The sequence below is a fragment of the Lynx canadensis genome, chromosome B2, assembly GCF_007474595.2.
Source record: "Lynx canadensis isolate LIC74 chromosome B2, mLynCan4.pri.v2, whole genome shotgun sequence".
In the NCBI taxonomy this organism is placed as follows: domain Eukaryota; kingdom Metazoa; phylum Chordata; class Mammalia; order Carnivora; family Felidae; genus Lynx; species Lynx canadensis.
The window spans coordinates 93,798,200-93,942,378 of NC_044307.1; positions in this window are offsets into that span (position 1 = coordinate 93,798,200).

Below are 144,179 nucleotides of genomic sequence, written 5' to 3' on the forward strand. Positions count from 1 at the left end.
TTTAACATCTATGGAACCCTATAAGTATCTTGGAATAACAATTTAATTTTCATGATTAAAATATTTTAATAAAAGTATATATTCATTTCATATGTGATTTAGTATGCTACATAGATGGAAGGCAAGTTATTATGATCTTTCAGGAAAAATTATTCCACTGAGTTTATCCAATTTATAGTTTAGATTTTATATATTAACCTAAAACTTCAAGAAATATCCCCTTTGACATCACAGGTTAATCTGAGATAAGAAGAAGTAAATATGAGTTAATCAATGAACACAATATGAAAATTCTGACATTTTATTTCAAAAGAGCAAAAAAAAATCCAGTGTCAATAATTCCACGGTTTTTCAATTCACTGGTAATTTTTTCTTAATATATTACTTCATAAATATGTTTAACATTTATAACTATTTTAGTTAGGATGGTAAGGGAACAAAAGCAAATGTTAAGTTTGTTTATATACTAACACAGTTTTCCAAAACCTATATTAATAGCATGAAATAATATGATATCATAAAATATATGCTAGTAGTTTTATAAACATTACATGACTCCTTATTCACACAAATAATATAGCAGTAGTTTTACTAAAATGTTTAAAATGAAATACAGAGGGGCAACTGGGTGGCTTGGTCATTTGAGCATCTGACTCTCGGTTTTGCTCAGGTCATGGTTTCACAGTTCGTGGGATCTAGCCCTGAATCAGACTCTGTGCTGACAGTGCAGAGCCTCCTTTGGATTCTCTCTCTCTCTTCTCAAAATAAATAAATAAACATTAAAAAAATAAAATATAGAGACAAATCAAAGAAAGGATGGTCTTATTGATAATGCTAATCTATAATCCAGTACTATAATTGTATAAAGGTACATCTTTAATGAACCTATGGTTTCACACAATAGATAAGGAAAAATGGCAATATTCCCAACGTATGAATATTGTGCTGGTTATAGTGTTTAGTATTCAAAGGAAGTGATCAGAACTCTTGGTATTTTTTTTTATTTTTTAATTTAATTTTGAGAGAAAGAGAGAGGGGGGAGAGTTCTAGTGGTGGAGGGGCAGAGAGCGAGGGAGACACAGAATGAGGCTCCAGGCTCTGAGCTGTCCGCACAGAGCTGGATGTGGGGCTTGAACTTGTGAACCACTAGATCATAACCTGAGCTGAAGTGGGATGCTTAACAGACTGAGCTACCCAGGCACCCCACAGAACACTTGTAATATATACTGTGATATCTGTGCTGTGAATTAAACAAGAGTCCTATTTATATCTTGTGAAATTCTTTAATCATTTTTTAATTTAAACCCTGTTTTAAATAATTACTGACATTGATAATAAACATATTTTTTCACAAGTTATTTAAACTTACTAATGTTTCTTTAAATTTAGTATCAGAAGAGTCTCTTTATTATGTTATCCCCCAAACCATCACCACCCTAGGAATATAGGAAGATTAATGAACTCGAGAATGTTAATATAATTTGGTTACTGCTCAAGGCACAAAACAGAAAAGAAGAGATAACACTGAAAGAATAGAATAGAACTGGAAGAAAGGCAAGTGCAAATTGGGCTGATGTGATCTACACAAAGAGAAAAAAAATACAGAAAGAGGCAGGGAGTGAGAGGGGAGAATGACAGATGGTGAAGAGTAAGCACTGGAAATACAGAAATAACCAACAATTAACAGACTGACTTAGGATAATAACCAAAATATAAGGGAAAAGTTGATAAGTGAATATCTAGCCAATACTAGGAAGTCAAAAGGGAAAATGTTATCTAAATGTCTAAAATCTTTATATTTATGGTAATGGTAATTGAAGCCAAATGTGAATGAAATGATTCATTTCACACATTTTGACTTCATTTTTCAGTTCCTTTACTTTAGATAAGTAAACATATTTAATACCTTTTTTAGTTCACCAAGCTGTGTATTAACTTGCAAAACTTGAGAGGAATTTAGTGACCAACATAAATACTCTCTTATTTAAATACTGACTATATCAATCACAGTACAGTATATACTTGCTTATAAAAATTAAATGGTCCTAGAAATCCCTAATGAAGCCAACAGATTAATATTCTTACTCCTCATTATAAAGTACCAATGTGGTTTATCTTGTGATCCCCCCTACAGTGATTAATTACATTTATAAAATTATACTTTTTATGCATATTTAATTTGTTTGACAAAAAGATGTTATTGTTTACTTTAAAATAAATTGAATAGGGGCACCTGGGTGGCCCAGTCAGTTGGACAGTTGACTTTGGCTCAGGTCATGACCTCACGGTTTGTGGGTTCAAGCCCCTCATGGGGCTGTGTGCTGATAGCTCAGAGCCTGGAGCCTGCTTCAGATTCTTTGTCTCCCTCTCTCTCTGCCCCTCCCCTGCTCACATTCTGTGTATCTCAAAAATAAATAAACATTACAAAAATTTTAAAATAATTGAAAAATAATTTAAAAATTATCCCAATAAAGTGAACCTCATGATATTCTTCACAACATAAAAGCAAAAATAATGAGATGCACCAGCATATTTACAGTATAACTTAAAGTTTGGTAGCCTAAATAACCTCTTTGAATTTCCCAATGATTTTGTACTCTGCAGGAAGTAGGCCTCACTTTTGAGCAGTTTATAACTCAAAACAATTTAAACTGCCATTATATGAAACTAAAATTTCCTATCTCTAGATTGTGATCCACACTCAGTGCTGTGAAATCCAGTTAATTAAATGTGTCATTTAAGATACCATTTAAGCTAATGTTTATTGATAATTTAAACAATGGTAATTCAAAAATATATTTCATATATATATTTTTTTCAATTATACCAATAAAAAGACCCACTTAGATTTAAGAGGCATTGCTATAAATAGTTCAATTATAACACAAACAAACCAAATTCATTCTGGGGATCTAATGGACAACAAGGTGGCTGTAGTTAACAATACTGTATTGTATATTTGAAATTTGCTAAGGCAGTAGATTTTAAATGTTCTTACACCATCCTCCCCCCCCCAAATGTGAGATTGATGTGTCAGATGACTTTATTATGATAATCGTTTCACAATATATACATACATCAAATCATTATATTGTACACCTTACACTTTCACAATGCTACTTCTCAATTATATCTCAATAAAGCTAACGGGGAAAAAAATAGAAGTTTCCTAGTGAGAAGAGTGAAGGGCCAGGAGAATTTTTAGGTTTCTCTGCTCCAGGGTTCTGCCTTTTATTTCTAACATGATGGGCCATTACTTTAAAATCTCTTTTGTTTCTCAACCATAATCAGCTCAGGAGTGTTTCTACAGCCAGGAATGGGCTTCAAATGTTCCTTCCCTTGAAACTGCTATTGCAGCACAGGGCTCCTGCTTCCTAACTGCCCCCTCCATTGCATCACATGCTGCTTTTTATGAGAATTGTCACTTTTGTGACACCCTATGACCATCACATTGCTTTCTTGCTTTGTCTATCTGCTTTCCCTAACGGAGCAGTTAAGATTGATCTTAGCCCTATTAACAGCTTTTCCCAATCAGCATGGATCTTTTCACTCTTGGTATGGGTACATCAAGCACATTGTTGCCATTCCTAGACCTGCTCCCTGTTCCCCTTGTCTGCTGTGTTCTACACCTTAGAGGCTTCCCAAGCAGGTTCTGAGCTTGTCAATTGCTTTAGTCCACAGCTACATGCACTTGTGGGATTTTGTCTCCTATTTCATTGAAAAGTTGTTTTCTCTTGATGTTCTCCTTGTTATTATTTATGACCTCAATCATGAAAAGTGAGAAGATTTGAACCTACGCTTCAAGTACATTCCTATCATATTGTTATTTTCATATGAATGATTGAATAACAATAAGAAAAACAGCAATATTAGGGACAGTGGAAAGTAATAAGTGTGCATAAATGAAGATAATTCAAGAGCAATAAATGTATTGAATAGATGATTATAAGCTCAAATGAAGTAAAAATAGTATCCCATAATTCAAGAAGATTAGCACAGTTTTATTTTATATTTGTTGATATGTTTAATTTTCACTTTTTTTGATAAAAGGGATGAGATATGAAGTTAAATTATTATTGTAAGATTGTTTAACGTTGGTTGCCTTCATCAGAAAGTTGGCTTCAAAAAACCAGAGGCTTTCTCCCTTCCTCCCTTCTTTTTTCTCCCCCTTTCTTTTTATTAAATAACATTTCTGCAGGGATAGTAAGTGTTTTTTATTGAATGCATACATAAATGAATAAAATTGTATAGTGCAGTGTAACATCTCAAAGTTCCAGGGGTCCAAGGTACATACTACTTTTTTAGTCCTTGGGTCATGCCTAATTATGCTTCGCCTCAGGGTCTTTGAACATACTATTCCTTTAGTCTGGAAGGTTTTCTTCACACCATACGCAATATACTATACTTTTTCAACCTTCAGGTCTTCACTTCAATGACACCTCCCCATACAGTTATTTTCTGCCTCTTCTCCCCCACTATAAGTCTCAGACTCCTTTCAGTCTATTCAATATGTTATCTCCAGAGCTTAGCAGAATATTTCACATACATTACCAATATGATTAGCAATAATTCTCATTTGTTATTGTTGTTGGAAAACAAAGACTCAAAGTCACACAGAAGTGTAAAAACAGGACAATAGAATTTATAGTTATTTTTGAGTGGCCTGTTGTAAATGGTAATATATTGTCACTTTTGAAGTTGTTTTTACAAATTTGGTTAATATTACTGAATGCTTTAATACAAGTAGCATTTCTATTTTACTTTTTTATTTCCTTTACTCCAGGAAGTACTTCATAATACATCCTCTGAGTAAATTTTAGCAAAGTGTAAGTCACATGTTAGATTTATGTATTTCATAAATTTAGTCTTTAATGTATTTTATGTGTGATTTACTAAAGAAGCACATGAGTAATGCCAGTAATGTCATTAAATATGCAATATTTAATCAATGAAACACTTAAAAATAAAAGATAAATGCAAATCTGATGTTACACTCCACAATTTATTCAGTAATTAAGAGTATGTAAATTTTTATGGAAAATAACCCTCAGAAAAGAAATGAAAAGAAGCCGAATCAATGAGAAATATTTTCTTTATGCAATATATTTTGAAATTTTCATTATTTTTTTTTTATTTTTTTTAACGTTTTATTTATTTTTGAGACAGAGAGAGACAGAGCATGAACGGGGGAGGGGCAGAGAGAGAGGGAGACACAGAATCGGAAGCAGGCTCCAGGCTCTGAGCCATCAGCCCAGAGCCCGATGCGGGGCTCGAACTCACGGACCGTGAGATCGTGACCTGAGCCGAAGTCGGACGCCCAACCGACTGAGCCACCCAGGCGCCCCGAATTTTTCATTATTATTTGAAATGATTTTAATGCCAATTTTAAAGAAAAAACAACTTGGGAAATATATTGAAAGCCATAATTCTTGAAAGAGTAATTTATGGTCCTGAATAGGTGAAATCCAACGTGCTATTATGACCTAAAACAAAAATATTACTAAATAGGTAGTTTATTATTGATATATATGCAGGGCACCTGGGGGGCTCGGTGGGTTGAGCATCCGACTCTTGATTTTGACTAAGCTCACGATCTCACAGTTCATGGAATTGAGCTCCACATTAGCCTCCAGGCTGACAGCACGGAGCCTGCTTGAGATTCTCTCTCTCCCTCTCTCTCTGCCCCTCCCTGCCTCATCCCTGAAAATAAACTTAAAAAAAATTAATAATAATATATGCATTAAAACATCACAACAAGCAAATGCACTTGGGAGAACTAGGCTAGTTGTCAGAACACATTTGTTTTGGTTCTTGTTGTTATTGTTCCTATGGATTTATTTTCCTATAGAACTATGTTATTGAACATGTGGGGATAAAATGTAAATAATAAATGAATGAATCCAAAGATAAAAATCTATACACACTAGTTCAAATGAACAGCCACTTCATTTTATGTGTCCAAAAGACTATAAATTCCATGACAAACTAAACAGTGTGCTTTGGGGAAAGAGAAAATTAAAAAAAAAATCCCTCAGGATGTAAGCATTCAGACATCCAGGACTTTATTCACATACCTTACTATCACGACAAATCTCCTAGAAGCAGCTTGGTCACAAATTCTAAATTTCCAAGTAGAAAATCCTATTGGTCCAGATAACTGAAACATTTGAGAAGCAAATTCTCTAAAAGAAAGGTGGTCTTTTGATATCTAGATCATTTCATTATTTCTTCCATGATTTGTTTTTGTGAATGGTATGAAATAACTTGGTTTTATGTTTTTCTCTATTAAAAAATTATAATATTTTTGAATAGCCCACCTTTTATTCACCAATTTCCAATGAGTAAAATGTTCTGTTTGTGAGCTGTATCCCATTGGTCTATTTACATATACCTATACCAATGTAATATTTTCTTAATTAAAAGCAGATTATAATAAGACTTGTTATCTATCTGACAGGATCATTTTCCCCATGGAGTTATTTTTTCCCTGAAAATTGTCTTTTTTATTATTAGAGCTTTTGCATTTCCAAATAACTTTTGGAATAAAGTCGCAAAAATTCTTGAAAAATTAAGTCATGATTTTAATAGGAATTGAGTATATTTGTGGGTGAATTTGAATAAAATGTATAAAATGGCATTTGTTAAATACCACCATATATATTTCTATATGCATTTATTCATTTTCATTATACTTTAAAATCACTTTATAATTTTCTCCACAAAGTTCTTATATATATCTTTCATTGCTCATCTTTAATACACTACAGTTTTTTTTAACCTCCTTAAATGGTAATTTTAAAAATATTTTTTTCTTGCATGGGGTTTCTTACATGGGGTTCTGTGCTAGCACCTCAAAATATGGAGCCTGCTTTGGATTCTGGGTCTCCCTCTCTCTCTGCCCCTCCCTCTCTCATCCTCTATCTCTCTCTCAAAAATATACATTAAAATTTTTTTTAAAATACATTTTTCTTTTATTACTAGTATTTAAAGTGCAATTGATATTTTTAATGCCATATCTAGCAAATCTAATAAATTTCCTAATTCTAATTTACTTTGTATCCCTTCATTTTCATGTTTACTTTAATGTTAGCTGTGAATCTGATTGTTGTTGTTGTTGTTGTTTTTTAATTTTTATTTTTCTCCACTATTTCTTTCTTTTTCTCTACTAAATATGCTGTCTAGGATTATAAGGGTGGGACCAACCTGCCATGTAGCTGGCTTACAAGTATAAGAAGCTTGTTTAAATGAGTGTTTTCCCCATACTACTCGGTTTTCTGGGCGCCTGGGGCACAGCTTTTTCTCTTATACTCTTGAACATGTTTGATCTCATGGGGAAACCCTGGAGCTTACTGATCTTCAAAAGCTTAGAGGTGATCTGCCAAAATAATCAGTACCAACTACTTTCCAGGGACTTTTCTCATGCATTGTATCAGCTGATTCTGATCTCGGAACATACATCTTAACTATACAAATGTCCTGTTCTAATGTTTTGAACGCTGAAAATTTTTTTCCTCGTTTACTCATCTAGAGATTGTATTCAATTCCAAATGCTAGAATTTTAGAATTTCCTAAAATTTCTGCTCTATTTATAGTACTTGTCTTTGTTTACAGTACTGTTTCTATTCAATTAACCCTCATTTTAGAGCATCTTATGTGGGAGAAGATGTAGTTTATGACTTTTATTCTTCCATAGTGAGTCAGTTCTCAAAATGTGCTCATAAAATCACAAATGTATACTAATCAATGCCTGAGATAGAACAAACTATGCTGACAGAAAAATAATTTGGCAGAAGCATGCAGTCTGAAATATTCCAAGGACTGGGAGTAAAAGTTGTCACCTGAAAAAATGTTTAACAAATATGGAATTTGAGACTGAAAGATGTTTTTATGTTTCCTTTGGTTGCTTAGTAGGTACCATAAAATTTGAATTATTGATGTGATAATACCTTTATTGACAAGTTAGTAGATGCTTATTAGCACCTCCCTATGCATATCGAATATGTTATTTCACTTAGTTCTCACAAAAACATTAAGATGCAGGCACTTTGATTATTCTTATTTTTCAGATGACAAAAATGAAGGAAAGGATGTTACCTGCATAATTTTCCCAGAGCACATCATTTAGTTTAGTGTTCTCATTTTGATAAGACAGTAGTGGCATACCAGTGGTCACACTGGAGGGAAAACTCTCCTGACCTCTGCATAGGCTTTACACACCATCACTGAACCCTAGGCTCATAGTCTCATGGTCTCTGTCAAAATAAACCCCATTTTCCCCACCCTTCTTCCTTTGTTGTGCTGAGTCTCAATCTCAATATTCTCTATGAAATAAATAACAAGGTATGTAGACAATGGTGACACGTTCACCATTCTCTCACAAATGGGAATTCTATATGTCAGATCCGATTTAAAGCATGAATAGCATATGCAGTAGGTAATATCAGCACCCAGTATTCTTTCTCTCCCATGAAATGAAGCAGACAGATTGTGACTAAGAGTTTCAAGTATTACAAGATAGAATGTTTTTGTTTTCAAGTCTCTGTATTTATTTTGAGAGCAAGAGAGAGCATGAGAACGGGAGGGTAGAGAGAGAGGGAGAGAGAGAGAACACCAAACAGGCTCCTTACAGTCGGTGCAAAGCCCAATGCAGGGCTCAACGTCACGAACTGAGAGATATGACCTGAGCTGAAATCAAGAGTTGGAAACTTAACCCACTGAACCACGCAGGTGGCCCAAGAATGTTTTTGTTTTTAATTTCTTTGTAAAAGCGAGTCCCACCTAAGATTCTCTGAGGTTTGGCTTTAGTTTCACCTACTTAAGGTGAGCCTTCCTGATACCTGCATGCCACCCCTCTAAGACCCAGCAATAACCTCTCATTATCACCACCATCACAAAACTGAATTATGTCCATTTATTTTTATGCCTACCTTTCCCATTGAATTTATATTTTGAAAAAAATAATGATACTATATTAAAACTCTGTTGCCTAAAACAACACTTAATCTTTGGTAAATGTACAAGTTTGTTGATAAATTAAATTTGTAAACTTATCTGTTTTGGTAGATTCTTCATAATTCAGTTGCTTATTTACAATTAACTAAGTAGCTATTACTTTGGAAAGTAAACTGCATGTTTGGAGGTAAAGATGAAGGAGGACTATAAGCTGATGTGGGAAAGATTAATAAAACAAAGGAACTGTCTTCAGTGAACAAACTATGGAAATAAACCACATACAGAACACACAGTTATAAAAGTACTCATATAAATACATTTTTACATAAAACCTTCAGTTTTTAAGGTGGCATTAGATTTGTAGAAATTTTAGGCAGTAGATGAATGTTTAAATACACTTTGTCTTACATAAAAAAACAAACATCTTTTAAGCTTTCTGCGTTTCTAGTCCTTTATACCAAATAAACTGTGTTTATATTTATATGAGAAAAGCATAAATAGTTTGGGGAATTGATTTTATACTTAAATTGCACTATAAATTAATTTATAAGGGTAAGTGGTCTTCAGTGGTCCATTAAGATTGATGACATTCATCAGTGTGTTGCTGGAATGAATAGAGATTCATATTTTTCTTAATAATGAAAAATTACTTAATTTCCAATATACATAACAAAAGATTATGAATTAGGACATGCATACATATACAGACACATAATTTGTATAACCCTCTTTATTTTTTTCATGTCTCAATATATAACTACTAATTTCATTCTTTCAATAACACAAAGGAATCTGGGATGTATAAAATTAAGGAAACCATATATAAAGCCAAAATATTTTCTAAAATAGAATCAATAAACCTAAGGTTATGCTTTATTGTTAATTTAACTTAAGGTAGTATCCATTTATTAATTCCCCCAACTTACATCAGTGATAGATCTGAAAAATATTATTTCTCTGTCAGAAGTAATTACTGCTTTCCAACAGGTTGAATAATCTTACAAATCTTTGAAATTCTGAATCTTTAAGCTCCCTAAAATAAATATAAATTGCTATTACTTTTTGATCCCCCCACCAATATTCTTAAAAGCAAGAAAGTATATTCGGAAGAATTATGAACATTTCCCACCATGTTAATTTTTATGTAAACTATATTCCTGTTGAAGATTTTCATGCCATCCTTAGAGTATATGCTTGCCATTAAGGGACAATGTGGAAGCTGAAGTTTGACGCCTATTGAAAAGAAGGTTTGGAGGAGTCTGACTAAAGTTTGATTAAGGAAAGTGTCTTTGTCAAGGGGTGTTCTTCTTTAGGGAAAGAAAGAGAAGTTTTTACAGAGGCTTAGTAGCAAAAATCCAGGTAGTTTCATGAATAGTTTGGCAAAAACAGTTCTCAAAAAAGGAGGGAAACTTTCTTGGGGTTTAGCAGCCATTGGTTGGGCTGGAAAGGAAGAGTCAGAGTGGAAAATGTTTTTCAGGACATCTCAATTGGCACTTCCATTAATATAATAAAGCATATAATCAGATTTTTCTTGGTAAACTCTAAAGTGTTTTCAAATTACGTTTATAATTATTTAAAGAGTAAATGATAACTGCAAGGTTTGTAAAATAAAGGAGGTTGCATCCTGAAAATGGATAGAGGAATGAACTTTATGGGAACAGTGTGAAGTAAGAGAAAAGATGAACAGCATTATGTAGGGGGAAGATATGCACATACTCACACAGAGAAGTGGACTCATAATGAGTTATCTATTCTTGTGGAAGGACAAGCAGGAAAGTTGGGTAAAGTTGGGCTTTTGAAGAAAGAAATGAAAATCTGAGTATTCAAAATAAATATCCTATAAAAATTTCATTTTTATAAATGTTAGTTTGAAAGTACATAATGCTATGCATTTACATTGTTCATGAAAGATTTAAAGTTTTAAATAGTTTTTCTTATCATTTCAAGTTCCTTGTATACACTACTCAAATTTCTAAATTGTGTAACATTGTGCAATTAAATATATATTTAAAACCAAACTGGCTTTAAAAATATTCAATCTTCCTTTTGTGTGTCATAAGGGGCACTTATGTAGACACTATAACAATTACTGATGGACAGAAAAAAAATCATCAAATTCTACTTTTTCATTCATAAACGTAAATGATTTAGATATCTGCCATTTAAAATCAATGTTCTATACTAAAAAAAAAAAGGCTACATTATTTCACATTTAAATGGCAAGATGCAATTCTCTTACATGATAATGAGGCAGGAGAAAAGGTCATTTTAAATAGATTTGATATTAAAAGTAAATATACTCAAATATAGTACTTGACTAGAAAATAGATCTTTAAAATTAAAAGTGTCATGCAAAAAAGTCCAGCATGTATTATCCAATTTACAGTTTGTAAAGTGTCCAAAGTTCAAGCTACCAAACTTTTCAGATGTCCAGGAGTTATATTTTGATGTATTTTATTTTAAAATTATCTAAGATTTACAATCAGTGACTGCTCTGAGAGGTGATTCCAACAAATTATTTCAATATATTCTGAGCAGGAGTTTCACCTCCTCAATTACTGACCTCAGTGACTACACATAAAGTTTTCTATCCACTATAACAACTTACTGCATCATTTAATTTTGGTTTTAGTTTTTAAAAAATATTTATATGGCAATCTTCTATCGATAGAATGGTTAAATTAATTACAGCAAATAATAAACAATTTCAAGTACATAATTTGAATACACTATTATGTATCTTTTTGGAAGCTGTTTCAATTTAAATAATAATGAACAAAGAAAAAATATATTTATTTGGCTTACGAAAGTACAAACTCAGAAGTTACACAAGTGAATGTAAAAAGCACATTTGTTTGTTTCTTATGATTTAGGATTTTGAAACAAGGAACAAAAAAGGAAATCGATATTAAAGAAAACTGCATGGACAAGATGAAAAGACAGAAGTTGAATATGTTCCAACACTACTGCAATCCATGTCTGCATATTCGTTTAACTGAGTATCAACTGAATGAGCTAATGTATTTATGGTTCTTAACACTGCTCCTTCTCATATTAGGTTCTTAGTAAATCTCCCTGTAGACATGTTTTTCCTTTTGCCAGGATATAAAACAAAAGGTAATACACACTTAAATAAATTAAATGCAAGTGGTGGCAAATAAATGGACTTGAAAAATAGCTTAAATAACTTAGATTAATATACATATCTGCTATGTTCTAAGATGCATTTCCTTTATACAGTAGTTTTAGGTACTAGGTACTGCAGATAGAAAATTAAAACATAGCTGTAAGTACCTAATGTGACATGTTCTCTGTAATAAGGAGAGACCAGATGGACCACTCATGAGGGACAGATTTAAGTTCCATGATATAGTGTGCAGCCCCTTACCCACAAATAAAAGAAGTACATAATCTAAGAGTTCCTTGCATTATAAATTATCTGTAAAAAACATATATTGTCCTGATCATTTTTTATTATATAGATTTACTTATTGAATTTTTTAATGTCACCTAAATTATTATCAAATATAAAACAGAATTAGACATAGTTGTTTAAGATCCAGCCTTCAAATCTTAGTCATATTATAAAGGCAACAAGGTCATTTCAGTACAATTCAGCCAAAAGGGTAAAGTGTGATTTTTTTTTTCTTAACTGCCATGACTAAATTTTGCCTTTGGTTTTGTCACCTAAGGCAAACTTTTCATTTCTCATATTCACCATAAGGTTGATGGATGAACAGATGGATTGAGTACACCACTGGGTGTCCTATCAGCTGTCTGCAGTTCTCTGAATGGTGATGGATAATAAAGTGATATGAGTAAACATGTTTCATGAAAATAGAAATGTTGGAGCTTTGTCATCCAAGCCAAACAATGCCTTATTCTATATCTTTAGGAGTTTACTTTATGCAGCCCTATTGCAAATTCTTATACTTTAGTATATTAGTAAGTATATCATTTGCCTTCTTTTTTATCTAATCATATATAGAGCAAAGCATCTCAGAATAACCCAAATGTCATGTGAATGTATGCCAGCTATTTATTTAAATAGTTTTAAATGTCTGCATAGAAGGTTGACATTGAATGACTTAATTATCTTAATTATTGATTTCAATCTTTAAAATATCACGGCAATCAGCAATAAGAAACTGAGACTACTTATTGCTCTTAATCTATTCACCTGTTATTAAGATGTTGATTAGGCAAAATGAATCATCAACAGAACTTTTAACTTTTGTTATACCCAGAATTAATAGTCCCACATCTCCCTCCATCATTAGTCATATATAATTAATGCCAAGGCCAGTCTTTCCTTTCATAACTAACATTAAAGATAAGCAAACTTCTAAAACAATTTCCAGGGACTATTTTCATGGTGTAAAACACTCAAAATATTACTTTTATGTATTATATAATAGAGGTCTTAGTCCCCATATCAGTTATTTCCATACTTTCTTCCAATGTGTATTGTTTTTTATTATATATCATTTCATCATTCATATTGAACACATAATACTTATGCCAAGCACATTGTAAACATATCATCTAGGCACTTTTGTATATAATCTCATATAGATTACATACTATATGGTTGGATGAACAGTAATTATGGTCTTGCAAAATAAGGTTAGAAAATTACAAAAAGTGAGTATTGGGCCTAAAAAGACATGAGTTGCATATTGGTTCTGCCACTTACTAACTCAATGACCTTAAGCAAGTCACTAGACACCTATGCACTATATTTCCTCATCAATAGATATCATTTTATAATTACATAATAAAATAAATTTACCTGTGTCATTGAGAAATTTTAAAGAGATAATTCATATAAAGTGCTATTCAGACAGTCAATAAATAGACTGCATATTTTTTCTTTAATAAGAGGGAAAAAAAAGGAAGAGATTACTGAGGTTTATGGTTAACAGTCCTCTAATATAACATGAGGAAAATTAGATTGTCTTTTATGTGTTGAACTTTTGAGTGTTGAAATCAGTATATGTTCTGTCAACAAAGGGATAGCAAAGTTATCTCTAAGAAACTAAAATTTAACTCTATTTAATTGAATGTGTTAGCTCAGTCAAAAGAAGAATTTTGAGGCAAAAGGGATAGATACACGAGTTTCAGAAGAAGCAACAACAGTGTCCATTCTAGCTGTCTCGGAGAGGGAGCTTTCACCTATAGGCTAAATCTTCGCAGCCATTGTATTTTGGATCTATTAACAAATAATATCAGGAGACTAGGTAGACACACAAAATTCCCTTAGACAGTTGGTCTGTCTCCAGTTCATGCTCATCCAGAATTTGCTGCATGGTTATAATCTGGCTTCCTTCCCACTTAATTGTCTTCATACAATGAATGAACATGTTTTCTACACAGGCATTGAGAAGTATTATTATTTTTATGACTTTTTATTTTACTATAACTCAATATATTGGTGAAAACATACTTGCATTGTACGAGATGGTAGTTTTGTAGATATGGATATGATATAGATAGAAATAGAGATATGCCAATACAACTTTATCTGTGGACTCATATTCTACTCATTCATTTTTATTTGGGATCATAGTGATTGTAGCTCTGACCTTACCAGGTGCATTATATAAATTTGTCTGGAACTCATGAGAGACCTACCTGTCCTAACACTATTCCCCATTCACATGTTTGACCAGAAGGTTTAAACACTTTCAGTGATCAGACTATTAAAAAAATAAAGTAGAATTATTGCTCAAACAAGTAAATGACTTGTCCTTTTTGATACCTTTCCCATCACCAGGACCAAAGGTAGGTTATTCATTACTTGATCTTCCTAATTGGTTAATTTTGCAGAAGGGATAAGGAAGTACCCATTTTTTTTAAGTTTATTTATTTATTTTGAGAGAGAGAGAGAGAGAGAGAGAACAGGGGAGGGGCAGAGAGAAAGAGGGAGACAGAGAATCCCAAGCAAGCACCACACTGTCAGCATAGAGCCTTGACACAGGGCTCTAACACACAAACTGTAAGATCATGACCCGAGCTGAAACCAAGAGTTAGACGCTCAACCAACTGAGCCATCCAGGTGCCTCAGAAAAGGAAGAACCTATTGCTAAGAACTGGCCTTGCTATATTCTGCCTCATATAGTCCTCTCAGGAAACTTTCATTAACAAGGTGCATTCCTCCAAAACAAGGGGACTTGATTGTTCACATGACCTGTGGAGCAGTCTCGAATTCATGTAACTCTCTGATTTTGTTATCTAGAAATTTTGTTGATGTGAAGTTTGCTTTTCTTATCATCATGGAAAGACATTGTCATTGCTGTTTCCATTTTCTAATTTATTCTGGGAGGATCTCTTTGGTTCTCTCTGTTTTACAAGGCAAAACAGGTGATTGGGATATGGGTAGGGTAGACAGCCTTGGAAATACATATGAGCATCAGAGGTCCAACTGTGTGTGTGTGTGTGTGTGTGTGTGTGTGTGTTTGCGTGCGAGAGAGGGAAAGAGTGAGAGAGAGAGAGAGAGTGAGAGAGAGAGAGACAGAAAGGAAGACTCTGAACAAATTCAGAACAAATCAATTAGAAAAGCATCTCTGGGAAATGTGAAGGTGAGCCTGCATTAGTAAGCAGAGTAAGAATGATGGACTAAGAAGGGTTGATGTTTATCATAAAATCAGAGATAAGTCAGAGAAGCACTTTAAGCAGTATAGTCCTGATTAGATTAGCATCTTCTGTTAACTCTAGTATCAGCAAGGACAATTGATTGGAAAGGGGGATGGGAGGTTTGCAGGCTATGCTTTTATAGTAATACCTAGGTGACAGTAAGAACAATGAGAAAAAAAATGAAGCTAGGAGCTATTTCTCCTCATTTCAAATTTTGATCTGGTTCATTTTCGTAACGAGAGAAGAAGCAACACATTCCACTGAACACTCCAAGATGCAGCTTTCCTGTATACCAGTGTTTCTAGCTCTGGGGTATGCACCCGTAATGCTTCCTTATGTTGCCTCTATGCTATATTAAACTAAGATTTTCTTTACTCTTTGCTGTGTACTACATTTTATACAACAATTCCTTTGTAGAGCAGTTAGAATCTCCGTGTGCAGTTTTCAACTTTAGATGGATAAGGCTAACCTCTTGGTCATGTATTCTGACTGCCCCAAAGGGCTTACTCCATCATCTTCATTTTGAGGCCATCTGTAATTAACTGCAGTTGGTGCTAGACCATTGTGACTCTTGTGCCAGGTCAACAACACTTAAGTCTTACTCAGCTATAACCCATACGTTTCCTAATGAGTCCTACTTCCTACTGACCTCTCCTGACATCATTTTCTCTAAATTTTATCTTTTCCTCTATTTGATCATACCGTCCTCAGCTGAACTGTTTCCTATACTCCATGACTCTGTTGAGTACTGAGTGTATGTGTGTGTATGTGTGTGTGTGCACCCCCAGACATTGACTGGATGGAGAGTTGCACATAAATATCAGAAGGTAAAAAATATTTTTATAATAACATGAAGACATTATTTTCTTTACTCATTATTTCACGAATATAAGGTAGAGCCTTCCAAGACTATATGGTATATTCACCTGTGTGAGGCCAGATTTTCTCTATGCATTTCAAACAAAACATTATATTGTAGCACAGGCAAAAATGAAAATTCAGCTTTCTTCTATTAAGTCATACACTAAAGGCAGCTCCAAAACTATAAAGCAATGTGACTTAAATTTTTTGAAAAAATCATTATTTCTCATAAAATATTTATGGCAACTTATAGTGGATTTTTGCAGTAATTTTTAAATGACTCAGTATAGAAGTATTTAAAACTATCAACTAGCCTTGTTATGATAATTTCACAATATATACTGATATCTAATCATTATGCTGTACACCTGAAACTAACACTATTACATGTCAATTACACCTGAAAGAACACATTAAACCAATTAAATATAAAAATAATTAATTTCTAATACAGTAAATATTAATGTATATAATATACATAATCAAGCTCTATCTAGGTTCCTCAATAATTTTTAAAAGTATTAAAGGGCCCTGTATCCAAAAAGCTTGAGAACGCTGGTCTGAAGATCAGTTAGAACCCTAAGAAGAATTTTATATCCTTGTTACAGACACTGGTATCTTCAAAGTACATAATAGAATGTCCTAGGAATAAACTATTATAAAGTGTGATAGAGCTCAAACTCTCTCTGATCACCTTTTGTTGTTTCAACCACGCAATATATGTTTTCTACAGGATGTCAATACACTACTCATATCAGAAAACATCATAAGAATTCTTAGACAGAAAAGTAGACCAATATGTGATTCTCATAATTTACATAACATCTTTGAGACAAATTTTTTAACTCTGAGAAATCCTTAAGTGTGGCTTGGTGACACCAGCCAATGGCAGTTAGGAATTTAATACTGAGTTAGTGCAACCTCAGTTTTAACAGATGTATTTGTTAAGAACAAATAGCAAAAAAGCTCTCAAGATAAAAGCTATCAAGAAACTATAAAAGTCACAAACGGGAAGAAAACAGTCTTTTCATGAGAATATCCAAACCAAACAATTAAAAAATTTCCATAATGAAGACTTACCATGACGAGCATTGTGTAATGTATAAAATTATTGAATCACTATATTATATACCTGAAAGTAATATAACACTGCATTATACTGCAATTAAAAAAAAAAAGTCTTAGTGACACAGCAGAGTTTAGCTAATCTAGTCGTATTCATGTAACTAAAAACATTCCCTAACAACAGGACCCTTTTTTTATACCCTGACTCCTATAATTATTTTTGTTGGTTTAAAAATCCACATAAAATATCAGTGCAACCCTCTGCACTCTCAGTTCCTGGACCATACCAGCTTCAGACAACTTGTCTTTCATCTTACTTCAAGCAAGCATCCTCATTGGCATGCCCCAGTTTCATGTTATTATCTTTTCCACACTACTTCCAAAACATAATTTCAACTGTCCTAATAAGTGAATGAATTTTACATTAAGAGCCTAATTACAAGAGTAGCTGAATCATTATCCTATGCCCCGTTGATATTTTCTACACCCTCTAAGTCATATCAACATAATGTCTTCTAATTACATGTTCAGTCTATCAGTCCTGTTTCTATAGCAAATATTTTTTTTTTAAATGTTTAATGTTTATTTTTGAAGGAGAGAGAGAGAGAGAGCAGGGGAGGGACCGAGAGAGAGGGAGACACAGAATCCAAAGCAGGCTCCAGGCTCCAAGCTCTGAGCTCTCAACACTGAGCCAGACACAGGGCTTGACACGGGGCTCCAACTCACAAGCCGTGAGATCATGACCTGAGCGGAAGTCGGATGCTTAATCGACTGAGCCACCCAGGTGCCCTGCAAGTATTTTTTTTTTAAAAGCTTTATCATCTGTTCATACTCTTGGTCCCTGTAAATTGTATTGATCTACTACTCAACTGAATGTCACATGTTCTCAAAATCTTTGTCTCTGTCTCTAAGAAATGTTGCCTTTTCTCTTTTTCACTCCACATGAAGAAACTCCTTCTAAATTCTTAGGAAGCTGAAAGTCATACTCTTAACTACAGAGAACAAACTGATGGTTACCAGAGAGGAGGTGGATGGAGGGGGTGGGGGGAATGGTTAAAATAGGTGATGGGGATTAAAGAATACACTTATGATGAGCATTCTTGCTCAATAGAATTGTTTAATCACTATATTATAAACCTGAAACGAATACAAGACTGTATGTTAACTCTACCAGAATTAAAATTAAAAACTCAATTAAAAAATGCTATGTCTTAATTGTGCTTACTCATCTCACCACCATTATGAGGTTTGTTTTTTTTTTTTTCTTTTTTTTTTTTAATTTTTTTTTTTCCAACGTTTATTTATTTTTGGGACAGAGAGAGACAGAGCATGAACGGGGGAGGGGCAGAGAGAGAGGGAGACACAGAATCGAAACGGGCTCCAGGCTCTGAGCCATCAGCCCAGAGCCTGACGCGGGGCTCGAACTCACGGACCGCGAGATCGTGACCTGGCTGATGTCGGACGCTTAACCGACTGCGCCACTCAGGCGCCCCTTTTTTTTTCTTTTTAAATGGTCTCTTTGTTAGAATGGTTTACTTCCAATGACCACCAACATTCTGCATTCCTTGCATATGTTTTTGCCCTATTTTTCAGTGCTATATTTGATCTAGATGTGTATCCCTAAATTCATATTTTCTCTACTTGTTGTTACCATTGACTTGGCATTCACCTGATACCACCTGGCTTGCCCTTCCCCTTTCCTTCACTATTTCCTCTTCTTTTTGTGCCTTCAGTGACAACAAAATTCCCCTTCCTATATGCATTTGTTAGTTGTACTATATCTACATTTAAATCTATATTCCTCTATCTACCTAACTATATATTTATCTATGTAAAATCTGGGTTTTTTTTTTTTAATACAATTCTCTATCTCAACTTCTGACCTCATCAGCAGGTGCTTGAAGTGTTTTTGATTTTTTTTTCTCATCTCAGCATATTTTTAAATTCCCTTATCCACTGTCTCCTTTAAGATCTCATTGAGCCATTTTCCCTTCTATTTCAGACGGGAAAGGAGGAGGTAAGTAGTATAGTACTACAGTAAGTAGTTTTGCTTTACTGCATTTTCAAATATTTCCTTCAACTTTTGTCCTTATTCTCTTTTCATTCTTTACCCAGAGTATGAGGGATCCTTTCTAATTTATCCTAGTGATTTATTACATGCTTATTTTTTCTTCAGACCATCAAAACATACTTATCTTTAGAAGTTTGTAAAAACAAAGGCATTTTAAAAAATAAAATGAATAGGCATTTTTACCAACCTAGAAACAACTGGTATTTACATTTTTATCTATTTCTTCTCAGGGTTTACTAAAATATCTTTTTAAACATTGCATTGACTTATGTTATATAATTATAATGTTTTAAAATTTAATTATAAATTCCATAAGTTTTTGCCTCCTGTAATTGTCTTTTAAGATAACAGTCTCAAAAAGGCGAGGAAGATGGCGGCGTAGGAGGACGCTGGGCTCACCGCGCGTCCTGCTGATCACTTAGATTCCACCTACACCTGCCTAAGATAACAGTCTCATGCTCTAGGGACCATTCGCTCTGGCCAGACTTGCTCCAATCATATATACATTTACTTATTATATTATTTCATCTTCACAAGAACCTTGTAGGGTAAGAGTGTCTTGAGGCTGAGAGAGAAATGACTTGCCTAAGGTAACAGAATTACTAAATAGCTGAGCTAGCATTCAATCTTTGTTCTCAATACTAGTTAGTGCTCTTCCTATTGTACCTTACACAGCCAAAAGGAAAGAGGGAGGTGAAAAAAGAAACATGAAGACCATAAACCAGGAAATCATGGGGAGGTAAAAGTTCGCTAAAAAACCGAGCTGGAGAAGCAATGTCTGCCGTAAGTGACATGAAGTATGACACTGTAAACAGAATGAAACATTAACAATTTAATATACCAAAGCTAAGTGACTGAAATAAATTGTATTTTGTAGCACATTATAGAATTGTGTGTGTGTGTGTGTGTGTGTGTGTGTATTCCATCATGTGGCAATAGCCACCTGCCAGTCTGAGTCAATAATCAGAAACACGTGGTGCTAGATCAAGTGATTATTTATGAAAACAAGTAGCAAAAATTTTGACAGAGAAACAACTTCACTCACCAACCTTTTTATACAAATGTTCCTGGTAATCTCTCTCTCTCTCTCCCTCTCTCTCTCTCTCTCTCCTTTCCTCCATCCCAACCCTTGTCCTGGATTTTAAACTTCCTTTGCTCTCTTTTGTGCAGATTTACGTTTTTGATATATTCATAACCTGTTAACTGTATCTATACAAAAGCATACATATTTCCACTATTAGAAAACTTCATAATTTAAATTTAAGTTTCAAGATTTCATATGACGTTCGGAAATTTATTATTGCTAAATCCAAAGCATTCAGGCAGAAATTACAGTTTTTATTTTCTAAATCAAGAGTCCATGGTTTCAGATACAAGATAGCCACAGAACTTGAGCAGATGGTAGTTTGCAATTAATATGAATTTTAAAGCTGAATGTTGAGTGTATAATAGCATTTGCTTTGCCTATTATTAGATATTGAATTTTACTCATGTACTGCTTTAAAAAAATTACTCTACACTCTGCCACTTTGACCTTACAGGAGATTAGGAAACCAGAAGTGATTGAGTGAGGAGATCCAACAAAATTACAATTACAAAAATCTCTGAATGCTGTATGTAATTGAATTTATCCACAAGCCAAAAAACAATGCAGTCATCCAGAAACACACCAAATGTGACTTTTGGCTTTTTCTGCCTTATCAAGCCTAATTGATGTTGGAGGAAATAAATGAGAGAAATAGTTAGTCTTATAGTAGGAGTCTCTAAGGATATATCAAATAGCCATTGATAAGAGCTAAGGGTAATTCATATTTCTGAATGCCCATTGATGACAGCAGCAGTTGAGACTGACTCCTTTCCTATCTAGGCTCCAGTTCCTACAATTTCTCCCTGCACTCCTAAGGGGAGTGGTTAAAAATCAGACATCTATTTAGTGGTTAGATATTGACATATAATGGCTTTTGAGATGTCTGCTTTGATTCTAAAAGTCAAAATGTGATAGTTAATTGAATAAAATAAGAGTTTTTATATATTTTTAAACATTTACATAAATTTTGACATCTGTGTTAGAGTAAAATAACACTATATTTTTTGAAATCTGAGAATAAAGTCAGACCTCACAACATCTCATTTCTTTGTTTTGTTAATATAATACTTTTGTTCATTTTCAACCCAAATAAACTATCACTACTTACACATATATCCGCACGTGTATACATATTCATACATTTGCACATTGGATCAATGCCATAGGACCCATTTCCTTCACTGTGCCAGATGGATGTGCATGTCTCCTACTTACTGACTACATTAGCAATTGTTTCTACACAGGTGTATTTCGTTTTTATCCACATGACCAGAAATAGTGCTGCTCAGAGTATATTCTGTAGACTGGTGATGGTCTGAAACTATCAGAGGGCAACAGATTAAGTGCAGAAATTGGGAATAAAAATTTAGAAAATCATTTGGCTCTTTGACAAATATTTTATGTCTATCAATTACATAAAAAATTGGGACCTGCACTTTGCATGTTTTTTTATCTTTAATTTTCTAGCAATTCATTTAATTGCATTAGAAATTATTCTGTATAGGGGCACCTGGGTGGCGCAGTCGGTTAAGCGTCCGACTTCAGCCAGGTCACGATCTCGCGGTCCGTGAGTTCGAGCCCCGCGTCAGGCTCTGGGCTGATGGCTCAGAGCCTGGAGCCTGTTTCAGATTCTGTGTCTCCCTCTCTCTCTGCCCCTCCCCCGTTCATGCTCTGTCTCTCTCTGTCCCAAAAATAAATAAACGTTGAAAAAAAATTAAAAAAAAAAAAAAAGAAATTATTCTGTATAGATTTTTTCAAAACAGATCATCACAAATTATTGTGTTTTGGAGCACTTGTCTAGAGGGGTGGAGCTCAATATCTTATTTGTTTTTATCATCTGATAAGCAAAAATTTTAGGGAGATCTCCCAATTTTAATAATAATTTTCTCAATATCTTGGAATCAAGTTACGGTGGTCTTCTCGCTTTCAGTACATCCTACAAATATCCATTACTGCATATATATTATACCATACGTATAAAATGTATATAGCATATGTTTTTAAAATTTAAAGTATAAAAATACCTACAGTCCCTATCATAAAAGGCAGATTTTCAACACCTGAATTCGAAAATTTTGTTTCCTTTAAAAAAAAAAGAATTCTAGGGGCGCCTGGGTGGCTCAGTCGGTTGAGCGTCCGACTTCGGCTCAGGTCACGATCTCGCAGTCTGTGAGTTCCAGCCCCGCGTCGGGCTCTGTGCTGACAACTCAGAGCCTGGAGCCTGTTTCAGATTCTGTGTCTCTCTCTCTCTCTGCCCCTCCCCCGTTCATGCTCTGTCTCTCTCTGTCTCAAAAATAAATAAATATTAAAAAAATTTTAAAAAATAAAAAAATTAAAAAATAAATAAAAAAAAGAATTCTAAATGAATCTGAGTCAGACCATCATCTGAATGTTGTTTCTTTATAGTTACATGCTTGCCACTTTAGATCTCCCACTTGGATTAAATTCCTAAAAGGAAGGCAAATGTATCTTCTTTATTGTTGTATTACTATATCCTTAATAAATATTTATTTAAATCATTACTTATCAACCAAAAAGTATACAAAAACTTCATTTTTATCACTGATTATTTAGGTATGGAAGTAATGATTTGTTACTTGAAATGTGAGCTAGTTTCTATTTATATTATATAAAATTTCATACATCTATAATTTGAACCATAACATAGTGATTGACATTATATTTATTTATACTCATTAATTGTTGATTTAATACTTATATTGCAATGTAAAACATTAAGAATGCAAAATAATAAATATTGTGTAATTATAAGCTTCATATGATTCCTTATACTTATACCTACATGTTTTTACAAACTGGAACTAGAAACTATACACACTTTAATTTCAAGGTGGTAAGCTACTTTTGTTCTGCAAGAATGCAAAACTGAGTTTATCATCACTGTAGACAGTTCCTTTGAGTTATGAAGTAATTTGAAGGAATCATCCGTTTACACAAATTTAAAGGAAGTGCCAGCATATTATTATTGAGTAAAACAGTGAAGTCAGTTAAGCCTGAAGAAAGATATTCAGAAACAGTATGTTTACTGCTTCAGTAACATGAATGGTGTCGCCATTTGAGTTGAATACACTCCTCTAAAAGTTCTAGCATCTCTCTGGTAGAAAAGTTCCACACAAAATATCTGTGTTGCTATACGAAGTCATCTATATGTGATGACTTCTACATCATTATCTCTAGCCCAGACAAATACCATCAGTTCCAAACTCTTCTATCCTGATTCCTACCTGGTACCCCCTATTGATTGTTTAATAATAGGCCAAACCTAAAATGGATGAGGTGTAACTAACTGGTTTTATAACAAACCTGTTCTATTCTCAGTCTTCCACATCTCGGTAAATAGAACTATAGGTCACCTAGATATTGGGACCAAAAACCTAAGGCAGACCTTTGATTTTCATTTTTTCTTTTTCTTTACTATATTAAATACCCAGCAAGACAATTCAATCTCCAAAATACGTCTATCTGAAATCTACCTACTTCATATCCATTACCACCACTCTAAACCAAAGCAAAATTACTTCCAAACTGGATTACAGCTATTGCCTTCCTAACTGATTTGCTTCTTTCACTTTTGCTTCTTGGCAACGTACTCTCTATCCAAATACAAAAGTACTATTTTTCAAAATATAAATAAATCTTCTCATGCTTTAATTAAAATATGTCAATGGATACCACTTAAATATATCATAATGTATGAACTATATTCCATGATCTACAAGTCACTGCATTACTGAATCTTGAATATTCTGTAACTAATATCCTTCATGTTTCCTATGCTTCAGCTATATCATCTCAATATCACCCCTGTAAATCACTTTACTTCAATTAATAAAAACCAATGATTGGATTATTAACATTAGTATTATGGGTACTCTGTAAAACGGCTCCCAAGGATCTCCATTTCCTGATATTCAAGCCCTCGTTTAATCTACTCCTTGAATGTGAGCTAGTCCTAATGGTTCATTTCCATGAACAGAAAATGGCAAAAATGATGTGATAGCACTTTCATAATCAGACTACAAAGAGACTGTGGCTTCCAATTTACACACTTTCTCCCACTCTTTCAACTTCCTCTGAAGGAAACCAACTGCATGTGGCATGGTTCTATGGACAGACACACAGTTAACTTTTCCAGGGAATATCCAGCTATGACCTGATGTCTCTCCATATAGCTACATCTCAGAACTACAGTAATCCCTCTTTTCCTGTCCCTTTAGGACTGGTAGAAATGATGATTCTTGATACTGGTGATTCCAGGGCCCCTACTCTGTTTCTTTTTAGCTCCTTTAAACCATGCCATACCATTACAAAAATTCTATGCTGAATTTTCTCAAATTATCCAGTTTGAGCGTGCTATGTGTTTTCTATTGGAACATAGATGCTCATAGGGGAAAGTAAGAACAGATTCCCATCAATAAAAAATTGGCAATTTTGTTAAATGGTCAACAGACACAGAGAAACATGACAACGAATGAAAGAAAAACATGACATATCATAGCTAGTAATATAAAATTCAGTGATCAGCGTTCTTGATTATATATTTTAATTTCCACACACATGCACACATGCACACGGTATTGTATAAGTTGGGAATGATTCCAGCTGCAATTAAAAGAATACCTGGCAAATTGTAGCTTAAACTAAGAATTTTTATTAACTTTAGGGGCACCTGGGTGGCTCAACTGTTTAAGCAACCAACTTCAGCTCAGGTTATGATCTTGCAGTTCACAAGTTCAAGCCCCACATCAGGCTCTGTTCTGACAGCTCAGAGCCTGGATCCTGCTTGGGATTCTGTGTCTCCCTCTCTCTCTGCCTCTCCTCCACTCATTCTCTCTCTCTCTCTCTCTCTCACTCTCTCTCTCAAAAATAAATAAACATTAACATTTTTAAAAATAATACTTATTAATTTTATAAGGAAAGTGCCAAGATGGGTATTCTTAGAGTTTTGTTTGTTTATTTTTGTTTTGGGGTTTTGTTTTGTTTTGTTTTTGCAACTCAGTGATTTCAGTAAAGCCCCAGGAATTTTCCAGCTTTAGGAGCAACCATTCTTCAAATATGGGTTTTTTTGGTTTTTTTGGTTTTTTTGCTCTTTTATTGTACCTGTTCCCTGATAGTTACATTATCTACAGAAGTTCTGGGTATCACGACTATATTCAAAAACAAGAAGCAAGGAGGGAGTTCAGGAAACAGTGACACTAAGGGCCTTTAATTTGTGTATTTTGAGAGGGAGAGAGAGAGATAGAGCATGAGTGACAAACATGGGAGGGGCAGAGCGAGACAGAGAGAGAGCGACAGAGAGAGAGAGAGAGAGAGAGAGAGAGAAAGAGAGAGAGAATCCCAAGCAGGCACCATAGTGTCAGTGTGAAGTCTGACGTAGGGCTTGAACTCACAAACCATCAGATCATGACCTGAGCCAAAATCAAGAGTTGGCTGCCTAACCAACTGAGCCACCCAGGTGCCCCTGTGTACTTCTTTAATATTTTATAAACATAACTTTTTCAGGAATCTTAAATAAGACCCTTCTCTTTCCTTTGCTAGAATTTGTTATAAGGTCACCTTGAGCCTCAAAGGAGAATGGGCAGGCAAATAATCGACAAAAGAGACTGGGGTTAACATAGTGATGATTCATCCCTAGAGCTGGAAGAAGGGTCCATCTGGGGTTCTCATATCAAAGAACATTCTCTGCAACATCAACAACAAGTTCCAGAGGCTTTTAAACAGGAAATAAAAAGGAAAAAGGCTACGGGTAGCCAACTAACATTTTCTACAACAAGCACTTGTCATAACATAGTGTGATCACTTATATACATTTCATTAATTCTATATGTAAATTATGTATTTCTTGTCCCAATCCCAGCAGCTTGTACAGTTTAGTTACTTAACAAACATTTATTGAGTTAAAGAACAAACAAACCCTGGCAGACATGGGAAAAATGGAATTTATTTGAAATTTCTTACTAATATCTAATTAGTAGGTCCACTAATTGACTTTTATTTATTTTTCTACTAATTGACTTTTAAGTGCTTAAAATCAAGAGGTCTGAAAGAAATCCAGTACAACCTTCCATGCATTTAATCCAGAGAGACAATAATTCAGCCTCTACTTAAAAATTCATAATGGGAATGATAATGCCAATTCCATTTTGAAATAGTGCTAATTATTAGAAAATTCCTATATTAGCATTTGTTGGAACTACAATGTAATCATGCCCACAAACTTTCTCCTCTATCCCTGTTCAAACCTCGGTCTTCTTTATGTTCAAATTATGTACATTTTTTTCATTGTATTGTTATTTCAGTTATATTTCATAATTTCAAAGACCTCTAAAGTTCTGGTGCTAAAAATTCTGGGGCACCTTGGTGGTGCCAACTCTTGACTTTGGCTCAGCTCATGATCTCACAATTGTGGGATGGAGCCCTGCATCATCAGGCTCCATGCTGGGTGTGCAGCCTGCTTAACATCCTCTCTCCTTCTTCCCTTACCTTCCCTTTCTCTTTCAAAAAGAAAAAAAAATCTGAAAAATGTTTCAGATATGGGTGTTTCACCAATAACTACATTTTTCCTTTTGTCTGATAAAAAAGGCTGTCCTCATCATATCTTTGCAACTGATCTTTTACTTTATATCTATGCTATAATGTCCAAGGTAAAACCATTTGCTTGTGGTGTTACATGTACATGTGTGTTTTCCAAGTTATATTACAGGCCTCTTAAAGCCAGGAACCATCTCCTAGTTTATTTTGTATCTCCATGGCATCTAAAAGTTCTCTATTAAATACAGCAATGACACTTTTTAGTAGAAGGGAAAGATCTGTTATCCCAGAATAAGTACATTCTTTTGGAAAAAATTCTCAACTTGTTTTATTTTCCCTTATCTTTAAAATGGAAATATTAAGAATCTGATATCAAAAATTGTGTCCAGGGGACCTGGGTGGCTCAGCCAGTTAAGCCTCCAACTCTTGATTTCAGCTCAGGTCATGATTTCATGGTTCTTGAGTTCAAGCCTTGCATGGGCCTTTGTACTTCCTGGCAGTGTGGGTCCTGCTTGGGATTCGTTCTGTCTCCCTCCCCATCTTGCTCTGTCTCTGTATCTCTCAAAAATAAATAAATAAATAAAATTAAAGAAAAACATTACAAAAAGTGTCAAAATAATTTTTGATGCCTTTTTTACTTCTAAATTATAAAAATTATGCATATAATAATATTATTGTATGTTATGGATGTTTGTCAAATATTTCATTTTAAGTTTCACATTATATATTAATATAGATATTTTTAACCTACAGACCTGTAATTAAGTATTTGGGTTTAATTTTCAAAATTCCATGAAGGTATTATGTATTCACTGACACTAACCAAATTGTGAATAAGTTTTATCTTGTTGAAACACATTATTTCCACATCTTTTTACCTCAGCTCTAACCTAACCAGCAGTTATTTTATTCTCAGTTTACTAATTCCTTATATAGCATAGGTAGCAACAAGTTATCATGTTAATTCTTCTCATAATTTCATATTATATAATTTTGTATCATTAAATGTAAAGATCATAGTAAACATACTATAATCATATCCTATATTTGCCAAATAATTATAATACTGAAAAAAAAAAACAATAATAAAGGCAGCAGTAAGTTTGCTGAGGCTGTGGGAAACAATGCTTTATATACCTGATTCTGATAAATAAAGTTTGCTCCAAAGTAATTTTGTTTCTCACTTATTATTATCTAAATCATTTTTACTTACTTTTATAATTTTCTGAGTTTGAATATGCTGGAAGCCACAAATTTCAAGTTTTCCTTGTATTTTATGGCAGAGAGATGGCTATTCAGATCCAGTTTTTGGCAAGCATGGGTCATTCAACCCCAAGTTAATATTTAAAAAAATAATTTATTGTAACTAATCCAAATTTTAAATCTACATACTGATTCTAATTCTGCCCCATAGAAATACTCCAAAATAATGCTCAGCTGTCTTCACAGAGTGTACAAAAAACACCTGCATGTACACAAGCACACACATATGCGCACATTTTAACATTTTTTCTCTGATACTGAGCAGCTCACAAAAAGTGGGTTTCTTTTTCTCGCCCTATCTTCCATTCAGTAAGCACAAAGGGTAACTTGCCCTATGAGATGTTCTGCAGATGTCTCGCTTCTTTTCCTGAGACTCAGCTATCATAGATACAAAGCTGTAGGAAGTCTATCTAGTGTCTAACAACAGCTTTATTTCAAACCTTTAATCTTCCAGGAAAGAAAGCAATTCAACTAGGAGTAATACTTGAAAGATAGAAGTTAATTTTATTTTCTCATTTTTCTTATATTTGTATTCATTTTGTTTTTTATTAGTATGTATTACTATTATTTCAAATCAATGCAAAAAGAAAATCTACCAAATCAAATACTAATGGCCTATCTTGAAAAAAAAACACAGTATTATGCATCATATACATGTATGTGTGGACACACACACACATACACACACAGTTTATTCTAAATCTGCTTTTATTCCCCTGCTTTTAGAGTTTATTGTTATTTTTTTAGAAGGGGTCAAGAAAATTCTAAGTAAGAGAAAGTAGTCTACCTTATTAAAAAACAAACAAACTAAAGCAATAAAAGGAGAAAGAAAAATCCCACAGAGGGCCATTTGAAGAAATAATGAAAACTAATTACCAAGAAATTCTCTATCCTAAGAAAAAAGGAAAACATCCAAAAGGCAACTAAGAGAAACACAAAAAAGCGGATTACAAAGAGAAAAGATTTTTGTGTGAAAGATTTTGAAATAGACAAAAAGTCTTTATAAAAGAAGACAACAAAACATGATGCTTAAAGTAAATGCTAGCAACTAGTAAATGACAATGACAATTCAAAATCCATCAATGAGCAATTCATTTGAAGTGTGATATAAACTATAGCCATATATGAAGGGATTCTGGGGATTACTTTTGTAGTCCATATTCAAGGAATAATTCCAGTTAAGAAAAACAGAAGATTGGGATGCTTATATGGCTCAGTTGGTTAAGTATCTGACTCTTGATTTTGGCTCAGGTAACGATCTCATAGCTTGTGAGACTGACACTTATTGGGTTTTGTACTGACAGCAAGAAGCTTGCTTGGGATCTCTTTCTCTCTACCTCTCTTTCTGACCCTCCCCCCACATGCTCTCTCTCTCCCTCTCTCTCAAAATAAATAACCATAATAAAAAAGAAAGAAAAGACATTGGTTTAATTTTCAGATCAGGTGAGTTCTGAAGAGATTCCTCAATCTCTCAGAGCATATATGTAAAAGACATAATCAGATCTCTTTGCAAAGATTGCTTTTAATATCAATTTTTTCTTTTATCTCAAGAACTCCCAGAAATTTTAATAGCATGTAAGATCAGCCTTTTTAGAGAGTATTCATATATATCAACAGAAGTAGACTGAAAGACTTCTTGAGGCAAAAAACTGCCACATTATTATTTATAAATTTTATAATGAATTTGGATGAAGTAAGACTGGAAAATTACTAACTTCAGGGATAAAATCCTTTTCATATCGATGATATCTTGTTGTCACAACCCCAAAGATTCTTACTTGAGAGAACAATATGTCCACAAGTTCCTTCCCTAGGACTTTGGAATATGAAGCTGTAATGTTGAGAAGAGTGCTTTTAAGGAATCTTTGGTTGAGACTGAACAGAAAGATGAACAAACTTAAATGATAACTTTCGAGAACCTGTGGAATGTGAACAGTAGTTCCTAAGACCTACTCTTTCAGCTTTCGAAGATGAATAAGGCTGTAGGAGCATGGATCATCCTACCACAGTTACATGCATACATAGTGTTAGAATTTAGACATACTTTTTGTAGAGATACAATTCATCCACTACAATATGTAAATGGCAGGCACTCTCATTGCAAAGCAACAGATAACGGTGGATATGCCATTTACATGTAACCCCATGTTGGTTTATTTAAAAGGAAGAATTACATTGAACAATAAGGTAAGTATTATTTTTATAAAAATAATTACTAAATTTATATTTATTTGTGAGTACATAATTTCATTGTTAAGATATATAAACTGGTTTAAAAAAATGGCACCCAGGGAATAATTCCATATGTTTTTATACTTTGAATTCTTTTAAAATTGACTTTACTTTTTAGAGCAGTTTTAGATTCATAGCAAAATTTAATAGGAAGTACAGAGAGTTCCCATATACCCACTGGCCCCTCGGGTATTCCATTCTGCTCCACTGATTAATTTGTCTATTCTTTCACCAATATCACAATATCTTGATCACTTCAGATTTAAAGTAAGTCTTAAAGTCAAGTAGTGTCATTCTTCCAACTTGTTCTCCTTCAATATTATATTAGCTCTTCTGAGTTTTTTGTCTTTCCATATAAATTTTAGTATGTTTCTCATATCTGCAAAATAAATTGTTGGAATTTTTACTGGGATTGCATTGATTCCATAGATCATGTTTAAAAAAATTAACATCTTGACAATGTTGAGTCTTTTTTTTTTTTCAACGTTTTTTATTTATTTTTGGGACAGAGAGAGACAGAGCATGAACGGGGGAGGGGCAGAGAGAGAGGGAGACACAGAATCGGAAACAGGCTCCAGGCTCTGAGCCATCAGCCCAGAGCCCGACGCGGGGCTCGAACTCACGGACCGCGAGATCGTGACCTGGCTGATGTCGGACGCTTAACCGACTGCGCCACCCAGGCGCCCCAATGTTGAGTCTTTCTATGCATCATCAAGGAATATTTGTTTATTTAGTTTTTTCATTTTGTTCATCAGAGTTTTACAGTTTTCCTCAGGTAGATATTATTTTATTAGGTTTATGTCTAAATATTTCATTTATTTGGGTGCTAATGCAAATAATAGTGTGGCTTTCACTTCAAATTACATTTGCTCATTGTGGCATATGGGAAAATAAGTGAATTTTGTGTACTAGCTTCGTAGTTAACACATTTGTTCAGAACATTCCACCCAAAATGAGCAGAATACATTCTTTTCAAGTGCACATGGAACATTTTCCAAAATAGATAACATGATAGCCACAAAACAAGTATCAACAAATTCAGTGGGTGCCTTGGTGGCTCAGTCAGTTAAGAATCTGACTGGGGCGCCTGGGTGGCTCAGTTGGTTGAGTGTCCGGCTTCAGCTCAGGTCATGATCTCACGGTTCGTGAGTTCCAGCCCAGCATCGGGCTCTGTGCTGAAAGCTCAGAGCCTGGAGCCTGTTTCAGTTCTGTCTCCCTCTCTCTCTCTGCTCCTCCCCCTGCTTGTGCTCTGTCTCTGTCTCTCCAAAATAAATAAATAAACATTAAAAAAAAAAAAAAAGAATCTGACTTGAGCTCAGGTCATGATCTAGTGGTTTGTGGGTTCAAGCCCTGCATATGGTCCTGTGTTGACAGCTCGGAGCCTGGAGCTTGCTTTGGATTCTGTGTCTCCTCTCTCTGTGCCTCCCCAACTCACATTCTGCGTCTCTCAAAAATAAATAAACGTTAAAAATTTTTTTAATAAAAACAAAAAAATTTCAAAAAGACAAATCATACTATGCATCTTTTCCAACCTAAATACTATGAAACTAGAAATCAATCACAAGAAAAAATCTGGAAGGAATGCAATACATGAAATACATGAAAGTTATTTAAGTGCTACTAAACAATGACTGGTTCCACCAAGATATTAAAGAGAAAATAAAGAAAACACGTGGACCTAAATGAAAATTAAGACACAATAGTCAAAAATCTTTGGGATGTAGTAACAACTGTTTTAAGAGGCAAGTGCATAGCAATACAGGTCTACCTCAAAAAGCAAGGATAATCACAAATAAACAAATACACCTTATATCTAAAGGAGCTAGAAAAAGAAGAACAATAAAACCCCAAAATAGTAGAAGGAGAGAAATAATAAAAGGTAGAATAGAAATAAAATAGAAATAGAAATAGAAACTAAAACAAAGAAAAACTCATGGAACAAATCAGGAGATTTGTTCTTTGAAAAGATCTACAAAATTGATAAACCAGACTATCAAAAAAAATTGGATTCAAATAATCAAAATCATAAATTAAAGAGAAATAACAACTGACACCACAGAAAAACAAAGATGATAAAAGAATACTATGAAAAAATTATCTGCCAACAAATTGGGCAACCTAGAAGAAATGGATAAATTCCTAGAAACATATAACCTTCCAAAACTGTATCAGAAAGAAATGGAAAATTTGAACACACTAGTCACCAGCACTGAAACTGAAGCAGTTCAAAAAACTCCCAACAAACAAAAGTCCAGGACCAGATGGCTTCACATGTGAAATCTGCCAAACATTTAAAGAAGACTTATACCTATTCTCCTCAAATATTCCAAAAAAAATAGAAGGAAAACTTCCAGATTCATTCTATGAGGCCAGTATCACCCAAAATCAAAACCAGATAAAGACACTACCAAAAAAGAAAGCTACATGCCAATATCTCTGATGAACATAGATACAAAAATCCTCAACAAAAGATTAACAAACTGAATCCAACAATACATTAAAAATAAATCATTCATCATGATCAAGTGGGATTTATTCCTGGGATGCAAGGGTCTTTCAATATTTGCAAATCAATCAACATGATATATCATCACATCAATAAAAGAAAGGATAGGGGCGCCTGGGTGGCTCAGTCGGTTAAGCGTCCAACTTCGGCTCAGGTCATGATCTCACAGTTCATGGGTTCGAGCCCCACATCGGGCTCTGTGCTGACAGCTCAGAGCCTAGAGCCTGCTTCAGATTCTGTGTATCCCTCTCTCTCTGTCCCTCCCTGGCTCACACTCTGTCTCTCTGTCTCTCTCTCTCTCTCTCTCTCAAAAATAAATAAACATTAAAAAAAATTTTTTAAAGAAAAGATAAAAACCATGTGATCATATCAATAGATATAGAAAAAGCACTTGACAATGTATAATACCCATCCATGATAAAAAAAAAAACCTCAACAAAGTAGGCTTGGAGAGAACATACATAAATATAATAAAGGCCAAAAATGAAAAACCTACAGCATCATCATACTCAATGGGGAAAAACTGAGAGCATTTCCCTAAGGTCAAGAACAAGAAAAGGATGTTTACTCTCACCACTTTTATTCAACATAGTACTGGAAGTCCTAGTTTCAGCAGACACACACACAAAAATAAAAGGCATCGAAATTAGTAAGGAAGAAATAAGAATTTCACTATGTGCAGATGACATCATACTATATATAGAAAATCCTAAAGTCTCCACCAAAACTACTAAAATGGATAAATGAATTCAGTAAGGTCACAGGATACAAAATCAATATATAGAAATCCTTTCATTTCTATTCACTACTTACGAAGTAGCAGAAAGAGAAATTAAGAAAACAGACCCACTTAAAATTGCACCAAAAATAATAAACTTAGGAACAAACTTAGTCAAGAAGGTGAAAGACTTAGACTCAAACTATAAAACAATGATAAAAGAAAATGAATATGACACAAACAAATGGAAAGATATTTCATGTTCATGGAATGAGAGAACAAATATTGATAAAATGTCCATACTATCCAAAGCAATCTATAGATATAAAGCAATCCTTATCAAAATACTATCAGCATTTTTCACAGAACTAGAACAAATGATCCAAAAGTTTCTATGGAACCACAAAATACCCCTAATAGCCAAAGCAATCTTGGAAAACAAAAACAAAAAAACCTGAAGGTATCACAATTCCAGATTCTAAGATATACTACAACGCAATTGTAATCGAAGGAGTATGGTAATGGCACAATAATAGACACATAGATCAATGAAACAGAACAGAAAAGCCAGAAATAAGCCCACAATTATAATTAGTCAGTTAATCTTTGACAAAGCAGGCAAGAATATTCAATGGGAAAAACAGTTTCGGGCACCTGGGTGGTTCAGTCAGTTGAGCTTCTGACTCTTAATCCCATCTTGGGTCTTTGTCTTGGGGTCATGGGTTCAGGCCCCTCAGTGGGCTTCACACTGGGCATGAAGCCTAATTTAAAAAAAAAAAAAAGAAAGAAAGAAAGAAAAAGAAAAAGAAAAAGAAAAAGAAAAAGAAAAAAAAGAAACAAAGTAAAAGTCTCTTAAACAAATGGTATTAGGAAAGCTGGACAGCTACATGCAAAATAAAAAGAAATTGGACCACTTTCTTAAACCATACACAAAAATCAACTCAAACTGGATTAAGGACCTAGATGTTAAACCTGAAACCATAAAAATCCTAGAAGACAGCACATGCTTTAACTTTTTTGACATTAGCTGTAGGATCATTTTTCTAGATATGTCTTCTGAAACAAGGGAAACAAAGACAAAAATAAACTATTGGGACTATATCAAAATAAAAAGCTTCTACACAACAAAATAAACAATCAGTAAAATTAAAAGACAACCTACAAATGGGAGAAGATATTTGCAAATGACATATCTGATAAAGGGCTAGTATCCAAAATATATAAACAACGTATACAACCCAACACCAAAAAAAACTCCAAATGATACAATTAAAAAATTGGCAGAAGACATGAACAGACATTTTTCCAGAGAATACATACAGATGGCCAAAAGACACATGTTAAGATGCTCAACATTACTCATCATCAGGGAAATGCAAACCAAAACTACAATGAGATATCACCTCACACTGACAGAAGGTTCCTCATATGATCCAACAATTCCACTATTGGGTATTTAGTCAAAGAATATAAAGAATACACCCCAAGTGTCCATCAATAGATGAATGGAAAAAGAAAATGTGATATTACACACACACAGACACACACACAATGCAATATTACTCAGCCATTGAAAAGAATGAAATCTTGGCATTTGCAACAACATGGATAGATCTAGAGAGTGTTATGCCAAGTGAAATAAGTCAGTCAGAGAAGGACAAATACCATATGATTTCACTCAGATGTGGATTTTAAGAAACAAAACAAATCAACAAAGAAAAAAGAGACAAACCAAAAAACAGACTCTTAACTATAGAGAACAAACTGATGGTTACTAGAGGGGAGGCGAGTGGGAGATGGATGAAATAAGTGAAGGAGATTAAGATTACACTAAGAATACTGGAATAGAAATAAAATAAATGATAAATAAAATAAATAAAGATTGAAAGTGAGGAAGTCTTGAAAGGCCCACCTTCCAGGTGAGTGTGCTGCTCAAAATTTAAAGGTTAGTGACTCCAGAAACAGACCCACCCATATATGGTTAAATGATATTTAACCAAGGTTCCAAATCAGTTCAATGGAGAAAGGGAAGTTTTCTTAACAAATGATTGCTGAAAAAGCAGATAACCATATTGAAAAAACAGAACCTCACCTTCCACCTCACTCTACAAATAAAAATTAAAATTTTTGCTGAATTATAGACCTAGATATAATATCCAGAACCAGAAGCTTCTGGAATAAAATATAGGACTCTGTCTTTATGAAATTGTAGGCAAAGATTTCTTGGGCAGATCCCAATAATCACTAATCATCAAGAACAAAAGTGATAACTTTGACATTATAAAAATTAAAAATTCCTGCTCAACAAATACTTCTAGGAAAAACAGATGATCCTGTAAGGGATGGGAAAAAATATTTGTAGCACAAATATCTGACAATGAACTTGAACCCAGAATATACAAAGTACTTATAAATCAACAGTAAAGAGATGAACAACCCAATTTTAAAATGAGCGAAAAACTTGAACAGAAGTTTTACAAAGGAAGATATACTAATGGCCATCGAGGCAACTTCAATAATTAGAAGTCATAGTCCATTCTGTCTGAGAGCACAGCTTGCTGGAGTGAACTTGCTGATGGAACAGAGAAGTCAGAAGTGTAGGTCTTTGAATCCTCATTACGTTTGGGATGGGAAGAGGCATGAAATCCCACATTCAGTTGGTATATACTCCTCTGTTCCATGACTCCCTTTAGATAGGCTGAACATCTTTAGATGTGAGTGTTGTCCACGCCGTTCCAATCTTCCACATTACTCAGGGTACGCAAACAAGAGAGAATGTAGCCAGTGGCCTCCCTCCTCATCTAACTCAGGGTCCTCCCTGACCCCACAGCTCCTTCCACACGTTGATAACAAGCTGATACATGTGTGTTTCCAAGTTCTTCCCAACCAAAGAAAGCTGTCTCCTCATCAAGGAATATCTGGTGATTGCCACCATGCTAAGCCCTGCAGTGTGTATCAAAGGTATAAGGGCCTACAGCCATTTGCATCTTCTTTGCCCTCCCCATCTTCAGACAATGAGCCCTAACCTGCACAAGGTAGAGTTCTAGGAATTAAACCTCAATAAGTGAGTTCCCTCCTGGGTGGTCCTCAAAGAGCTTGCTGTCTACTAAGGGACAAAGAGCAAGGTAACGCAATCATTTAGCAGAAACAACTTATACGGGGTGGACGTCACTGGGTTGCTGAAGCTCTGACCTGGTTTTCAAGGAAAGAAAGATAATGAATAGTACGTGTGGGACAGAGGAAATCAGTTGGGCTGGAAGGAGAACTCACATGTGGGCCAAGAGGCAGAGCGAAAGAGGGTGAGAGAGAGAGAAAGAGAGAGGCAGAGAGAGAATGAATGTACAAAGCAATGTGGGGTGAGCAAAGTACCTAGGACCTTGCCAAAAATGCCTAATTTGTCCAGAACACCAGTTCTCTGAATGTCAAGTATGAGTGTTAGCATACAATATTTATTTGCAACATATTTTTATAAGTTGGGCATCCTAAAAGAACAAATAAAGGAAGATAAGACACTCAAGTACTGGTGATGTCAAGAAGTAGGTTGAAGAGCATAGAAATCATGCTACTGAGGCCATGTGAAAATCGAAAAGTGTCTATCCGGGAGGACCTCCTGAGGGATGGAGGAACCCAGATTCTGCAAGGAAAGCAGAAATAAATATACTGATTTCTTTCTCTCCCTACTCCTTCATCTCTGTGTGCTGCCTTCCAGTGGCTAAACCCAACCAGTATCCTCCTCACAACAGAGAGTTCAGGTGGTTTATTCCAAACAGGCAAAAAGCAGGACAGGCAAAGGCCTGTAATGGATCTGCGGTGGGGATAGGGGATAACTGGCACAATTATTCTGCCACTGGAGAGATTCAATTTGCAAAAGTGTATGAATGTCTGAAAAGTGATCCATGAACTGAAAAAGTACTTATAAATTACGTAATAACACAAAATATAATTTAGAATGATGTCACAGCATTTCAAAATGAACAAAATCCAACAACAAAACAAACAAACAGACAAACAAACAAAAACGCCTCCAATCCTAGATGATACTGACACACAGTAGCATGAAACCATAAAAGCTTTCATTTTATTTTCCAAAAATAACACTGATTTCTCAGGGCAACCAATGGAGTCCTTAATATAACAACTTCAAGGTAATGTTTTAAACTACGGAATAGATAACGTTTGTAAATCAAGATAGACAAGAGAACAAAAATATAAATTCTTCTTTCAATATTAATGGAAACTTCACAGTAAAAACAGGAAATCACAATTTTAAAGAATGTATTTTACCTACACTTCCACCTGAAAAGTCCATTCCACATTGCGTATCACTGGTCCATAAAACATTAGAGCCATTATGATCATACATATTGATATCCCTTGCTATACATTTTAAGAAAAGTGTTTAATGTACCACATTGAATCAATGCTTACTGCATGCACTATACACATTTATGTGGGAGAAGAGCAAGACAATTTCTTATCTTGCACTAATAATTTATGTAACAGCAAAATTTATGTTTTTATTTAGTTAACGATTACACTGTACATCATAATATAAACTAGAAAATGCACTAGTATCAGTCCTGATGATGCTTTGGCTTGTGTGTGCAACAAGGAAAGCCATTTGAATATGATGAAATAAAATTTTATGTGCATTCCAATAATACCTAGTCTTATTCTCAGAGAAAAATAAATCACTGTGCATCCTCTTTCTTCATCAGTCTTAGAAAAAACAATGAATGCTGTAAATGGATTTATTTTTTTTTTCTTTTTTTTTTTTTTAATTTTTTTTTTTCAACGTTTATTTATTTTTGGGACAGAGAGAAACAGAGCATGAACGGGGGAGGGGCAGAGAGAGAGGGAGACACAGAATGGGAAACAGGCTCCAGGCTCTGAGCCATCAGCCCAGAGCCAGACGCGGTGCTCGAACTCACGGACCGCGAGATCGTGACCTGGCTGAAGTCGGACGCTTAACCGACTGCGCCACCCAGGCGCCCCTGTAAATGGATTTAATTCTTGGTCACTGAGGATACACTTTTTCAGCATTCTGAAAAAAAAAAGTGGCCTATGTGTATATGTTTTTGCTACTAACTACTTTCTGCCAGTAATTTTCTTAGAAATTCCATGAGATTTGAAATTGAAGAATGAGATAGAACAATCTCTTCATGACATGAATAATGCCACTAAAGCCCATTTCTATGAGTTTAAGTGGTACTTGGGTGGCAAATCTCAATGACACTTTCATATATCCTCATTTGCCTGAACTCTCAGGCCTGAAAGATCACAGTTTCTTAATGTTGATAAGACAGCAAGATAATATCTTCAAAAGATGGAATTGAGTTCTAAATAGGTTGATAGCCAGCCATTTTCTTCTTTTTCAACATATCTTCCCTTACTGGTGAAAAGACACTGATAGATTATTGAGTATATTTTACAATCACTCCTAATTCTGCAGCAGATCATGAAGAAATACTCTGTAGAAGCCTGAGCAAAAGCAGTGGATTGGAAACAATAATTTTGTCTGCCAAGTTAAAAATTTTAAATTCTACCTTTTGTATAAAATTCATCACTTTTGAGTCTGTTGGAAACAAATAATCATCTTCAAAAATAAAACATAATTTTTATCACAAGTTTTATTTGAATATATCTAACTATCTGACACAATATCTCTAATCCTGGATGCCATTTTCAATGACTTGTAGTTGTAGAGACATTTAGCGGTGAGACACAATTTAGCAGTGAGACATAGAGAAGAAACTGATGGTGGAATCTGACCACACCTTATAGTCTTTAGAAATCAACCTGAATTAATAACTTTATTAAAGTTTATAAAATACTAATGTATTTATGTGATATAATTATCATTATATATAAAAATATTAATTTTAATATTAGATAAGATTAGTGATAACATCTATTTTTAAACACTTTGGTAATGTATAAAAGTAGTTAAAAGACGAAATATTTGAGAAAGGTTGGTATAAAAAAACATAACCTAGAATTTTTAAATGCCATCACAAAGTATAGGTGGAAATTGAGGAAACTACTATCACATGGATTATTAGTTTGATTACTTGATCTCTCAAGCATGTAAGTGCATAAAATCTAGATCTGTATATTTTAAAATGTGCTCCAGAGAACTCTAGATCACTTGCTTGGTGTGTTTGGAAAATTTCTGTTACATAACTTGCAAATGAAGAGTTAAGGTACAAAAACAAGACATGATAAATCTTTCCATTAATAAACATAATTTCACTTAACCAAGAATTTTCAAAATACATGTGATTTTTGTATTACGTGAAATATTTCTTTTTATTAGAATCGGTGTTCAGTAGAAGATATTTTAGGAAAAATGGTCTAGATCACTGATTTCCTTCAAAAGTAATTTAAAAGTACATGATTTAAAACAAAGTAGATCACATAAGTCAGTCTTTCAGACACCATGGCAATAATTATTAAATCATAAAATACTAGCATTTATTTGTCAGCCTGTGCATCTTAATTCAATCCACTCACTAGAGAAGTTGGAGTAATAAAACTAAAACTACTCATTAGAACATAACTATTCAGCATGTTTGTCTTTTAACATTTAAACACTGTCCTTTACCTTCCTTGTCATTACTTCCTGAAGTGCAATCACATTTCATCCTCTAGACTTCTAGAAATGCTTTCATAAGGGTAGAAAACATCCTAATAAAAATATCGTGCAAGTTGAAAAGAAAAATTTATTTCACCTTAATTATTTCCCCTCCCTATAATTAGCAGCTAATCTTATCCACACATAGCTCCAGGCTCAGAACTAGTAAATGCCTGACTGTTAGAATGATTGGGGAACTTTACTTTCTGATAATTACAAGATATAATTACTTTGAAGCTTTCAAAGACCTTTCAGTGATTAGGGAAGCTTTTTTAATTCAGTCATAACATTTGTATTACTAATAAACTAAAAAGTCCTACACTTTAATAGCTGACAAATTTGAAAGAAACACCAATTCTAAAAATGGTATTGCAGGCTTCAGGGAAATCATTAAAGTACTGAAACATTATATTTTACAGAATCCAACTTCATAATTTTTCTTTTATAAATATATAGTATATTCAGATATTTTAATGTTATGGGTATCTTTTTGGGACACTATATCTAGGAAGTAAAGAATAGTTAATAGGAAAACATTTAAAAATTTAGAAGAAAATGTTCTTTTTCAGCAGCACTCAGTCTGCTGAAGAAACCAAAAAAGAGGTGTTAGGAAACTGACTGCCAGGATAACTCACACAAGAGGCTGTCACTAAGGATTTGAATGCCTTAAGAAGGTAGGAGCAATTTTAATTTTCTGTATGACAGTGAATATGACAGGGAAATTGTTGCTGAACTGTAATCTAAATATAGGAAAAACTAGAAGTGGAAAACTCAGGCTTGAAAGTTGAGGAAAAGTAAGTAATTTGCTGAAATTTTAATTCTGATCTTACTTTTCTCTATGATAAAAGGAAGTTTTTGTTTGTGTCTTTAAGTTTTCACTGTCACTCTGACTAAAATGTAGCCTATCAATGACAGTGACATGGGATATGCTACACTAAAGGGAGACTTGTGGGAGAACAATTCACTTTCAGAAGCGGAAATACGTGTTAGTGTACTTTCTTGTGAAGACATGAGATAATAATCGTCATGTATGTTTACATGTACAATATACTTGCAAGTATAGGAACCTCAGCTAAATTATATTGAAGAATTTTCCTAGAGAGACACTGACATAACTGAAATAAAAGTAGGACTTATATAAAGATGTTAAAGAACTTCTCATGATATCCTCAGATGAGAAGTTCTTTTACTATATTACTAGATAGTTATGGCCCATAATTTCTGTGATTAGTACTATATTTTGATTAATTCAAACATACTTGTCTAAATCTACACCAATGGCTATTGTAAAAGAAGAAATTAGTTTCAGAATTAAATATCTTCAAAAATATTTAGTAGAGGGGTGACTCAGTAGAGTGGGCGTTCAACTTAGGCTCAGGTCATGATCTCATAGCTCGTGGGGTTGAGGCCTGAGTCGGGCTCTGTGCTGACAGCTCAGAGCCTGGAGCCTGCTTCAGATTTCTGTGTCTTCCTCTCTCTCTGCCCCTCCCCTGCTCATGCTCTGTCCGTCTGTCTCTCTCTCTCTCTCTCTCTCAAAAACAAACAAACATTTAAAAACATTGAAAAAAAATTAGTAGATATATCTTTGGGCCCATTTCTACATCCTTCAATTTTTACCCACCTTTTACTCAGTTAGGAGTTATATGACATGACCTTGTTATCAAAATATACCAACTGTACATCAAGTATTGTTCTAAGAAAGATATATGTTATCTCTACCCTTCATAAAAATTGTCATTCTAGATGTTATCCTCATTTTATAGATAGTGAAGTTGAGGTTCAGGAAATTTAAATAATTGCCTGGGATCACACAGCTAGTAAACAGCAGGAACAGGGCTCAAATATATATTTAACTAATTCCAAAGGTTGACTCTTAAAATGAATCAATCCTTGACCTTCAGACGTATTAATTGCATTGTTTAAATTAAGTTGGTTAAATTTCATAGTTAAGTTTTTAATCCCTCTCATTTCTAAGATTAAATCACTCTGAATTTTAATTTCTTTAATTCAAAGAGGAGGCAAGCCACGTTCATCATCTAGTTGTTGGATTCATTAAAAAGAATAAAAGGTGAATATATTTTTTAAGTCAAGTTGTTGAACAAACATCTTATTTTTCTTCTAATCTTATGTATTTTAAACATAAATAATATTTGGATTTCATCAGTTTCCAAAAAAATAACACTGGGAGTATGTAAGAGTAGTTTTACTGCCTAAAAGAAGTCTTCATAAAAATTGCTGTATCACAAATTTGAACTGAAACAAGTGTTATTTATTATTCAATTATAAAATACAAGATGACATTCTTAAAGATGACTGATTTTGAATTTAATTACATTCAAAAATTTCCTAAAAATATTATTTGACAGAAACCAATACTACCCTGAAAATGTTCATTTTTTAACAGAAGTAATTTCAAGGGAAATTCTTGACTATATTCATAGATAATGACAACATTCCATAATCTCACATCACCAGACATAGTCAAACCTGTGTCCTCAATACTAATAAGTGAAGCAATAACATAAAATAGCATCTAATTCTTTCTTACAGTTTGATGTTGTAAAACTGACACTTATATTCCTGTTTTAACAATTCCATAAACTTTAAGTTATAAAAAATCTAAAATGTTACACAAAGAAAACACAGAAACTAGAGGAACTATTGCTGAAATTTCTCTTTAAAGCAAAAATTGAAATAAGAGCAGTGTTTAGCAGAAGTTCAGTACAATGAACTTTGCACTTCTGAAATGTGAGCTGTAATGTCCCATTACTTACATAAAGAGCCAGGGCCTGAGCTTGGCAATCACAGATAGGATTTCAATCCTGTCTTTGTCATTTATTAGCTGGGAAATCTGAATTCTGAATGAATTTAGTACTTAACTCCTAGGTTTGCTGTGAGGAAAATGAGTTTATTCATAAGGAGCCTTGAACACAATTTCAGAAAGATTAAGTACTAATATTGTATAAAAATTTCAGTTCATTTAGAAAATCTAAATACAACTTATATTATTGGGAATACATTTTTTCTCAATTGCAAATTGTGATATATTATGTGACTATGAACTTGTTTTATATTTTTTAAGATACTGGAAAATCTATAAAATGTATCTTATTGATATGCTAATCATATATATATTGATAGAATATGTCCCCTTCATTTTTAGATAAAATGAACAAATATAGCATTAAGCATGTTAAACTTCTAGATATTGTTTTAATATAGCTTTTGAAACATTGTTCCACAGGCTAACCCTAAAAAGAACTGGGGCCAATTGACTAACCTATCCAAGTCATTTTTAGGAAATTCCCTGAATCTTCTATTAAATGTACATATCTCTTTTAGAAAATATATAAATTGGCTCAATTTCATCAAATAAGGAGTAATACTCTGATTTTGCAGTTCACACTAAGTAGACGAGGAAGCTATTAGGAAAAAGCACTGCACTATTTCATTTATGGTGGAACAGCTCTAATCTGGCTGCCAAATGGAGAAGGGATTTGAGAGAGGCAAAAGTGCAAGTAAGAGATATAGTACAGGGGCAATTGTGGAAGCAGAGGCAAGAAATTAAAATGGTGGTATAGACTTTTTTTGGTGGTATAGATATTTACAGGTAAACAGTAACATCAGTAGTTTACTTTAGTAGTATGGGTAGTTACAGGTAGTCAGATTTACATGTAGTGAAGAATGTGTAACCAAAAAATGCAGCCTGAACGTGCCCTGCAAGAACCAAGTATTGCCCTCACCCATTAACTCAGAACATAACAGAAGAAAGTATAAGATTCAAATACTATCACTGCACTGATTAAGCACTTTCAGTGCCTGACAGTAACGCCTTGGGATGACTGCAGACATGCTGTGGTACTCCATCTAGATCTTCCTTCAGGAATGAAAGACTGATTTAGCCAGATGCTCAGAGATCTGCCAGAAGACACCTTAGCTGTTCATTCCCTGCTGAAGAAAACAATCATGTGCCTCCCTCTCTCTCTGTTCCTCCCCTGCTCATACTCTGTCTCTCTCTCAAAAATAAACAAAGATTAAAAAAAAACTGGGGCGCCTGGGTGGCGCAGTCGGTTAGGCGTCCGACTTGGGCTCAGTTCATGATCTCACGGTTCGTGAGTTCAGGCCCCGTGTCGAGCTCTGTGCTGACAGCTCAGGGCCTGGGGCCTGCTTCAGATTCTTTGTCTCCCTCTCTCTCTGCTCCTCCCCTGCTCATACTCTGTCTCTCTCTCAAAAATAAATAAAGATTAAGAAAATAATCATGTGCAAGATCACAAGTCCCTCCCGGGTAGCCTGCCTCTATCTAATAACTAATTAATACAGGGAATATAAAGGCATAGCCCCCCTCCTTAACTCACAGTCATTTTGTTTCTTTTTTTCTAATTTATTTAATGTTTGTTTATTTTTGGCAGAGAGAGAGAGAGAGAGAGAGAGAGATGAACTGTGAGCAGGGGAGGGGCAGAAAGAGAGGGAGACACAGAATCCGAAGCAGGTTACAGGCTCTGAGCTGTCAGCACAGAGCCCGACACCAGGCTTGAACTCAGGACCCCAACTGGGAGATCATGACCTGACTGAAGTCTACAACCAACCGACTGAGCAACACAGGCACCCCAACTCACAATCATTTTGAAGGGCCATCTTAACTCTGGAAGACCCTGTAATGTTGGCGGAGAGATTCATTGAGAGTGCACTATAGCTCAACCACCAAATCTTGCTCTGTCTCTTCTCTTCCACAAATGCTAATCCCAAGAACACTTTTCAATAAACGTTCTGAACATTAAATGGCTTCGGTTGAGTCTCCCAGCCTCACCTCCAACTTGCTTCATACATACTCTGCCATGCTCACTTGCTCTTCTCAGCGCTTCTAATGCTTTTTCTCATTTTGAGGAATTTAAGGACACTGGTGCCTCTGTTTAGATCACCCTTATCACTATTGTCCCATCCAGGGCTTACTCACTCACATTTTGACTCAATTCTGGGTCACTTATTGGAGATTTTGCCCAAACCTTCATCCTGAATTAAAAGCTTTGCTTTGATCTCTCCTAGTACTGCTTAGAGAGTAATCCTGTTACTACATTATCTCACAGAAGGGTTATTATTTCTCTTATTTACCATTCAATGGAGAATAAAACCTTTGAGGGAAGGGAATCTCAATTTTCTTCTGGTTTCTCCAATGTGTTGTACACTGCTGACACAAAATTGGTTTTTAATAAATACCTTCCAATTGAATAAACTGAGGAAGAAGCTTATGAGAGCATGAAATAATAAAGCTGAGAGAAAGTGATTCAAAGCCACTGGAGCTATATTTCAGAATACTTTCTATCATTTTTGTGCAGTTTATTAAACATTAATTCTAATAGCAATAATAATGATAATAATAATAAATGGAACCAATAGGAATATTATTAATACCTAACACTAATAAAGCCCTAACCATCATGAGTTAATGCTAAGTGATTTAAATGGGTTATAGCATTTTATTCCAATACTACTGCTGTGTTATCACTATCATCCTCAACCTCATTTTACGGTCAAGAAAGACAAGGAAGTTAAGCAATTTGTCCTGGGTTTCAAAGGAAAAGAAAGAGAAGTTAAATGTATCCACTTTTAAATGCATACAGCTAAAAGAAGGTATTTCCAGTATGCTGTTCATTACTGCATCTAATTTATTATATTTATAAAAGTAAGAAAAAAATAAGCGGAAAAACTCAGGGACTAAGAATCAGATTTTAGAGTAATTGGCTAAATGCCTGAACAAATAGTAAAAATTCTCAGATTCTCATTTCCTGTATCTACAAAAATTCAAAACCACTAACTAATAGAGATTGGCACAATGAAATAAGACATTTCATGGATACACAGTAAACACTCATTTCCCTCTTTTCCTCTCCTCTTTCACTCCATAATGACATTTATCCTAATCATAAGATATTAATTTGGAAATATATTTGGGTTTTGACACTAAAACAATAGACAGATGACTAGTTGTATCCTTCTTTGATTTAAATCATCATGCTCAGCCCCTGAGAAATATTAATTAAAATTAAAAATTAAAGATAACTTTAAACTTCATCTAAATTTGTCTTTCACAATATCTTTAAATCTTTTTGTAAGCGATTCAAAAGCAATTATATCATTACAAAAACTCAAATCTAAATAGAGGTATTAAGACAAAAAAAGAGAGTGAAAAAGAAATGAGTTGACACAGAACAAATTCTTCTGTGTAATGAGCCTAGAAGATCAAAGAATCCTCTATTTTTTTCTTTACTGCAAAAAAATAAAAAAATTCACAGGGAAAGTTCAGTTGAAATTGCTCAGGTCATGGGTCACAATTAACTTGTGAGAAAAATTTCATATTGACTTATTAGGAAGAAACATCAAGGAGACCATAAAAAACATTCTAAAAGTTGCTCTGGGACACATCTTCAAATGGTTCATTATCACATTACCTAAAAATGTCACCAGTGATAAATAGCTTTTGTGATAGAACTTCTTAGCCTAATATCCTTATCACAACAGTTCCAAAATTTGCTTTTAAGTGAATTTTAGGCAGATGGCTATTCTCTTGGCCAACAATATTTTGGGAATACTACTCTAGGATCTGGACCGTTCTTGGTATCACCATTCTGATACTCAGTAAGCCTGATCTTGCAGGAGTGAGCAGAAATTGTTAGTGTACATTCCAACTGAAAATTCCATATTATATCACTGGACTATTAGGAAAGTAAGAAAAATTATATCAGCTCCACAAAACTGAGAATTTTATAGATGTAATATAGATTTAAAAAATAATGCAAAATAATATAACTCTACAACCATAATCTTGGGCTAAGTACAGTTATGATTATGAGAGCTAACTTCATAAAGAGAGATATTATTTCTAAGCTCTGGAATGATAATATGGTGATCATAACATTTGGTTAAGACAAGCTCAAAACATCAGCTTGATATTAGAAAACAACATTTTGCAGAACCTTTCATAACTTTGCTTTTTAATTTCACATAATATTAAATCTTTAGGTTTCAGTGTTTAAGAAAAGAGATAATTTTTAAGATTTTAAAACTGTCATTTCATCAACGTCTATAAGTAACAATATTTTTTCTATTTAACTTCATATTTTCAATAACCAGAAGATGATGTTGACAGGTATTGTTTTAATTTATGTAGATATATGTATATGCATGTGCTGCAAAACCAATACCAATATTATATAAATTTTTTCTAAAGAAAATATACATTTATTTATTGTGGTAAGAATACTGAAACATGAGGGCACCTGGGTGGCTCATTTGGTTAAGTGTCTAGCTTTGGCTCAGGTCATGATCTTGCAGTTCGTGAGTTTGGGCCCCACATCAGGCTCTGTGCTGACCACTCAGAGCCTGGAGCCTGCTTCAGATTCTGGGTCTCCCTCTCTTTCTTCCCCTCCTCCTATTGCGCTCTGTCTCCCTCTCTCAAAACATGAATAAACTTTTAAAAAAATTTTTTTAAAAGAATACTGAACATGAGATTTACCCTCTTAACAAAATTTTAAGTGTACAATATAATATTTTTAACCACAGGAACCATGTTGAACAGATCCCAATACTTGCAAAACTGAAATTTTATACTTGTTGATAATCCCCCCATTTTCTCATTCTCCAAGTCCCTGGAAACCAACATTTAATCTCTGTTCCTACAAAGTTGACTATTTTAGATACCTCTTTATGTAAGGTCATACATTCTTTTCTGTCTCAGGCTTATTTCTCTTAGCATAATGTCTTCTAGGTTCATTCATGTTATTGAATATGGCAGGATTTTCTTCTCTTTTAGGCTGTATAAATGAATATTATTCAGCCTAGAAGAAAATCCTGCCATATATATGGAAGGATTTTCATATATATACATATATATATATATTCTCATATATATATATATATATATAGCATACACACACACATATATATATATATTTTTACATTTTACATTTTTACATATTATATACATATATATTCAATTATATAATATATAAATGAATATTATTCATCCTAAAAGAGAAGAAAATCCTTCCATATATATGTGGCATACACACACATATATATTTACATTTTACATTTTTACATATTATATACATATATATTCAGTTATATAATATATAAATGATTATTATTCAGCCTAAAAGAGAAGAAAATCCTGCCATATATGTATATGTATATATATATATATATGCATACACACACATATATACATATTTTTACATTATATATATATATATATATATATAAGTACATATATATTTTTGCACTGATTTTCTGTATCCATCAGTCTGGTGATGGACATTAGATTATTTAGATATAGAGATAGAGATAAATAGAGATAGAGACAGAGATAGAGATGATAGAGATAGCATTCTAAATAATGCTTCAATGATATGGGAGCACAGATAATCCCTGCAAGTTCCTGATTTCAAATCTTTTAGATATATACCTGGAAGTAGAATTGCTAGAGGATATGGTAGTTGTATTTTGAACTTTTTCGGGAACTTACATATAGATTTCCATAGTGGTGGCAGCATTTATCATTCCCACCAACTGTATGTATATGAAGGTTCCAATTTCTCCACCTCCTAGCCAAACTTTTTTTTTTTTTTAAGTATGAGGTGATATATAATTGTGGGTTCAATTTTCATTCCCCTGATGACTGGTAGAACACTTTTTTATATACCTCTTGGTCACCAGATTATAAGACTTCCCTCAAGAAACGTCTGTCTATTCATGTCCTTTGACCGTTTTTAAATCAGATTGGGGTTTTTTTGTTGTTGTTATTGAGCTGTATGACTCTCTTATATATTATGGATATTAACCCCCTATCTGATATATGGTTTACAAATATTTCTTCCAGTCTGTATTGCATTTTAATATTGTTGATTATTTATTTCAGTCTGCAAATGAGTTTTAGTCTGATGTAGTTCCATTTTCTATTTTTGCTTCTACTGCATTCACTTTTGAACTTATATCCAATAAATCATTGACAAGACCAATGTCATGAAGCATTTATTCTATGTTTTCGTCTAGGAGTTTTATAGTTTCAGGTTCTATATTTAAATCTTTATTACATTTTGAGTTGTTTTTTTTTCTGCATAGGTAAAATAAGGGTCCAATTTTGTTCTTTTGCATACAGATATCTAGTTTTCATAACACTATTTGTTAAAAAGACTTTCATTTCCCCATTGCATGATTTTGACACTTTTATCAGAGATAAGTTGACCATACATGTATAAATTTATTTCTGGGCCCCAATTCTATTCCATTAGTCTGTATATATGTATATATATGTATATGTATATATATGTGTGTGTGTTTCTTGTGCTGGCACCATATTGTTTTAATTACTGTAGTTTTGTAATATATTTTGAAGTCAGGACATGTGATTCCTTCAACTTTGTTCTTCTTGCTTAAGATTGCTTTGGTTATTTGGGACATTGTGTGGTTCCATATAAATGTTAGGATTATTTTATCTATATCTGTAAAGAATATCATGGGATTTTGATATCAATTGCATTTAATATATATAACACTTGGGGTAATATGAATAGTTTAACAGTGTTAAGTCTTCAAATCAATGAACACATGATGTCTTTCCATTTATTTGTTTATTTCTTTCATCAATGTTCTGAGTTTTCAGTGTACAAATCTTTCATTATCATTGGTTAAATTAATTCCTATTTTATTATTTTTAGTGGTATGGTAAATGCAATTGTTCTCTTCATTTCCTTTTCAGATAGTTTATGTTGGTGTATAGAAACACAATTGATTTTTATATGTTGATTTGGTAGTCCATAATTTTACTGTATTTATTTACTAGTCTACCAGTGATGTCGTTACAATTTTCTACATATTAAATCATGCTGTCTGCAAACAGGTATAATTTTACTTCTTTCTTTTTGATTTGGATGCAGTTTTGTTTGTTTTTGTTTGGTTGCTTTGTTTTTGCATAAATTCTCTGTCTAGGACTTCCAGTACGATGTTGAATAATATTGGCAGGAGTGGATGTCCTTGTCTTGGTTCTGATTTTAGAGGAAAAGCTTTCAATTTTCCTCCATTGAGTATAATGTTGTATATGGCCTTTATTATGATGAGGTATATTACTTCTATACCCAACATGTCAAGGGCTTTTATCAATAAAATATATATTTTGACAAATACTTTTTCAGTGTCTATTGAGATTATCATGTGATTATCTTTCATTCTGTTAACATTTATTAATTTGCGTATGTTAAAATTTCTTTGAATTCCTTGGATAAATCCCACTTGGTCATGGTGTATGCTCCTTTTAACATAGTGTTGAATTTATTTTGCTAGCATTTTGCTGAGAATATTTGTACCTAGTTCATCAGGAATATTGATTGGCCTGTAGTTTCCTTTTTTGTAGTGTCTTTGTCTTTGGTATCAGTGTAATTCTGTTTTAGTAAAATGAATTTGGAATTATTCCCTCTTCTTCAATGTTTTGGAAAAAATTTAAGGATTGTTCATTATTCTTTAAATATTTGGTAGAACTGTTCACTGCAGGTATTTGCTCCTGAGTTTTTCTTTGATGAGAGGATTTTTATTACTCATTCAATCTCCTTATACATTGTTGGTCTTTTCAGATTCTCTATTTCTTCATGGCAGTGTTGGTACGTTGTAGGTTTCTAAGAATCTATCCATTTCTTCCAGGCTACACAGTTTGTTGGCATATAATTATTTATATTGTCTCCCATGATATTTTTTATTTCCATAACATTGGTTGTAGAGTATACTCTTTCATTCTTCATTATTTTTGCCTTCTCTCTTTTTTTCTTAGTCTAGCTATGGGTTTTTAAATTTTATCTTTTCAAAACACCAACTCTTAGTTTAATTGATGTTTTCTATTACCTATTTCATTTACTTCTGTTTTACTCTTTATTATTTCCTTCCTTATGCCAAATTTGGTCTTGGTTTCTTCTTCTTTTTCTAGTTCCTGGGTTGTGAAGTCAGGTTGTTTGAGATCTTTGTTAATATGACATTCATGCTATAACTTTTCTCTTAGTACTACTTTTACTTTATCTCATAAGGCTTAGATTATTGTGTTTTCATTTTCATTTGTCTCAAGATATTTTCTCATTTCCATTTTGATTTTTTTCTTTGACCCAATGATTGGAGATGGCTGCATTGATTAATTTCCACATATTTGTTAATTTTCTTTCTGTTATTAATTTCTAGTTTTATTCCATTGTGATAGAAAGATACTTGGTATGATTTTAATATTTTTAATATTGCTAAGAATGGTTTGTGACTAATCATAAGATATATCTTAGAGAATGCTCCATTTGTGCTTGAGAAGAATGTCTATTTTGCGTTATTGGGAACATTCTCTATATGTCTTTAAGGTCCATTTGGTCTATAGTACTGTTCAAGTCTGTTTTTTTTTCCTTATTGATTATCTGTCTAGATGTTCTATTCATTATTGAATGTGGTATGTTGAAGTCTCTTATTATTATTGTATTGTGCCTACCTCTCCCCTCCAGATCTATGTTTCCTTTATATATGTATGTGCTCTGATATTTGGTGCATAGTTATAGTTACATATAACCCCGATGAATAGACTCTTATCATTATATAATGACTTATTTGTCTCATGACATTTTGACCTCAAGTCTATTTATGTCTGATATAAACATTGCCACCTCTGATCTCTTTTGGTTATCATTTGCATAGAATACCTTTTCTATCCATTCACATTCAGACTATTTCAAAACAAAAAACTACTCTATGGGGCACCCTGGATGACTGAGCTAGTTAGGTGTTCAACTTTTGATTTTGGTTCAGGTCATGATCTCATAGTTTGTGGGATTGAGCCCTGCATCGGGCTCTATGGTGACAGCACAGAGCCTGCTTGGGATTCTTTCTATCCTCCTCTCTCTCTCTGCCCTCTGTCCCAAAACAAATTAATAAACTTTTTTAAAAAAACTACTCTTTGTAGATATTATGACTCACATATTAATATAATAACTGTAGTCAATATTAGAAAATAATTCATTACTTTTTTAATATTTAAAAGTTATTTTGCAGAACCTGTACAAAATTTAAACATAGCAACTCATTATGAACAACTTCAATTCTAAAATATTTTAACCTTTGTACCTGAAGTAGAACTTGATTGTCTATTAATATGCAATACTGTGCTTGATGAATGTAAATTGGTAAAAGAACATTCTAAGAAAAAGTTTTCCATATACTTCAATATTTTTATAGAAGAATAGGTAATATACTGCAGATGAGAAAAATACCTTAGAATTAAGTATAGAAAATAGAAATGCAGAAGACCACGGAGGGAATACCTACAAAAATATATAACCACCATGTTGAAAATGATGATGTTAATTGTGTATATTTGCATAAAACATTTGCTATGAAATAAATGTAGATAAATAAGGATATATTATCTTGTCTTTGATTCTTTGCTTCATCTCAGCTCTACAAGAAACAAATCAGTTATAGTGTTCTTTATTTTCCTTCCTATTTAGAATTGCTTTTTTTGGCAAACATTTCAGTAAGTTTTATGTATGAGAAAATCAAGTGAGTTTGAAATTTATAAAGGTTGTGAGGAGCTATATATCAACTAAACAGAATTTTTGTAAATATATTTTAAAGCAAATCTTATCAACCAAATGTCAGAATTATTCCACTGATACTCATACTACTGCCACATGCTCACTCTAGAAATGAGCAAGCTGTTCACCAGAGATTCAAACTATAAGCAGAAGTAGAAAATTTTATTTGTTCTGTGTATTTCCTGATAAACAAAACAATTGCCAGCCATTCTCTTTTCAAAGAGAATGGTACACATTTGATAACAGTACTGTTAGAGAAAGACATATACCATATGATTTCACTCATATGAGGAATTTAAGAAACAAAACAGATGAACATGGTGAGGGAGGGGGGCGGAAAAAAAAAAAAAAAAAAAAAAAAGGGCAAACCAGAAAGCAGACTCTTAACTACAGAGAACAAACTTAGGGTTGCTGGAGGCAGGCTGGCAGCGGATGTCTTAAATGGGTGATGAGTATTAAGGAAGGCACTTGTAATGAGCATTTGAGTGTTGCATGTAAGTGATGAAGCACTAAGTTCTACACTTGAAACTAATATTACACTGTATGTTAACTAACTGGAAGTTAAATAAAAATGAGAAACAATAGTATTGTTAGAATCAGAAGAAATGCCTATAATATAGTCACTTCTCAAAGAAAGAAACACATTCATTGGAAATTTCCAAATAAATTTCCTTCTTCTCTGACTCTTTCAGGATGCTGCCTTTCATCTTTTGTTGTACAGATTTGTAATACAATTTTCCAAAGATACAATGTGAGGCTTATGAGAACAAGAGAGGGTTGAAGCATTTAGGTGTCTAAAACCATTCACAAATCAAAGTAATATGACTCTGCAGTAGATCTACACAGAAATAAAACAACAGTTGCCCAGTTATTTGCAGGGTGGGCTTTGTCAAATATATGTTTGAATACACGTTGATGATTTGTAGCTAAGTAAATAGATATGAAATAATTTCATATCAAAGGAGGAATGGCAAAATTTATTATTTTTTTTATCTTAAGTTATATAAGTAATCATACAAGAAGCCTCTAATGACAGGTTAGGATTTTAGGTTTTTCCATTTAATGTCTGGTAATTACGGTAAAGGAGTTTTGATAAAATTCTGAAATGTCATCCAAATCAAAAAACATTAAATTTCTGAAATAAATTTATTCCTAAGAATACATTTTAAACCACTCTGAATGAATACAATAGTTTTGAATATTTCTTAAAGTTTAATGGAACAAGGGTCTTTGTGACAATTACAAAAGTGTGTAACCCATCCAGGCAGATGAGTAATAACAAAATAATTTTTATTTTATTTTATTACATGCATTAGGCCTATTCAGGTTTATTGATATGAATAGTATATCTGATCACAATTCTGTCATAATATTTTATGTTTTTTGTTATACCTGCTATGTTTCTTTCTCTATAGCCTATGGTTATAGTTACATACTAGATATAGTTTTCCCTAATGAATTATTATCTGTGACATACAGGTAAAACTCTAGTACTATCTTACTCATTAATATTAAATTTCTATATTTTTCTTCAAAACACTGACATAACCACTCATTAATGCACAAAATAGCATTTAAGACAATTTAAATTAAGTACATACAATTTTTAATAATATCATCTATATGTACAATATCTATGTATACAGACATTGAGCATAAAGTATACCTATGGATTGAAAAAAATTGTTGAAAAATATATATTGCTATTAGAAACAGGTCTATATTCTATTTTTAGTATTTGCTTTCTAGTAACAGATCTTAAAGTTTTTATGTTATATATTTTTTTCTCAGTCATTTTAATTTTCTAAACTCAACTAACCATATAATACAAAGAACTCTTTGTTTAAATTAAAATTAAAGACACTATGATTAAAAAATAGTTTTTTTAGTGTATATTAGCTATATTCCAAACCTCTGATTTAAAAAAAAATATACATGCCAAGGGATATTATCAGAATCTATAAAAAATGCCAGAATATAGTAGATAAAATTTTATCCTAATACATGATTATGAACAGCTATAATCAGGTCTAAAAAATGCATGAAGTCAATAGTACTTCTTCATTTATTTCTTCATATTTTGAACTCTTTAAAAAGGCAACTGAAATTGCTCTAAATTACTAAACTTGTTTACTAGACTGGAAAAAAATGTCTCTTTCATTTCATAACTTTTATTCCAAAGCAAATGAGAAAATAATTTAATACTTTCATATGATCTTTCATAAAATTAAAGAACATTTGCAGTTAAGCCAACTCTTTCATATTAAGTTTAATTAGTTATTGAAATGATCAGCTTTGCTATAACTTCTTTAAGATGATATATATCACTAAGCTATTAACTAATTGAAATATAAAATAACTCTAAATTGCATGTGGCATATGTCCCATGTATTAAATCCCAAATTTACCATCTACTTTAATATATGTGAGAAATCCTAAAATAACATATTTTTCTCCAATTGATATTATAGAAAAAATTACAATCATAATTTACAATTATTTATATCTTTTGATGTAACATTGCATTTGTTATTTCATGAAAAGTATTAATGAATCAGACCCAGTTGGCACTATATTATCACTTAATTACTTAATATCCAGCATTACTCCCCAAATAGGGCAATCTCTTTGAAATTAACTTCTAGAATTTTATTTGTAAATTTTTATCAAAGTATATGAGGCCAAATTTTATAGATTCCTAAATATGCTCAACTTATTAAGAGTTACTACTTCAATCCTTGCTTAAACCAGTTATATATTCCATATTATGTAACCAGAGCACGTTATTCAGAGATATGAAATTCTGAATTGTGAAATAAAGAAATAAAAGTATATATATATATATAGATAGATATATATATCTATATATATATATATCTCCTTATTTGAAAAATCGCTCAAAACAAGAAAACAAGCTGAGAACCAATCACCAATTTAGGAGAATTATGCTCACTTGTATGTTAACCTCGGACTCAGTGATATTTTGCAAGTTTCTATTTCAATTGACAATGCAATAAGGTAAAAAGAAAATTAACATGGTGTCGCTAATTTGAGAAAAAAACTGAAAACAGCATTATAAGAAATATTTCTAGGAACATCTAAAATAAATGAAATATTGACATTTTTGTTTTAAGAACTACCTTGAAAACCAATGAATCCAATGCTCTAATCCTATTAATGATGAAACTGAGGTCCCAAAATACTAAGATTTATCAAAAATCAAAACTGAAACCGAAACTTGGATAATCACTTATGTAATCTTTCAAATACTATTAACCAAGTTCAAAAACTTATTCCAATTTTTACTTACTAACAATAGTTAGTAAGCCCTTTCTGTACATGAAGTACTCTACCAGTAGCTGGCCATGTAGAAGTTAGAAAATTAAAATGTTCCTGTAAACATGACACTTACTTTTTATAAAATAATTAATCATTTTTCTCTTTTAAATGGTGACCGTTTTAGTAAAAAAATAATAATAAATTAAATAATGATTTGCATAACACTTACTATCAATAATACCCCAGTATTAACTCCTCAATAATGCTTAATACCTCAACAGTCCTCTCAGAGTTTCATAGATTTTAAGTACTGAAGCTGGTAAAGTTTTTGACAGGTACAACTATCATAAAGATAAAACAAGGACATTAATTCATTATGAAGACTGATAAATGATACTTCACACTTATATTGTTTAGGTGCTAATTGTGATGACCCCAAAGAAGACCCAGATGCACTTCATTTACCAAAATTTTGAGTGTATGAAGAATGATAAATGCCTATAATGACATTCTATCACTGCTCAAATGAATTTGGAGGCAATGAATTCCGCTTCCTCTCTGACAGGACATCATAGCATTGGGTAAAATATTTCAAAGACTAATAGCTTGTCAGGGAAAGCTCAAACTGATAAGAATTATCTGTAAAATTATATATCCCTATGTTTGAAATTATTTCATGCAAAAATGTGAAGAACTGCAGAGGGTGCATATAATATTCTAAATGAATATGGGAAATGTCAATATTTCGTTTAAAGCTTTCATGAAGAATGACGGTGGAAAGTTAAAATAGAACTCAAACTCAAGTAATGTTTTAAAGATTGCAAGCCAAGTGTAGCAGTTTGGAATCACCACCTGACAAACTGGCATGAAGAATCAAAGGAGATCTTATAGAAAGTATGACAACCTCGTAGATAGGTTAAATTAAAATCTATCAACATGTAAAAATGAAGGGAAGAGAAAGATTCTTCTTGACTCTAATGGACAGAGCCTGCTGGTGGATTTAGGAAATTAGAAATGTTGATATAAGCAGAAAGGTCTCAGAAACTGCTATAGAACATTGACCCAAATTGCCTGGAATTTGCAAAATTTACCCAGACACTAGAATATTTCAGAAAAATATGAAATATAATAACACTAACTTTACTCCAACTTTACAGAAGCAGAAACAGACTTCCTGAATATTGTTCTTGTCTCATTCTTATAATCTCTTATTGGAAGTAAGAAATCCATGCACATGGAAATATAAGCATAAGTGCTGGACTAACAAGTGATTTCAACAATCTCTAAATTCACAAGTTGTAAAAGAGTGTATGAGTTAACCCAAAGCCAAAGAGAACTACCTTCTTACCCAATTATCCTCCAAAGTGGTCTCATAAATGTTTTTCCCCCTTCAGTTTGTCAACGCCATGATTACTGTAAACCCAAAGTTGATATAGAACAAATTATAATCCAAAATACAGTATCAATTGTCTTAGTTTGGGCCACTATCACAAAATAATATAAGCTGTGTGCTGAAACAATAAAAATTTGTTTCTCACAGTTTTGGAGTCTGGGAAGTCCAAGATCAAGGTGCCAGTAGATCCAATGTCTGGTGAGGGCACTTTTCATGGTTTTCAAAGAAGTATCTTCCTATCCTATCCTCACATGGTGGAGAGAGGGAGAGACAGAGAGAAACAGAGAAAGGGAGAAAAAGCTGTTTCCTGACTCTTCCTATAAAGGCATTAATCCCATAATAAAGTCCCACCCTGATGACTTAATTATCTCCCAAAGACCCCATCTCCAAACACCATTATCTTGGAGATTAGAATTTCAATATATGAATGGGGAGGGGGGCGTGGTGACAGAAATTCAGTCTATAGCACTGATAAATTCATACAAGTTACACCCTCAGTTTTGTGCTTTCCATGAAACTGTCTTCTAAGAAAACATGCTTAACTGACCCACAGATTGAAGTCATCAGAATTATTGAGGGGTGCCTGGGTGGCTCAGTCGGTTAAGTGTCCGACTTTGGCTCAGGTCATGATCACACAGCTTGTGAGTTCGAGACCCGTGTCAGACTCTGTGCTGACAGCTCAGAGCCTGAAGCCTGCTTCAGATTCTGTTTAGGTCTCTCTCTGCTCCTCCCCCCATTCGTGCTCTCTCTCTCTCTCTCTCTCTCTCCCTGCCAAATATAAATAAACATTAAAAAAATTTTACAGAATTATTGAAATTGGATTCATAATTAAAGCAATATTACAATAGTCACACATTGACCTATTTGTTGCATAAATAATAAAACCAGCATTTGGGAGCAGCAACTAGAACTTATTTGCAGAACAAAATAAGATATATATATATATATATAGAGAGAGAGAGAGAGAGAGAGAGAGAGAGAGAGAGAGAAACAGAAACAGAGAGAGTCAGAAATAACATAAAGAGGCAAATACCTTCAAGTTTCCCCAAAGCTTTTGTTAGGAATCACAGTTAAACCTGCAAATGAGACAAAGGTGAAGAAATGTTTTATAAATTGATGAGATCACCTGAAAACTGAAGAAACAAATTATTGTGAATGTTGAAAGAGTCTACAACAAATGAAATAAGTGAGGGAAAAGATTACATGATTTACTGTTCAGGCTATCAAGGAGGAATTTATAGTAACCAACTCACCAAAAATAAATCTTAGGAAGCCAGATAAATTTTTTAAAAGCCTTACTGGATATCACATATCTACTTAAAGGTACAAAGACCTACAAAGAGTGTCACAATCGTACAACAACAAAAATCCAGGAAAACACCAAGTTCACAACTTGACTTGAAACTACCAAAAAGTTGAAGTGGCAAGACTAGCAATCGGTCCTTCATCTATGGAGAGGCAAGCACCTGAAGAGATACATGGGGATTTGAACATTTGCTTACTTGCAACAGGCAGAGCTATGCTGGACTATGAAGATTTCAGATAAGATAACCTGCTGGAGGCTTGGAGTGAATCTTCCTTTAGTGTTGTCCTATTATGGATGCCTATGGAGATAACAGCACTTCTAGAGGTATCCACGGTTCCTTTCTACCCAATATTGCTACCCTGATGGTGCTGACAAGAGATATCGGTCTGATTAAACGTGTCTTATGCAGGCAATGTGTCTCTTAGTCTCAGAGGATTGGCTTCTCTGGCCCTGCTCTTTCTACTTCTCATATCTGGTTCTGGGCTCAGCACTTATCCATACCCTTTCCTCATTAATAGAAGTCTTTTGTTCTTACATCCTCAGCTTTAATGGCTTTCCACCAGTGTCCTCAGCATTTTTATGAGAAAATGTGGAGCCTTTAGGATGTTACACATATAGGGAGAGTTTGCCAAGTCTTGATGACTTTTTTACAATATAATTCATTAGATACCCACAAAGATTATTGAGCAGAGTCCTGAGAAAGCATCCATCATAGTATATACTGTGAAGTAGAGAATAGCACAGGCTACATGAGGAGCACAAAATTTACCAGCACCCTTCTGCTTTAGTCCCCTAGAAAACAAGTCTTTATCTTTGGGAAAGGGCAACAAAAACATATTCTGATGGCACAGGTGTAAGTTCAATGCTGCTGGAGAAAGAGAACGGAAAAATATCCTCTACTACATGGGAGGCAGTAGGATAATCGCTGGGCCTAGTACTAGAGAGTGGGAAAAGATTAGCTCCTTGGGAAGCCCAAAATTCTGAGATGCTGGGACATGGTGCCTGCCTGTGGCTTAATCAGAATGATCTTAAGTATCGGGGTAGCAAGTATCAGGTAAAAAGTTACAGTATTTACCCCTGGGAGTGTTCCTTTGTTTTTGTAGACAATCCCCATAGAAATATAACACAAAAAAGGGGCATCTGAGTGCTCAGTTGGTTAAGCATCTGACTTCAGCTCAGGTCATGATCTCATGTTTCGTGGGTTTGAGCCCCGCGTTGGGCTCTGTGCTGACAGCTCGGAGCCTGAAGCCTGCTCTGGATTCTGTCTGTTTGCCGTTCTTTCTCTCCTCTCTCTACCTCTCCCCTCTCTCTCTCAAAAATAAACCAACATTAAAAAAAAATAAAAGAAAGAAAGAAATGTAACACAAAAGGAAGACCTAAAGCTGATAGCAGAGTAGATAAGGAGAAAAATCATATGGCCCCACCTTAATCACAAATTATGCCTTGAGGCATGTGTTGGCTGACATATGCTGAGGTTATTTATAGTGCCCACCACCACTAGAAATACTTTTGTTTGGATTAATCGAAACTACCACACCAAAGGCCTAGGAGAAAAAAAGACAGATACATTTGCATACAATCGATTTATCTGTCTCTGCTGTCCTAAAAAAGATACCGAGTTTCATAAAAATACTATGAAACATATGGAAAAATAAAATAACAACACACAGCCAAAAGACAAAAAAAAAAAGGAAAGAAAGAAAAAGCAGAATTTGATTTAGATATGAGACTTTCAGTTCAGCTCAAGCATGTGAAGAACTTAAAAGTCGTCTCTTCTACCCTTACTGGAGGAGTATTGTGAACACTCTTAAGAGTTAAAAATTCCATGGTCCCCAGTCTAGTGGGACCCCACAATATTGTGACATTTACCTTGAACTGTTCAGCCAGGTTCCCTTGGTAAGTATCAGAGAAAAATCCCCTTGGGTTTCCAGCAGTTGGAGGAGAAAGGAACCATTTAAGATAAACCAGAGAACTCTGTTCTTAACAAGACATGCTTTCAGGTGAAACTATTTAACTAAAGCCTAACTTGCTGGGGTATTATCAGAGTCAGACTTACCTGGGGAAGGGAAAAACCTAACTTCAACTAGCTTTAGCCTTCCGTGTAGGGAAGGAAAATACCCAACACTCCAGCCTACACACTCTAGCCATAATGTCCCATGGCAAAGCAGGGAGAATAAAATTGAGAAACACTTGTGAAATTCAGTCCAAAGGCCTACAGTTACTAAAAGACTGAGACCTGATCAGAGGGCCATTTCAGATTGCTTACCCTCTTCCCACACCTCACCATTTTACTAAAGGTCTATTTACAGCTGTTCCTTTTACTTAATACATCATGTCTGGTATCAAGAAAAAAAATCACAAGGCATAACAAAAGGCAAAAATCACATTTTAAAATACAAAGTGAGCATCAGAACCAGATGTGGCAGGAATATTGAAATTATCAGACCAGGAATTTAAAATAACTGTGATTAATATGTTAAGGAGGACCGTAATGGACTGTAATGGACAAAGCAGATAGCATGTAAGAACAGATGGGCACTATAAGCAGAGAGAAAGAAAGCCTAAGAAAGATCCCGCCTACCAAATGTTACAGATAAAAAACACTAGGGGAACCTGCGTGGCTCAGTCAGTTAAGCATCTGACTCTTGATTTCGGCTCAGGTCATGATCTCAAGGTTTGTGAAATTGAGCCCCATTTTGGGCTCTGTCCTGAATGACGGGGGGGGGGGGGGGGAGGAAACACCATACCAGAAATGAAGAATGCTGTTGATAGGCTTAATAGTAGACTGGACATGGATCAGAAAATTTCTGAGCTACAGAACATATCATATCAATAGAATCCTCAAAAACTGCAAGGCAAAGAAAACAAGGACAAAACAAAACAAAACAAAACAAAAAACAAATACACCAGAATATCTAAGGACTGTGGGACAACATACATGTAATGGAATACCAGAAGAAGAAAGAGAGAAAAGTACAGAAGAAGTATTTGAAATGATCATGGTTGAGAATATTCCCAAATTAATTTTGGACACAACACCGCAGATCCAGAAAGCTCAGAGAAAATCAAATAGAATAAAGGCGAAAAAACAAAACAAAACAAAACAAAAACCTATATGCTGGCATACTGTTTACAGAAAATAAAAGGCAAAAAAAAAAAAAATCATGAAAGAAATGGGATAAAAACCTTAACACATTGAGGAAAAAAGATAAGCCTTACATCTAACTTCCCAAAAACCCTGTAAGCAAGAAGGGAGCAGAATGAAATATTTAAAATGTGGGTAGAAAAAAACCCACCAACCTAAATCCTGTACCCTGCCAGATTATCTATCAAAAGTGAAGGAAAAATAAAGACTTTTTCAGACAAACAAAAATTGAGGCAATTTGTCGGCAGCAGACCTGTTGTAAGAAAAGTTAAAGAAAATTATTTAGGAGAATCTTGGATCTACATAAAGAAAGAAAGAGCATCAGTGAATAACAATGGAGAGAAGGTAAAATAAGAACATTATTTCTTATTCTTTTTTTCAAGTTTATTTATTTATTTTAAGAGACAGAGCTAACAAGCATGTGGGGGAGGGGCAGAAAGAGAAGGAGGGAATCCCAAGCAGGCTTCCTATTGTCAGGGCAGAGCTGGACTTGGGGCTTGATCTCACCAACCATGAGTTCATGACCTGAGCCAAAACCAAGAGTCAGAGGCTTAACCAACTGAGTCACCCAGACATCCTTAATTTTTTTTTATTCTTAACTGAACTAACAGATAATTATTCAAATAGCAATTATGTATTCAGTTATGCTTTCTTATGTACATTTTACTTATAAATAAGACAATAAATTTAAAAATATCAGTCAGAAAGAATTCTATTCAAAGAGTTATACTGAAATTTAAAATAATCTAAAGCCTTAAAAATCATATAATAAAAGTTAATTCATAAATTACATGAATTAAATCATTTATTATCACAGCATAAAAAATTGTAACATGGTGCCCTACAATAAATGCCCCCTCTTTTGAAAATAAATAGAATCATATTTATGTATGAAAAAACCATTATTATATGATAAGATCTATTCCATTGATATTATAGCTAAAGAAATGATTTTGTGTGTTCGTTTATTCTACAAATATTCATATTACCTTTTTTAAACATTTTCCTAAATTTTTATTCATACCCACAGACTTCTAAAAAAAAAAGAGAGAGAACATAATTCAATCCAGTTTAACAAATATTCTTATGAAAATAGCTTACATTTTACTGTCCTATCAGAAAAAAATTAAATAATTCCCTAATGAAAAATAAAGTCATTTCATCTAGTGAGTGGGAGGTATAAGGGCAACTCTCTCATCTTAACTGCTATAAATGGGATAACATATTTATTAAAAACTTATATTTTGGGATCAATTTTCAGACTCACATGTACAACTGTGGATATCAGATGTGAAAGGAGAGAGTTTTCTTCACATAGCCTTTCCATTTAATCCTCCCTCTGTGGCTATATTTGCCTATGATGTGCTGTCCTTTTTTTTTTTTTTTTTTTTTTTTTGGTCATGGAGAGTTTATATAGTGTTTTTTTCCTGTTAAAGGCATTTTATCTAAAAATGTAATAACCACAAAATAAATGGAAGACAAGTATGCAATGTTGCAGTGGATTGGGGAACCAGCTTATCTTTCCCTGTAAAAAGAATTTAATAGCTGTCAAAATTTCTATTTCCCCAGAAATCTTACCCTAAAAATATTAGCAAATAAACTCCATGTACTGTTACTTCTTCTTCTTTTTTTTTTTTTTTTTTTTACATTCCCACATGGACTTTTCAAAATTATCTAGGACCACCTGCATCTGGAAACATTCTGTTTTGTGCTTTTCACATATCTTTTTTTTAAGCATATGTCTCTGAAGAACAGTGAAAAACAGATGGTTAGAAACCAGGGTTTCTTTAAGAAAAGAAAACATACTAGAGGCACCTGAGTGGCTCAGTTTTAGGCATCTGACTCTTAATCTCGGCTCAGGTCAAGATTTCATAGTTGTGAGACGGGGTCCTGCTTCAGGCTCAGGGCAGAGTGCAAAGTCTGCTGGGGATTCTTTCTCTCTCTCCATCTCTTTCCCCCTCCCATGCTTAAATAAATAAATAAATAAATAAATAAATAAATAAATAAATACACTAACTCAAAAAAAAAAAAAAAGAAAGAAAAGAAAACATACTAATTTAACTTAAGTCCCTCAGAAATTTTGTCATTTGTGACAACATGGATAGACCTTGAGGGCACTATACCAAGTGAGAAAAGTCAGACAGAGAAAAACAAATACCATATAGAATTAAAAAAAAAAAAAGACAAATGAAATAGAGTATATAAGTATCCTATGAGAACTCTGAAATATTAGGGAAATATAATTTATTAAAGTTCTATGTGTAGTTTTGCAAATGGAAATGAGTAATAATATTACCTTCTCTGTTTTAAATTCAAATTTTAAATATTAAGTTTATTCCATAATTATTTTTCTTGTTCCCTTTGAGTTTAGGGGAGAAATCTAACATTCTGGTAATGATTCAAGATTTCTTTATTAATGCAGCTTTTGAGTCAAGGATACCTGTTGTTTTTTTTTTAATTACATTTAGAACTGTTTTTTAAAATGCTTATTTATTATGAGAGAGAGGGCGCATGAGTGGGGAATTGGCAAAGAGAGAGGGAGAGAGAGAATCCCAAGCAGTCTCCACACTGTCAGCACAGGGCCCGATTCAAGGTTCAAACCCACGAATAGTGGTATCACGACCTCAGCTGAAATCAAGAGTAGGGTGCTTAACCAACTGAACCACACAGGCACCCCAAATTACATTTAGACTCTTAACTATAAGACAGCAAACTGAGGATGGATGGAGGGGAGGTCACAGGGGATGAGCTAAATGGCTGATGGGTATTAAGAAGGGCACTTATTCTGATAAGTACAGGGTGTTATATGTAAATGATGAATCACCAAATTCTACTCCTGATACCAAAAAAAAAAAAAAAAAAAAAAAGAGAGAGAGAAACTAATAAAATAATAAATAAATAAATAAATAAATAAAATTACATTTATTTATTTCATTCAGTGAGTTTTTTGAAATTTCACTCAATTCATTTTATTCAACAAGTTCTTATTTAGTGCCAACTATAGGCAAGACACTGTGTTAAGTGTAAAAGGTAAAGGAATGAAAGAGGCATGATCCGTGTCCACAAAAAGCTCAGTTTAGTGAAAATACAGATACAACCGTAAAGAGCCAAATATGATATAATACAATCACTGCCATAAAGGACCAGTATACAAGGTACTGCACTGGGGGAGGAGCCTCTGAGTATCAAGGCTTGCTTCACAGAGGAGGTGACATGCTAAGTTACAACCTAAAGGAGAAAGAAGACTTTACCAAGACAGTCTAAAGTAGGTGGTAAGGGCATCAGAGCACCATACTCCAGGGAAATAACACGCACCAAGACATGAAACAGCCATCATGTTGAAGAATTGCAAGAGAGTTTAACATGTGTAGAGTTTAAGGTTAGAACGGGTGTGACCAGAGAAGAGAATGGAGGGACTGGCAGTCACCAGGCCATGGAGGGCCTCATAAGACACCCAGAGGAGTTGGTCTTCATCCTATAGATGTCAGAGTCATAGAAGATTTCTTAGCAGGAAAAAACAAAATTAAAAACAAAAATCAACCAATTGCTATTTCTTTGCATTCTAATCTTTATCATATGCAGAGATTTGTTACTTAGTCTGGGTCAATAACTTGATCTCTTCAAAAGGATGCAACACAAAAATGGGCCTTTAAAAAGAGAGAGGGTATCTCTACAGAGGAAATAACATACATTGTTACAGGGTATTAGGGTTTTCAAGACAATCAATGGGAATAAACTCTCCATATGTCTCCTCTACCAAGAAAAAGACAGAAAAAAATACAGAATGAAACTTTTCCAACACTCTAAAAACTAGAAAATTCCCTTAACAGTCATGTGATATTTCTACTAACTGCACTATTGATAGAGAACAGATATAGGAGTACATTCTTTTAATGTTCTAATAACTGAGGATGTACGGAATTGAAAATTCCAATATGGTATACAGTTGAACTGTTATCCTGATTTGTTTCTGTGGTTAGTTATAAGCATTAATACTTAGAAAAGAATATACAACATCAATTCATCAGTTCACAATAAAAGGTTGCCTGCTAAGCTTTACAAAATTTATGTCAATTTACCATACATATTTAAGTCTAAGTGGGGCTGTTGTCGTATTGACATTCTTAGTTTTTGAAAAAATGGCCTCACATGTTTTATTTTGCACTGAGCCCACAAACTCTGTTAGCTGGTCCTGGATTAATAAATCATACCTCCTAACTCTAATGATAAAATTAATAAAAATAGAAAATACCAGGGCACCTGGGTGGCTCAGTTCGTTAAGTGTCCAACTTCGGCTCAGGTCATGATATTGCAGTCTGTGAGTTCAAGCCCCACATTGGGCTCTGTGCTGACAGCTCAGAGCCTGAAGTCTGCTTCAGATTCTGTGTGTGTCTTTCTCTCTGCCCCTCCCTCACTCACAGTCTGTCTGTCTCTCTCTCTCTCAAAAATAAACATTAAAAAAATTGTAAAGAAAATACCAACCAAAATAATGAAAAAGATGATATCATTATATATGTGTGCCCACTTCTCTTTCTGAAGGCTGGCATTCCGAAGGATAAATGAACAAAAGAGATTTTTGCAAAATCCAACTCAAACCAGAAAGAAGCAAACACCAATTAAAATAGAATCACACAATATCTGAAGTTCTCTCATGTCTAAATATCAAGAATAGTCTTTATATAATCTTAAGAAAGCATTCAGGAAGAGATCTAGAAACAAATGAAACCTCAGTTTTCTTCTTATTTTCAGTGAATGGACTTAACTCAGAAATAGGGGATTTAATATAAAAGCAAAAACCATTAATAGGAAACAGCCCCATTTCCATGCTGCCAACTCCTAACTGAACAACATGAAACAGACTTGGAACAAAAGCAGAAAATCCCTAGAAAAAGCCTTACATATAAAATAGGTGGAAGCTCCTAAACACCAGAGAGAGTCTCCTGAAAATGACACTTGTAGACACAATGTTGTACATATACTGAAAAATGATTCTGCAATGACTAACGAAAACAAATCACATGGATAGACAATAAAGGTACTTCCAGTAGAAAACAAGCACCCACATTCACAGTCCCAAGGAGAAATTTTCCTATACAAAAAGGTTTGAAATTTTTGATCAGTAAGTTCTACAATGTCTGCTTTAAACTCTGCCACATACAAAACCAATCCCACAGAGCCAATGTACTTCTCAGGTGGAATTAATAATCTGTCCTCCAGTTTGGATTATTAATGACCAAAAGAAGTATTGAAAATTGAGACCAGCTAAGTATGATGCAAATGTTAGGGACTAAGACCATTTGTGTCAACTTGACAATGAATTGTTTTAGGATTTTAGTTTAGTTTAGTTTTGGCAGGAAGAGATGCCTATGGAGCAAAACAACCATCACCACCACGACAACAACTTTATTGTATCCTTAGGAAATATTTTCAAACCAATGCTAACAATTTTTGTATCAAAATATGAGCTTGCTTATTTAAGGAAAAGCTCATTTTTTCAAATTAAATTCTGTTTTCCAACATTCACTTCAAATTATTTTGCCAAGTGATATCCACAAAACCTAAATTATTATTTCACAAACTGGAGCCTGCCCCATGTCTATGTTTGCTCTTTTTCAAATAATATATTTTGATTGCAGATTCTCAAAATCATCTTAAGGGCTTGTTAAAACAAAAATTGTTGTTCTCAGTCCTCAAATATCTGAGTTACTATGTCTATGGTGGGACTAGAAATTTTGCATCTCTACAAGTTCCTTAGTGATGTTAATGCTGCTGTTCTGGGGACCATATTTTGGGAACTATTGCTTTATTATAAAGCCAGTTTGACTCAAGGCTTGTCTATTCCTGCAGCCAAAAATCTCTTAAATGATCAGATCTGGAATTTCCACTGTTGTAAAAGAAAGATTTTATTGAAGCAGAGTTGTAGTTTTTGAGGCAGTATAAACCCCAGGTGAGATTGATGTTTCTATAATGGTTATAGATGATACATAATGCAATAGATAGAAACTTTCAATTCATTCTCACAAACCAATATCTACTATAAATTTAAACAGGTACTTGTTATTTGCAACTTCCTCAGAGAGGCAGAAACTGAGGTATTAGAAGACACAGAATGAATAGTTTAAATATATAATCAAATCACTAAAAAAGAATACAATTAACCCATTTAGCCTAATACCATAGCTTTAAACATTTAGTTACCCAAATTCCAAAGTTTCATTTGGAACACAAATCTCTAAAATGTTTCCAGGAGTGATGAAAAAGAGTTAGGGTAGACAACATGTAATGATTATCAGAAAAATACTTAGACGATAAGAATTAGTCTTATTGAAAATGTGATCATTTGATAACCTAAATCAGTGAACAGCTAGATGCATGCTGGATCCATTCGATTACTGACAGGGAACTCAGAATTTATGTTCCTTAAGTCCAGGCCATCAATATCTGCCCCAAGGCATACAAATATTTGACTCTTCGGATTACTTGTTCTTCTTTGATAAAATAAACAATGGGAAACAACACTGCTCATATTTTGCCATGGCTTAGTCTTTGAATACGAAAGAACAGAGTGAATAGAGAACATGGAATAGGGAATTTCAGCTCATATGAATACCACAATTCTGAATAAAGTTTGAAAGGAATTCTTGGCCAGGGCGCCTGGGTGGCTCAGTCGGTTAAGTATCCAACTTCAGCTTAGGTCATGATCTTATGGTTGGTGAGTTTGAGCCCTGCGTAGGGCTCTGTGCTGACACCTCAGAGCCTGGAGCCTGCTTCAGATTGTGTGTCTCCCTCTCTTTCTGCTTCTCGCCGACTCATGCTCTGTCTCTCTCTTGAAAATTAATGAACATCAAAAACAATTAAAAAAAAAAAAGAAAGGAATTCTTGAACTCTTTAGAACCGACCTATGGGAGTATTTTAAATACATTTAGAGTTTTATAACTATTGTACTTCATAATTTATCTTTGATGTCCTCTTAAAATTAACCACTGAACTGCTATATAAAACTATAGTTTTGTGGTTTCTGGAATTTCCTATAAAAGAATTCATACTGAATTTAACCTTTAGTATCTGAATTTATTTAACTTAACATACTGTTTTTGAGATTAATGTGCAATGTTAGGATTTATTACTCCTTTGCATTGATAAATGGTATTCTGGCTAATGTATATACCACAGATATGTTTATCCAATATTTGGAAATTGGCAGCTGTTTTAGTAAAGCTATAGTGGACATTCATGTATAGGTCTCTATATGCTTTCTTTTTTCTTAGATAAATATCTATAAGCTGGCTTGCTGGTTCATGTGGTTGTCTCATTGACTTCACCAAAAATGAAAAACTGATCTCGAAAACTACTATACCGATTGTAACTTCTGCCAGCAATAGGTAAAGTCTTCATAGCATCATCAATATTTAGTATTGTCAAACTTTTTAGTTTTAGCCATACTAGTGAGTGTATGCTAGATTTTGTGTATTGGTTTTAATGCATATTTTTATGATTACTCATTATTTTGAACATCTTTTCACGTTTTTTTTTTGCCATGTGTATTAATTCTTTGTTAAAGTTTCCATTCAAGTTTTCTTCCCACTGTTTTTCCAAATTGCTTATTTTCTTAATATTGAGTTTATTTTTTTTAATGTTTATTTATTTATGTTGAGAGAGAGAGTGTGTGAGGGAGCAGGGAACAGGCAGAGAGAGAGGGAGAGAGAGAATTCCAAGCTGACACTGCAGAGCCTGATGTGGGGCTTGAACTCACGAACTGTGAGATCATGACCTGAGCCAAAATCAAGAGTGGGACACTTAATTGAGCCACTCAGGCACCCCTCTTAACATTGAGTTTAAAGAGGTTTATATATACATTATGAATACAAATCCTTTTCATGCATGTTTTGTAAATACTGACTACCAGTCTAAAATTTGCATTTCCATTTTCAGAAGAAATCTAATAATCACATAAGTTCCATTAAAAAAAATGAGTATCTCCTGAAGTCCAGTGACAATAGTTGAAAATGTAAAGATAAATATTTGCCACTGTCAGTATGTATAGTCTGGAAAGTGGGTGCAGTATAATCTAAAGAAATGTTTCAATGTAATGCAAACAAGTATTCTTTTAGAGCTTTGTTCTGAGGAAGGAGGTATAATCCAAGGTGAGCTGACCCCAAACAAGAGAAAAGGATTCAGAAAACTTAGCACAGGGAGTAAGAAGAACAGGGACGCCTGGGTGGCTCAGTTGGTTAAGCGTCTGACTCGATTTCAGCTCAGGTCGTGATCTCCAGGTTCATGGGTTTGAGCCCCACGTCAGGCTCTGTGCTGACAGCTCGGAGCCTGGAGCCTGCTTCAGATTCTGTGTCTCCCTCTCTCTCCGTTCCTTCCCTGCTCATGCTCTGTCTCTATCTGTCTCTCAAAAATAAATAATTGTTAAAAAAAATAATAAAAAAAATAAAGAAGAACAGAAAGGGCATGCTAAGGAAAATTAAGAGTATGAGTAAACACACATATGGTTTAAGAGGTGAGCGAATTTTCAGTCAGATCTACATAATCGTGGGTCTTGTGTGCCATTCACTTGAACAGGACTATACAAAGAGCACTGGGTAGACATTGACTGAATTTAAACAGGTGAGTTCTGTAGCCAGATTTTTCTGAGATAGCTCATATTTAAAGTATGGGTACGATGTGAATTAGGGACAAGACTGAAATCAGAGAAAACACATGAAATCAGAGAAAGCACAGAGATGTCCACTGGAGAGACTGATAAGTACATATGTGGAGTTCCATAAAGTTAGAAGGAAATATCTGAATGAAGACATGTATAAGGATTAATATCTATATGATTTTATGATAGATTGAGTGGTAATACTGGTATAGAGAAGGAGGCAAAAAAAAAAAAAGAGGGAATTCTAGGAAAATCCAGGGTTCTGATTTATGTTTTGGATAATGGTGGTATTTCTCCTTCTATACACATAGTAGGAGGACACCACGAGATATAATCTCAATCTGACTTTCAGTGTTTTGGGAGGTTATCTTACCTTTTTATCCTTTCCTCTCACTTTTCAAAAATCTCTAGTGGGGGTGGGGGATGGTGCCTGGGTGGCTCAGTGGGTTAATTGACCTCGGCTCAGGTCAGGATCTCATGGTTTGTGGTTCCAGCACTGAGTCAGACTCTGTGCTTACAGCTCAGAGCCTGGAGCCTGCTTCGGATTCTGTATGTGTGTCTCTCTCTCTGCTGCCCCCGCCCCCCCTTGCACTCTGTCTCTCTCTCACCCTCCTCCCCAAAAAAATTCATTTTTTTTTAAATCTCTAGTGGGAATCTATGCCCTGAACAATGATGTATTCTCTCTGCTCATAACCTCATGTTTTGACCATTCATTTGATTGCCAACCATATTTTCACTCTCTTCAATATTATCTTCTTTTATACCATTACTCTACAGTTCTCTGTGGGTCAGCTCACACTACTCTCCCATCCACCCAGTGACCCAAACTTCAAAGCCTGGATTAATTGAGAAAGAGACATATACACGAAGTAAAAGTGATTTCGTGTCCATAAATACATAAATGGATAAAGAAGTTGTGATACATATATCTATATATCTACATAGATATATAGACTTTGTGAGAGATAGATAGATATATGATCAGTCATTTTAAAGAATAAAATCTTGCCATTCATGATAACATGGATGGATGGACCAATGGACTCTTATGCTAGTTGAAATAAATAAAAAAGAAATACCATATTATTTCACTTATATTCAGAAACCAAACAAACAAAACAGAAACAAATTCATAAATACAGAGAACAAACATGGTTGTCAGAGAGGAGGCAGGTTGAGGGTAGGCAAAATAGATCAAGAGGATTAAGAGGTACACACTTCCAGTCATAAGAATGTCATAAGTATCCTTACATTCACAAATATGAAAAGTACAGCATAGGGAATGTAGTCAATGATATTGCAATAACTTTATGATGACAGATAGTAACTACTTGTTGTGGTGAACATTTCATAATGTATGCAAATGTCAAATCACTATTGTACACCTGAAACTAATATATAATATTGTGTATCAACTATACTTCAGTTAAAAAGAAGAAAAGGAATATATTAGTAAGCATTATCTCCTCACCCCAATCCTTTATTACCTCTAACTCATTTGTACACTTTTACCAAATAATCCCACCAAAATACAAATTCATATGGTCATACCCTTTTCCTTTTAGATATCTTTAGTAACTCTCCTTTGACATTCTGAAGTCTAAGCTCCATAGTAAGGCATGAAAATCTCACTGTGGTCATTCTATTGTCACTGCATTTACTATACCATAATTGGATATCATTATGACTCAATTCCTTTCCCTATATCTTTCTACCCAGAACTTAGTCACTCTTATTTATCTTGAAAAACTCTTTTCAAAAACTACACACTCCTTAAAACTTTGCCTAATAGGCCCACTGAATCAAGACTAATTATAATTTTCTCTCATCTGTTTTGTTATACAAGATTAAACAGATAATAATTTAATATGTATGTATGTGTTCAAACTTTTCAATATTATAATTATATTGTTGTTTTCTATTATGTTTAATTTACTATGTTCCAAACACCTGCAGAGCTTTCTTTTTACTTGTCCACCTGCACTTGGCTCATAGAAGTCAAAATAACTAAATGCCCACTTAGCAAACCTGAAACATGCATTTTCATATCAGTAAGGATGAAGTATTTCAATGCACCCTATAACAATTAAAGACAGTAAGATACTTTCATTGGATCAAGAAATGTTCATTAAAACAAAACTTACAATCACAGGAATTAATTGTCACCCAGAAATATACTTCATATTAGCATTCCTTCTCAATATGAAAATATGTCATTATTGGGGCTCCTGAGTGGCTCAGTTGGTTAAGCATCTGACTTTGGCTCAGGTCATGATCTCACAGTTTGTGGGTTAAAGCCCCGTATCAGGCTCTATGCAGACAGCTCAGAGCCTGGAACCTGCTTCGGATTCTGTGTCTCCCTCTCTCTTTGCCCCTTCTCTTGCTTGTGCTCTGTCTCTCTGTTTCTCAAAAATAAACAAATGTTAAAAAAATAAAATAAATAAAATAAAATGTGTCATTATTATGGTTTCTAAATGTACATCATATTCAGTTAATTAATCTGTCATATATTGCTAGAATCTGCTCCCCAAAACTCCATTTTATTCCTGATAAAAATATATATCAATTAAACTATCATAAGAAAAGCCAGTTTAGTGGAATGAATGATGGCCAAAAAGATATATCCATCTCTTAATCTCTGAAATGTATGAACATTACCTTATTGGATAGATGAGTATTGACAGGTTGAATTCATTTAAGGATCTTGAGAGGGGAGATTATCCTGGGTTATCCGGTAGGCCTTAAATTCAGTGTCAAGTGTCTCATAGGAAATGTCCAAGTGTCCTATAAGAGACATAGAGGAAAGATACAAAGAGAAGAGAAGAAGGCAATGTGACTACAAAGTCAGGGATTAGAGTGATGCAGCTGCAAGCCCAGGAATGCTGACAGCCCTCAGCAGCTGGAAAAGGCAAGGAATAAAATCTCTCCTGGAGTTAGTGAGATTGCCGCCTTGTCAATACTTTCATTTCAGACTTTGGCCTATGGAACCGAGAGAATGAATGTGTGTTTTTTTCCAGCCACACAGTTTGAAGTCATATGTTACAGCAGCCATAAGAAACTAATAAATAATACAATGGTCGGGGCGCCTGGGTGGCGCAGTCGGTTGAGCGTCCGACTTCAGCCAGGTCACGATCTCGCGGTCCACGAGTTCGAGCCCCGCGTCGGGCTCTGGGCTGATGGCTCAGAGCCTGGAGCCTGTTTCCGATTCTGTGTCTCCCTCTCTCTCTGCCCCTCCCCCGTTCATGCTCTGTCTCTCTCTGTCCCAAAAATAAATAAACGTTGAAAAAAAATATATTAAAAAAAAAATAATACAATGGTCATTAGATTTATAAAGTTGACTTATAAATAATATGAATGATAAATGATTAAGAATTTTAAAGAGTTCTCCTTTTAAAAGCATAGATTATGATAAAGTTCTCCTTAACAAATCAGAAATAATTGCATGTGTTCTATACTACCAAGAAGTTGAAGTAAGGCACTAGTCAAATCAATGTTATTTTGTAATGACTAAACACTAGGTAAGTCATTAAAATAAAATAAAATAAAATAAAATAAAATAAGCTTTCTTTAATATCTAAGATTTTACTTCTCATACAAAATACTGTTTCTCTCAGAAACATTTAAGCAAGTAGTAGTGAGAATTACTTTTGGAATTTATAGAATAAGAGAAATCAATATGAACAGTCATATCATGAGATCATTAGTTGATATTGATGTGTTTTCATTTCCTCTTACATGTTGCAAGTGTTAATACAGGCACCCTTTTCTGCTTTCAACACCACTACTACATCAACTTGTCACCTAAATAACTGTAATTAAGCATTCTCTCTAGTTGCTGATTACAGTATGCTGATGAACATTCCCACTGGATTTAACAGCCTCTTTCATAACATCTACACTAATCATCCCATATTATAATGTCTTTTTTGCTGAAGACTTCTTAAATAATCTAAAATTTAAATTGAACAAGTCTTTGATTATTGCAATCTAAAGTTCAACAGGCGCTTAATCAGAAAGATGTAAGTATCATATCATTGACATCTACTAAGCAATAGGATAATATATATCCAGGGAAATAAATACTTAAACTCTTTGGTCATTGATCCATGTCACTTTAAAAATTAATATCAGTATGTAACCCGGATAAAGTTTTCCTAAAAAGCAGCAAGCTAACAAGATGTGATATTTTTGAACTTAGCATTTACAACATCCAAATGATTCATTTCAGAGGACTTTACATGCATATAGTTAATGTGCAGAACACTAAAATTTGGATCAAGTACTAATTCAATAACTACATGATAAAGCTATTATTTAATTAGGTCGTTATTATTCATAGATACAAAAAACAGCATATTTCAAATCCAGATTTCCAAGATGTGTGTAGATTTTTTCATGACTGTCCTTGGACCTAGGCAAGAGAACTTGCTCCATGAGCCCCTTCCATGATTTGTAAGGTTGTTATAATCACACACACACATATACATACAAACCCACACCCCACTATAAAATGGATAGGCACCTCTGTCACTTGGGATCCAGAGTAGAGACAGCTAGCATAGTCCCAACTCTAAAAATCAGTTCTTATGACCCACACACCTATCTTCACAGAAATGCCCTTCCACATTTCTTGCTCTATGGACCTGAAACAAAAGGAAGCTGAGTTCTCATGCTATAATGGGTTGGGGTTTCCCACTGCCAATAAAAAGCACACATATTTATCTGCAGGTGAAAACAAGAAATTTAACTAAATAAATGTATGCTAATATGTGAATTATGCATGTCATTATTTTATTTACTCAATCCATATTTCTAGCTCATCTCATTTCTTTGAGCTACTCCATAAGAACATCGTTCAATGCACATGACAAACTATATCAAGCAAACTTAGAGCAGGTGTTTGGATCAATTTTAAATTTCTGTAAATATAAAATTTGTATATTTTTTAATAATAAGTGAAATGTGCTACTCTATGATGAAATAATTGTATTTTAGCATATATATGAAGGGCACTATCTATTTGATAGAGAAGCATATGGATTAGATAACAGTCTTTATTTAATTAGCAAATTATGATATGTCCTACTTTCATATACCTGGCAACTTATTATTTGACATATTCATATTTATATTGGTGGGTGTTTGAAAAGGGTAGAGGGGAATATACACATAACATTGGAAACCTTAAGGCAATATAACAAATAAATTTTTATATCTACAGCAAAAAGGAACACTTAGTCAATCTATGACACATTTCTAATGTGAATTGCCTTTATTTATTAACTTGAGCAAATCCATACATCTTGACCTTAATAGGAGTTAGACAAATGCTAATGCATTTGGCCCATGAAACAAAGTAATACCTAATTGTGAATAATCTACCACATTTCCATTTTTGCTTGTATTCTCTGAATCTCATTATTTCCTTTGAAGCGACCATCTAAAACTGATAATCCAAATATATTTTCTGATGTAGATTTATATCTAATTAATTTACTGTGCGTATTTTTTGTTATTCATTATCCTGGTTATTATCTTGCAAGTATATGACTATGTTTCTTTTATTTTTATTTTTTAAGTTTATTTATTTTTGAGAGAAAGAGAGAGTGTGTGAGCAGGGAGGGGCAGAGAGAGAGGGATAGAGAAAGGAACTCAGGCAGGCTCCCCACTGTCAGTGTGGAGCCAGACATGAGACATGAGACTCAAGCTCACAAACTGTGAAAACATGACCTAAGTCAAAATCAAGAGTCAAACACTTAACCAACTAAGCCACCCAGGCACACCTGAGCTATGATTTTTTTAAATGAAACTTTATGTACTGTACAATGCCTGCTTCTAAACAGTGTTTTCTTTTCTTAATACATGAACAATAGAGGCCAATTTAATTTTCAGAAACTTTACATTATTTGTTAATTACTTCAGCTCTCATCCGCTTAGCAACACCTTTTTCTGAAAATCATTCTATCATTTAAATTATCTGAAACATTTATTTATATAATAGTTATCTGTCTAGTTAGAAAACTGCAACTTGGAAAATTATGTATGATAAGAAGTAGATTTCTCCCTGCCATATCACAGTCTTTCTTCCCAAAGGTAATCACTATATCCTTCTAAAGTTGTACATATAACTGAAATATTTCATATTGTATATCTATTTTTCATACAGAAGTAAGCACATTTAACATATCATTCTACATCTTGCTTTTACTGATAGTAAGTATTATATATTTTGGAAATTTTTCCCTTTAAGGCCTTTATTTTTTACTAGCTGCATACCATTTCTTTGTATTGATGTAACATTTATTTAAACATTTCTATATAAATGGAATTGAATATTGTTTCTGTTAATCAAAATATATTCCAATGAACATCTCAAGACATATATATGACAGCATACTTTGTAAGTAGCTACAAATGGCATATTCCTAGTAATTAAAATTCTGTATTAAAGAACATATATATTCTTCCATTTGATTGAGATATATTACTAAATTTATTTTCATAAAAAAGCTGTGACAATTTAGATTTTCACCAAAAATTAATTGAATTTTAATGACGCTTGAGGTAATATACATCCATTATTCTCCATCCTATCTATGTTAAATTTTCCTTGCAGTGATTAAATGTTGGAGTTACTACTGAGGATGAGGAAATTATATACATTGCTTGGCTGGCTAAAATGTAACATAGACATTTCTGGTGTGCTGCAGTTAAGCTTGGGAGGTACATGGGTCTCTTGGAATGCTGAAGGGCTGCCTTTAACTGCCCTGACTGCGGAATGCCTTGTTTCAGCAGTCCTTGGGGAACTCCATTATCTATACATTGTACACAACAAGCCAACTGAGATTTGTGATTGGCCTGACACTGCAACAAATGAGAGTACATGTGAGGCAAATGGGGTCTTCATCTGCGAACGTTGATCCCCATGCCTTCTCCTCTTTCTTAGCAAAGTGTGGAGTAATCTTCATCCATCCGTGCAGGGTTTGCTGGCCATTGCCAGCAATTAAATACACTACTTCTTTTATGCTGGATTTTCCCATTATATACAAATATTTTATCAAAATCTTACAAATAATAGAATACAGGGGACACATTCAGAATCATTATGAGGCCAGTATTACCCTGATACCAAAGCAGCATAAAAATAATACAAGAACAAAAAAGTCTAGTTTGTCCAGTATAAGTATTGCTACTCTAGCTTTCTTTTGATATTCATTTGCATAATAAATGTTTCACCATACCCTCACTGTTAATCTGAAGGTGTTGCAGGACTTTTTACCACAATACCTGGGATTTGTTACCATAGTACCCGGGATTTGTTGTCTTGCCGCTTCAAAGAATGAAGAGGTGGACACAAAATGAGCAGCAGGCAAAAGTTTATTAGAGTATAAGATTAGAAAGGAAGAGTAGTAGGAAAGCTCTCTTTACAGAGAGGGGACATTTGAAAGTGAATGCCTGAGGACAATAGGCAAGGGTCCTTGTTTTATAAGGTTCTGGGCAGCTCTCCCTTCCCTTCTCCCTTGTTCCTTCTCAGGTTTACCTTCTTGGCTTGATAGCTCTAGGTGCTGGGTTGTCCACTCCTGATTGGTTCTTGAGTCAAGCCTGATAACATACATTTTTAGGAATTATCTTTTTTTTTAAGTTATCTGATTTGTTACTCTATCATTGTTTACAGGAATCTGTTACCACATTATGTATTTCTGTGGTATTTGTTGTATTGTTTTCTCTTTCATTTCTCATTTTGGTTTTTGAGTCTTCTCTCTCTCTCTCTCTCTTTAGTTTAATGTAGTTAAAGCATTGCCAATTTTGTTTATTTTTTTGGAAAAACTGGGCATTACTTTCAAAGTTATGTTATCATTTATTCTGGTCTCTATTTTATTCATTTCTGATTTCTCTTTGTTGTTTCCTTCCTCTACTAATTTCAGCTAAGTTTTTTTTTTTTACTTTCTAGTTCCTTTTGGTATAATGTTGTTTATTTGAACAATTTTTCTTAATACAAGCATTTATAGTTATAAATTTCACTCTAACCTCTGCTTTTGCTGTATCCCATAAGTTATGGAATATTATCAGGAGTTAAGATGATGGAGTAGGAGGCCCTTATGTCCCCAACTTGGAACACCCAAATAGATAAATCAATTAACAACAAATGTATAGAAAATCATTGATAACAATATAATAATGGGGACTTTAACACCCCACTTAAAGCAATGGACAGATCATCTAAGCAGGCAATCAACAAGAAAACAATGGCTTTGAATGACACACCGGACCAGATGGACTGAGCAGATATATTCAGAACATTTCATCCAAAACAGCAGAATACACATTCTTTTTGAGTGTCCATAGAATATTCTTCAGAACAGACCACACACTGGGTCACAAATCAGGCCTCAACAGATGCAAAAAGATTGAGATCATACCACACATATTTTTAGATCACAATGCTATGAAACTTAAAGTCAACCATAATAAAAAAAAATTGGAAAGACCATAAATACATGGAGGTCAAAGAACACAATGCAATGCAATGTTTTATTGTTGATCTTTAGTTTTATACAATTGTCGTTAGAAAATATACTTGGTATGATTTCAGTTTTCTTAAGTTGGTAATATCCATTATATCTCTTTAATTAAACCAGGGATTCTTCTGTGTCTATTCTTCTGGAGGAAAATGTGTAGTTATATTTCTTGAATGGAATGTTTTATATATATATAAACTTGTTTCTATCCTTTAGAAACAAGTATTCTGAAGTATGCTTCAAGTAAAAAAATTTTCTTGTTGATTTTACATCTGGAAAATGAAATTTGTTGAGATTTTTAAAAATATTAAAAATAAAATAAAGCAGTTTTAAAAATTAAAAATATATTTTAATATATAATGGATTATTGTACAGCTATAAAAATGGATGAGATCTAGACATTTGCAAAAACATGGATGGACCTAGAAAGTATTATGCTAAGTAAAATAAATCAGAGAGAGAAATACAAATACTGTATAATATCATTCATAGGTGGACTCTAAAAAAACAAAACAAATGAATACACAAACCAAAAGCTGACTAAGGCCTATAAATACAGAGAAAAACTGATGGTCACCAGAAACAAGGGTAGTAGGGAAATTAGCAAAATGGATGAAGGGGAGTGGTAGACACAAACACCCACTGATCAATTAATAAGTCACTGGAATAAAAGGTATATCACAGAGAATATAGTCAATGATACTGTAATAGCATTGTATGGTGATAGGGTAGCTACATTTCTGGTGAGTATAGCATGATGTATAGACATGTCAAATCACTAAGTTGTACCCCTGAAAGTAATGTAATGTTATATATCATACACGCAAATAAATATATATAAATGTATTTTAATCCTCTGTGATTTCCTTTAAGATTTTCATGCTCTATAGGGATGATGGGTAGATTTTAATTTTTAATTTTGGATGTATCTTCTCTAGGGAGAGCCTGGGAGTAGGTTCATAATACCTCACCCAAGAGATAAAATCCATTTTGATTTTGAAATCATTTTTAAAAAGTATTCATGAAATACTTGTCTTCTTCACAGACTTTACAATTTTGATAATTTCTTCAATTTAAACTGATGTGCTATTCCTAAACTTTCTACTGACCTTTAAGACCCAGAACGCACATAGGTTGTACCCTTGTAGGTCTGCCCACATGAGTGACTATGGGGTTGTAAGGGACTCAGTTCATTTCAGCCCTTTAATTTCCCATAATACAATAGAAAAGAGCACTGGCAGAAGAAATCAATCCCAACTTATCCCTTGTCGAATATCAGCAAACACAATGTCACAAAACCAATGTGAAGAAATGAAGTATAGATTTTCTGCTGACATTTGTAAAGTGTTTGTGTCAAAGTATTTTTCTAATATAGAAAAGGTTACAGTTTAACAAATTAGAGCATGTATTTCTTTTAAACTATTATTTTGATCATTTGGATTAATTTTAATAGCTTTTTTCTTATAAAAATGTTTAACTCAATGTGATCAGATGCTATCCTTTAATTACTTATCAAGACACACATTACTTTATCATAAGCATATGAAAAATTTGTAAGAACCTATTTTTCAGATTAAAGATTTATCTACTGTAATTAAAAATAGTATCAAGTTTCAAAATTTAGTTCTGTCAATTATGTTTAGCTAGTTTCCCTTCCTTATTAATAATTATATACATCATTTTCTCCTCACAGCTGTTACAGGTGTTTCCACATTTAATATACATTTTAAATAATTAGAAATGGTTTCATTTATACATGAGATTATATTACTTAAAAATATAAACGATAATACATCTATAATATTAACATTTTATTTATATTAATAAACCATTACTCCAAAATAATTGCTTTCCAACACTTTTAACACTACTAATAGTTACTGAAGACTTATAATTGATGACACTGAAGTAACAAACACTCCACACAGCTATAGGAACCAGAGATTCTTGGCAATAAGTGGCTGATTACAGAGCTGGGGCAAGCATAGCGTAAGGTGGTGATCCTGGAATATCCTGTTGTGCAGAAAGTAAGAAAAGGCTGCGAGAATGTTGGGACAGGTCAAACAGGGATAGGAACTGACTAAAAATGGGAAATCTTGAGCACCAAAGAAATAATAATGAGTGAAGAATCACACATCACTAAATAAAAAGAGGAATTTAGGAGTCCAAACTAATCCAAAAAAGTTAGAAACAAAGAAACAAATATTCTACATGTCAGTAGAATGTCAACTAATAAAATGGAGAAATGACTTAATTAGAAAAGCACCATCAGACAATCACCACATCACCATAGTAATAATGGATTCATGTAAACATCAGAATAAATTTTTGGATGTAAAATTACCCCTAAAATAATTTGGCATATATTTTGTGAGAATAGAACATTTATATATACTCAAACTATCACCCCATCAAAAAATATTTATAATTAACTTTCAAGTGTGGGTATTTTATAGGCAACACATTAACCAAATAATGAAAAGTAATATCATGAGTCACGTGGCACATCGTCACTGAATGTGTGTTGATACACTATATGACAGAGAAGCAGACTGCATAATTTCTATGGTAGTACTACTCAAATGTGTATCTAGTCTAATCATGGAACACATGAGACATATTCTACAAAGTAAGTAGCCTATACTCTTTCAAAGTATCCAAGACAAAGACAAGAAAAAATAAAACAAGGGAAGATTGAGGAACATTTCCAGAATGAAGAAGTTAACTAAAAGGCATGACACTTATATGCAACGTGTAACTTTGGATTTAATCTTGTACCAGAAATGGAGGGGGTATCTTTAGATGGTAGTATACTATCAGTGTTAATTTTCTGATTTTGATAGGTGTTATGTAAGGACTTGGTTGATTTTAATGGTTATGGAAAGAGTACACTTGTTTTCAGGAACTAAACAGGAAGTATTTTAAGGATTATCATGGACTGTGTTTGATTTTTTATATACTTCAGAAATTTATAAAGATGTATAGAGAGAAAGTGAGAGAGAGAGATTAAAAGAGAGAGACAGGAGAAGTCAAGATGGCAGAACAGCATGGAAGTTTTTTGTGTCTCACATCCATGAAATACAGCCAGTCCAACACTAAACCATCCTACACACCTAGAAAATTGATTGGAGGATTAACACAATCTGCACAACCTGAACCAAAGAATTCAGCAGGTACGTGGCACAGAGAGGTGAACTTGGGGAGAGAGAAGCCTGTGGCAGGCAGGAAGCTGCTTTTGCAGGAGGAGAGAGGATGGAAACGGGGTGGGGGGAGGGGGGAGAATACAGGAAAAGCACCCCTCCCCAAAAGCAGCTGGAGAGAAAGTGGAAAATTGGAAACAGCCACAGGGACTAAACTAAAAAGGGAGAAAGGAGAAAGGAGAGGGTTTAAATTCCATTAAGACTGTAAACAAGGGGAGCACAAAGGCTGCAACTCTGCAGCTCGATACCTGGCGGTGCTCTGGTGGGAAGAGCAAATCCCCAGGAACAGAGTGGGGTCAGGGAGGTTCTTGGGCCACACGGGGAAAAGCAGTTCCACTGCTGGAAGGATATTTGGTGGAGACTGTTGAAACCACCTGGTCCCAGCAGACCCCAGAAAATGGCCACATTCACTGGTGCTGGAACAAGGTCGTTAAGGGTGAAGCCTGGTGCCAGATGTGTGTTGTGATTTTCCGTAATCCTTGAAACCCTGCTGCTACCCTATCTCGTGAACTTTTTCTGGGGCGGGCTGGCACCTGGCCGAAGTCGTGGGGCACCAGCAGCAGCAGGGTCCAGCAAGCATTCCTGGGTTCAGCTGACATTTGGTCATTTCTCGGTGAGACTCTCCCACAGAGGGGCAGAACAGGTCAAAGCCGCAGTCCTTCAGAAGAAAGGGGCTGGGGAAAACAGCCGCACCTGAGACAAAACTCAAGAGAGAAGTACTGCCTGGGGCTTGGTCACAGACAGTGAAGAAGCGGGGAGTGGACGAAAGCTGAAGACAGAGGACGGTGCATAATTGCTGATCAGGGAGAACAGAGTTCTGATACTAGAGACGGATTAGCTGGGTGATGCCATTTTCACCGCTCCCGCGCATGCGCATACACACCTATGAGGGCCGCAACAATCCACTCCAGTAGGCTAGCAGCGCCATCTAGTGGAGAACGGAACCATTACACTGATCCCGGCCAACTGGGCCAAACTTGCTCTTCAAGAACACAAGTCTCACCGCCTACTTAGTTTATGGACTATAAAGAGCTACATAGTCTGACTTCTAGGGGAAAACGAAGTAATTTCAGTCTTATTCAAGCTGTTAGCAGGTCCATCTATTCAATTTTCTTTCTTTATTTTTTTCTCTTTTACACTACTTTTCTTTTTCTTGAATACAGAAAGAAAATATTTTTATTTTCAATTTTTCTTAAAAATATTTTTCTTTAATTTTTTTCCTATATTTTTTACTTTGTGTAAATTTTTTCAAATTCTACCTTTCTTCCATCATTTTATTTTAGTCTACTTCAGTGTATTCCCCTTTTCAAATTTTCAAACGATTTCCTTTTTATTTTATTTTTCTTTTTTCTCTTTTTTGTTTTTTTTTATGTTTCTTAAATGAAGAAAAACTTCATTTTTACTTTCGATTTTTATTAAAAATATTTTTCTTTAATTTTTTCTATTATATTCTTTACTTTGTGTGTTTTTTTCAAATTCTATTTTACTCCCATCATCTCACTTTAGTCTACTTCAGTGTATTCATTTTTTTTCAAATTCTCAAACAATTTCTGTTTCCCCTCCCCCCTTTTTTTGTCTAATCTGTCAAACTACTTTCAACACCCAGACCAAAACACACCTAGGATCTAGCATCATTTATTAGATTTGTGTGTGTGTGTGTGGAATTTTTTAATTTTAATATTTTTTTAATTTTAATTTTAATTTTTCTACCTCATTAATTCCTTTTACTCCCTTCAAAATGACAAAACGAAGGAATTCACCCCAAAAGGAAGAGCACAAAGAAACGACAACCAGGGATTTAACCAACACAGATACAAGCAAGATGTCTGAACCAGAATTTAGAATCACGATAATAAGAATGCTAGCTGGAGTCGAAAATAGATTAGAATCCCTTTCTGTGGAGATAAAACAAGTAAAAAATAGAATGAAATAAAAAATGCTATAACTGAGCTTCAAACACGGATGGATGCAGTGGGGGCAAGAATGGGTGAGGCAGAGAATCTGCGATATAGAGGACAAACTTAGAATAATGAAGCAGAAAAAAAGAGGGAGATTAAGGCAAAAGAGCACGATTTAAGAATTAGAGAAATCAGTGACTCATTAAAAAGGAACAACATCAGAATCATAGGGGTCCCAGAAGAGGAAGAGAGAGAAATAGGGGTAGAAGGGTTATGTGAGCAAATCATAGCAGAAAACTTTCCTGACCTGGGGAAAGACACAGACACCAAAATCCAGGAAGCACAGAGTGCCCCCATTAGATTCAACAAGAACCGACCATCAACAAGGCATATCGTAGTCAAATTCATAAAATACTCAGACAAGGAGAGAATTATGAAAGCAGCAAGGGAAAAAAAGCCCCTAACCTCCAAGGGAAGACAGATCTGGTTTGCAGCTGACCTACCCACAGAAACTTGGCAGGCCAGAAAGGAGCAGCAGGATATATTCAATGTGCTGAATCAGAAAAATATGCAGCCAAGAATTCTTTACCCAGCCAGGCTGTCATTCAAAATAGAAGTAGAGATAAAAATCTTCCCAGAAAAACAAAAATTAAAGGAGTTTGTAACCACTAAGCCAGCCCTGCAAGAAATTTTAAAGGGGACTCTCTGAGGGGAGAAAAGATTTAAAAATATATATATAGAGAGAAACAAATAAACAAATAAATAAATAAATACCAAATGCAACAAAGATTAGAAAGGACCAGAGAACACCATCAGAAAGTCCAACCTAACAAGCATCATAAAGGCAATAAATTCATATCTTTCAGTACTGCCTCTAAATGTCGATGGACTAACAGCTCCAATCAAAAGACATAGGGTAATAGAATGGATAAGAAAACAAGATCCATCTATATGCTGTTTACAAGAGACCCACTTTAGACCTAAAGACACCTTCAGATTGAAAGTAAGGGTATGGAGAACCATCTATCATGCTAATGGTCAACAAAAGAAAGTCGGAGTAGCCATACTTATATCAGACAATGTAGACTTTAAAATAAAGACTGTATCAAGAGATGCATAAGGGCATTATATTATAATTAAGGGGTATATCCACCAAGAAGACCTAAAACTGTAAACATTTATGCACCAAATGTGGGAAAACAAAATATATACATCAATTAATCACAAACATAAAGAAACTCATAGATAGTAATACCATCATAGTAGGAGACTTCAACACCCCACTCACAGCAATGGACAGATAATATAATCAAAAATCAACAAGGAAACAATGACTTTGAATGACACACTGGACCAGATGGACTTAACAGATATATTCAGAACATTTCATCCTAAAGCAGTAGAATATACATTCTTCTCTAGTTCAAATGGAATGTTCTCCAGAATAGACCATATACTGGGACACAAGTCACCCCTAAGTAAGTACAAAAAGATAGAGATCATACCGTGCATATTTTTAGACCATAACACTATGAAACTTGAAATCAATCACAAGAAAAAAATTGGAAAGGTAACAAATACTTGGAGACTGAAGAACATCCTCCTAAGGAATGAATGGGCTAACCAAGAACTTAAAGAGGAAATTAAGAAGTATATTCAAGCCAATGAAAATGATAACACCACAACCCAAAACTTCTGGGATGCAGCAAAGGCAGTCATAAGAGGAAAGCATATAGTAATCCAGGCCTTCCTAAAGAAGGAAGAAAGATCTCAGATACACAACCTAACCTTACACCTTAAAGAACTGGAAAAAGAATAGCAAATAAACCCAAAACCAGCAGAAGACAGGAAATAATACAGATTAGAGCAGAAATTAATGCTATCGAAACCAAAAAAAAACAAAAACAAAAACAAAAACAAAAACAAAAAAACCAGTAGAAGAGATTAATGAACCCAGAAGCTTGTTCTTTGAAAAAATAAACCACTAGCCAGTTTGATCAAAAAGAAAAAGGAAAGGGCCCAAATAAAGAAAATCAAGAATGAAAGAGGAGAGATCACAACCAACACAGCAGAAATAAAAACAATAATATGAGAATATTATGAGTAATTATATGCCAAAAAAATGGGCAATCTGGAAGAAATGGATAAATTCCTAGAAACATATACACTACCAAAACTGAAAAAGGAAGAAATAGAAAATTTGAACACACCCATAGCCAGTAGGGAAATCAAATTAGTAATCAAAAATGTGCCATAAAACAAGAGTCCAGGGCCAGATGGCTTTCCAGGGGAATTCTTCCAAACATTGAAGGAAGAGTTAACATCTATTCTCTTAAGCTGCTCCAAAAAATAGAAATGGAAGGAAAACTTACAAACTCTTTCTATGAAGCCAACATTGCCTTGATTCCAAAACCAGACAGATACCCACTAAAAAGGAGAACTATAGACCAATTTCCCTGATGAACATGGAGGCAAACATCCTCAGCAAGATATTAGCCAGTCAGATTCAACAATATATTAATAAAATTATTCACCACGACCAAGAGGGATTTATACCTGGGATGCAGGGCTGGTTCAATATCTGCAAAACAATTAACGTGATTCATCACATGAATAAAAGAAAGGACAAGAACCATATGATCCTCTCAATAGATGCAGAGAAAGCATTTGACAAAATACAGCATCCTTTCTTGATAAAAACTCTCAAGAAATTAGGGATAGAAGGATCATACGTCGAGATCATAAAAGGCATATATGAATGACTCCATGCTAATATTATCCTCAATGGGGAAAAACTGAGAGCTTTCTCCCTAAGGTCAGGAACAAGATGGGGATGACCACTCTCACCACTGTTATTCAACATAGTATTGGAAGTCTTAGCCTCTGCAATCAGACCACACAAAGAAATAAAAGGCATCCAAATCGGCCAGAAGGAGGTCAGACTTTCATTCTTCACAGATGACATGATACTCTATATGGAAAACCCAAAAGATCCCACCAAAAAACTGCTAGAATTGATTCATGAATTCAGCAAAGTTGCAGGATATAAAAATGAATGCACCAACAGCAGGTGCATTCCTATACACCAACAATGAAGTGACAGAAAGAGAAATCAAGGAATCAATCCCATTTACAGTTGTACTACAACCCATAAAATACCTAGGAATAAATCTAACCAAAGAGGTGAAAATTCTATACACTTATAACTATAGAAAGCTTATGAAAGAAATTGAAGAAGACACAAAAAAAATGGAAAAGGATTCCATGCTCCTGGATAGGAAGAACCAGTATTATCAAAATGTTGATACTAGCCAAACAATCTACATATTCAATGCAATCCCTATCAAAATAAAACCAGCATTCTTTACAGAGCTAGAACAAATAATACTAAAATTTTTATGGAACCAGAAAATACCCCGAACAGCCAAAGCAATCTTGAAAAAGAAAACGAAAGCAGGAGGCATCACAATCTGAGACTTCAAGCTACACTACAAAGCTGTAATCATCAAGACAGTATGGTACTAGCACAAGAACAGGCACTCACATCAATGGCACAGAATAGAGAACCCAGAAATGGACCCACAAACGTATGGCCAACTAATCTTTGACAAAGCAGGAAAGAATATCCAATGGAATAAAGACAGTCTCTTCAGCAAGTGGTGCTGGGAAAACTTGACAGCAACATGCAGAAGAATGAAGCTGGACCACTTTCTTACACCATACACAAAAATAAACTCAAAATGGATGAAAGACCTCAATGTAAGACAATGTAAGCCATCAAAATCCTTGAGAAGAAAGCAGGCAAAAACCTCTTTGATCTTGGCCACAGCAACTTCTTACTCAACATGTCTCTGGAGGCAAGGGAAACAAAGCAAAAATGAACTACTGGGACCTCATCAAAATAAAAAGCTTCTGCACAGTGAAGGAAACAATCAGCAAAACTAAAAGGCAACTGACAGAATGGGAAAAGATATTTGCAAATGACATACCTAATAAAGAGTTAGTATCCAAAATCTATAAAGAACTTGTCGGGGCGCCTGGGTGGCGCAGTCGGTTAAGCGTCCGACTTCAGCCAGGTCACGATCTCGCGGTCCGTGAGTTCGAGCCCCGCATCAGGCTCTGGGCTGATGGCTCAGAGCCTGGAGCCTGTTTCCGATTCTGTGTCTCCGTCTCTCTCTGCCCCTCCCCCGCTCATGCTCTGTCTCTCTCTGTCCCCAAAAAAATAAATAAACATTAAAAAAAAATAAAATTAAAAAAATAAATAAAAAAAAATAAAAAAAAATAAAAAAAAAAGAACTTGTCAAACTCCACACCAAAAAAACCCCCAAATAATCCAGTGAAGAAATGGGCAAAAAACATGAATAGACACTTCTCCAAAGAAGACATCCAGATGGCCAACCGACACATGAAAAAATGCTCAACATCACTCATCATCAGGGAAATACAAATCAAAACCACAATGAGATAACCACCATATACCTGTCAGAATGGCTAACATTAACAACTCAGGCAACAACAGATGTTGGCGAGGATGCGGAGAAAGAGGAGCTCTTTTACATTGTTGGTGGGAATGCAAGCTGGTGCAGAGACACTCTGGGAAACAGTATGGAGGTTCCTCAAAAAACTAAAAATAGAATACCCTATGACCCAGGAATTTCGCTACTGGGCATTTATCCAAGGGATACAGGTGTGATATTTCGAAGGGACACATGCACCCCCATGTTTATAGCATCACTATCAAGAATATCCAAAGTATGGAAAGAGACCAAATGTCCATCTATGGATGAATGGACAAAGAAGATGTGGTATATATACACACAATGAACTATTACTCAGCAATCAAAAGAATGAAATCTTGCCATTTGCAACTACGTGGATGGAACTAGAGGATATTATGCTAAGTGAAATTATTCAGTCAGAGAAAGACAAAAATCATAGGACTTCACTCAATGAGGACTTTAAGAGACAAAACAGAACAACCTAAGGGAAGGGAAACAAAAATAATATAAAAACAGGGAGGGGGACAAAACAGAAGAGACTCATAAATATGGAGAACAAACTGAGGTTTACTGGAGGGGTTGTGGGAGGGGGATGCTCTAAATGGGTTAGGGGCACTAAGGAATCTACTCCTGAAATCATTGTTGCACTATATGCTAACTAATTTGGAAGTAAATTTTAAAAAATAAAAAATAAAACAAGTTATAAAAAAAAAGAGACAGCAACTGCAGTAAAATATTAAAAATCAGGAAGTCTTATGAAGGGCATATGGGAATTTTGTATACTTTCTTGCAATCCTTCTGTAAGTTTAACACGCTTTCCAAAGTCAAAGTGTGATAAGGAACAATAAAATAACATGGAGGATTTTCATATCCCACTGCAGAACTCCTGAATCAAAATGTGCGTTTTTGATAAGGTCTTCAGGTGATTTATATACACATTAGTATTTGAGAAACACTGCCTTAAACATGACTTAGCTGGGGAAATAGGGCAAAAAATCAATTATAATTGTTAGTTTTAGATTTGATGATGATATTATGGAGACATTTTAAAGGGGTTTGTCTTCAAGAAATTTTACTAAAATATTTACTGATAAAATGCCACATAATGTCTGAAATTTACTTTGAAATATTATGTGGTAGAGATAAAGTTGATGGGGGCATAGGTTAAATCCTGCTTGTGGTAATAGTTGTTGCAGCAGGATAATGAGTACATTGAGCTCATCACACTAGTCTTTTTTTTTCTTTTGATATGGTTGAACTCTTACAAATAAAAAGTATATACAAAATAAGCAAACATATCTTAATCATAAAGGACATTAGAAAAAAAATAAGAGGAAATGATTAAGTTACTTAGGAGGGCACCTGAAAACACTGTCCAGGGAGGATGAATATATTCCTATTTAACTTTGTTTATATGATTTCCTTCTGTATACTTCACATTTTCTTTTCTTTAATCAGAGAAATTACTGTAATGTAAAATTAGGTTCTTGCAATATGTAAGACCAAAGAGCAGACTAACAAAAAAAAAATTAATCCTGCTTCACTTTAAAGTTATAAATTGTTCTCTAACAAATGTTCCAATCTATGTATCATTAGTAACATGACAATAAGTACTATCACAGGAAGAGAGAGAAAATGTTAGAGGTAAATGTATTCTTTAAAAGGTAATTTTACTAGGTTAGGTGAAAGATAATGAGGGCTTGAAAGTCTGTCATTTCCCCCAATTTTGGCCATACTGGATTTTTATTTCTGGTAATCACATTTACAAAAAATACATAAATATGGTACCCAACTACTGTTAAGCTGGCTAAAGTCTTTTCACCATCTAGATTTTGTCTCCTCATGTGTGAAGGGTCAATAATAATAATAATGTACACATTTATTTCAGAATAAAGAAAATAACTGACGTGAGAAAAGTAAATTTGCAAATTTTAAAATGACATGTAAATAAACAGCCTCATGATTGAGTCATTATTTTTTCATATTTGATTCATATATTTTGCAGCATTTTGGAATGATTTATTCAATCACTACATTCTCAGTACATTGTTTGCTGAGAGTTGAAAGTAAAAAGGAAAATATATTTCAGCATACTTTATATTTAAAATTACATTAACTGTTACAAATGTTGCCTGTCATTAAAAAAATGACCAAATTATCAATGGTTTAAGGAAACTAGTTTATTCCTGTGTCAAGTAACAATCCAAACAAAGGGACAAATGTAATATGGTGATTATATGGTTGGAGGCCCAGACTTATCTTCTCTTTTGCTCAGCTACTCTCTAGCTATAGATTCCATAATAATCTAAGATGATCAACTTCTGCTCTCAATATTCCACCCAACAGGAAGTATCAAAAATAAAATGGAAAACACAATTATTCTCTTTAAATGAAACACTCAAAATTGCATACATCTTTTTTTAATAAATATTGATGAGAAATTAGTCATATGACCATATATAGCTACAAGAAAAACTGGAAAATATAGTCTTTATTCTGTTCAGTCATAGCTAAAATTTGGGCATTTTGTTACCAAAAACAAAAAAAATGTAAAAAATTAATTAATTTAATTGAATAATTCTGTAGGAGTGTTAGAATCTCCATCTTAAAGATTTCAATAAAAAAAGAAAAAGAAATAAACACACCTGTTTAGGAATTCAGCTATATAAAGGTTGAAACACAAGATTTAAAATATATAAGGTAATTTACTGAACATGTAACCATATTTTTTTCATTGTATGTATAAAGGAAGCATGACTGGAATACTCATATAGATTACACAGAGGAACAAGATAGTTTATGGAAAAGCCAAGAGTAGAAGAAAGTTTGTTTAGTTTTTAGTTTGTTTTCCAATAAGCCAATTTGTATATATTGGAAGAATTTCAATTGCTTCTCGTTTTTGTCATATGTTTATATATAATATAATTTTAAGACAAACATTGCTAAAATACATTTGAGGAACTTCAGCAATAAGTATAAGCCTCATTTGAATTTTATTCTTATTCCATAGGAAATAAGTTTGCTTGGATGAACAAAAGATTAATAAAGAAATAATTGTTTTATTTATCTTTATGTACTGGATTATGTATTGTCTTAAGCACATTATATTCATGGAATTTAAATTATATAGGCATTTTCCAGGGGAATTACATGTAAAATCAAATATCCTAAGAAATTGGAATGATACAACATATAGTATTTTTTATATTTCTTTTGGGAAAATGGTAGTTATTATTTAATTGGTTCCAATAAGTAGGCAGCCATACTGTATATGTTATGACCAGAATCAAAGTTCTACTAGCAACATATGAAGCGTGGCGCTATCATGAACAGCAGGAAAAGCTAAGGAAATTCTTTTCCCTATGAAAACAACTAAAAGAGGCTAGATAAAAATACAGTAAAAATATAAATGCTCTCTATACATGCACTGCTTAGTTGGCTAAAAAGAAAATCAGGGAAAAATAAAAATGGCAGAAAACTTGGGAGTGAAGCAAGAATGAAATCGATAATATCTATGAAAACTTTATAACAGCCACTATTTGTGGAGTTGTACTGGGCAGAGGGAGAAAGAGGTAAGGCTAAGAATCCATGTGATTTGCAAAGTACTTAAGGATGGAACTCCAAATGCCATCATACTCCCTGTAAGCATACCTGAGAAATAGCTGTGCTGTGGGTAATGAAGCAACAAAAACATCTACCTGGCCTTGACATCAAAGCCAGAAAACAACGGCAGCAACTAGAGAGAAAACAACAATAGCAACAATCATCTTCCCTGAAATTTATAATCACAAACTAGTCAATATACGGTTTTGAGATTGATTCATACTCCCCTATGGTCTCAAAATTTTAAACAGAGACTTTATTTTGAAGTGATCGTGTATTTGTAATGCTCCAGTCACCCAAAGGAGCATAATTTCAACCCAGCTCTCTCAACTACTGAATTGAGCCCCAGTGTTTGTCTCACTAAGGACATAAACAGTTTCGTTAGTGTCTGTGAACATTAGTGTCCTCATCTGTGAAATGAAAATAATAACAGCTTCTATCTTACACAGACTTTATGGAGTTTAAAGAATTTGTATCTTAAATAAAATGTAAAGGGGGTCAGGAATAGATAAGTCACTCAATAAATATTATTATAATTATTATTGTCACTATTAATATAAAGTAAATATTTTTAAAAATGTAGATAAAACCAAAATTCCTGGTTGAAAATCTGGTTTGTGGCACAAATATTTCCACTCCTAAAAATTTCGTAGCTAGTTCTGGTATTCCTCATATTTTGAAAATCTTTTCATCCTCAATGCCTCAAATAATATTTAAGTATCTTCATCTTGTTTAATCACTAAAATTGAGGTTTCCTTTACTATTCTAATACTCTTCTTCATAATAAGGAAGCTTCCTTTCATTCCATAATTAACATGATATTTTACACAGAGGAGATATTTGTTTTTATCAAATGACACTTATGATGTCAAAAGTACGTGATTTTTTTTCCTTTGCATGAATGGATGCATTAATAATTTTTCTAAGTTTTGACTGCCTTGCTGACCTAAAATAGCTCTAACCTGATTTTACTGTGTTCAAACGTTAATAATACACAATTTGATGTGATTTGTTATTAACTTCACCATTTCTTTTATTCTCGAGTCTATAAAGTTGTTTTTAATAATTTTTTAATAACATTAGTTCAATAAAATGTTAATAGGTGTTCTCTAAAGAATTGATTATATGATTAAACATATTTTGAAAATTCTATATGAAATGAATTTAAAGAACTCTCTTGCTACTGATATTTGCAGTTGATTCATTAATCTGGATTAGAAATTTTCAAATAATAGTTATTATAGAGAATGTTTCTAAAATTTCTTTTATGTAGAACAGTGTAATACCATCATTTTCCAGAGTTCTTGCACTTTTTAAAAGTTTAGCATTGCTGGGATAATTTAATTTTATTTTGACAGAAGAAGAAGGAAAAACTAGGGCTGAAATCATCAACTCAGAATGGAATAATGTTTTTGAAAATGAGCTAAAGCCCTAACAGATATATAGAAAACAAAACCTCAGTATTTAATAAAGTTCAATCACTTCTTCCAGTAATATTATTTGATATATGTTAGATTTATTGATGTTTCTGCATTAAAACTATCTGAAAAACATGCAAGTTATTACAGCTTTTATAAGCATAACTAATATAAGCATTCCCAGTTCTTAATTTTCTAATTCTCACCAACCATTAAAAATCAGTTTTTTCACTGTTGTTCAAAATATTTTCATGAATATATGCAATTATATATATATATGTGCTTTTGGACATATGCTTTTGGACAATTAACTGTGAGTATTTCACAATTCTAAAAGTAAAAGTTTACACTCCATTTCTCAGTGGGCTAAGAATTGTCATTTCAATCCATATTGTCCTGTAAGGTTTGGCACACATGTTCTTGTAAGATAACAAAGAACCTAAGTATTTTAGAATTTTCCTGATTAGTGCAGAAAAGTCAATAACATTTATATATATATACCAGCTTTTAGAAGTCAGTGACTAAAGGTAATGAAATAATCTAGATTTAATTTGCACTTAATATAAAAAAGAATTGGATATCAGCCAGTTTTAAGATTTATTAAGAGTCAAAAATGCTGTCACAGCTCATGTGTATATGGAACATTAGTCATTCATTTTGTTAATCTAACATAATATGGAGTATAATTTATCAGGACATCAAAATAATAGCTTTTACTCCATTTCCTCACTTCTATAAGGACATGCACAATAGACTCCACAGCTATACATGCACTCTATTAGGGCTAATTGAAAATAGATGGTACAATTAACCTGCTTCTTAGTAAAAAGCATTAACACTTAATGTAAAAGTCTAATCACAATAAAAAGAGGCTCACATTGGAAGGAAATGTGGTGAATAATTCAAAATCATCTGATTTTCTCTTACAAAGTAAATTAAAGAAAGAAGAAGTTAATATAACAACACCCAAAGCAACAATTTGATCATTTGCATTTCTAATCTTTGCTTTCTTTCTCAGATATATCCCATTTCAGAAGACTCTATAGATGATTTAACACAATGATTCAAGGAATTTAGGTGCAACATAGCAGAACTGAGCAGGTGGTCATGGAACAAATAAGCTGTAAAGGCAATCTATTACAATACAAGGTATGAAAATTAACACGCAAACTTATGTAGTAGGAAAAGAGGTCTTGATTACTCTATCTTAACAGATTCCATTAAACACAGATTCTTTTGATGATATGCTATAATTAAAACTCAATAAGCTCTTTAAAAATATGAAAAATATTATTTATTTTTTCCCTTTTAAAAAAGAGTCATCTATAAATGGTGATCATTTCAAAATCTACTTTTAGTTGTCTCATAAGATTTTCAAGTGTTTTGAACTTCTTTTAATATGTCTCATAATGTAAAATAAAGTTTTTAAATGCAAATTTAAAGCATATACTGAGAATATTTACTACCCCTCTTGTGTTCTATACTTAGGGCAATCTTCATTAATCAGTCTTTAGACTATTTCCTACTAAGTCTAGCCTCAACTTTCAAATTATGTATTATAACATTCTTGAGGCTGCCACTATCAGTTCTTAGGAATTGCTATAATAAAAGGCAATCATTTGACAAACCCAAAAAAGAATTTAGGGCTCTCTTTGCTCAGGGCTAAAATAAATTAATAAATATTAATATTTTAATAAAATTATATTACATTAAATTAATTATACAAAAATTCACTTCAGAAGAGGATTCATGTAAATTATTGTAGGGGAATTATTTTGTTGTGACAGAGAAAAATAATATCACTTATTTCAAACTTTTAGGAAATTTTTTCTCAGAGAAGTGAAATTCCAAATGTTATTAGAATTGACGCTGAACATAAATGCTCTACTAAGATGATAGTAGACAAGTTTCTATTTTTGGGAAGAATATCCTAAGCTGTGATGACATGAATAGGTTTTTCTCGGAAGACATGATGAAATAGGAGAAATGAAGGCTAAGTTTGGACAGAATACTAAAGGTCTTCAAGGATCGTGAGAATATTGACATAATCTATCATATGTCATGAAGACACAATAAGGTCTAAAACAATTGGCTGTAATAGATTAAGTTATAAAAGAGTCAAAGAAAAAAAGCTCTTCAGTAGTAGAATGTTAATTCATTTCCTTAATTTCCTCCCTCGTCAGTGGCAGGTGAAACTGTTTTAACTTTAACTAGAAATCCATGTAAATATATGGTAGGATTTACTGGTTGGAATATAAGTAAACATACTCTTGGTATAGCTATGTACTGATTTCTTTCCTTAGGAACACTTTTAAGAGGATATACCTATGGTGGTTTTTTTGTTTGTTTTTGTTTTGTAAATAGACCTGTTATTATATATTTATGAACCTCACATGTGCTGAAGAATGTACACTTTTTAGCTACAGCTAGTGAAATAGACCCCCAAAACTATGCAATTAGATTGACCTGAATCCACCTTTTGTTCTTATCACTCTGAACCCAAAACATGTCCTGGTGAAAAAAAGCAGGGGGTTTAGGCAGCTGCATGTGATAGATGTGGGGCAAACCAGATGTGGAGATGAAAATCATTGAGTATATGGTTACTGCTTCTATCTTGGAGTCTTGGCTAATCATTAGTAAAGCCTGATGCCAGGTAAGATTTCTACTATGTGTTATCTGTGTTACCATTCAGGTCTTTGAGTTTGCTCAGGATCACATTAAAAATTTATTGAGGTTAGCTTTAAAAAGTTTGAATCACAAGAGTGGACTTTGCAACTGTTACAGATATTCAAAATACAATTTTATTTTGAACAACTATAAAATGCTATATGTTTGGGGTGCCTGGGTAGCTTACTTGGTTAAGTGTCTGACTCTTGATCTCAGGGTTGTGAGTTCAAGCCCCATATTGGGCTTCATGCTGGGCTTGGAGCCTACTTTAAAAAATAAAATAAAATACTATATGCTTGAATACATGCAGATTGGCAATGGATATTGATATGTTAGAATCTCAAAAAAGCACTGTGAAGGGAGGGAGATTATAATTTCTCTGAAACAGTGTAGCTCAAACATATTTGACTGAAGAAAATTCATTGGTGCAAATATGAAAATAATTTTAAAATAAGGAAGACAAATCATGATAGTCTCAATAAACTGAGAAAACGTGATAAAACTCAATATATATACCTGACAAAAATCTTAGTCAATTATGGAAACTCCTAATGCAATAAAATATATTGAGAAAATACTACAACAAAACCATACTTAATGGTGAAATGTTAAAGTCTTTCCTTCTAAAACACACACACACACACACACACACACACAAGTGCCCAATATCCCTATCCTGAACATTAATAATAATAATAAAACTATCAGCAGAAACTATAAATACTGGAGAAAAATAAAAAAGCATTATTATCCACAAATTGCATGATTATACACTGTAGAAAAAATTTTAATTACACAATAATATTAGAAATAATCAGAGGAAATAAGTCATTTTGCTGAGTGCAAGGTCAATATAGAAAGTCAATTGTGGATCTAGTACCAACAGCAAACAGAAAAATAATTTTTACACAAATTCCACTTACAACAGCCAATACATGTAACACCAAGTTATAAAAAACTTAAGAAAATGGCTTTCCATAGAAAACAATAAAACTAGATTAAGCAAATATAAAGACAACCTAAATAAACAGAGGGATTTATGGTAATCACTATTTTGAAAACCCAATATTGTAATGATGCTACATTATCCCCAATATTTCTATGCATTCAGTGCAGCCTCCAATCAAAATCCCAATGGGAATTTTGTGGAAATTCATGAATTAATTCTAAAAATTGTCTGTAAATGCAAGGAACCAAGAATATCTAAGACAACTTGAAAAGAAAAAGCCGAATAGATTTATTCTATTAGATAGTAAGTCTAATATTAGCCCAAGGATATTCATAGACTGATTGAACAGAACAGAGAGTTCAGAACCAGACATATGCATTGAGGATCACAATAACAAACAGGTTGGTTAGTTTACAATCGAGATAGCAACTGGCTATCTCTACAGAAGAAGTACCACGTATCAGCAAGGATGTATAGAAGTGGGAATTTTTATTTAGTGCTGTTGGAATTCTAACTTGGAAGAACTTTGGAAAATAGTATGGCAATATCTACCAAGTTTAACATACTCATACATTATGGCCCAGTAATTCTTTTCCAAGGTATACACCCATCAGAAATTCATTTTGCATGTACATGCACAAGAATGTCCTTGTCAGCGCTATTCATAATAACCTCAACTGGAAACAACCCAAAATGTCCATCTACATGAATGTATAAATCATTTTTGGTACTGCCATACAATTAAATATTATAAAGTACTTTAAATGAACAAACTACAGCTATATACAAACAACACAAATAGGGGCACCTGGGTGGCTTAGTCTGTTAAGTCGAACTTCAGCTCAGGTCATGATCTAGCAGTCCATGGGTTTGGGACCAGCATCAGGCTCTGTGCTGACAACTCAGAACCTGGAGACTGCTTCAGATTCTGTCTCCCTCTCTCTCTCTCTGCCCCTTTCCCATTCACACTCTGTCTCTCAAAAATAAAAACATAAAAAAAAAAACCACTAATAAATTTCCTATGCATATGTTGACTGAAGAAATCCAGACATGAAAGAAGATATCGCACCATCCGATTTCATTTAAAATGGACACAGCAGTTACAAGTATTACAAGTTAGAATAACATTTACTTTTAGAGACAAGGAAACGTGTTGACTGGAAGAGTACATGGAGTGGGGCTGTAAGTTATTATGAAAGCCCTACTTCTTGTCTTGAGTGATAATTAAATGAGTTTACTTTCTTTTTTTTTTTTTAATTTCTTTTTCAACGTTTATTTATTTTTGGGACAGAGAGAGACAGAGCATGAACGGGGGAGGGGCAGAGAGAGAGGGAGACACAGAATCGGAAACAGGCTCCAGGCTCTGAGCCATCAGCCCAGAGCCCGACGCGGGGCTCGAACTCACAGACCGCGAGATGGTGACCTGGCTGAAGTCGGACGCCCAACCGACTGCGCCACCCAGGCGCCCCTGAGTTTACTTTCTAGGAAACCATCACATTATATATTTATGCCTTATATACGTTTCTGCATATATATTTCAACTATAAAATCTACATTTAACAATTCTGTCCAAACACATCATGCCCACAAATGGTCTATCTCTTCAATTCTTTCCTTAAAAAAAATTCTCAAGCAGTGCAAACTCTACATGAAAAAATTTTTTTTTCAACGTTTATTTATTTTTTGGGACAGAGAGAGACAGAGCATGAACGGGGGAGGGGCAGAGAGAGAGGGAGACACAGAATCGGAAGCAGGCTCCAGGCTCTGAGCCATCAGCCCAGAGCCCGACGCGGGGCTCGAACTCACGGACCGCGAGATCGTGACCTGGCTGAAGTCGGACACTTAACCGACTGCGCCACCCAGGCGCCCCTACATGAAAATTTAAAAGCACTTTTAATAGCTCTTACACAGTGACACCATACTTCATGGTATAATTTATAATGAGAAATATCTTATTAAATGTGCTGGAGTCATTTAAAGAGTTCTCTGTCCCATTTTCCTCTCAGAAATAATATGCAAATGATAAGGGAAACGAGTTTGTTTTTTTTTTTTTTTTTTTTTAATACAGGCTTAAAGTAAAAACATGATGGAAACATTGCGACTTTTACAATACTTAAAGGTGGACACCAGATGGAGGTGGTGTTAACTGCTTTGGAAGAGCAGCAGCAGGAGAAACATAACTGGCTACAGATGGAGGTACCTATGAAAGGCAATCCATTAAATTGTCCAGAAGCTTGCCTGTGTTCGAGTGTTGGAAGGCTGGGTACCCGAAGCAGCAGACTAAGGCCCAATTCTAAAGCAGGGAAGCTTTTAGAATCTCATAACCCCATTTTCACCCTTGTAGGAGTTGTGGATTTATTCTCTGAGATAGGTGACACCAGACACAGCTGAGAATAGGATAAGGCACTGGTATGATAAAGTAGGATATGTTAGAAATGCTCATTCAGAATTACACCTTCCTGCACCATTGAAAACCAACAGACACTTAGAATGTTATGATAGGCAGAAATCATAAGATGACCCCCAGGGATGCACATCCAGTAACCTCCTTGCATAGGAACAGACCTATGAATAAGATATCACTCCCATGATTACATTGCAAAGGTGAAAGGAATTTTGCAGATGTAAATCCCTAATCAGCTGATTTGGGATGAATCAAAGAGAGATTATCCAGGATAGGCCTGAATTTATTAGATGAATTTTATCCAAGGTGGCTTAGTCATTCCCTGAAGTTCTGAGATGCTCTTCGACTGGCTTTGAAGTAAACAGTCCTGGTATTAATAGCCCATGAGAAAAGGCAGCTCTGAGAGCTGAGGGCCTAGGATATTCAACTGCAAGGAAATAAATTCTGCCAGCAATCTGAGTGAACCTGGAAGAGAACTTTAAGCTCCACGTGAGAACTCAGTCTGACCAATATCTTGAAAGCAGTCCTGGAGACTATGAACAGAGGATCCAGCATATCTATTCCCAGACTCCTGAGCCACAGAAACTGTGAGATGATAATATGTTTTGTCTGAACCACTAAATTTGTGATAGTTTTTTATGCAGAAATAGAAAAAAAATGGAATCTCTTAGGCAGGGGACTGAAGAATCATTCTCTAGGTGAAGAAAAGCACTCTAGAGAAATCAAGGCAATACTAAACTTTGAAAGTCCATAATGAAACAGCTGCCTCACTGAATAATTGACTTATGGTGATGTCCACTAGTTGGCATCCCATTGATAAGTCAAAACTCAATAAATCAAGAGCTCCCAGAAGTATACTGTTTAAAATAACAAAGTATTGGGCGCCTGGGTGGCGCAGTCGGTTAAGCGTCCTACTTCAGCCAGGTCACGATCTCGCGGTCCGTGAGTTCGAGCCCCGCGTCAGGCTCTGGGCTGATGGCTCAGAGCCTGGAGCCTGTTTCTGATTCTGTGTCTCCCTCTCTCTGCCCCTCCCCCGTTCATGCTCTGTCTCTCTCTGTCCCAAAAATAAATAAACGTTGAAAAAAAAAAATTAAAATAACAAAGTATGTAACATAAGAAATGTTAAAGTTTGGAAGAGGCTGTCCTGAGGACCCATCATAGAGTTAGGAAGGGAAAGAGTAAGGCATTGCTGCTACTATTAACATCTTTTTAACACTATTTAGTTTTTGAAAATATGTGCAAATATCACCTTGATGAAAATAGAAATTAGATTTAAAATATCTAATAGTATGGGTATGACCTCTTTGTCTAAAGTAAATTATGTGTTTTCCTCAATGTTACTACTCATTACAGCACACTAAGTGGCCCCTGAGGGCTGAAAAAGTTAATGTACCCCTCTTAAGTATCTGAAATCAAGGAAAAGCTGAGTTACTAGGGAGCCACTGGCCCATTAGGCAGAAGAAAAGATTACCAATAAATATCTAAAAATCAAAAAGAGAAAAAGAGGAAGGGAGTTTATATAATCTTAGTAAGATTAATAAATTATATGATGGACCAAACGGGTACCTATAACTTTTAGATATTAAAAATCCTGTTTGGAAATTCTGATTTCTACCACAAAGACAGAGAGATGCATGATGTCTAGCCTAAACAGCATTGTGATTTTCCTGACCTTTTAAATAACCTTTTATTATCTCTGTTGAAACTTGTAAACAGTTATAAGAGTTGCAAATGGGCCAAAATTAGAATTAAAAAGAAAAAAAAAAAAACAAAGAAAATCCAAGACAATCATGGATAAGAGAAGATATATCCAATTATTGTTTGTTTTACATAACCACTATTAAATGTTAAAATTTATAGGCAATCCCATTAAGTTAATTTATTTAACGATACTGGAAACTATGTTTAAAATCAATGGCATTTCAAAAAGAAAAAAAAAATATATATATATGCTTTCTATTATTTGACAGTAATATATAGAACAGAAAACATACAATTATGGGACAAATCTGACCTTCTGTTTCCTTGAAACATCAGAAGACAAACCAATAAACTTTAAATACTTCATTTTCTGAAAATAAGAGATGTCCTACACAGACTAGGTTTTTATTTTGTCTCTGTATCTAATTTGTTTTCAGCCTTTAAAGTCATATAATCTTTCTCATTCAAAATATTCAACTGTTAAGCAAATAGGAGAGAGAAAAACTGGTTTTGACGATGAGATCTTAGCACTGAAACTCTTAGATGGGAAGTGGTGACTATGCAGGAGGTAATAGCAATGCTCAGTTAGGGTAGGTAGGTCTCCACCTCCCAACCCCGCTCTACCTTGAAACCAGAGGTTACTAGATTAAAAAGTACATACTATGGAAGCCTAATGGGTTAGATTTTTAGGTAACAGCTGATTTCCTGGTAAAATGTTCAAGATAATATATCAAGTCCTGTCAGCTCTGATTTCTCTTCTCTGTTAAAATTTAATGAACTTAAACTAAAAGTGATCTTTTCTTTTCTTTAATGTGCCACTTTATCTGCTTGCATAAAATATTAAAGCTACTAAAAAAATATTACAAGTTAAAAAACATTAACTTGGCAGTAAATTAATATTAACTAATGTAAATAACAATAACAACAGAAATGTTGAATCTCAAATGCAAGTCACAGTATCTGCTATGGACTAAATGTTTGTAGTCCCCCCCTCCCACCCCAATTCATATGTTGAATCCCTAATCCCCAGTGTGATGGTATTTGGAGGTGAGGCCTCTCCCAGATAATTAGAGTTAGATTAGGTTTTGAGGGTAGGGCCCACATGATGGGATTAATGTCCTTATGAAAAGAAAAAGAGACACAAGATCTCTCTCACACACATGCAAAGTAAGGCCTTGTGAGCAGACAGCAAGAAGGCAGCCATTTACAAGCCAGGAAAGGGGTTTTTACCAGACATGAATCAGCTGGTACCTTATTCTTGGACTTCCTGCCCTCCAGGACTGTGAGAAATCATTTCTGTTTTTCAAGCCACTGGGTCTGTGGCATTTTGTTATAGCATCTGAAGCTAAGACAGTATCCACATGATTATTTAAGTCCAAATCTGGCTTCAAACTTCCTAGCAAACAGCAAAATGATTCAGTAGCATAAATTGTATTTTCTGTTGTCAAAGAAAAATTGCACCAGATGCAGTTAAACAGTCAAGGAAGATTTTATTCAGAATTATTGCAATAGGGAGAGAAATTGAACTCAACTCTGCTGAAACAAAAGCAGAAAGATTTTTAGGTGTTGGGTTGAGACAGTGGACACATACCGGAGCAAGTCAATGAGGAGGTCAATGTGATTAGGCCATCTATATTTGCTAATGGGCACTAAATGAAATTAGACTCCTAATGATTTCAAACATTTGGCATTTCAAAGAGATAGCTCCCAGATTTTTGAGAAAGACTTTCTTGGGCTGTAAAACTGGTAAGAAACCCCATACATATCAAAGGGCAGAGAAACAATTTTTAACTGTAAGTTTTCTAAAGTAAATGCTATAAGGAAAGGGAGGTCAGGAGCCTATCTTCAGGAAAAATCCTGTCTAAAGTTTAGTCAAGCTGAGGGGAACTTTAAGCTTATCTTGGGCACTGTGAACAATATTAACATAATTATTCTTAATGGTAAAGGAAAGTTTATAGCAGTATCCATTTCTGAAAAAAAATTTCTTATGTAGATTTCAAGGAATCATTGTCATCCACAAAAAGGATACATTTATTTTTATGTCAGAATTGCATGTGAATAAGAAAATCAATAATAAATATAAACTTTATCCTACAATATTAAATGTATACAGTCTTTAGAGGGAGAATTATGAACTTCCAAAAACAGATTAAAAACTACCAGAATTAGTAAAAAGAAATAGAAGATACTTTTGATTTGGTGAATCAGTCATTGAAACAGAATAACAGAATAATGCCACTGCATCATTTCATTGTAGCTCAGTCTTCATCTCTAAGCCTTGTTAATATAAGGAAAGATCTCTCCAGTCCCAAAGCCTCTGGTTTCCTATTTATCATCTGTAATTAGAGTAAATTATAATGTATCTAGAAATGTCTTAAAACTAATGATATGTGGGGTTTTCATTCTATTTAAAAGTAAATATTCTGGCCTGTTACCATTACTTTAAATCAGTAGAACAGATTAAAAAATTATCCTAAGCAATACTGTGTACACAATTACTGTTTTGATCTTCATAGTAACATTTAAAGTGGACAGTTCATGTATCACCATATCCATTTTACTGTCACACATGTAGGATTCAGAGAAATAAAAGATTACTTTCAGTGATGTACTAACCTCGAAGAGGAAGGATAAGAAAAAATGAAATGAGAGTACCTAAAACAAAGTTAGGAAGAAAGGCGATGGATATAAAAGTCTCTTTTCTGTTTGGTCACTAAGACTTAATAAGTAGACTTTTATATCCTTTTTTATTGCTTGCTTTTTAAAGAATACTTAAATCATCCCAAACCTGAAGACAGATGAGAGATAACAGAATCAGGCTATGTTTGTAAATGTTCTCATTTTTACCAGAAATGTTCTACAACCAAGAAAATAACCAACTTGTGCCAGTCCACCATTGGATAGCTGAAGTAGGTGGAATATTTATATCAAACAATGTGAAAATAAAACACCGGATATAAAACAAGCATAGAACACTCAATGCAATGACCTGTAGTTAATAAAAAACAATAATTTCTAATTATAAGTGATCAGGAAATTATTAATAAAGTTATTAACAAAGGAATAAGACCATTTAGGATGTTAGATTTCACTATGCAGACATGAATTGATGGCATTTAATGTGTCATAAATATAGATACAGACATGGGAAAGGTGAAGATTTACTGGAGAAATGAAAATAAGACAAACATATTATGTATTTCTTGAATATATGGATAAATTTATTAGAAGCAAATACAAGCTTAGTATTATTCAAAATCTATAAAGAACTTATCAAACTCAACACCCAAAAGACAAATAAACCTCTTAGGAAATGGGCAGAAGACATGAACAGATACTTTTCCAAAGATGACATCCAGATGGCTAACAGACACATGAAAAGATGCTCAACATCACTCATCATCAGGGAAATACAATTCAAAACCACCATGAGATATCACCTCACACCTGTCAGAATGACTAAAATTAACAATGCAAAAAACATCAGGTGTTGGTGAGGATACAGAGAAAAGGGAACCCTCTTGCGCTGTTTGTGGGAATGCAAACTATTGCATCCATTCTGGAGAACAGTATGGAGGTTTCTCAAAAAATAAAAATAAAAACAAAAATAGAACTACCCTACCATCCAGCAATTACACTATTAATTATTTACTCAAAGGATACAGAAATACTGATTCAAAGGGGTATGCATCCCAATGTTTATAGCAGCATTATCAACAATTGCCAAACTATGGAGAGAGCCCAAATGTCCATTGACTGATGAGTAGATAGAGAAGATGTGGTGTGTGTGTGTGTGTGTGTGTGTGTGTGTGTGTGTAATGTAATAGTACTCCACAGTCAGAAGAATGAAATCTTACCTTGTGCAATGATGTGGATGGAGGTAGAGTTTATTATGCTAAGAAAAATAATCAGAGAAAGACAAATACCATATGATTTCACTCATATGTGGAATTTAAGAAACAAAACAGATGAACATATGGGAAGTGGGGGAATAAAAGAGAAGAGAGGAAAAAAAAACACAAGAGACTATTAATGATAGAGAACAAATTATGGGTTGATGGAGGGACGTGGGTGCGAGATGGGCTAGACAGGTGATGGGTACCAAGGAGGGCATTTGTTGTGATGAGTACTGGGTATTGTATCTAAGTGATGAATCACTGAATTCTACTCCTGAAACCAATATTGCACTGTATGTCAACTAAAATTAAAAAAACAAACAAAACAAATACAAGCTTAGTAAAGTAGAGGAGAAACACACAGATATAACCATATACATACATACCACACACAATCTAGAAGATGTCATAACAACTAAATAGTTGACTGGATTTACAGAATGTGGAGAAAAGGAAAATAAGAACACCCAATAGAGAGTAGGTGTTTTGAAGAAGATGCAGAAAAGATAAATGAAAACAAAAACAAAAACAAAAAACCTTGGATTCTAAATAAAGTATTTAAGATTAAGTAAAGCACAGATTTAAACTTAGTCAAATATAAACCTTTGCCCCAGAACCCAAACAAGTACTTAATAAATCACCTTCTTATCCACACTTATTTTAATCAGTATATATTTTTAAATGTTTACACTTATGTCACATATCCTATGAACCATACAAATTTATGTTTGTGAAATGTTAAGTTCCTTGTTAAAACTACATATAATATGCAGACAAAAAGAATCTAACACCGAAATCCACTGACATCTGAAATTCACCAAAATAAAAATAAATCTACCTTCCAAAGCTAAAGGCATATAGTAAAGATTTCCTTAAAATTTAACATATAATTAAAATAGGTGGTAACTAAAAATATAAAAAAAATCTTCCTTCTAAAACTGACCACTGTCTAGCCATTTATTTTTGAATAATTTATTTGCTTTTTGTTAATTTTAAGAATTGAAAAGAAAGCACAGAATTTTAGTACACTTTTGCCCATCTTTCACTAATGTTAATATTTTAAATTATGACATAAAGTTATCAAACCAAAAAAAATGTTGGAACAATACTACGAAATTACAGAATTTATTCCCATTGCAGTTTTTTTGTTTTTTTGTTTTTTTTTTTTTTTACTAAAATCCTTTATTCTGCTTATAGAATTACAACTTGAAAAGAATTTTTTGCTGGGTTTCATTTTACTCCTCAGCACTTTAGAGATGGCCCCATCATATTCTGGCTTGTATGGTTTACGACAAGAAGTCTGCTTGCAAGAAATCTGCTGTAATACTTATCTTTGTTCCTCTCTAATGTGTCTTTCCTCTCTGCACTTCATTCTCAGAAATTTCTATGTGATATGTGTAAGGTTTTTTGTTTGTTTAATTGTTTAATTATCTATTCTTGATGCTCTCTGTGAATTTGATCTATGCATTGGGAGTTGTCATTAGATGTAGAAAATTCTTGGCCATTATTTATGCAAATGTTTCATCTCCCCTGTTTTTCTTTTTTCTGTATTCTAATTATATGTTTCTTGATGGATGATAGTCTTGGGTGCACTGTTTATTTGTTTTTAACTTTTTTTTCCTTTTTGTGTTTCAGTTTACTAATTTCTACTGACCTACCTTTAAGTTCATTCATTCCTCAGTTGTATTTAATCTATTGATGAGGTAAGCCCACCAAACGAATTATTTTTCTCTATTACTGATTTTCATGTGGCATTTCCATTTCATTCTTTACTATAGTTTTTATTTCTCTGATGAAATTACTCACATGACCTTTCATACTGCTCATCATTTTCTTTAGTCTTTAATATTTTAAACATTTAAGTTCTCTGTCAGCTAGTTCCAATAGATGTGTCATATCTGACTCTAATTCTGATAACTGGTTTGTCTCTTGGAAATGTGTTGTTTTTCCTTACGTTTTGTGTGTCTTATAATTTTGTTGTTGAAAACTAGATATATTGAGTGGAACAGTGAATGCTTGATATTCAGTTTTTAGGCTGGAAATGTCATCATGTTCCCTTGTGCTATGTCCTATTTAGTATGAGGATTTGAGTTAATTTAATTAGGAGTTAAGCTGGGTTTGAGGTTTGTTCAATATGGTAATGCTCAGTGCACCACAGGTTTCTAATGCTTCTAGAAATACATTGTGTCAAGATAGGGGCTGGTATTGTAATAGGTTTTTGTTTGTTTTTATTGTTGTTTTCATCTCTTTGATGTACTACCCTTGGCTTTAGGTCTTTGCATTGCTTTTCAGACAGCTTTCTTTACATTCTCTTATCTCTCCCCTGTATTTCTCTCAATATTATTTTGCTGTTTTTTGTTACCTAAACTTGTTAGTCTAATGGAGAAGGGTAAAGAATTACAGATACCTTCTTTGTTGTTATTATTTACTGAGGCTCAATCTTTGGAAGGTACCATTTCCTGTGTCTCCCTGTGTGGCTTCCTCAGCATGTCTGTCCCTCTCCCTGCTGTAGCTCTAAGTCTAGTACATGCTCCTGCCCCTACCTTAGGTGCGTTATTTTCTGTTCTCTTCTACATGTTCAGATAGTTTTTCACCAGAAAGGGTGACAGTATAATTTATTCATTCCCCTATAGATAAAGACTTGTTTCATAAGTAAGACAGGAGAGAAGTACCCTTGCGGAATTTCATGGCCCTCCCCCTGTGGCTGCTTTCCTACTCCCATAAATCCACGCCACACATAAACACTTACTTAAAATTTTCACTAATGTTCCCCAGGAAGCACAGCCTCTAATTTCTGCAGCATCCCAGGCTGCTCAATCTCTTGTAATGCTCAGCTGACCTACACCAATTCATCAAGCATTCTTTCTGAATTCTTCTACTGGCCTCTCATTGCATTCGATCTAGGGATCCCATGTAAGGATATGCTTTTTCTCTTTTATGTGGGCATAAGTTTATATTGAGGTTTTAGGCCAGTTGGTCACCCTGCCACTTATGCTTCTGATTCTAGAAGCTTCTTGAATTTATAATTTATTGTTTCTTATTCCTTGTAAGAGGCAGAGAAACACAATTCACTAGTTCAGAAGACTGAGGATAGTAAAGCATAAATAATCAAGGCTGAGCTCTAGTCCCAAAGATTACAGTGAGGAATTAATTTTAGCATACTGGCAAAACATATATGATAAAGATGAAATTTTTGTTGTTAAACAATGTTTAAATAAATATATTCAGGAAATTGATCATTATATAGTTACAATTAATGTCTGAACTCAAGTTGTGTTTTAATTGGACTAAATGTTAATTTTACTTATGCATCTCATTCTTTGTGTTTAAGGATTTTTGACATGTGCTTTATGGTATATTAAATCACTTCTTTATTTGAAATAACTGACTATCTTGCCACAATTTAAGAGTTCTGGAAATATTTGAGAAATTAAAATCAAAAGTAGTGAAATAAACAGGAAATATTCCAGGTCCAACAGAGAGAAACTTATTTCTGTAGATTTTCTCTTCAAACTTCAACAGGAAGATATTTAATAAGGGGAAATCTCAGGATTTTAATCCCAACACAGTCACATAGCTCTACATGATTAGTAATCTATTCAATCTACAATTTTATACATCCTAGTTTTAGATAAATGCGAATGTCATTATTTGCAACAAAGTGTCTGAGATTATGTAGTATCTTTTTTTTCTTTTTTCTTGAGAGAGAGAGAGAGAGAGAGAGAGGAAGGGGCTAAGAGAGAGAAGGAGGGAGAGAATCTTAAGCAGGTTCCAAGGTTGGCACAGAGCCTGACGCAGGGCTGGTTCAGGACCCCTGAGATCATGCCCAAAGCCAAAATCAAGAGTTAGATGCTTAACTGAATGAGCCACCCAGCTGTCCCGGGATTGTGTGGTTTCAAATGCACATTCAGATGAAATAACTTTTGGAGTGCCTGGCTGGCTCAGTTGGAAGAGCACGTGACTCTTGCTCTCAGTGTACTGAGTTCAAGTCCCACGTTGGGTCTCGAGATTATTTAAAAATAAAATATTTAGGAGCACCTGGGTGGCTCAGTCAGTTAAGTGTCCTACTTCGGCTCAGGTATGATCTCACGGTTCGTGGGTTCATGCCCCACGTTAGACTCTGTGCTGACATCTCAGAGCCTGCAGCCTGCTGTAGATTCTGTGTCTCCCTCTCTCTCTGCCCCTTCCCTGCATGCACTCTGTCTGCCTCTCTTTCTCACACAAAAAAAAAATAATAATAAAATAAAATAAAATAAAATAAAATAAAGTAAAATAACATAACATAACAAAATAAACATTAAAAATAAAATAAAATAAAATAATAAAATCTTTTTAAAAAGATGAAAAAATGAAACTTTTACATAAGTACAAATAGGTTTTTCATTTCTGATGATTACCTATAAAGCAGGATTTTAATTAAACTGGCTATTAAACCAATTATTTTATTGATGAAATAATAAAATTAAATAATAAAACTATAATCAAATAAAAATATAATATGTGACACTGAAAGTCAGTATCACCTTTTTAAATTTTATGTTAGATAAATTAAGAACATGTTTTGAACAGCTTCCATTTAATATTTGGAATATTTTTGCATTTTAGAACTTCAATTCATAGGATTCACAAACTCTCCCTGTTAGCATTTAAACACGACACAAATACATCATTAAGAGAACATAAATTAACACTTATTAAATGCATTTCAAAATATACATGAATTCAGCCTCTTTGCACTTAAATAGCTTTGAAATTAATTTTATGTGATTTTAATACTTTTTCTTTGAAGTCCAGTTTATATAAAATAAGATATTGCTATTATATAATCTTTTGTATAGACATTTTAGATTACAAATCATAAAGACAAGGACTTTTTTTAATGATTAGTGTGTTAAGAATATTTATTATCACAAGATATAAAATTTAAAAAAAAGAATTGTCTAGCATACACTGAAATGATCTTTCCATCTGTTAATATATTTGATAATATAAAGCATTCTTATATTCCTACATTTATCCAAGGCAAGAATTTTTTTTTCCTTTGATACATCAGAAGCCCATTGTCTTCTTTTACTGGTGATATTTCATAGTTTTAGGAGTTTCAAATAATGCTAAAAAGAGGTGGGCAATGTTTCATTTATTCTGAGGAAGTCGGAATCAAAAATATATTTTTAAACTTGATTAAAAAAAAGTTCATGAATTAAAGAAATGTTTTCATTTGGATCTTTTTAAGTCTATGCGACAGAGTTAATTAAAGAAATAATCCATGATTCTGTAGAATATTAATTATTGCAAACAGCAAAACAGGTAAAAGAAACTGATACACACACACACACACACACACACACAAATATACTTACATTCGTGGAAAAAATAACATTTATGTTGTTCAGAAAAACTATATGTACTCTATTTTCAAATATAAATATTTATGGCTCATATTATTTGATCAATTATTAATATTATAATTAATATTACAAAAGTCCTTCAAGAGGGCATTCATATTCTAGTGTGAACTGAAACACTATATAATTTTCAACCTTTTAATATTAATTAATAAATGAATATTTAATAGATACATTTTTCAATATTACATTGTATGACAAATATGTATCATTTTTTGTATCATTTTTCATAGTGCCAGTCACTATAAACACACATATATAAATGCACTTTGAGAAAGTATTACCCAAAGTATTAAAAAGCTATGGGTCAGTGGAGATGCACTAGCATAAGGGGCAGTGATACATTTAAAATTCACTGGCAACTTTTCAATTTAAATAACTGAAGACAATGTAAAATAGCACACTCACCACTTTTGTTCTATATCCAGTAATCTCCCCCCTTTTGACTGTATAAACAATAAAATCATACATGAGCAATCTAATTAGTTAATAATGATTCTCAAATTTTCAAGAGTTCCATTTATCAATTTTGAGAATTTTCATAAGTCCAATTTAATAATGTCATATAAAGTTTATAATGCAATTTTCAATTAGATTCTTAAGCTAAAGGAGATCAAATTATGATCTATGTGTAGGATTGTCTTATTCTTTCTATTCAGTAATTGCATCTTAATTCTTCTATTCCATTTATAATTCCCGGTGATTTGGGTCTTATTTCAAAGTAATCTACAAATCACTTTCCTTACTTCTTGCATTTTTAGGCTCTTTCTCCCCCACCCCTAATCAATTTATTTTGCTCTTAGTAATCCAGACCCTGCAGTGTCATTTGTTCCCAGCAGTGCCATTTGTTCCAAATGATTTTTTTCATTGTGAATTTTAATATATTAACTATACTTTCATCTTATCCATGAATAATTTTCTCAATAATGCTGTCTCTCAAAATATATTTCACGCATTTAGTAGAGTCAAGATAGTTGTACTTATGACTAATTCCAAAAAAAAGTTATCTTCTAATTTGAAACTATATTAAATGAAAAGTGAACCAAGAGGGAAAAATATAAGCATAATGTTCATTCCTAAACAACAGCATTTATTTTCAAAATTATGATGTACAGTGGTGCTGAAAACATACAGAGAAGAGTAAAACATCCCTGAAGGTATAAAGGTATAAGGTAGGAAAGGAAGGGGGACTCACATGAAGGTAAATCCTTTGTGTGTGGAGATGAAAAGGACCACATGGTTTGGTGACAGGAGCACTCATATAAACAATCCCTTTCAGTTAAGCAGCGTTAAATACAGACAGAAACCATTGCAATGCAGAACACTATGGCTCTACTAAGGAAATGAAGTTCACCGTGGAGTAGGGAACCATGAAGCTAGCTGAATGTATGCACCCTTCATCCACAGGAGATCTCTGCAAATAGCAGAGAATCCAATTGATTCCATGACCAGTGATAAACATGAATCTGACTGAGCATACATAAAATGATAGAGGACAGACAGACAGAGAAATTGATATATTTATCTATTTCCCTGTGTAAAGGAAAAGACAAATGAGGAATATAATAGATGAGATAAAATGTGACAAAATCAAGGGAAAAATATGAGCTATTGAAGCTCAAAAAATATTAGAAAAATAGATGAATTATAAATTAACACAAAAGAAAATAACCATTGAGTAAAATACATGTGACATGGATATATGAATGAGAAAAACTAACAAAAACAAAGGGAATTGAAGAAATTTTAAATAAAGTTTCATAAGAGTGGGAAAAATAGTTTCTACAACTTCTAAATTGTGGATTTCCCAAATACAGAATGGATAACAATGGAAAAAAATATACGTATAACTTAACTGATGAAGATTTTTCTTTCTGAAATAAAGAAGTGAAATGTATATTTTGAAAGAATACAGCATGTGCCGGAGAAAAATGTAGTTCAGATTGAAATTTATCCCCATGAAGTTACTGCACTGTAACAGTATTAAAAATGTTTAATTATAGTACATATAAACATGTATTTATTTGATGCTACTTTTATTCAAATAACCTGATTTTGTACAAATAAAGGCCATGGGAATTCAAGGAATTGGATAGCTACAAATAATGTTGTGAGTTTCCTTTAGTGGTTCTGCTTGAAAATGCTGGATTTCTCAGGGGCTGGCCCTGGGCACTCTTCTCTCCTACCACATTTTCTTACTAAGCAATATCATGACTTCTCAGAGATTTAAATAACTATCTTTACGTAGATGACTTCCAAATTCATATCCTCAACTAAAACTTTTCCTCTGAGCTCAAAATCTGAATATACAAATGACTACTTGTTATCTCCAATCAGATGCGTCCCCCAAATCATAATTGAGTTATCACAAGTATAACAAATATAAAACAGAAATCTTGATTGTTTTTTCCCTCCAACCTCTTTCCTGCTTCATGTCTCCCCCATCAAGTTAAATACTGTCACTGTCCATTCAGGCAAGAAACCCAACTATTATCCACAAGTCCTAACATTGTCTCACCATGTATTCATCAGAATAAATAGTAATGTTTTGTGTCACGAGCTTAAATGTATCACAGAGTTTTGTGTCAGATAGTGGAGTGAGGTGAGAGATTAAGGCTTATTTTATGTGTCTCCAGAGGAAAGAATTAATGGTTGGAAATTATAGTGGAGTGGGCTTTGGCTCATTGGGATTAAAATTTACATAAGTGAGCAATGTCAAAAATAGTGTTTTTGTCCTGATTCTATTTTAAAGTATAATTTAAGTTCTACCTCCTTTTCCTCTTCATTACTACTGCCTACTTCATGCAAGACTTTCAGCCTGCATCATTACACAAAACAACCTCTCTCCCAACTTCCACACTTGCTCCTCTCTGGTCCAGTATTAGACAGTAATAAATGAACCTTCTAAAATCTCAATCAAGTCACCTCACTCTCTACTAATTAAAAATTTTCAGTGCCTTCTCATTGCACTTTACTTAAAGTCAAATCGTACTTCTTACGGCTCATTATAGGGTCTTATTACTGCATATTTTCACAAACTTCATTTTGTCCACTCTCAACGTCTCTTACTTATCAGAAATCATGTTGAGCTTCATTAAGTATTTTGGACACAGGAAGAATTATGCCTGGAATATGTTCTGTATCCTTTTTATGTAATTAGCTTCTTCTCTTTCTTCATCTCCAGCTCAAATGTCATTTTCTTGAGATTTCCCCTGACCAACTAATAAAAATCTATGTTCTCAGCCTCTTTTTTTTCATTTTGGCACTGGTTATAACTTGCAATTGTTTCAAGTTATATCATTGTATGATTGATATATGCTCTACATTCATATCATTGTATGATATATGCTCTACATTCTTACTTCCACCACTGGAAGATGAGCTTTTTAGTAGAAAACTAGTGATATCATGTTCGCTTTTGTATCCCTAGCACATTTGTGGCTGAAAAAATCCAGGAAGAAGCTTTAAATAGGCATAGATATAAATACTGTTTTAGAAAGAGGAAAACATCACGTCAGCTAATGTATCACATCTATAATCAAGGTAATTCACTAGCGTGATGTAAGTGGATCATATATGTATACGTAAGATCATATATGCATATGTAAGTGGATAAGGTCTTATGAAGACTCTTAGGTCCACTAAATTAATTTTCTTACTTGTTTCTTGGGAACACTAACCTGTTCAATTCTGATTTTCTATAAATCCCAAATAAAGGGAATTTGTCTTAAACATAATCAGAATAGCTGTTACACAGAGGAAATTCATCTACCCTTTGCTCCAGATGCCTTAGGTCATCAACAATTTCTCTATGCAAACCTCATGAGATTTTTCTTCACCATGCACACCTGTTGATTTTCCTTATGTAGGAAAATACTTTGGTTTCTAAGGACTGCCTTCTGAAAGTGAAGAACAGTCCCTTTAGCAATGGTACATTTAGTAATAGTTCTCTCAGTTTTTCTAAACAGCCCCATCATTTTTAAGCATGTAGATAACTTGAGGTGAAAGTAGAAAAAAAATTGGACAGGGTGAATATAAAAACAATTAATTCATTACACAGACCTAACGAAACCTGACAAATTCCTTATTCAATATTCCAAATTCAATAAAGGTTTTTCCTTCTTATCAGCTCCTTTGTCCCACCTTACTACAGCTTCCATAAAAGGACATGTCCCTGGGAAAGTGACCAGAGTTGTGAGTGGTTTGAAAGGTGGCACTCGTAGGAGACTGAAATTGAGAGACAGTAGGAGAAATTACATGATAGCAAAAGATTTTCTCATGTGCGTGAGTGTGCAGAGAGATCAAGAGGCATATATATGTATAGAATTATTTTTACTACACATACATACAAAATACTTGAAAAAAACTTGCAATTAAAACACAACTAGTGGGGGCGCCTGGGTGGCTTAGTCAGTGAAGCCTCTGACTCTTTATTTCAGCCCAGGTCACGATCTCATAGTTCCTGAGTTCAGGCCACACATTGGGCTCTGTGCTGACATTGTAGATCCTGCTTCAGATTCTCTCTCTCTCTCTCTCTTTCTCTCTCTGTCTCTCCCTCTCTGCCCCTCCCTGCTCATGTTCACTCTCTTAAAATTAAAAAAAAAACACAAAAAACATTAAAAAAACACAACTAGGATAGTAAATGATAAAATACAAAATACCTAACACAGAAGAGAAAGAGAAGGAAAGAAAAAAAGTACTTCAGAAAATATTGGATGATACATTACAACTGCTTATGGAAAGGGAAACGTAGTTGAACTTGGCCAAAAATATTCATCAGAATAAGACATATTTTCCCCATGCCATGATGCTTTAAAAGGAGTTTCGTCTTATTTTGCGTGTCTCCAAAGAAGAGGATCACTGATTGTAATTTACAGGGAGTCAGGATTTAGCCCATTTGGATGAAGCCCTGCATAACTCAGCACTGTCCAAAAAAGGATGAGTGGATACACACAGTACAGGGTTTACCTTAGTTAGAAAAATTCAGGTCTGAAAAGAACACTGCCTTCTTGGCATGAAGAAGGAATTCCTACATTGGGAGAGATATTAGAAATGTTAGAATAAATGATGTTTTCCATGTTTTATTTCTCTGTTTCTTAGCTTACTACTCAGCTTTCTTAGTAAATCCTATTCCTTCCTTTCAGAATATGCATTCAATATTAATAAATCCATACACTTAGGCTGTCTTTTTTATACAGAATTTGAAGTACAAATAGATATTATATAGAGTAATAAGGCACAAAATACTGCATACCATTAACCTAGGAACATTAGAGGTATCTTTGGTGAATAACAAAACAGTTTTGATTGCCCTTTTCAGCACAGATTGTATGATCTGTGTCAAGTAATCAAACAATGAATTCACTTAAAGCCATTGTAAGCAAAAGAAAACCTCAAGCAAAGGAAAGATTTTAAGTGTTTATAGCAGGATGTAATTTGGCTACAAGGTATTGTCTCCTAATTTAGTTAAGATAGGAAATACCTTATTTTTAAAATACATCTCTCTTTTCATTATATTTTTAAATAGAGTTCTCCCAGTAATACTTTATAAACTTTCATTGAGATAGTTTTCACCTAGTATATATACACCATTCAGGAGCACTTTTCCTTTGTATGTTTCAAGGGAAAAAAATACAAACACATGCCTACTCATGTATAAAAATCAAAATCCAGGACTGTAAAAGCAAAGTATCTGTTTTTATTAAGTTACAAAATAATCTTAAATAATTGGATGCAATTAAAGAAATCATAGGATATGCAAGGTAGGTTGAGTTAAAGAAAATGTTTAGTCTAGCTCGTTGTCCCTAAGAGGAACAAAAGCAATCTTATTAATTATAATTCTCTGATTGATCCTGAAACATTTTTAAGGGATATATTTAAATTATCATATCTGGTTAGCCTGTTCTACTAATACGTGTTGATGGTCAACTTTGAGATGTGTACTCAACCTACTGGACTTCTAAGGAATTTCTAACAAAATTTGGGATCCACACATAATCACATCACTGCAAAGGCCTCCTGGGTCAAATTCTTTTTAGGGAACGAAGTTCGATATGTCCCACTTGTCATTTCTGCCTATGTTCTAGCTACACTAGACATTTTTCAGACCACAGAAATGCCAAGTTATTGATATATCTGAATTTTGCACTTGATTTTAGCCAAAAGGCCGAGAAGCGATGATATCTCAGAATTTAGGAGCAAATTTCACACTGTGACCAGAAAGAGCTACCATCTTCCTCCCTCAAGGGGCAAACAACTATTTACCTATCAAGATTCAGGTCAAGTCACTTTTTTGATAAAACTTTTCCTGATATGTGGCTCAATAGAAATTCCCTTCTCTGTTAGCTACAAGTTTTTAAAGAGTTTTTAAGAGTTAAGAGTTAAAGTTGAGCGATTGATTCAAAACACCAAAAGACACATGCAACGCCAAGAGACATGCAGAGTTTCTTTAATGAAGGTAAAGGTTTTTACTCATTTACCCACAGGCACCCACACAGAGTGGGAAGCACAGTTGTTTATCTGATTAGGATGCAATCTTCCTGTGCCTACAAATCCCTATAGAGAGGTTAAAATAGAAATTGTCTCACTTCAGGCAGGAATCACGGTGGGGCCTTCCCAAATCTTTCTCTGCCACTCTCAGAGGTATGTTTATCTTCCTGATTCATTTGAAATGTTTAGAAAACTCTGGCCACGTGCCTACCCTCTCAACTGGCTGCATGCTGTTATAACCCCGAATATTTAGTGAGACTTGTAGAGCTGTTGGGCAATTTCCCAGGAATAACATCCCTTTAACAGACTTTTGTTTCAGTTTTCCTGAATTCTGTTCCTGAAGTATCTTCCTGTATGACTCACAAAAATTTACTGTCTCACCTATGTAATTTATTAGATTTGTTTATTCATATATCTTTCTCTCCTATTAAATGTCCATCCCCCAAAGGCAAGATAGGATTTTTTTCTACACCAGTATCTATCAAAGTGATTAGCACATAAATATTATTATATTGGTTGCAATAAACCACAAAAACACATCATTACTTCTACTTGCATTGTTTTAAGACTTCTATGTGTTTGAAGATATGTGATAATTTGCCATGATGGATTTCTATCTTGAATCCACCAGCAAAATAAATCAAAGTGCCCTTTACATATTTTTGACCCTAGTAATCACTCATCTTTCCTTACAACTCTTTATTCTCTTATTTTCAAAGAATTTGTAAATTCCCTTGTTTTCCAATTTTCTATAGCTTGCCCTTCACTTATAATTCTATAAATATACTTTTCTATCCTCTTTCTGCTGGCACTCTTTTAGCAAAAATTAAAGAAGTCACTCTATGGCTTCTAAAATTACTCTGACAGATGATTTACTAATTTTCAGATTCAATATCCATTTCTTTTTCATACTTTTTTTCTAAACTTAAGAACTAGCAAGTATTAACCTCTAGATCTCCTTACACCATCTAAAATTCAATTATCTAAAATAATACTCTCAAACACCAGACTCTATTTCTATTAATAAAATTATAATTAAAATTATAATTAATAAAATTATAAGTCATCCACAATAATTTATTCATTGTAACTACATACAAGGATTTGTTGTTTTCTCATATTGTTCAAAAATCCCTTTCTCTTCCTACTACACATATATATATATATATATATATATATATATATATAAAATATGATAGAGAGCGCACACTCATAGGGGAGGGGCAGACAAAGAGAGGCAGAGGATCCAAAGCCCACTCTGCGTTGACGGCAGAAAGCCTGATACGGGGCTCAAACTCAGGAGCCTTGACCTGAGGTGAAGTCAGACATTTAACCAACTGAGTCACCCAGGCGCCCCCTACTACTTCTATTTTAAGCTACTAACTTTTGTGGTAAATTGTTATTTGGTGACTCAAACTAATTTGTTATTCCCATAGAATTCATGTTAAAAGAGCTTAGTAAAAGAACACTTTGTATCTTTGGTCTGTGCTCAAGATAATTGCACTTTTTTTATTACATGATAGCCTGGGCTTCCAAAAGAAAATGTGCCTACAAACAAGGTGAAAACTACATCACCTTTACAACCTAGCCTGAAATCTAGCAACATTTATTCTCTTGGTTACAAATAGGTAGCAAGGCTATTCAAGATTTAACAGGACAGGGCATAAATCCACAGGTTGATAGGAAAACTATAAAGGTCACTTGTTTAAAAAAAAAAAAAGCATGTGCCATGACAGAATTTGTTTTTACTATCAGTGAAAAGTATATTTTTGCCTCAGTCTGCTTGTTGGTCACAATTCATATCATTTCTGTATTAAAAGTATACTCTGTCCTCTAAAATCATCAAAATCTCAACTCTTTCCATTAGCTCTAAAACTATATGCCCAAAGATCAGATACTTTGTGATCTCTACCAGGTGGAAAGGTGGAAGAGATTCGTCAAGTTCAGCTTCTTTGGCAAGGTAAAAAGATAGGATATTGACCCTATCTCCAAATACTGTCAAATAAAGGATTCAGGCTTCAAGATATGAATTTTAAAGGGACACAATTCAATCCATAATTGAATACACTCATATTCATAATTCATTAGTCACTAATCCATAGTAATTCTAAAAATTCAGCCAGACTCATGCTCCCACTTCTTGATTAGGGCTTATCTGTGCTTTAGCAGAGTTCTCCATGTCTCCTGACTCTGTCTTTTGGGTTCTTGCTTCCACTTTCTGTATAATCCCGTTTTTATCTATATAAAGTAGCCCAGTCTGCTTAACTTTCTAAGTTGTTTCCTATCTAATAGGCTTCTTTTCATTGCAAACTCATTAACTCTTTCAGTTCAAAAATGATACAAATTCTTTACAATGTTATGGACTTTCTGTGACTCAATTGATAATCTACTCTGTTTAAAAAAAAAAAAAAAAAAGCAAGCCAGCAAACAAAACCACCCTGTTACCTGTAGCCATTGTGTCAAACTGGAAAAATAAAATATACTCCTCAAATCCAAGTTTATCTACAAACACATGACTTGACCTGACCAGAACACAGTATAAAAGGCTGTGCATATTCAACCAAACGAAGAGAAATCAATCTACAGGATGACAGAATCCAAATAGATTATTTCAAATACATGTGAATTATGAGAAAAGTCTTAATATGCTAGATGCTATGTCTGACCACCCCAGAGCAGGGCACGTTAAACCAAAGGCATACGCAAGTCAAATTAGTGGTAAGTAGATACCTCAAACAATACATTTAATATCTGAGTAATCCTTTTTTTCTTTGTTTTGTTTTGTTTGTCTTTTTTTTTCTTTTAATATCTGAGTAATACTGTTGCAGAAAGGAGCATACGGTACAGGATAGAAAGGCAAAGAAAAGAAATGTATAAATCCCAACATAGACATCTAAATTTTCTAATTCCCATGATCTCAGGTTATACCACTGCATCTGTATTCCATAATTTTTTCATGTAGACATCAGTAACCATCTTTCTATTCTTAATTAGAGTAATTTTATATCTACTTTATAAACTCCAGATAAACTCTAACAAGAAAAATTTCCCAAACAGGATTGTCAAAAATATTTCAGCTTCGTTGGTCAGAATGACAACTTTTAAACTGAATTCAAAAGACTGCCAGACACATTATAGGAGTGAAATTCTAAATGAAAATAGCCTTTTAAACTTACATTTAAAGGATCAGCCAAAATTTTATAATGAAATTATTAGTATTCCAAAACTTCATTTTATAAGAAAATAATACAAAAAAGTGAAACAAAACACACTTTAAAAAAGTAAAATTAGGGGCGCCTGGGTGGCGCAGTCGGTTAAGCGTCCGACTTCAGCCAGGTCACGATCTCGCTGTCCGGGAGTTCGAGCCCCGCGTCAGGCTCTGGGCTGATGGCTCAGAGCCTGGAGCCTGTTTCCGATTCTGTGTCTCCCTCTCTCTCTGCCCCTCCCCCATTCATGCTCTGTCTCTCTCTGTCCCAAAAATAAATAAACGTTGAAAAAAAAATTTTAAAAAGTAAAATTAAATTTAGGCATTCATTTATTTATGATTCTATTCTTTAAAGCTAATTCTTATGATAAATTTATAATATAGCTCCATCTTGTTTTGATCTATACTCACTTTACATATTTTGAAATATTTTATTAAAAATATGAAAACCTTAAAATTCATAAATATAATTGTTTTACACTATTCCAAAATGAAATATTTGGATAGAAAATTAATTCAGATTTTTTTCAAGTTGTTTAGGAGTTATCTAAAATTCCAGATGGAATCAGTTGAAACCCAAAAGCAGATATTAATAATTTCATCATTCTTGTTTGAATAATCAGATAATTAATACAAAGACCTTTTTTCCCCCCTACATAACAAGAATAAGCTAACCAATACTTACGGATAAGGATGTTAATGCTCATCTAATTGAAAATCAAGTAATCATTTCCCCAGGGTAACTTAGCCAACAGACCTTAAGAATCAAGGTCTTAAGAAAGGAAAGAAAGTTAAGAAACTAAAACTAATTATATTCAAATTTAAAACTAGGTGACAATATTTAAAATTATAGCAAATCTTCCAGTTTTCTAAGTCTGAGTATATTCTTTCAACCGAAAATGTGACACATGCAATCTAGTGTCCAGGAAGCCTAGAAGTAAACAAAATAATGATTTTTTAGAAAAATAAATAAATTTAGTGTTCCAAAAGTGACACAGCACGTTTTCAGAACTCTTAAACTCATATTCTTAAAGTAAGTTAAGTAAACCTAAATCCATAAATGTACAGGTGATCTCTGCATTCAAGGATATCATTAATACTAATTCTGCCAGCTCAATCAACTTTGCTGATGTGCAAGTAGAGTTTTAATTAGCCTCTCATCACTGACTATCAGCAATAAAGATATTGAGTCCTGACTCATAGAATTCTTTTTCTTTTTCTTTCCTTTTCTTCCAGCTTAAATGAGATATAACTGACATATATCATTGTATAAGTTTAAAGTATACAGCCTGTTGATTTGTTACACTTATATATTGCAAAATGATTATCACCACAGCTTTTTTTTTTTAGAAGGAACACAAGTGAGGGAGAGAAGGAGAGAGAGAGAGAGAGAGAGAGAGAGAGAGAGAGAGAGAGAGAGAATCTTAAGCAGGCTCCACACTCAGCACAGAGCCCAACATGAGGCTGGATCCCACGACCCTGGGATCATGACCTGAGCCAAATTCAAGAGATGGATGCTCAACGGACTAAGCCACCCAGGCGCCCCAATCACCACAGCTTTAACCAATACCTCCATCACCTTACATATTTACCATTACTCTTTTGTGTTGAGAACATTTAAGCTCTTTTTCTTCCTCTTACTTGGTGATCCTGTCTATAGAAATGTCCCTTGGTAACAGTTTTTTTATCTCATACAATAATACAGGAAAGCCACCTGATTCTTATAGGTATGACTATTCCCAACTGTCTATATGTCATGTTAAATCCTGTCTAATTTAAGTCATGAGACCCAAGTGTAATATATGCTGCAATAAGGTATGCTGACATATATTATTATTATTCTAGTAACAAAAGAAATAATCTGGATTTTTAAAATATTTTGTTTAAACTTTATTGAAGAGGTATCCTTGAAGTAAACATTTTAATTGAACTGATAGAAATGAGTAATATGAAATAATATGAATAATATGAAAATGAAAATAGTATGTGGCTAATACTCAGTTTATGAAAATATCTCATATAGAATAACCTTGTTTTTTGTACATGTTTATTATATATTAATGTGAAGCATAGCTGTATATCAGAAACTTTAATTAAATAAAATTAAATATGTATCTTTTCAGATTATACTTATATTTTAATGAAAATTGAGGATGTTTTGTTCTGAGTATGGCTTAAGATAATTCTTTATACACAGAAGTACATACTCTGCCAAAATGAGAAAGGTACTGTACTTTTAGATAACATAGGTAAATTGATGCATTATAGAAATTCTACACATCATTTATACATGTCCAAATGTAATAGCATAAAATGCATCATCATAAATCATTTCCCTTTCATTATTTAAAGTATAGGAAGGGCACTTCCAAAGTTAAGACAATATTAGCCATTTTATTCATTATGGCATGGAAAATAAAACAAGTAATCTCTTTTAGCACTGCAAGTATATTTTCTTTTTGAATTTTGTTTCTTCTCCCTCTTTTTTATGATATTTGAGGTTGGTTTTACCAGAGAAACAAAGCCCATGATAATGTGAAACATAAATTTCCTGAGCTAAATGGAGTCCATTAAGTGAAACATTGAATGCAAAGCTGTTAGATAAGGAATGGCAGGTTACCATAAATTAAGCAATAGCTGTTCAGGAGAGTATGACAGCAGAATTTTAAAAATCTCAGTAACTCATTTATCAACAACTAAGAATATAACCTGTTTACAAAGATAAAATGTTAAATAAAGAATGTTCAACAAAATGCCTTCATAAAATCCTTCTTTCCATTGTTGACAATACTGTAATCAGATAGCTGTTGAGTCCATACTGCCTGCTCACAGTATGATTGTACAAGGGCCAGGAAATATACATTTTTTTAAAAATTTGTTTTACATGAATTGAATCTATTTAGGAATCATTTTGAAGGGCTTGGGCAATTGTGAGAAGTCAAAGAGAAAGTTTTTGTGTGCTAATATTGAAATGAGAGTCAAATTCTCACATATTGATGATTAAAAAGGGATATATAGAGATGATAAATAGGCAGAGAGTTGGTAACCAGTTCACACTCTTTTATACCAAATATGGCATCAGTATCCTAAAATGTATGTGCATTGAGAATATGAAGGGAGTAACAACATAGATTTAAAGATATTCATGAGTTACAGTGGAAGGGAAATTCATACACCCTTAATGTTGATGTTAATGTTGGTGATGAACTTCCCCACAAGATTTGTTTGCTTCTCCAAACAAAAATAACCCCTGAAAAGGAAAGAAATATAGGATTGGAAAAGGGGCTGAATAAAGACTACATGATAATTCTCTTTTCAAAATTCCTATTAACTCAGCATTAGCACCCCTTCCTATTTGAAGGATTGTAAATTCCTCTCGAAAGCACTTCACCAGTACCCTAATCCTATATTGCTCAATGGTTTGGGCACTTGACATCTATTTAATGAGCATAAGCAGATAGGTGAAACACATATTTTAGGTAACATTATAAAGAGAGAGTTACCACAATTTTTATACCACAAAAATAGAACATGAAATAACTAAAAATTAGTAGCTATAATTGTTTCATATAATTGGCAGGATAATACTGACTATATACTCACCAATGGATCTCTGGTTAGGTAACAAATAGCTTGAACTATACTTCAATTTCATCTGCATCAGAATCTTTTACTGTGTACTTCCACCAAATTAGAAAGTATCAACAGCTGTAAATCACTAGGACTTCATTTTTCACAATTTTGTCAGGGAATTTCAGATATTTCAGAAAGAATGAACTCAGTAAGTTAAAGAGAATTCTCCCTGAAATATCCATGGCTTGGAAAACTGATGTGCATATCACACCAAAATCTTGAATGTCAAATGTTTTAACTTAGGAGAAAATGCCATGGGACTGTGTCATAGATTGCAAGGTAATTATTAATGCTATGTATTATCTTAATTGAGTCCCCCAAATAGCAGACCCTGAGAGAGGATTGAGCACCTGTCATCACAATGGGATGTGGGGAAACAATGGAAGGACAGAAGGGAAGTGATAAAGAAAGCGCAGTCCTATAAAGGGAGCATTACACCAGCTATTGTGGGTGACTGAAGCTTAAACTCTTAGAGAAAATCTTAGAAATGGTATAAAATGCATGCTTCAAGATTATATGCGGCAAGGGAGCTGGAATAAGTACAGTTTTAGATCCATCAGCTATTGATTGATTAAGGGTGGCATCCAAAGGAACATTAAATTCTAGCCAATTCCAAACAGGTGTGCTCGTAGGCAAAGCATATTCTGGCAACCCAGGGTGACATTCTGACCCTGACGTAGTTGTTAACCACCAAGAAGCCAAGCTGATGGACACTGAAATGTAAGCAGATCTCACAGTACATTGGAGGAACACTGAGAGTGTTTGCTGCATTTCTCTTTACCGGAAGAATTCACATTCCATATCAACATGACATTATGTTTATTACAAGCATTTAAAAAGTTCTTTTTACCCACAGATTTTTGTTCCTTTTTATTAATTTTTATCTTTCAATTATTCACTTTGAAGATACTGATCAACTTCTGTGATTTAGGGATAAATTTTGCAAAGTAATGTTACACACAAGCAAAGTCCAAGGAAATGACATGAAAATACATTATCAACACATATTTCATTGTATTAACTTATTTTTATTTTACATTTTAGTATGTTTACACAGCATCTAATTTCTTGTGCTACTGGTGAAAGGTATATGAGACATATATTAATTTTGCAACTTCTTTGGAAATTTAAATTTAAATAGTTATTTTTTTAATGTTGAAGAAGACCATGTTTTGACAAGTGGGATAATAAAAGTAATAAATATGTGATGTTAATACTACATAATTATCATAATCATATTTAATATATGTCACACAGGTATATCATTGTTTAACTCCATTTTAATCTCATAAGTGACACTTGAAAGACTTTCAGGAAAGGTTCAATGTGAAAAACATTACCCTAAAAATATAATACACAAGAAAGGCTGTGATGCATCTTTTAGGTGAAACTGTAGCAGAAGAAATGAGACACTCTGTATTTGCTACTTTCCAGAACTTAAAACAAAAAAATCCTGATGAACCAAAGATCAGATATAGACTGTTTATATAGCAGCTGTTATTAATTACTTTTTTCCCTAATGACTGAAAAAGAAGATTTGATAATTAAATAACAGAAAAGTCATAATTCATGCAGAAGGAATAATATCCTCATAGAACTACTTGTTAGCAAATGAAAATGAATCTATTGTTCAGAGGACCCTACAAAATCTTATTTGTATAGACCTGTTAGCCCAGAAGAACCTCTTTTGGCTGGAGTTAGTGCACTGTTGTCCCTAAATCTGATTCTCTGTTGATTACAGGATCCCATGGCCCAACTTCTCCTTCACCATCTGACTCCCATGGGGTATTCAAGGGAATGGATTGAAATATTCTGAGTTCTTAACAAATACAAGGCCTATAAGTGTTGCAACTAAAAATCTCTTTCTTGTTGTGCATCCATGTATATATAAAAATGACCAAAGCTGTTAATAATGAAATATCAAAAAAAAAGAAGGAAAATGAACTAAAATAACACTGCTTATTTTCTCTTGTGAATCGCCATAGAAAGAAGAGATATCATACAGAAATGCATGAGAATGAAGTCTTATGGTAGGTGACCTGTAATTTATATATTGATTGAAAACTTACGGACATATATGATTAAATCTACTTATATAATTTACAATATAATAAATAAAAAGAAATTCGCTAACATTTCCTTATTTAATATAGACATGTCACTGTGTTTATATGTTGAATTATATGATCAAGCTTTTGCACGCTATAAATCATTGACTAGTGCTCTTATTTTTACTCTGTCACAATACATTTTCTAAATAAGGCATTATGTTTATAGTAGTTGAATATATGAATCAATAAATAGCTCTTGAAGAAGATGGAATGCCAGAATAAAGCAGATATGTTTGATAACCACCAAACCATCTGTTTGTAGTACATCTCAATATGACGGACATCATTACCACAAGTCTAAATTTTCACATAGCAAAAGATCAACAATTCAATGTAGTTTCTGCCAAAGTTCTCTTTTCAATCAGTTTGATATTTTATCAATGAATAAAATAAGTAAAGCATATTACATCAAAGCTCAATATAAAACTATTCTCTATCACAAATCTAGATTAGGGAATCAATTCTTTATGTAAACTTAACATTAAAATTTTTTCCTTAATTCAAGAAGTGTACCTGTTACATTATTTGCTACTATTTGAGAACAGTGTCTTTCCCTTAGATCTTCTTTGTCATGTTTCAAAATTTCATCTGTGAACATTTGAGTGACAATTCATGCCTTAAAAGCAGGTTAGTATTTTCATTGTTGTAAAACACCAAATGCACAGAAACCACTATACAGTATAAACTGAGAAAAAATGAGTTAGTCTACCAGGGATCTGGATAGTAAGCATGAATTATATAAGAAATAAGCTATCTGAAGCATTTATACAGACATTAAAGGGCAGCTTCATCTATTAGAACCTTAAACCCTCGCTGAAAATCAGTGTTCAATTTCAACTTTTTCTTTTAAAGAACTAATCTGCCAGTTTAGAGAAAAAAATATTTTATATGTTTTCCTCTTCCTTTTATGGAACTGTTTTTAAACAAAATTTTGTTTAAAGCTAAAGGAAAATGAAAATATTGAGGAGATTTTCTCAGGTTAATTCTACTAAGTGGTAGAAAAGAAGAATGTTTTTAACTATTTTATAATATTGATCTTCTTTGTTATGTGTGGAATATAAAATCTGTTTCTCATAAATAACTCCGATGTTATAGAGAAAATGAAAAAAATCAAGTAATTATGCCACTTACTAATCACGTTCAAGTAAGTCCTTTTAGTTATATGAATTTCTGTATGCTTATCTGAGAAACAGATATGTTTGTATCTATTCTGTCTCCATTTCAGGAGTATTTTAAACTCCAAATAAAAACATGACTATTGAAAAACTTTGTAAAATTTAAACCAGCTTATATGTGCAAGAAATATATTTAACACAATTAAAATTTTACTATGTAACAGAAATTTTATAAGACCCTTCTTACTACTTACGACTGGCTTGGCACTCACTGTGTTATGTAAAGTACCAAGTACCGCATCTTGTTTCAGAGTATGTATGGACTTTGGAATCAGATCAACATGGGTCAGTCTACCATCACCAGCCTAGTCATCTTCCCCTTTACGTAGCATCTTAAAGCCATGGTTTCTGTATTTATAGAATGAAGATAAAGTTATCTACCTCATGAGTTTATAAATAAAAGCAATAATTGCTGTTGTTTATATTTAGTAGATCTATGTCTTACAACCTTGAAATTTGAAATCATAAGCCCTTGCTTATGGATAGGAAATAGGTCAAAAAATAATTTGGCTGAGGTTGCACAGCTGGAAAGTGGGAGATATAAAACTAAAACAGGTGTGTCTGACATCAAAATCTCTGTGAAATTCATTAGATTTGGCTGCGGAAACTTTCTATGAACAAAAATTACAGAGAAACTAAATGTATCTGGAATATATTTTATATTTTATGATGGAACAGCTCTGGTTGAAGGTGGTGCTTCTGGGGTGTATAGAAAAGATGCTCACATCGCCTTACTCTCTCTATGTATGGCCTTTCCTTGCCACAGTGGAAGTTAACAGGGCTCTGTATAACCTCATGAGCCCAGGGGAACAGCCTAAGAGCCACCATATTTTTTTTCTTTTTTTTTTTCTTTTTATTTTGAGAGAGAGAGAGAGAGAGAGAGCAAACCAGCAAGTGTGAGTCAGGGAGAGGGGCAAGGGGGGTGGGGAGAAAATCTCCATACTGAGCATGGACCCTGGCACAGGACTTGATCCCATGACACTGGGATCATGACCTGAGCCGAAATCAAGAATTGGATGCTCAAATGACTGAGCCACACAGGCACTCCTGACAGTCACTATATTTTATTACAATGTTCTATAATGGAATTCAATGAAATGCCAAAGGGAACACACTACAGAAAATTCCTCTAATGTATACACTTTTGAAAATTCTTCCAATAATATGAAAAAAATTACCAGTTTCCTAAAGCAGCACCAGAAATCCTATGAACCATATTTGACTGGGGCAAGAACATTATACAATTTGTGGGTATCCCTGAGCTTCTATGTAGTGAAAGGAGAGGCTGGAGAATATAGCACCCTGTTCTATAGCCTCCTTTTTTATCTCCTAAAAGGAATTCGAACACTTCTGGAGAGACTGATAGATGTAGATATTATAGATACAGACATATAGATTCCATAATGCTTATCGCAAGTTAGTCATCATTATAAATGTTGTTTCAATAAGCTTATTTACCAAAATAGATTTAGTGAATGGACAAGATGAAGCCAAAGTGATAAGAAATGAAATGCAGATAAATCCTTTGAAAATTGAGACAATGAACACAGGTTTTAATTGCTGAGTCTGGTTATAACAGGAAGGAGCAAGAACTTGAAGGAGAAATAGTTTGGCATTTTTTTGTCTCTCTCTCTTTTTTTAATTAATTAATTAATTTATTTATTTAGAGAGAGAGAGAGAGAGCGCACTTGTGAGCACAAGCAGGTACAGGGCAGAGAAAGGGAGAGGGAGAGAGACTCCCAAGCAGAACTGCACTGGCTATGGAGAGTCTGATGTGGGGCTCAAACTCATGAACTGTGAGATCATGACCTGAGTTAAAACCGAGTTGGATGCTTAACTTTAACTGACAAGGCTGAAAAACCCAGTTGCCCCTCTTTTTGTCTTAATGTAACACATTGGAGTCTGTGTATTATTTTGAGACAAAGAAGCAAATATGAGTGATGAAGTAGCTCCCCAGAAGGCACAGGAAAGGCCAGCATAAAACAGGGTGGATGGCTTAGATTTCAATAGTGGAGGTACAAATATCCCTCCATCTCAGGGAAAACAGGAAATACCCATGAGATGAAGTGTAGATGAATTTATAATGGCAGAACGTTAGGAAATTCAGGAAGTTCGCATCTAATTGTTTTTATATTATATTTTTAAGTAAGAAACAAGATAATGTCTGGAAAATGGGGGAGAAAATGTGGTAAAGCAGACTTCAGGAAGAGAGTGAAGATTTTTAATAGCCACCAAAGGTAATAATGAAGGTGCTGACTAGTGGCCTATAAAAGAATTGCCAAAAAGTATTGAACTGGCAGCTGATATTGGGAATCATGAATTTCTACTGACCCTAGCAATTTTCGTTTGTGATGTTTCTTCCGCAGCACTCAAGAGTGTGGGTACAGAAACAGAGAATGTCAGATAGTAACTAGACTTATTGTGGTGATTATTTCACAATATATACAAACAGTGAATTGATACGTTGTTTACCTGAAACCAATATAATGTTATATGTTAATGGAACCTCAAAAAATAAAATAAATTCAGAGAAATTGTACAAACTTATTCTTCCAGTGATTTTTTTAAAATGGCAAAAAAATGGAACAAGATACTTTTTAAAGATTTGTAATATACAAATGTTTCTAACAAGCTTCTTGCACATGGGTTCAGCACAGTGTCTTTTCAGTAAACAGAAGGAAGGCCCATTTCATAGTGCATGTAGTAAAGTGTTTAAATTACTTGGAATAGAAATGTTTGAAGGGCACCTGGGTGGCTCAGTCAGTTAAGCATCTGACTCTTGATTTCAACTCAGGTCATGGTCTCATGCATGAGATTGAGCCCCATATCAGGCTCTGCACTGGGTATGGAGCCTCTCAAGATGTGCTCTCTTTCCCTCTTCCCCTCTCCTGCTTGTGCTCTCTCTTCCTCTTTCACTCTCTTTCAAAAAAATAAAAATAAAAAAATAAAAATGTTTGTAACAAGCTCCTTGCAAACTGCATTCAAAACAGTTTTCTTTCAGTGAATAGAAGTGATATACATTCTATAATGCACGTAGTAAAGCATTTAACAAGACTTGTAATAAAGATATTTTTTACAGGCTAGAAAAAAGATTGGAGAATGTGAATTTGGGATTAATTTATTATTGGCATTTTGCTGCATGGCTCTAGGAAAAGGTAAAGTGAACACAGCAGTTGAACATACAAGGAAGGATATAAACACTGAGGCATCTTAGTTAAAGAAGGAAGGAGAAGAAATGAGGAAATGACTAATTTAGAGAATAGATAAAATAATAATAGAACAATAATGATGATATGAATAGTATAATTAATGTGAATAGCTAAGAACTACTTTGTAATCATTGCGTGCCAGAAACTGTTCTATTGTTCTTATTTAATCATAAAGTTGATGCCATTATGAACTCATTTTACAGATGAAATAACTCAAGCACAAAGGATCAAGCAAGCAGTTTAAACACACTCAAATTAGCAAGTGGTTAAAACAACCTAACGAGACTGAATGTCAAAATTTCTTTGAAAATATGGTGAATTAGGAATCCATGAGTAAGAGGATGAAAAAATATGATGCCGGTTGTCAGGTATCATATTAGAGTCTTAAGATTTCAAAAGTAGAGCATTTCAATGAACAAGACACACATATAACCAAGTTACTGGGTTGGTAAAATGGAAAGTGTTAATTTATTAGAGGAAAAAATTATTATTTTGAATCCTAAAATTACAAAACACTTCGCAGTATCTGCTAGGAAAAAATTGTTTTTTAAAAATCTATTTCTTTTCCCTTATCTCTCAGTTCAAACCAGATAGTTGAGAGTTTTTTTCCTCCACTTGTTTGGCTTTATAATGGAACTCTTTATGAAAAATGTTATGAGGAGAACATTACCTGTATTTATCCTCACTGTAAGGAATGTGTGCAGAGCACTCTTATTTAGGTCTAATACAGTCATGATGTTAACACTGTGAATGTCAAGAAATTGTGAGTGACAGGTGGAAGAAGGTATGTTTGTTCATATGAGCTAAAGCTCTTTGGAATTTATGTGTCAAAAGAAGATAAGCCACATATTAAAGTCTTCAAATGCAGCTTAATGATCAGGGGGTGGATGTCAGTAATCAAGTAGTACAATGAACAGCAAATAAGATAAAGGGATGGAAGCAGCAATGAGGTAGTCTGAGAACACTATCTGCATCCAAGAATTTACTACACGCTTCAGTACACCGAGCAGCCCCAGGGAAGCACGGCCCACACAGAAGAACCAGAATTCAGTCAAGGCAAAGAGTAGTACAAATACTCTTCCAAAACGTGAGGATGAGATACGATTGTTTAATGACTGGATACAGTGTCTTCATAGTACCCAGTGAAAATGAAGATGGCATTGATAAATATCAAATAGAGCGGACTAAAAACACATAATTGGAGGATCTCAACCAATATAAAAATAATGATCTGTGTATTTATATGATTGTGTTCCAAGAATGTTTCTTGTCCAGTGGGAGTGAGAAAGAAGGCAGATAAGAGAAAAAAAAAGGAAAAGAAAAAAGATTTCACTTTTTGGAGCTAAGCATGACAAGAATGAAATATATAATATTAACCATTCCAATGCTTATATTTTAAGGATAAAATGTTCTTTTGTTTGGAATCACTGAAGCCTCTGAGTGTTGACTGGATCACATTTGATTATTGCAAACACCCTCATGCTGTAGGAATGCTGGAAATGGAGTCAGGACATCAGTTCTTAGGAGCTACTAACTACTGTCCTAGTGCAGTAACTAGATATTTGAAAGATATCAAACTCAGGTACAAAGGGGACTAATCTGTGCACTAGAGCATTTTACATGTATTTTTAAAAATGCCATGTATACTGTGATTAATCATGACAGTAATGATCAAATCTGTACTACACAATTGTTAGGGTGGATTTAGTGAATTAGCCAGACTCAATGAATGATGGAAAATTTTAACCTGTCTTATGTATAAATGACAAAGTACAAATCATTCTGCTAAACATAAATCAACAACAGTGTCATTACTATTATGTGCTTAACACCTGAGTTGCCAAGACACAAGTTTCTTTTCATTAAATGTTTCCTTTCATTAAACAAGATTTATCATGTCATTGATATTTTCTAGGGTCACAATTAAGAATCAGATTTGGTTATACAATAAACGAACCTTTGGACACCTGGATTTCATCCTGGCTGTAAATGATGGGCATAGTTACAGAGCACAGAGCCACTCCTGAGTTTTAATGATATTTCTATTACTTGTTAGCTATTTGATCATAGGCTCCTAAACTTCCCTAAGTTATACAGATAATATTAACATCTATATCATAAGTGTGAAATGTCTAACACAGCCTCTGGTACATTGTAAGCTCACAAAAATGTTATTTGATACCATCATTAACGCTATTATTCTAATTTATTATAGGTACGGCTACCAAAGCACCAGAAGAACAATGCAAGCCATGTGACAAGACATCTTGTGAACTCCATTTGATTTCAGATATTGTTAGATGGACATGAATGCCCTAGTTGCAAAACTGATTGAAAAAATTCACCAACGCCAGAAAAAAGTAATAAGGCCAGTATTTAAGAATACATTGAAAGAAAATTCCAGGAGCTATTTGAGTATGACATCATATTCTATCACATATTTTTTTTCTCTGTTAAAAAGAGCTGTGTATGATTCTTTGATTATGTAGTTTGTAAAAGTGGAAAGGCTTTATCATTGTTACTAAAAATATAACGAATATTGATCTTCTATTTCTTCTTACATACAATACAATAATGAAAGGTTAGAGTAAATTTCAATGAAGGCAAAATTAGGCCTAGAGAAAAGATTTTCCATGGTTGGTAATAGAATCATCATTATTAGAGGTTATGAAATCAAATAATGTGATACAGATTCAAAAGCGGCTGCTTAATTAATTACTCTACATAAGCCATGTAATTACGACCTAAGGCAATTTCATAAAGGGTATAATTGTTAAAAGTGAATATTAATTGTACTAAAATATTAGTATATAAGAAATTCTAGATAAATTGCAGAAGTTGAATAATAATGAGAGATATGTGGAAATATTTATGTAAAGTATTATATCTATTTATTCTTGTTTGATGCTTAAAGGATAAGAGTAATACTCCCTCTGGAGAAAAAGCTATTCACTGTTTCTTTTATTATTGTCTCCTAGAGTTTCCATCCTTACTACTATATTACACAGAACAGAATGACTCTTGAAGCTATTACCAAAGTGTGTAAAAAAAGAGCAATAGAGATTTGAAGGAGAGCTTGACAGAGAAAGTAAAGTGGGAGAATTCAGACTTTCTAGATCCAGAACATCAGTTTTAGGTAATTGTTTTTTCACAGAGTCCTTCAAAAATACATATATTTAAATTTTTATTCCTATGCACCAATATTTTTCTAGTTATAGGTGATAGAGTAATAGATAAGACAGAGCTCTTGCTCTCATGAAACTGTCTTTCTAGTGTGTGAAACCAAAAACAAAACAATGGTTAAACATATATCAAAAGATGATTTTAGTATCTGATAATTCCCAGTCTTACCTAGAGAGTTAGAGATAGAGCTACATAGACATGTAAATATAACTTTCATTTGAGGATAGAATGTTCTTCAAAAATCGCACTTATGGTTTGGAAACTCATATAACACATATCGGATGATAAGCACTTTAGATTCATGTCAGTTGCTATTCTATGATCAGGCATTCAATTTGTATGAGAACCTACCACAAATTAAGAGTAGTTTCTCAAAGGAAAAAAAGTTATCTACTAATATATAAATGTGTGTCTTAAAACATGCATGTTCCTCCTGTGTTTGTTCTATAAAAATATGCTATGAGATCTATATAGCTTCCCAACCTGATTGGATATTCTTGGTTAAAAGAGTCAAAGACAGGAATTACAGTGCAGTCTGAACACCATGTAAAGCCTTCTTTAACAAGGGCCTAACTGGAAACAGGTAGACTTTGAGGTCAGTTAGTTAAATGGTCCCAGAAATACACCAAAACATGTTATATTTTGCATTCAAAATCCATAGTAAATTTACCAAAATCCACCAAAAGGCATGCATCTCTCTCTGAATGCTAGTAGATTCGGGGAATATTGACTTGTTTTTCACATGATTTTAATCACAGCATTTAAGGATCCTGCGATTTGCTCTTCAGAGCCTGACAACATATCTCTAAAGTCTCCCAGATTTTAATCTCATGTCATATCTTTCAATGTATCTGATGGGCATTATACTTTCAGTAGAACAAAATCATCTTACCATCTGCAGACTAAATGGAAGCATGAAATCAGAGAATTTGGTAAACCTCTAAAATGAGAGAAAGTATATTTCTATCCTGGCCAGGGCAGGCAAATATCTGATTTTGATATTCTGTGTCTTTTTAAATAAAGAAACAAATATCCTCCTGATAAATCTTCCTCCCTTTCCCCTTTGTCTGGAAAGGAAAACTCATTTCTGCTCTTCTGGAAAACTCTTGATCTCTCCTTCAATTCTGAATGATAATGTTGTTGAGTACAATATTCTTGGCTAGAGGCCTTTGCTTGTTTTTTGTTTGTTTTTCTTTCAGCATTTTGAAGGTATTATGCTACTGTCTTTTGGAGTACAAAGTTCCTGCTAAAAAATCTACTCATAGTCTTCTGAGAGGTTTCTTTTACATAACAAACAAGTTGTTTTCTCTTGCTGCTTTGCAGGTTCTCTCCTTGTCTTTACATTTTGGTATTTTAATTATAAAGTGTCTTGGTGTGAAGTTCTTTAGGTGCATCATATTTGGAACTCTCTGGGCTTCCTGGATCTGGATACCTGTTTCCTTCCCTAGATTAGGGGGTTTTCAGCCATTGTTTCTTCAAATAAGATTTTCCCCCCTTTCTCTCTTCTCTGGGAGCCCTATAATGTGAATGTTAGTCTATCTGATGCTGTTACTGAAGTCCCTTAAGCTATCTTCACTTTTTTTTCATTCTTTTTTTTTTTCTTTTTGCTACTTTGATTGGGGGAGTTCCATTGCCTCATCATGGAGTTCACTGATCCTTTCTTCTGTATCTAATCTGTTACTGAACAATTCAAATGCAATTTTTGGTTCAGGTATTGTACTCTTTACTCTGTACAGTTCAGTTATTGTATTCTTTACTCTGATTTGTCTTGGGTACTTTCTTATATTTTCCATCTCTTCTTTGAAGTTCTCACTGTGTTCATCCATTCTTCTCCCCAGTTCAGGAAGCATATTTATGACCATTACTTTGAACTCTTTACGACATAAATTACTAATTTCTATTAACTAGGCTTTTTCTTTTCCCCTGAAGTTTTATCTTGCTTTTATTTAGAACATATTCCTAAGTTTCTTCATTTTGTTCGACTCTCTCTGCTGGCTTCTTTACAGTAGAGGAAAAAACCACCACTCCCAGTCTTGAAGATGTTGCTCCTTTTAGGAGATAAATATTTTTTAACCCTGCTCCAGCTCTTTGTTGTCTCTCAAAACTTTGCGCTTGTTCAAGCAGTCTATTATATTTTTTAATAGCTCCCAATAGTTGAGGATGTGCCAAGACCTGTTAGTGTCCCTAAGGAGAGGATCTCAACATTTAGGTTCAGGCTGATTGGAAGCCAGACCCTTAGGCAGGAACTTTCAAAAGTATGTCAAATATGGAATCCTGTGGGGACCTCAAGCATAAACCCTGCTGGCCACCAGAACCAGGAGATCTGGTGATGCCTCATGTTGAGAATTGCAAAAATTGGGGCTCTATACAAGTGTTTAAATTCTTCACTGAGAGATACTGACAAGCTGGAGTCAAGCAAAGAGATCACTAAGATGTCATCTATAGCCTGTTTCTTGAGAGTAGCTCCACAGGCCACTGCATGTATGTCAAACCTCAAGGCCAAAGCTCTAGAAAAAGCAAAGAGGCCTCCTTTACCCATGAGGGGGTGCCTCAGTCTGCTGTCTGTGCAGTGCCATGGGGGTGGTAGCCTGTCAACAACTGTCTCTCTGATTGCCACAGACCTGGGGAACCCAGGAATTCAGGCCCCATATGCACCAGAGCCACAAGATCAAAGGGAGTCCCCTGGGAAGCAGCTGCAAAAATCAGAGCACCAGTCATAAAACCTAGAACACCTAGAACATGTAAAGTTCCCCTCTAGGAGACACTAGTGCTCTGGAGTGCAACAGAGGAGAGCATGAAGATAGCACCTGTGCTCTGAGGTCTCTGGAAAGGATTACAGTCAGCCTTTAAATGTGTGTTTAATTATTAGCAACGTGTACTTCAGTCTGCAGCAATGATGATTATCAGATAGGCTCCCTTCTTAGAAAGCTCCGGGTCAGCTGCCTCCTGTGGGGCCCTCAGGGTAGTATCTGTTTAAGGAATCTTTCTCTATTGGTTACAGTCCTGTGGGACACAAAAGCATAAGCCCCACTGGACACCAAAGCCAGGCAATATAGAGGTGTCCCTGGCAGCAGCTGCAAAAATCAGGGTGCCAGACAGGGGTGTGAGCTCCTTTCTGAGTGATACCAATTATTGCAACCCCATAGGAACATGAACATAAGCTCCTCCAGCCTCCACATCAAGCAGTCAAGAAGTGTCCCCTGGATGGCAGCCGCAAAATCTGGGGCACCAGGTTAAAAGCTCCCTTCCGTGAGATACTGAGCACAACAAAGGAAAAGCACAAAGATGTCAACCATCAGAAAGAGAATTTGAGAAAAAAATCCCATTTATAATTGCATCAAATAGAATACAATGCTGGGGTGCCTGGGTGGCTCAGTTGGTTAAACATCCAACTCTTGGTTTTGGCTTAGGTTATGATCTCACAGTTTGTGGGTTCAAGTCCAGCATCAGGCTCTGTGCTGTCAGCACAAAGTGTGCTGGGGATTCTCTCTCCCTCCCTCTCTGCTCTTCCCCCCTCTCAAAATCAATAATAAAATAAAACTTAAAAAAAAAGAATAACATACTTAGGAATTAATTTAACCAAGGAGGTAAATGATTTGGACTCTGAAAGCTATAAGGTATGGATGAAAGAAATTGAAAATTTCACAAATAAAGGGAAAGATATTCTGTGCTTGGAAGAATCAATATTATTAAAATATCATACCACCCAAATCAATATACAGAATTATTGCAATTCCTACAAAAACACAACAGTATATTTCACAGAAATAAAACAAATAATCTACAATTTGTATAGAACCACAAAAGACCCTGAATAGTCAAAGTGATCACAAGAAGAAGGAACAAAGCTGAAGGCATCATGCTTCCTGATTTCAAACAACACAACAAAGATATAGTAATTAAACCAATATGATATTGGCATGAAAAAAGACCTATAGATCAATAGAACGAAATAAACAGACCAGAAATAAACCCACATGCATATGGTCAATTAATTTATGACAATAGTCTCTTCAATAAATTGTGTTGGCAAAACTGGACCTCCACATGCAAAAGAATGAAACTCAATCATGAGTTTCATTCACTCACAATGATTAAACACAAAAATGCACTCAGAATGCATTAGAAACTTGAATGTAAGACCTGAAGCCATAAAACTCCTAGAAGAAAGCATAAGTGGTAAGCTCCATTATCAAATGTCTGTGAAGAGCCATAGAAGTCATCTGTGTACAAGACCTCCAGCCTTGCCACCACAATCTGCCCTGAATCCACTGAGACCCATTTAAATAGGCCCTTTAATCTGTTTATGTCAGTCTCAGAGGAAGGCCCAGATTTCTCATTTCTCATCTTCTGCTCACTAAGGTCCATCTGGCCCTTTACATTCCTACTGGGTCTCACATCTACAATTCCTGAAACCCTTCCATCCCTCTTCAATTTCTTAAACACTTCAAGTAGAAACCTATTAAGGCCCATTACTTCACCCTTTTATAACTTTTAAAACACTAAAAATTAATGACTCATCATCATCATCATCATCATCATCGTCATCACTGAACTCTTTTCTAAATAGTCCCTATGCTTTCTTGCTTTAAAGGAAACTTAATTCTTCCCTGAGGAAGAATTTCTCTGTAGGAGCAACTGTATTTCTCTCTCTGCTCTCAGGCCTCCACACATCAGCAGGTATGGCAGGCAGGCATCCTCCTTAATTCTCATTGCTGCTTCCACACAATTCTCCCTCCTTCATCCCTAAATTCCCCAGTTTTAAATCTCATGTCTTCAAATTGGATCATCAACATACTGCTTCATAACTGCTCTCATATATACACCTCTAACATGTTGGTCCTTATTTCTCAATGATTTTACCTCCTGGTCACCAATACTATATTCCACATAATTCCTGTTTAGATTCTTTATTATTTCAAAACACATCTACGTGAACTTTCCAATGACCTTGGCCTTTCAGACCTTTGAACTTCTTCCCCATGCTGATCTGGTGTTTTTATATATCTCAGCTGCTCATTTCCATAGAAGTATCTTAGACTGTGGCATTGTCAAGAACTTGTAAACACTCCACAATCTTATTTCCAAGTATCGAAACTCCAAGCTTAACATTACGATGACATAGATCCTATTAACTTTTTACTGCCTCTCTTCCATTTGATGGCTTTTCTTCCCTTTTTACTAATCTTAAATTATATGGTGCTATGGGTTTAACTGTGTCCCCCTCAAAATCCATATGCTGAAGCCCAAACTCCCAGGGATCAGCCTTTAAAAAGATAATTAAGATTAAATGAGACTATATGTGTGGGCTCCAATCAAACTTGTCTGTTCTCCTTATAAGATGAGGAAATCTGGGGTACCTGGGTGGCTCAGTCAGTTGAGTGTCTGACTTCATCTCATGTCATGATCTCACAGTCTGTGAGTTCAAGCCCTGGGTCAGGCTCTGTGCTGACACCTCAGACCCTGGAGCCTGATTCAGATTCTGTGTTTCCCTCTCTCTCTGCCCCTCCCTCACTTGCACTCAGTCTCTCTCTCTCTCTCTCTCTCTCTCTCTCTCTCTCTCTCTCTCAAAATAAATAAATAAACAAGATGAGGAAATCTGGACACACATACAGATACCAGGGGCATATGTAGAGAGAAATGACCATATGGGGACAGAGCAAAAATGTGGCCATCTATAAGCCAAGGAGAGAGGTCTCAGGAGAAATGAAAGTTGTCAACATTTGGATCTCGGACTTCTAGTGCCCAGAACTATGAGAAAATAAATTTGAATTGTTAACCCACCTGGTCCGTGGTATTTTTGTTATGCATCCCTAGAAAACTCATACATATTTTGGCACACAGAAGTCAACTGCTGCTGTAATAGGTGCCTAAAAATATAGAAGTGGCTCTGGAATGGGTATGAGCTGGACAGATTTGAATTGCATGTCAGAAAAAGGCTAGATGGCCCTGAAGAGACTATTGGCAGATATATGGACATTAAAGGTAATTCTGGTGAACCCTGGGATGGAAATATGGGATATATTACTGGAAAATGGAGGAAAGGCAATCGTTGTTACAAAGTGGCAAAGAAGTTAAAGAATTCCGTTGAATTGTGAAAGGGGCCTCAGGAGAACCCAAACCTGACAAACCCTTGGTCTTGGACTTCTGGACTCTAGAAGTTTGAAAAAATACATTTCCATTGTTTAAGCCGCCCAGTCTGTGGTATTTTGTTATGGCAGACCTATCAAACTAATACATATGGTAATTCATTAAAATTACTCTCTCTCATACATTACTTTCCCTATACTCCTCAAATTTTATCATATTTGCTTTGCAAAACCACAACTCTAGTTACATCCAATGTCTGTCTATTCTACACATGTAACATACATCTGAGTAAGTCTGGAGGAAAGAAAAAAACCTCATATTAAAACCACATTGATTGGTCTTGCTTAAAATTAAAACCACATATGTCAACTGGGCCTTTAATTGCACTGAAATTATCCTATGCTTTCTTAATACATTGATTTTTCTACTCTCATAAGAGATTATTTCACATATTCTCTTCTTATCTCAAAATTCTAATACTTAAATAACCTCACTCTGAGATTAGAACTTTTCTTCTTTTACTAAGATTTTGAAACAATTGAACATAATCTCTACCATCTCCCTCCCTTACATCTCCTCATCTACCAGCATCTACACCTGCATATCTAATTTCCCACCTGTTAACAAAGATCTCTGCTTTTACAGAAGATAATCTCTCCATTTATTTTTGATACTTTTATAATTCTGTTTATTTTTCATCCTGAACAGTAATTTTTGCAGGAGTTTTACGTTTCCAGAAAAATATGCAGAAATTATAGGGAGTTTTTACATACACTCTCACTATCTCCCATTTTCTATTAATAACATCTTGCATTAGTGGGTACATTCGTTACAACTGATGAAGGACTATCCATACATAATTATTAACTAAAGTCCACAGTTGACAATAGCATTCACTCTTTGTATTGTATAGTTCTATGGGTTTTGTCAAATGTATAATGACCTGTATGCAGTAATATATAAAACATTTTGTTTGCTTCTAAGTTTTGGCAAATACGAATAAAAGTGCTGTAAACATTTTTTCTAGGTTTATGTGTGTATATGAATTTACACATCATTTGCATAAAAATCTAGGAGTAAGATTGCTGATATTACGGAAAACTTATGCTTAGCTTTGTTGAAACTGCCAGCGTGTCTTCCAAAGTGGCTGTACCACTTGATATTTCCACCAGCAAAGAGTGAGAAGTCTTATTATTCAATATCCTCACAATCCTCACAATTTGGTTTGTTGGTGTTCTAAGCTTTTGCCATTCTAGTTGATGTGCAATAGTATCTCTTTGCTGATTTAATTTTCAATTCCCTATGATATATAATGTTGAACATCTTTTCACCTGCTTATTTATCAACTGTATATCTTCTTTGGTGAGATGTCTGTTCTAATTTAATATTTCCCTTTTAAATTAGATCTTACTGGTTTTGCCAACTCTATATGATCCCATTATCTTTTACAATTCCATTTTTTTCTCTCTACGTAATTACTTCCTCACCAAAAAAAAAGCAATATTACTTTTTCCATCTTAAAAAACAACTTATCTTGTTCTACATCTACCGTCATTTTGTCCAAACTTACAGCAATCAAGATTTTCTTCTATCATTTCATTAAAACTACTGTTTAGAACTCTGTGTACTATATCAACCATTCATACCAAACTCTTGCCTTCTTCATCTATCAATATCATTTTACATAAATGTTTCTTCCCTGTTAATAAATTTTCTTTCCTTGCTCCCAACATATGTGATAAATACAGATATACCTCATTAATTGCTCTGTTCCTCTCTCCTTTGCAATTTTTCCAATCTCCTGTGTTGGAATGCATTATGCTTCTGTTCTTGGCTGCAATTTTTTTCTCCATCTACATTATATTCTTTGGTGAATGCATTATTCTCATTATATTGGATACCATCCATTTGCTAGTTACTATCAAATTTACATATATGGTCACATTTCCTCTCTGAAATCTATACTCATAAATGTAACTGCCATTTTAATATCACTTCATGGATTTAATACATATTTCAAAACTAGCATGCCCATCACTGGTTACCTGATTTTTCATCTCAAACTGACCACCACAAAACAATAACAATAACAACAACAACAATACCTGCCCACCACAGTCTTTACTCCATTCATAGAAGACAAATTTAACTTCTCAGCTGTTCAAGGCAAAGACTTTGTGTTATCAGCCAAACAGAACGTTTGGGATTAAAAGTTGCACAAAAAATAATTAAATTGTATCTTTAAAAATAGTTCTGACCAAAATTATTATTTATATTGGTGAACCTCTAATAATAATTATATTACAAATATATTTTTAATAAAAATTATATGGATCTAAAAGCATGTAAGATATCATAATGGAAAAGTATAATATATATATATGTGTGTATATATATATATATATATACACACACATGTATAATATATAATGGACAGTATAATTACCCTTCTAGTTTGAACATATAATGCTCTCCTAGTTTGAATCTGTACTACCATATCTTGATTCTGTACCACCATTGTGTGTGAGGAAGACAGCTTGTCTTTGCAATTGAGACATTGCTAAATATGATAAGAAACACATGCATCTGATGTTTGTCTTCTCTATTAGTATCTTGTCTTCTCTATCAAAGAACCCCAACTTTACCTGGACGCCAACTGACAGGATGGGACTTGACATTCTCTCCCATTGTATGCAGATGAGTGTGTTTAAATGTGAGAGAAGAATACATTGTATATTTAGAAATCAAAAGAATGATTAATAATTAGCTCACCTGTGTTCCCCTCCTTCTCAGAATGCAGCTGAACTACAGTTTCCAATATCTATGCACTTGGATATAACCACATGACTGAGTTCTGCTCAATGTAATGTATATGGAAGTAATGTATACCACTTGCAGACCTGGCTTATAAAAGTCCTCCAAGATATATTCTAGAGGACCATGGTGTCTTTGAGGCCATGTATGGAAAAATGTAGAGCTACAACTTAAAAAAAATCTTGGATCTCTCACAGATAGAAAGAGCCAACCACTAGCCATACATGCACATTTGGGACTACAATTCAGTGTGAAATAAGCTTAAATTTATAAAGAAAATACTAGCGTATAATGCTACAAGTCAGCATTGTGCTTCTCTTTACAGGGAAGTTAGTGATTGAGAAAGACCCAAGTGGGGCTTCTGTGGTGCTGGCAGTGTTTTGCTTCTTGATATATATATGCTAGTTATCTTCAATTGTTTAAATTTACTAAGCATTTACTAATTTACTAAGCATTTGTGATTTCTGCATTTAAATGTATACACACACACACACACACACACACGCACATACACACACACACATATATATTTTAAACAATATTTATTTTAAAATTTTAGGGTTATTAGTATGAATTCACAATGCATTTTATCTTTATTTTTTTTTCTTTTCCTTTTTTTAATGTCTATTTTCTTTTCTTTTTTTTTTTATATATGAAATTTATTGACAAATTGGTTTCCATACAACACCCAGTGCTCATCCCAAAAGGTGCCCTCCTCAATACCCATCACCCACCCTCCCCTCCCTCCCACCCCCCATCATTTTTAAAAATCATTTCTACCTCTGTCCATGAAGAAGGTTTAAAATATATATATATCAAAAAAGAAGCAATGGTGATATATGGATTCCACTAAATAGAATCAGAGTTCCTTGGAGAAATGGCTTATTTCACATCTGGGCTATATGTATCAAATAAACTTTGGAAAATGTTTTCATATCAGATGGGAAGCAACACAAAAAATAAAGACCGAAACAACTATAGTCACATCAAAAGACTAAAAAGTCAAATTGAAGAGGTTCCCACTGACCAAAGACAGTACTATTTGAGTATCAATAAGAATAATACTTAGTAGATTGAAACACATTAAGCAGATTTGACATTTTTAGCTCATCATAATTCCAAAAACAATAGCAACCAACTGAATACTGTTGGAGGA